The sequence below is a fragment of the Pholis gunnellus genome, assembly GCF_910591455.1.
Source record: "Pholis gunnellus genome assembly, chromosome: 11".
Lineage (NCBI taxonomy): Eukaryota > Metazoa > Chordata > Actinopteri > Perciformes > Pholidae > Pholis > Pholis gunnellus.
In genome coordinates, this window is record NC_136538.1 from 8,021,622 (window position 1) to 8,136,910 (window position 115,289).

The 115,289-nt window shown below is 43.9% G+C and overlaps 6 protein-coding genes across 8 annotated transcripts; 1 reads left to right on the top strand and 5 right to left on the bottom strand.

Annotated features, from left to right (window-relative positions):
- Window positions 1–19,073: 19,073 nt before the first annotated feature.
- On the bottom strand, window positions 19,074–70,930 carry ate1 (arginyltransferase 1). 3 transcript variants are annotated; one of them, XM_079168428.1, is made up of 13 exons: window positions 70,807–70,930; window positions 67,338–67,401; window positions 67,169–67,231; window positions 66,948–67,051; window positions 66,526–66,762; window positions 62,286–62,500; window positions 58,661–58,789; window positions 56,753–56,881; window positions 50,801–50,833; window positions 44,724–44,905; window positions 40,830–40,929; window positions 26,915–27,035; window positions 19,074–19,865 (listed from the first exon to the last, which is right to left on the bottom strand). In XM_079168428.1, exons 1-13 carry the CDS (start codon window positions 70,913–70,915, stop codon window positions 19,687–19,689), a joined length of 1,665 nt encoding a protein of 554 aa, XP_079024554.1. In that variant the 5' UTR covers window positions 70,916–70,930; the 3' UTR covers window positions 19,074–19,686. The 3 variants fall into 3 exon arrangements, with proteins under 3 accessions (XP_079024554.1, XP_079024553.1, XP_079024552.1); XM_079168427.1 differs by lacking the exon at window positions 58,661–58,789; XM_079168426.1 differs by lacking the exon at window positions 56,753–56,881.
- Window positions 70,931–71,822: 892 nt separating this feature from the next.
- LOC306703394 (delta-1-pyrroline-5-carboxylate synthase-like) lies at window positions 71,823–79,217 on the bottom strand. The gene is made up of 17 exons (XM_079169358.1): window positions 79,110–79,217; window positions 78,454–78,572; window positions 78,199–78,341; window positions 77,886–78,035; window positions 77,684–77,788; window positions 77,439–77,597; window positions 76,935–77,025; window positions 75,946–76,070; window positions 75,709–75,853; window positions 75,544–75,617; window positions 75,029–75,128; window positions 74,423–74,643; window positions 73,512–73,649; window positions 73,211–73,406; window positions 72,985–73,106; window positions 72,596–72,878; window positions 71,823–72,461 (listed from the first exon to the last, which is right to left on the bottom strand). The coding sequence occupies exons 2-17, from the start codon at window positions 78,548–78,550 to the stop codon at window positions 72,280–72,282; spliced, it is 2,331 nt and encodes a 776-aa protein (XP_079025484.1). The 5' UTR covers window positions 78,551–78,572; window positions 79,110–79,217; the 3' UTR covers window positions 71,823–72,279.
- Window positions 79,218–80,680: 1,463 nt separating this feature from the next.
- LOC306703532 (E3 ubiquitin/ISG15 ligase TRIM25) lies at window positions 80,681–82,882 on the top strand (the record flags this gene model as incomplete). Its single annotated transcript, XM_079169531.1, has 6 exons — window positions 80,681–81,277; window positions 81,403–81,498; window positions 81,608–81,841; window positions 81,962–81,984; window positions 82,077–82,210; window positions 82,284–82,882. 6 exons carry the CDS (start codon window positions 80,681–80,683, stop codon window positions 82,880–82,882), a joined length of 1,683 nt encoding a protein of 560 aa, XP_079025657.1.
- Window positions 82,883–85,197: 2,315 nt separating this feature from the next.
- On the bottom strand, window positions 85,198–89,246 carry LOC306703537 (hyaluronan-binding protein 2-like; the record flags this gene model as incomplete). Its single annotated transcript, XM_079169535.1, has 13 exons — window positions 85,198–85,972; window positions 86,074–86,219; window positions 86,361–86,495; window positions 86,715–86,857; window positions 86,968–87,403; window positions 87,494–87,591; window positions 87,675–87,846; window positions 87,943–88,053; window positions 88,157–88,273; window positions 88,383–88,493; window positions 88,626–88,724; window positions 88,918–88,996; window positions 89,187–89,246. The coding sequence occupies 13 exons, from the start codon at window positions 89,244–89,246 to the stop codon at window positions 85,805–85,807; spliced, it is 1,875 nt and encodes a 624-aa protein (XP_079025661.1). The 3' UTR covers window positions 85,198–85,804.
- A 1,524-nt stretch (window positions 89,247–90,770) lies between these two features.
- On the bottom strand, window positions 90,771–92,546 carry LOC306702952 (putative E3 ubiquitin-protein ligase TRIML1; the record flags this gene model as incomplete). The annotated part of the gene is made up of 5 exons (XM_079168720.1): window positions 90,771–91,557; window positions 91,653–91,795; window positions 91,879–91,925; window positions 92,062–92,289; window positions 92,436–92,546. Coding segments are annotated over 5 exons (1,101 nt in total), but the record flags the coding sequence as incomplete, so codon positions are not given.
- A 2,282-nt stretch (window positions 92,547–94,828) lies between these two features.
- On the bottom strand, window positions 94,829–113,898 carry ablim1a (actin binding LIM protein 1a). Its single transcript, XM_079169462.1, has 25 exons — window positions 113,821–113,898; window positions 110,571–110,754; window positions 110,116–110,225; window positions 108,572–108,698; window positions 108,352–108,445; window positions 106,224–106,311; window positions 105,228–105,292; window positions 104,821–104,865; window positions 104,095–104,172; window positions 103,760–103,918; window positions 103,544–103,588; window positions 103,333–103,368; window positions 103,076–103,205; window positions 102,349–102,468; window positions 101,501–101,605; window positions 101,046–101,093; window positions 99,816–99,956; window positions 98,974–99,059; window positions 98,711–98,834; window positions 98,411–98,472; window positions 98,099–98,159; window positions 97,840–97,847; window positions 97,228–97,302; window positions 96,082–96,162; window positions 94,829–95,867 (listed from the first exon to the last, which is right to left on the bottom strand). Exons 2-25 carry the CDS (start codon window positions 110,717–110,719, stop codon window positions 95,754–95,756), a joined length of 2,151 nt encoding a protein of 716 aa, XP_079025588.1. The 5' UTR covers window positions 110,720–110,754; window positions 113,821–113,898; the 3' UTR covers window positions 94,829–95,753.
- Between the last annotated feature and the right edge of the window lie 1,391 nt (window positions 113,899–115,289).

Genomic DNA, 115,289 nt, shown 5'->3' on the forward strand with positions numbered 1-115,289 from the left:
AGGACTTTCCCTGCATTTTGGAAGCAGGTGTTTTCTATTGAGAGTCTTTACGCCATTTGAAGATGAGCACAGCCTGTCATCTGGCTGATCTTTAGAGAGCGCTCGTCGTCGCAGACGGTGATAAAGCGAGGACTAAAGAGAGCTGAGGAAACAAACCGAAAGTATTTAGGGTCACTCTGGAGTGCCCACCTCAGAGAGAGTCGTGCATTCCCAGCATACACATAGCTTTCATTGTGATTACAGATCGAGGGAGGCCCATGGAATAAATCACAAGGTCAGTGAATGGGCTGTCTGACCTTTGACCCCTGGGCAGAGAAAAGACTCTGCTCTATGTCCTGATGTCATCAGCAAGTCATTACTGCCAAGGCTCTCAACACCTCTACCATCCCACCCTAAGTCACACTGCTCAGCTGCTATTGGGCAAGCCCCCTGGCCACAGCACCTAAATCACTCTGCAGGGCGGCAGTTATAGACTTGACCTTGGCCTGGTGCTGTTTTCCATTCCCCGCTCCCACATTTAACTGTGTTTATTGTTTTTCTGTGTCTCCGCTTACTGCTCTGGTCAGTGGCAGCGGCACAAGAAATAAATTAAGGGTGCGTGAAACAAAATTGCTCCGACGTGTATCATTTGGTCATGTTAGTAATATATAACGACGCCGTTCAAGTTCCTAATTCTTCTTCTTCTACTCTGTGCTAATATGGGCATTTGAAAGAAACTGTTAATCCAGGAGATGTTTGGATATGTGTCAGTGGGGATGTTTGCCCCATGTGTGGGTGACGGAGTTTGTTGAGACGCGACTAAGGCATTGAGGCAAAGCATATGTTTTCTTAAGAGACGATGAGGTGAGCTGAGGTTAACTATTTTGACCGTGAACGCCAATCTGAGGCCTAATTTGAGCTGAGCGGTCTCCTGAGGAGTCACCTCCTCACCAGGGCCCTGACCTTTGACCCCCTCAAGCTGCTTCTGCACTACATCCAGAGAGATAGATAGAGGAAGAGGGGGAAAGTGACCGAGATATATGTCTTATTAAACATCTCTACACGCCACATCCTGACAAATAACCCCTGTGCGCACATAACCACACTGCAACTCTCAAAATACAAGTTTAGAAAGTACAAACTTAGATTTCCACTCTTGTTTTTCTCTGTGTCCATTCGTGCATGCTGTTTTCCCCAGGTGCTTACAGAGTTTTCCCGTACTCAGTAACAGGGGAGCGACTGTGAGCAGGCGGCTTCAGGTTGGAGCATGCCCTCCGCAGCACAGACTGACAGATTTACACAGTTGTCTACCACATTGTTCTGCACTTGCAATTTCCAATGGTGTCCACGGTGTTGAATAGTGGCATCCCCTGAAAAACCCATCTCTCAGCATCTACCCATTTCTATTTCTCCCGCCCTCTTGCCCACGGCAATGGCAGAAACCCTGAGCTGTGCATAGCAGGGCAGATTAAAGACTCCTAGCAGGCCTATAAAATAACCGAGCACTTATGAAGGCACCTGGATAGACTCCTCTGCAGAACTGAATGCCCCTCAAGACAAAAGACCTATTCACTAATTCATTTATATAAAAAGATTATAACTACACCAACCTTGGAGACTTGCCGGGAAAAATCTTTAGAATTACAATCATGTAAACAGACGTGCATGCCTGAACATGTGTCGACTAATGTACACTTCTCTCGTTGGAAAACGGCACAGTACAAATAAATGAATGCTACACTCCCTTTCAAAGCACTTAGCAGTTTGGGTGCCCTGTTAGTGCATATTCCATCAATCATGATCAAATCACTCTGGAAAAATGGGACGGGGCCAATGTACAGAACTGTTCCAACAGAGCAGGATTTTAGCAAAGAATGGTGGAATTGTAAATGTGGTTTGTGTCGAAAAGTACAGAGAGCAGCAAAGAAATACATCTGTGAGTTGAGGTGTAGTCAAATGTTCCTCAAGAATTTGATTTAGTTCAGTTTGTGCCACTTTCTATTGAGGTTTTCCTTATAAGGGGGTTTCCAAGCTGTAACTAATGGCTTTATTAATGGACAATAAATAATATATTAATGCCATTAGTAATAAACCATTACATTTATTTTTGTAAAAACCAACAACAACAAAAAACTTCAAGCTCTTTGTCGTTTTATCTTTAAATAATCTGTGATGGACAGATTAACCACTTGGACTGAAATAATTTCTAACTGCAACTATAAAAGAAATAATGTATTCATATGTAAATCAGTTATCAGTTATAGCTTATACAACAATGTTTTGGAAGAACCCTTGATTAATGACAACCTCACATTCTAATAAACTTTGAGTTCTGCAGTTGTATTGTTAATAAATTCAATTTCAGATGTTTTCCAGAAAGTAAGTGGCTAAATGCACCTTTAGCTCCAAAAAACTAGTTGTGCCACCTACACCAGCCAAATACATTTTACACAACTTGGAGCAACAAAAAATGCTTAATGGCTAATCATTGATCTTTAAATCATTATCACACTATTTGTGAATGCCATTATTACAACCTATTTCGATTTAAAACTAAATTGAGGATTTAAAAAAAACAATTTCTCTGGACATTTCAAAGGCACTGGTTGGTTTTACCTGCTGCGTGTTTGAAGGTAAACCGTCATTATGAACAACCTGCTACAGAGTGGATGTATTCTTGTAACAGGATGATAGGCCTGTTGTGTGGGAAAACCTCAGCTTGTAATTACTGTAACAGTGAAAGTCAAGGAGACACACCTTGTAAACTGATCCCTGAGAATCCTGATGTTCACACTGAACGCCACTCCCCTGTCTCTTCCCCCGGCTGCTCAGCTAAGCCCGTGGTAAAGCTGCTCCCCCCCACTCCAAACACCCATCTCAACCTTGCCTGTGCTAACCCAGCACGAGCTGTCACTCCTTTAGTATGTCACCGTAATTCACAGTGACAACAAACAACTGGCCGCGCTACACACAACCCATGATCCCTCACAGAAAACTAAGGGGGGGGGTTGGAGAGTTGGAAGAAGAGAGAGGGGGCAGACGGGGACATTTAAGAGGGGACAAAGAGAAGAGAAAGAGGGCAAAGGGTAGAAAGATTGGAAGAAGGGGGCCAAAGGGGAGGGGAAGCTATTGTCATGCATACCATCATATATTCATGTAGTCATATATGTTCAAAACCATTTTAATATTTCCTTCCACATTATGACATCCTGTCACGTTGCTGCAGCTGGAAAAAAACCCACAAATAATATTTTTCAGTATGGCTGTAGTTTGTCCAAAGGGCCACATGAGGCTGACAATGGATATGATCCTGTCAGAGGGGCTGATAGGTTGAGGAATAGTACGCTGGTGACCTCTGACCGTAGAGCATAGAAAAAAAACAGAGGTGGGGAGTGGGGAGGGCAGTGTGAGTTTCACACCCCTTCTCAAATGCAGCGCTTACTTCAAGGTTTTGTACAAGTGTGAGGAGCATTTTCTTTTCCTGAGAGACCTTAAGTACTTAAAAAAGTAGACAAAAAAGCCAGGGAGGGAAATAGGAGCAAAGGGAAGAATACCAATAAGTAGAGAAGTAGGAATGAAATGGAAATAGGAGGGAGGAGGGACGGCTGGGAGCAAAGGGGGAGAGAAAGAGAAAAAGGAAAATGACCCAGGGATCAGCCTTAGATGAGGCGTAAATCAAAGATGGCGTGAAAACACGGCACCTTTGGGCTCTTTCTGCTTTTCCCTCCAACTGTGGAGCCAAATTGTTCTCTAGCAGAGCGCAGCCGGTCCTGAGGCTTGATGTGCTAATGGTGGTGATCAGTTGTTGTTTACGTAGCATTACTCCGGCGTGCCAAATCCATCACTGTGTAAACATTAGCCGGGGAAAAAACAGAAATTCACTCACACAAGGCACGACAAACAGGGCAACTTCTCAACCACGCTGGCTTAAAACAGTGGGTGGAGAAAGTCTCAACCTTTAGATAAGAGAAAACTTTTCCAGATTAAATGAAAGACTCTTCAGGGTTTTTTTGCCATCAGATTTTTTGGGACATTTTATGCACCATCAAACCGTCTGTGCAGACAAGATGTCTGGTAGTGATAACTCATTCGCTGGTACACGTGTGGTGGTGGCATGGGTGCCATGTGTATTTCATTGAATGTCCCTCTGTGTTCCACCATCACAGCCAGCAGCCAGTCTAGACGAGGAACTTGTTTACTCTGCTGCAGCAGCACAGACATGCAAACGATCAAATTCTCCCATCTGCAACATTTTCCCTGTGGTCAGCAGTGACTGTCAGCTGCCCACAAGAGTAGAGTAGAACAGAGTACATTTGAGTTGAACAGAATAGGGTAAAGTATGGTAGAATACAGATCAGTAATAGTCAGTAAATGTCAGTGTAGCATGTAACCGTGCAGATAAGTAGAGTACAGTAGAATGGGGAGCATCACTATTATTCCCAGAGGTTAGTGTATCATTCAGTCTTCAGGGAAAACAAACAGAGAACACACGGATGACAGATGAATTGATTTAATTTCTTCGGCCTCACGCTAGAAGATGGAGCCACCATCTGGGCGTCAGGCTGCTTGGCTGGTGAGTGAACTGCCGGCCTATGGTGTGGGGGTCTGTTGCGGGGCGTCGGGCCATGTGTCCCCACCGAGGGGGGGCACAGGGGTCCTGGTGGGCCTTGTGGCCTGTGACCATGATGCCTGTCGCCCTGACCCAGAGCACCACCCCTCACCCCAAACAAGACGCACGCATCCAAACACACACATGCACAATACCAGGTCAATGGCCACTTGCTCAATCCATTAACACTCTGTTAGCTTTTATATGAGCTTGCAATGTTATGAAAAGCACATGTTCAAAGGTTGCAATACAATGGGAAAGCTGGCGACCAGATTTACATTCTGGGTCTGGTAAAAGTTAATAATACCATATACTGTACAGGACAACAGGACAAAATTAGAAAGTCTTAGAAAGTCTCCCTATATGCTTATTGATTTACAGCCTTAGTTGGAGGTTTTCAACATTTAGGGTCCTAAAAAAACGGGTTAAAACACAATCGCTCCTACCTGCATATGTAGGTCCCAACTTCAAACACAGAAACACAACCACTGGTGTCTCAAGCTGGATGGGAGGAAGAATTAGCCCCATTTCCTATTGCAAGCTATGAGGCTCTACCAAAGAAAGCCCCAAAACACACTACAGACCTCCCACCCCAAACACACACACACACACACACACACACACACACACACACACACACACACACACACACACACACACAAGGCACAATGCAGCCATTAAGACATATAGAAAAGATGATGCAGCTACAGTTGTAATAGGACATCATACTGTAATATTTGTATTGAAATCGATCACAGATAGCTGTGTCTTTTTGTGTTTAAGTCAGTCTGTGCGACGCAACGCGGCACCAATCAATTTGTAAATCGAGGAAAAAAAGGGAGCCCGACACTAGAAAGTGAGGGTTAAGGAGTATCTTCAGTTAATAAGGAAAGCTCAAAACGTTTCCACTTCAAATTCAGTAATCGTGCTTACAGCTTGCTGCACCACTCCAAGACATATATGAAGCACACAACGTGCACATAACTCCAAGTGAATACACATTAAGCACATGCACACAGAGTCGTAATTGGGCTTTGAGAGTACAAGAGCGGGTGCGGGCCCATCTGCCCCTGGTATCCAGGCTCTGTGTTTGGGGGGGGGGGGGCCACGGGCAGACTGCTGCTGGCGTGGAGTCTGAAAAGGCTGGCGGCTGAGCTAAGAGAGCCGTGTGCACATGGCCTCCATGGCTAATCTGCTAATGTATTCCAGAGGTCAGGAGGGTTTCGCACCAAATCAATGGAGGGATTTAAACAGCTTTCCCCTGGAATGTGCTCCATCCGCGCTCTGCTTCGGGGAAAACATCCACCTCTGCTTTGCCAGGCCGTCCAATTTTCCGCGGCATTTAACCACAAAAAAGGAAGAGCGAATTCGAAAAAAAAAAACAGAGTGGTGCAGTGAAGCACTCTCTTACCCTTCCCTTGTTTTTTTCACATGTCCACCACAGAAAGACAGCCTCAGTTTTTCTGCTGAGATGTTTTGGTTCCCCTGCCTCTCTGTCTAACCACATACTGTACAGCCTACTGCCACAGAGATTATTGAGCAGTGATGTAAGGTAGGGCTTTACATTTAGGGGAAAGGGTAAAAAAACAAACAGTTGAAAGGGATGAAAAAAAGAATGCATAAGAGCAGGAGAGCCTTCACCTGGATCCAGTTCTTTGAGCTGTATCCTCTCTAATCCAAGCCTCTATAGTGAGGCTCCAGAACCTTCAAGGTAAGAATTAGAAGAAGGACTTTGATATGTCAGCATGAAACCCAATTCTATCTGAGAATACCTGCACACCATCAGCATCTACAGTATATCTGCTCTCATAACGTAAAGCACTGAGGTTCAAAATGTTCCATCTAAACGGCTCAAAGGTCAACTGAAACGGGGCAGAAAATAGAAGCAACGTGGGGCGTCACAAAATTGATTCTCCCTGCAGCCAGACCTGCTGATATTGTCTTGACAAACACTGAAGTGTGCTCCAACCAGAGGGTTGAAAATGCTTTCTCCCATAGTAAATATCCAAAATGTGTACAATCTAGCGGGATTTATAGGACACTGTAGAAGACTGTGATGTAGATATTGTGCAACACTCGCTCTCTTTCATTAGGTGTGGCTGTAAATAAAAAAAGTGTTTTCGCATTTGGCCTGCTTACATAAGTCTTGAAAAGAACTCAATTTGAAGGGCTGAGAGAAATTATTTCAAAAATGTCATTATTTTACGGGTAAATCCTGGGCCAGCCCCGTGAAATAGATGCCTGAGGTGATTACTGGACAAAGAAAAACAGACAGAGCGAGAGTAAGGGGTGAGAACAAATATTCTACAGCCTAGCACTCACAGTTTCTGATATGAGATCATGGGAGATATTTCCATCTCTTATCTGCAGTGTTTCTGTGTGTGTTTTGCGCAAATGTGTGTCAGTCAGGTCTTGTGTGCGGAATGCACTGGGGTTATGCAGTGCTCAATCCCTCCCCTCTCTGTCTCTGGCTGTTGGACCAGGCTAGGCTCAGGTCATAAATAAGCCAGCCTGGATAGAGGAGGACACCCGAACCCAGACACACAGACGCAGAGTACAGGGGCCCTGGCATTAAATCCAGACAGCCCAGCTAGGACCAAACCAACCCAGACAAGAGAGAAAGAGAGAAGAGAGGCAGGCGGCTCACTTTCACTGACCCTAAACTCCGTTATAGAGGTCACAGGTCAGATTCATATAAATGAGTTCAGCTTCGCACGCTTTGAACGGGGAGATTGATGTTCAGCTCAACTCACTTCTTATGTTATTCTTTCACATATCTGTCTCTGGGTGAGATATGCGCTGTGTTAAACTCACATATGGAAGGTTGATCAAAAGCAGTTTATGTAAGAAGTGGATTTACAGTATATATATTTTTGGAGGGATTAACTGTAAAGTCACACGCAGATTAAGATCTTTGTCCAATATTGCAGGTATTTTATTGTGACTAACATAAGCCCCACACTGGATGTTGCAGATAGGAGTTTCGCACACTGAAACTCCTATCCTCTCCCCCTTCTCTTGTCATAACTCCCCCTCCCTCTTGCTAACTTTTGCCATCCTTCTCTATCATCCGGCCGATGTGTCTGCGACTGCTCGCTTCACTGCTGCAATGCTACATGATCTGTTTACCAATAGTGTACTCAACCGCCGGGCTGAGGCAGAGAAACGACAAAGGACCGTTTTAAGAGGATCAGCATCGACTCACACAGTTAGCCTCAAGCTCAGTATCTGACAGACTGGAGCATGAAGGCTACTCGATGGTCTCAAGAGAAGGAAACATTTTTTTGTGGCATTTAATCTACAAGAGTAGTTTGAAAGAATAATTTGACACGTTGTGAAATATACTTATTCTCTGTCTCGCAGAGAGCTAGATGAGAAGATTGTGTTACCTTTGGACAGAGGCAGGCTTGCTGTCTTCCCCTGTTTCCAGTCTTTGTGTTAAACTGCATGCTCATCTAATTACTGGCACAAAAAAAACTATTCCTTTAAGCTTTTAAGTTGTATGAATTTCTCCATTTATGATGTTAAAATGAGAGAAGGATGAGCTAAATCCCCGACCTAGACCAAGTTCACCCACAGTTCCCCCTTGCTCATCTTCCCCCCTCCACATGACTCACACCCACCCAGCCTCTTGTCCCATGTCCCATCCTTCACATTGACATGATCTCTCCATTCATCTGCCAGAGCGCTTCCTGTGTACAGGGTGATGGGGGGTCAGCGGCTTGATAAACCCATAAAAGGCCCCCAAGTTAGCCCATGAAGGCCTCGGATGGCCTCTGTCACCCGTTCCCACAGCCCGCCTGTCTGTCAGCCCCTCTGACTGACAAGCCCCCCCCCCTCCAAGACACACACACACACACACACACACATTAAAAATCATTTGATCTGGGCCTGCCACTCACAACATGACTGACAAAAGCTTGAGCCTCTCACTTTTGCCCCTTGTTAGTGGGGGAGGAGGAGAGGAGAGCAAGTGGGCACGGTGCCCAGTGACTCCACCTCGTCCAGTCTTGAACAGGGTCTCTTTCTGTCTTTTCCTCTGGCCCTCCAGACTCTTTGAAAAGAAAGAAAGCACCATGCTAAATCTACCAACAAGGGATGGTGGGTGGTGTGAAAAGACTGACACTGATGCCACCCTCCCCATGGCACAATGACACAGATGCTCCTGGCAGGAGGCTCGGAGCGCAGCCCTGTGTCTTACGACAACACGGGATATTTAGTGCTTTAGTGTTTAGTGTTGAGTAGTGACTCAAGGGAAAGATTTATTCCCATTTATCCTATTGATGCCGAGTTGTACTTGGTTTTAACCAATTCTTTGGTTATTTTTTTACATGTTTCTTGAAGTTCAAATTTGGATCCAGTATTACGCCAAGATATTAAAAATCAATGATTATTTAAAATGTCAGAATTAGGAGCTTTGAGAGAAAAACACACCCTTTGTCTTTTTAATATTTAGACAGAAGTGATTAATCAAGCCAATGTGTGATCATTTCCAACACAATTGCTAGCTTGGGAGCTGCTAACTCATCTGTTTTTGCATGTGTGTAAATACAACAGTGTCATCTGCAGTCCATGACACTGTTGAGTGAGATCATTGATCTACAGGCTTAATATTATGGGACCTAACGCTGACCCTTGTGGAACACCCATTGAGCACTTCATGTCACTGGACGGTGCGTTACAAACATACCATACCGTATATATATATTATAGTGGAGCTTGGATCGGCTAGTTTAATTGTAAAAGGAGATACATTTGGAAATGTTAAGCTCCATAAGTTTGAATTAAACAAATGTATTATTGATATATCTCCAAAAGCAATAGAAACTTGTTATTTGTGCATACCTAGTTAGATATTAACATGCAAAAAAGCATTTTACCCATCATTCTACATATGTTGCTTTACTGCACCACCTTTGATGTTTTAGTACAATGTTTCTTAATTGATGTGATGGCTTGAAGTTTGAACTTAATCCAAGCGATACTCTAGGTGACAGATTACATGAGATTAAGATCTCTAGAGTGGTTTTTGTGTGTCCATATGGTGATTTGCTTTCAGTTGACAAGTTGTCAATTGAGCTATTTACTTACTTTAACTGTCTTGTCTAGATTTTGAAACAGTGACATCTCTGTCTAACAGACACTTCTCAACCATTTAACTGACCATTTTGCTCCATCCATATCAAACTCTCATGTTTACTCTTATGTTCCAGGCCAGTCTCTGTGTATCCGTAACTTGAATTAGAAAATACTTGCTGTGACAAAAAAATCACAATACTTGTTTCACTGTGCAATGCCAAAATGTTTCTGGAAATTAAAAGTTTTTTGGTGATGCTCTGGTGAGGATACCTTTGTATAATTTCCAGGTCTAGGGAATCGTGTGCCCACTGTTTTATTTAGAACCGTGTGACTGCTGATATTTTAATCTTTTGCTTGTTCCCAAAAGTTACTTGAAATGTCTCTCTCCATGTTATCAGGTTCGCACCCAACACCATGCAGGTACCCGACCGCAGCCCCATATCTCACCCCTTCATTGAGGGCCGTGGGTGGGTATCCCGGCCAGTAGAGGCCTGGTCCTGTCTCCAGACACACATCAGCGTGATGGAAAGTGGCCTTAGCAGGCCAGAAACTCAGCACACCCTGTCTGAAGCCAGCTGCTTCAAAGAACCGAAGGAGAATTAAGAGGAAACTAATGGGGAGAGAGGAGTCTTTCTGTCAAAAGATGAGATAATCTGAAGGGGTAGCCTCAAACACACACACACACACACACACACACACACACACACACAGATTAAAGAAGCAGAAAAAACTACTGCAAGAACATTTGTGAAGAGCCACATGGGATGTAATCTTAAAATGAGAATGTGTCTTTCCCTGCGAATGAGAGCGAGTTTCACAACCTGGTTCCAGTGTGGTGACCAGGCATAATGCAAGTCATGCATGACTGTTTCTGTCTTTGTCTCTGCGTATCTCACTCCATCTGCCTTCTATATCCAATGACACCAATCACATTCATCACGATGCATTTTTGGATTGAAAAATAGGAGACACGAAATCTTAACTCTGATTTTGCATACGGCTGCAATTTTTCTCTCAGGGGCACAAAAGATCCATTTTCTTTCACCCGCTTCTCAATTTGTGTTCCCCCGCCTCGCCGACCCTCTCCCCCCCCCCCCCCCCCCCCCCCTCACTTCAAGCTGCTTTATCCTGTGCGGTGAAGCTGGCACCAGGCTTCGAGAGCTTTCCTGCACAGACGTTTTTGATTCAAGAGCTGAAGTTTCTCGGGTTCTCTACATGTGTGGCGTAGACCGTCTTCTTCCCTGCTCTGTTGAAACAGTAAAACACAGAGGCCACAGACCGACGTGGGCTCACACTGAGGCTCCTCGTTCCCACCAGAAAGGAGCCCATTTCATGAAGAATAATACCAATAACATGACCAGAGCCCAAAACACTTCCTTTCCCGCAGCGCTGCAGATCAGGTTTTTGTTATATTATTATTCATATTACAGTATTGGCCGTCAGAGTGCCTTATAAACCCTAACCCCAAATTATCTTGTGCTTTTTTTTTAAAGTGGCTTGAGAATTGTTCTTAGTCCAAGCTCACACCAACAGTAGACCGCAAACAGGTTGAAATAGTCCCTTTATGCAGCATGTTGGGGTCTTTTAGGGGCTAGTAAGTCCATTTGAACTGTCTTGAAAATGGGGAACAGACAAGAGGACAGATAGTGGGAACAAACCAGAGAGAGACGAGTAAGACGACAAGGAAAGGAGCAGATGAGAAACAGAAAAAGAGCAAAGAGAAGTTTAGGATGTAGAGACTGAGAGGAACTGAGTGAAAGAGAGGAAGGAAAGACCGGGTTTTCTTTTCCCTAACTCTGGATTCCTGGGTAATGACTGGGCTGTAATGGTACTGAGCCTCAATTCGCCAAATGAAACAAGAGGCCCAGCCAGCCCGATGATGTTTATTTCTCTCCATTTTTCATCTTCTACTTTTTTTTCTTCCTTTTTGACATACAAATCATACATACAGAATCTGCATTTAATTTGTATGGCAGCCCACTGTTTTCTTCCCCTTTTCTCATCTGCTACCCCCAATTCTTTCTTGCACATTCAGCAAAGTCCTCTGGCCAGAGCAGGGATTTGTGGCTTGCTAACCAGCGGAGGGGATATTTTCTGAGAAATACCCTCTGCCAACAACTTTCCTTGTTGCGGCCTCATATATGCTGACCCGAGCAAGCGTCCTTTCAATCACTGCTGAAAGGGACTTTGGCCCAAGCTGTCTTACAAAAGCAGCGGCCCAAAGTTGAACATCGACGCCTAAGTTGGTCGAACAGTGTCAAAGAAATGAGTAGTGAGATATTAGTGTAGCTGTTTTTGACTTGGATGAGTGCTGGTGTGAAGGAAGAGTCAGTGCGTCCCCGTTCATGCATCTGAAAAGTCTGCAATAAACCTGCAAAGATCACTTTAAGCCTGCAGACTCATGCACATTCAACAGCCCCAGCAGTGTGGAACACTTTGTAGTTCTTTGAGGCCCTGCGAGCCACCAGTGGGCCCCGATCCAGGGGCCACAGCGGCAGAATGAGAGCAGGCCAAAGCTGCATGCCACGAGGGATTTCTAGGATCAGTGAATCTCTTCTACTATCTCCTTATTGCTCAGAGGCTCCTGCTTTAGCAAGATATCTGTCCACGGCCCTTATTTGGTTCTATTTTACGGGCGCCATGCAGCAACCGCAAAGTCAAAACCCAGACAAGAATTCTCTCTCTGCGCACACTGTCCAAGCAAACCACATCAACCAAAGTATGTAAGACCATTGTGGTTCACATTGATGTATTGGCTGTTACAGGAACCCTCGGTATTTGACATTTTAATTAGATTTGCATAGTTTCACATCATTCTCCTGAGTGTTTTTGAGAGTACACTTACTTACCAGGCACACTGGTGGGGTCATATTGTAGTGCATTGTATTTAAATCCTAACATTGGCAGCTATGATCACAAACTTATAGTAAATAATATCATGAAGATGGTCATCAAACTGTACGTGCAGTCCATGAACAAAACTGCTACACCTTTTTCACACCTGAAGTCTTTTCCAGATTCCACTTGGGAAATGCATTGTGCTCCACTACTCCACCATCTTCCACTGTCATCCCGAGCCAGGCAGTTTGGCGGCCTGTGTCCACGTTTTAGCCAGATATAAAAATATTTGTTTAGTTAAGTGTTTATCGGCAAATGGCTCAACGGTCTCATGGGCTGTCGGAGCCTAGAGTTCAGGTGGTCTGGTCCTTAATGATGGACTGATTTCAGTTCGGTCATCTTATTACTCAGAGAAAGACATCAGTTTCTCTTCCAAAAGGGGATTCTTGGCAACGTCTAGAGGAGCAGAAGCTGGCTTAGAGTTCATCCTCTAAACCAAATAGTGGCCCCATGGCACACAGTGCCTCTCCCCTGAAACTCTTCCATAGCCTTTATCAGGCCTGCATGGACATCTGCCTGCTCCTGAGACAAGGCGCGTGAAACATTTCTGGCATTTGTCAAATGTGTGGCTAATCAGGAATGGCTGCTCATGTGCAGAGGATTCTCTGACTGGGGGACACGGGGAGAAAGAGGGGGGAGGTGATGCTGTACAGCTGTATAAAACATATAGTTCTGAAAACGGTCTTCCAGTGAATGTATATATTTGTATAGGTTTATAGGCTGTTCACGTCAATATAACTTTATGAACATATTAGTGCATGGGTCAACCACGTTGTGAATGAACTCTGTGTACTATTTGTAGTGATTAAGTGTAACAAACCCCTTTTTAGCCACTTTGACAATCAACAACCTACCCTGTAAGTACTTAAGTGAAATCTAATCATAAAAAAACTGGTGAAAAAATGGCTTATTAAGATATTATAGGTTATTAGTTGTAAAGATTGTTTTCTTTATTGGTCATATTTTAGGGGCCAACTGCATTTAGAACAAGAAACGAGGTGTGAGAGAAGGACGAAGGTGAGATGCTGTGCAGGAAATAGCGTCTCCTTGCTTGTAAGGTAATCATAGAGATTTCATAGAAAACGCACAGCAAATGCATGGTGTACTGTCTGCTACAACACCTCCATCAAGACAAACACCTTAAAAGACGCAGTGAAGGAAAACAGTGTCAGAAGGAATCAGTGTCTCTGCTACGACTCCAGGCTGGACTTATGTAGCCTTTAGGCCATGAATATCAGCATTTTATAATCTTAATTACAGACCTTTTTCTGTTCTCCTCCACGGGCCAGCTCCCCCTCAGACCCAGCAGGCCGCCGTGACGCTGCCAAGCACTGCACCTCAACAAGCAACAACAGCATCATTCAACAAGCGAAGATTTAGAGCTCTGCAAATATTGTCTGTGCTTGCTTTCATGTGGCCAAGAACAGAAGACAGAGAAGTTCAGGAGGCGGCTGGTGTTGGCTGTGACTTTCACCTCTACCTGTTCCAAACTTCTGGAATATATGTTTCCCATATCCAGTAGAAACTGGAGGGGACAGGCGACATGGAGAGGGAAGTTTCCGGAGCGGAGTTAAATGAGATTGAGGCATAAAAGCAGCAGGGAGAGAGCAATCAAAAGAAGATTTAGATTCGCCAGCAGAGACAGCGCACATATTGAGAGGTGGGTCGACTCCCACAACCGCCGAAAGCTCTACTCTATTCACCCTGACACATTAGTATTCTAATGCCAGTGGGAATATGTATGACTGCCTCCGAGAGAAAGAGATGCACAAGCCTGTGCCAGAGGAGCAGGGGAGAAGACAATGAAGGGGTAAACAGAAGAGAGACATTAATGTGGTAAAGACCTGTAGGGAGGGAAGCATTAACACCATAGAGGGGGTTTATATGAAGACAACATTTATCTCCCTGCAGTCATTGTCTGTGTCTCCATGCCGACACAGCAGCACTTTAAGGCCAGAGGGGCTCTCTTCTCATGGCTGTGCACCCTGGTTCACCTTTAAAGTCACACAGTGAGTTGATAATGATGAATCACCCTGCAGCTTTTGTTCTACAAAGCTTGTTTTCGGTTATAGTTTAACCTCATGTGCGGACATCCTTTACTGGAGTAAAAGTACCAATACCACAAAGTACAAATACTCTTTTACAAGCAAAGGTCCTGCATTTTAAATCCTACTGAAATATTAACAGCAACATGTACTTTAAGTAGGACAAATGAAAGTACTAGTTTTATTTACTTTATATACAGTTAGTTTAGTCCAGTTGGTCCCAATTTAGGGGTCAGGCCTTGAAATGGTAACAACATAAATTGGAGGGGTCCTGAGATGATTCATAGGGTTGAAAGGAAGAAATAACAAAGTTCATTTTTTGGAAAGTTTCTTTAATGTTTGCCTTTTTTGTTAAATAAGAAGAAGTTGGTGTTGAGCCTGAAACACCTGAACACTGAGCTTGAATAGTTCACTCTTGACTTTCACGCCTGCATCAGATTGACTCAACACATGTACACAACAGGCTGATGCTTGTGAATATTTTCAGCGATTTGGATCTACTTGAAGCCCCGTGTCAAAATGCATTTGCTATGGTCTCCTAATAACTCAGGCTAATCACTTTAGCATTGTCTCTAAGGGCACAATGTGTCTCCTCATGTCCTGTATCCTAGCAAGGGGGCTAGGGAGTGGTCTGGTGACGGTGTGTTGAATTTGGGTGACAGGGCCCCCAGTGGGAGTGGGCGCCCCCCTGTCCCCTAGCTAATCCCTGGGAGAATGGGCCTGCATTTAGGGTGCGATACGCTTAATCCGGGGGGGCCTAGTTCACAAAGGAGCCTGGCACTTCCTCCGGCCTGGGAGCTTCCGCTGGACTGGGGGGGTGGGGGGTGCCAGTACAAACATGGGCCAATAATACACGTCCGCGTTGCAATGGCACAAACAAGACACTCGTACACAGACATGGGACAGTGGACAGAGGAGTGAGCATGGGAGAATAAAAAAAACGTGTAAATTCACACTGTCCTAACGGGGAGCCAATACAAACAAGCGGCCCACGCTCAGTAAGAGCAAACACACACACACACACACACACATAAAACACACACACATACTACATACTGTGGGCAGAGGCAGTGTTTACATTCTGCCCCCGGGTATGATGAAACAAAGCTTGTGTGTACTGCAAAAAGAGAGGGAACCAACCGCTCACTGCCTACAGATAGTTTAATATTCACAAACAGGAAGACAGCGTCATGTTATAGACCCTTCAGAGGCTGCATGGAGTCCCGGGTTACTCACATACAGTAGATGTGATCAGAGGGTGTTTGTGGATGACGCATGAGCTTCAACTCTGTCAGCATTTATTTCCCACTGGAAGGGAAAATGATTATTTAAAAAAGATACAAATCGGCACAACTGTTCTTTTCCTAAATCCACTTTTCCCTCTTATAGACCACAAAAGCAACTATTAGTCACCGAGGCAGCACATATCATTTAGAGGCATTCATGTCAACAGCTGAGGGATATGATTCCATATTTATATGAAACAATTTCACACAGTTTGGAATAGACGTTTGGAAAATGGCGTCTCCTTTCCTTCATTTACGAACATGCTTTTCCTTCCCATAATATTTCACGCTGACACATCTTCTTTTGGCATTTTCACTTGGCCACAACAAATGTGTGGAGGCTGCCACAGCAGATAGTGGAGAGGAGGAACGTTTTTGTTGTGTAACAGAATAGAGCTACATATACCTCTAACCGACAGCCAATAGACATTTACTTGAGCTTATACTGACATTTAGCCATCATAACAAGTCACACTTCAACTATTAACAACGCACACACTTCAACTAATTCTGGCACTACAACTTCTTCGACTGAAATTTAAATTCCTTTCATCTTTCACATCTCAACTAACTTGTCAAGTTCTTTCATCTTTTACTCTTTAAGGTTGTCTTTCATGGCGGACACATTGACTGACGTTTCAGCAGCTTTCATCTCAGCAGACACTTCCACTACTTTCACGAGCTGACATTTCACCTGCAGATGAGACACAAACTTGAAACCAAATTTGCAAACGCTTTCACTTATTACAATTCAACTCATTTAAAAAAAGAAAATGTGGGCTCTTAGAACTCAACAGGCATTTCCATTCCTTTCACTACTTCAACCTTAACTGACATTCAACTGCTTCAACTCCCATACAACATGTCACATGCAAATAACAAACATTAAGATAGTTAGTGTGCAATTTTCAGTGCACACCTACATTTTCGTCAGAATAAAATAACATCTCTTTCGGTTATATTACTACAGGGTCATACTCTCCTTTCCCAGCCTCTTGGCAGTCTCTTTATTTTCCAGTGTGACAAACCCAAACCATTTGGCACCAACACAGCCTAAAATAAACCAGAGGGATATTTAAACCATCTCTGTGACTCAGGTCTGACATGAAAATCAAGCCTTCTTTCCAAGCCCCTTTATTCTGTGAATGCTGACCTTTGGCTGAACGGTATTTCAGCAGCAGAGCGTGGTCAGTGCAGACCTCATACCTTATGAGAATTATGAGCAGTGACACAATTATATATCAGGGTAATGTCCAAACTCTGCCATGCTGTGTTTTGCAGCATTATGGACTCATTATAAAATAGCCGACCGGTCCGGGCCACTTGTTTTGACAGAAAGAGGTCCACCACAGCACTGGCACATGCTTTCTTATGTGTGGCGTCCACCAAGACTAACCACTTGTGACAGTGCCAGGAGTGTGAGTGTGTGTGTGTGTGTGTGTGTGTGTGTGTGTGTGTGTGTGTGTGTGCCTGTGTGAGTGCACATTAAGTCCAAGGGGAAGCATGCCTAATGTGGGAAAGAAACAGTCAATCCAACAGGGCAACTAGCCAGCGTCAGTGTTCCCTTGGAGAATCAGCCCGTCAATCCATCCTAATTCTCGGGGACACAGGCTGCTCTTAAACCCGGGTTGAGCTTAAACTTCAGATACTGACTCTCTCAACTGTATTCTTGGGATTGGGTGCAGACACATGCAGGCTGGCATAATGGGTGGCATGTCAGGCCACACTGGAGAGCAGAGCTGCTGCACAAATACAAGTCTAGTCCAGGCTGATGTTTTACAGTCTGTGGTTATACTTTTCACTCAGTTGGCTGCATGAAGGTGTGTTTCTAGGTGCGCATCCAGAAGAATAGGATACTCGTGTGTAGCTATCCCACACACAACTTGGCTAACCACCTCAGAAATTCATTCGTGTGTGCAGGAGGATTTATAAAAGTATATTTATTGAGCACTGTTAATGGTGAGATCATCGTGGGGAAAAAAAACATTATCGTGTATGTTTAGTTTTAGCTCTAATCTTAAAACCATTGTTTGTTTGTTAGTTTAGAGTCTGCTGCCGGCTTTGATCCACAACTTGATATCCTGCCTCCACTGTTTACGGGCTTAATTGCATCTTGGGGAACATAGTATGATTTTTTTAAGGACGTGCACAACCAACACTCTGCGCATTGTGATCGATCTTCCAGAAGACTTGCTCCATCGTAATATCTATCGTCATCGCAATAACAAATGACAGATAATGTGATAGTACAGTATATACTGTGCAGTCGAACAGTTGCTATTTGCACTGGAACTATGGATGTCACAATAATAGTCAACTTGATTACTTTTAATACAAAGTAATCAAGCTTAATTTCATTACTATCAAGGCAAGGTTGTGAGTTATAAGAGACTGTCTTTTGCATGATTTCCAAATTGATTTATCAGCGATGGACGTCATAGATTTGGGAGAACCTTGAAAGAGCGAGTCAGAAAGAGTTCTATGATGTTCAGATTTGAATTCTGACTGAAAAGAAAAATAAACTAGAATTACCACGTCATGGTTTTATGCCTCCACCAACCAGTCAAGTTGCAGTTTACATCCTTAATCATCACTTAATCTTATCAGACATTTGTGTAAAATACACACTTGTCATCAGATTCCTTCTGGGATTACTGTAAAGCCCAAAAAAGGGGTTTCAAATACAACATTTACACATTTTGGAGTCAACACTCTTACCAGGTGATCTGTTCAATCTGAAATCGGCTACATAACCAGTTAAAGTTAAACTAGCCAGCCTGCCTGCTGGCACCAGCTGAGCGGAGCCCTGCTCTGGCTGAGAGATGAGCTGCTGTTGACACTCTGTTTGAGGGCGAGAGGCAATATGAGTTTTGTGTTCTGCCGGCTCATATATCTAACACCTGTTGCTTGGCCCAATTCAACAAGTCTCAAGTCAAGCATGTACAGTATCTCTGGGCATACATGAGTTTTAGTATGTGTATATTTTTACACTTACTAACGTATGTGAAGAAATATACACAGTTTGTGCCAGCTAGAGGACTCTTAATGAATTATTGTTCCCAAAATCCCACTGCCGGTGGATTGTGTTGAATAATTAGCATGCAAAGGAAAGCCACGGAATTCGAGGAAGGAATATACAATCCATTTATTTGGCTTAAATGAAAAGAACAGAGTCAATATTAAAAGAAAAGCAAAGAAAGCTATAAATATTACAGACAAAAACATTAAAAACAGAGTTTGTTGCTATCTATCAACCCAGTGATTGGAAAAAATAAATTAAAAAAATCATGATGTGTAATGAAGTTTGGAGATATAATGGAAGCAACGGACAACCAAAATCACTGAACATTCAAAAGGACAACATGCATACATCTACACCTGTGTCAGTTCAGAGGAGAGGTGTCACCTGTGTGAGGCATCAGCACCAGGAACACCAGCTACTTAAGAGTCGAGGTCGACAAGAATCAAAGCGATTAATTCAGGACATTAAAATAACATTCAAAGACGAACTAAACTGAGGATGGATGCTGCAGGAGTAATTGACAAGTAAAGCGTAAATAAATGTGAATGAGACATAAGTGATGAATGAGGCCAACGAGTGAATGGATACATACATAGATAGTGAGAGGCTACTGCGTTTGCGGCGAGACGACTGGTGAGCGGCAGCAGAAAGCACTTTCACAGACAGCGAGGAGACGCACAGACATACATGAACAGACAAGACGTTGCTGGGGGGGGTCGTGTCTTCGCGTACATATTTAAAAAGGTGCAGTGGTGTGACGCTGTGCGTTTAGGCGCGGTAGAGCAGGATCTTCTCAGCACAGTCCTGGCCGACCAAGTCGGCGTACTGCTGCACCTCCGTCTCGTCGCTGGAGCCTTTGCGCTTGCGGGAGTAGGCGGCGTAGGGCATCACGGCCCGCCTGTATAGCACCAGAGCTCTGCCCACGTCCTTCAGCACCCGGGCATCTCCTGGACAACAAACACGAGGACATAATGAGGAGCAGCGTACACACATCAAGCACAGTTAACATTGGCCTTATTTTCCCTCCTCCTTATGAGTGACTTGGCAAGGATACGCCTTTGTTCCGAGAAGCTGTTGGAGGAGCAGAAGGCACTCTCTCACCCCCCCCCCCCCCACCACAGCTCTAATTCCCCCTTTGCCCTAAACCTGGAGTCACGGTGGTGTGTCAGCAGGATCGTTAGTTGGCCTTGTTTACGGGGCCTTGCTCCCTGCTGCCTTGCCAAACTCGGCATTTCATTAGGTTCCCGTGTCGTACACTGCCAGCTCCCGTCAGACCAGTGAAAACACTGCTAATCTCTACACTGTGCGTGTTCAGCAAGCTACAAATGGTCCTCTGGAGAGTTGGATGAAAAAACCAGATGACCCTCTCTCTGCCACTAAAACAGCTGCCTCCAGGAGCGCCAGGTTGAGCCAAGATGCCCACAGCTGGCGCCAAGAACGACATGCAAGGGAGCGTCGCAGCGGGCCGCATCGACTGAGCCAACCTAACCCAGATATGCCGCACATGACGTGTGAATGCAAGTGGGTCTCCCAAATCCACCGTGAGCTCTAATCATCTTCCACTCCGGTCAGAATCGAGGAGTCCTTCATTTGCATTCACTGGGAGTTCATTAAGTATCCGACGTCCCTGCTCTAGTCCCTCTAATTGCCCTCTTAAAATCCCCTCATCTCTTCGCGAAGCCCCTCAGCTCGTCTTCTCCGAGCATTCTGCCGTTAGAACAAGTTTAATTTCATACCGTGCCTTCTGAAATGTACACCCCCCCTTAGAAACTCTACAGTACTTCATTCAACCAGTCTGTCCTGTCTGGAGCAATCCTGGTCTGGCCTAGCTAAGAGGAAGCAGATGAAAATAAACTTCAGGCTACGGAGTGGAGTGGAATAGCTTGCCAGGCCCATGGCGACACATCAGTCAAACAGGAGCGAGTTAGATTTGGTATTAATAGAGCTCAGAGGCCTCCCGCCCGCCACTACCGCGCCCCATGACAACACCCATGTGGCTCACAGCTGATCACCCAGGTGGTAACGAGTGAGCCGAGTGCACATATTTCTGCCTAATTCCTAAAATATTCGCCACAGGTCTGCTAAATCCCACCTGATCACCTAATAAACTGGGAAAACAAGACAACAGAGAGAAACGCTGCTAAACTGTGATGTAATGCCACAAACGAGTCTTTTCTCTTGTGCCAGATGTTAAAAGGGATCCCCGGTGGAAGAGGCACTCCGGCTGAACCGTGACTATGCGGAGGGCTGGGTGTGATCAGAAACGTGTTAAAAGAAACATGAGTCAACCGACTTTGTTGCAGATAAAATGCACTTTGGGGAAACGTGGAGAACTCACAAATGAGAGAATTCAAACAGTCACGTGTGTAGGCAGATAGACCGCGAGTGAATATCCCAACTGTTCAACTGAGCACCGACGCTGACTGAAAATCAAGCCAGAGGACAGAAGAGTGCTCGTTATAAACACAAAGCCCTGAGGCTCTTTAGCTCCCCCCCCCCGCAATCTCCATAAACATTTTCATATTTCAACTTTTATTCTTTTACTTTCAAAGTTCCCTGCGGATTCATATTTTATTTATTAGCCTCATTTCCCTGCTCAGTAATGCCCTAACCACTGTGTCTTTCCCCTTCTCCAGAAACTGCTGAGTCACATAATTGAGGAATGCTTGATATAAACTTTGAATCTAAGAAAATCAACAGTATGTGAAGCCTCGCCATGAGGGGGGAAATGGGCTTTAAAAAGACGTAAACATGTTATGTAACTTCCACATGACCGTGATTTTGGTCCATGATGAATTAATGGGTTCCTGATGGGATGAAAGTCAAAAGTATTTAAATGTTTCGATGCTTCCTAAATAACTTAAGCGGCCCTCGGCATTGTCTCTCTAAGCGCTATGTGCCTCCTCCTTTTCTTTATCAGTGAGACAGCCCACTTGCGCAACGTTTGTTTACTCAAATGTGACACTGCTCCCAAGCACCACTGTCCCCTTGTGAAGATATAAAGTAGTGAACGTATCACAGATTAAAACAGAGAGCAGCATGTAGCGTTCAGATGGTCCATTAACCTCAACAGCAACACAGAGCATAGGCCCTATCTCTCCTTCTCTCTTACTCAAGGCAATCCAAACATCCGCTCCTCACGTAAACATCTTTCATTGCTTCTTCACGCACTCCCCCCCCCCCCCCCCCATCTTGAGTGGCTCCAGACCCCGTTCCCGCCAGGCCTACCGGACGTCCAGTGACACGCCGCTCTGAGGTCACGGCTCCTCGGGGTCGGGGGGTTCAAGGGGTCGGGGGGAAGAGGAGTGGTGAGGGTCGGCGAGGGAGTGAGAGGGTCAGAGTCGAGGCTAAGGGGCCTCGACGCCTCGCCACGCTCCTCTCTCGCTTCCCATCCATCTCCAGCTTCCGGAACACTTGCTTAACACCGGACGCCGGTCAAAGGCAGGCAATCAGGTTATGACCGTGTCCTATGATCCAATGTTGCAAAATCCCCAAAGAGCCTACGTTTGAAAAGAAAGAGGCCAAAATGGTGGTGTAGTAGAGTGACTAAGAAGACTGCACTTTGACCAGAAGACCTGGGTTCAAGCCCCTGTGTTGGCACACATCCGCCCAGCTGACCCTGCATCTCTGTAGCCGAACCATGAATGTTGACCTCCTCCGTAAAGAAAGCAACAAGAGAATTCCCCTGGATTTTAAAAGGATATTATCATCATTATTGTTACTAAAATGAGGGACAGGTTCTTTCTGCAGCAGTAAAAGTGCAGCAGAAAAAAAAAAGCTACCTCCCGCTTTATAACAAGAAACAGAGAGAGGAGTGATATCCGTCTCCCCTCCACTCTGAATGGGAACATTAGCACGAGTCAGGCTAAGTAGCAGAAAGCCTTCTGAAGAGCAGAGCAAAGTGGCTCCGACCGTGAGACAAGATATGAAAGTGTAAACTGTAAAAGCTGGAGACATAAGTGAAGAAGGCAGAAGGGGTCATGGGTGGTGGGTGCCGTCAGGCTAGCGCGTTCGTATGAGCAGTTAAGATAGTTTTCTAAATGCATCGTGTAGTTTTGTGTATCGCAGTGCGTAATTGTGTGCGTCTGGTTTGGCGCCTGCCGGACGCACTGAAGGCCCAGGGGGCGACTACTTATGTCACACATTTTTTGGTGTGTTTATGCTGCTGAGCGGGCAATGCCCCTACTTCTCTCTCTCTCCCTCAAGCAAACACTAGATTATGAGTGTGTGAGAGATAACACATATGTGCTGTGTAGAATGTGTGTGTGTGTGTGTGTGTACTGTATGTACTTGTGCTAGAGCCCCAGGGCCCTCGACGTGTCAGCAACAGGCATGTAATCAATGTGAGCCTGCTTTGGACGGAGTAGTGTAAACTTTGGATTAGCTGTCTTTACACACCTCATTAAGACTGTAGCTCTGTAACCTGGTCACCCGGGTTCACAATCTGAACGCACACCCAGCGACCCTGATTCTCTTTCACCCCTGGGTGAGGTTTGGAGTTCGAGGAAAGCCTTTAGTTGGGGACTTTGCCGACAGTTTGAAAACTGAAATTTCTTAAACAAAAATGTCATTTTTAGATCAAGAACCTTTGTTCTCAGGTTCTCACTTTCAAGTATTGCAAGTTGTATTATCGGTCTGTGTGTGGACATGACTGGAGATTGGACTGTAAGTGAAATTGTTATTTTGGGCTCGACAAAAAGACAAGTAACATGCATTCAACCAACTACTACAGGACTTCAAGGAGTAGGAGATACTTCAGAGCATCTTAAAGAGTGTCTTTTGATCCACTAAAAACATGCTCTGACTTGTAGTATGAATTCTTTGAAAATATGTATATTCCTACAATCCTACCCCTGATCTCTACCAAGCGTTGTACTTTATCTCACAGTAGCACATGTATTTGATGCATCACAAACTTAACAAATTTCAGGAGCTGTATTTGACGAGCAGCCTAAATGTGATTGAGATAAACGACACATTGTGTTGAACGTTTGTTGCAAATCAACAGAAAGAAACAAAGTATAAGTGTGACACTCTTATTTCATGAAAGCATAATGAGCAAAAAAAAAAAAAAAAAAAAAAAAAAAGAGTACAAAATATCATTATCACAACACACTAAAACAGCTAAGACATGGCACCGCTGTTCAAAGTACTTTCAACGGGCTTAGAAATATATTAAATATATTCATCATGAGACGCTAAGAAAACATTAAAATTGCAATTAAAAGACAATAAAGACGAGCAAAGCGAGAACGTGCAAATAAATAGCTGTAGATTAGAGAGAAATTGGATTTTAAAAAGCAATAAAAACAATAAGCAAAAGCAAGCAAATAAATAGTCACAGATAAAAGCTATTCGTCTAATTTATTGGAAAGCCGGAGTAAACAATTGTGTTTTAAGCCCTGATTTAAAAGTAGCTAGTTTCAGCAGACCTCAGGTACTCAGTTGGCCTGTTCATCAGGTGAGGAGCATAGAAACTAGAAGCCGCTGCACCTCCCTTAGTTGTGACCTCAGTAAACCCCCCACACATCACCTGAGGGGTCCGGATGCTTCGTAACAAACAAGTAAATCAGAGATGTATTTAGGCCCCGAGACCATTTGGTAACAGGATTCTGCATCTCAGGAAGTCAATGCAGTGATTCAAGGACCGGTGTAATGTGCTGCACTCTCTTTGTGTTCGTGAGGTCTCATCTGGACGAGCTGCAGCTGATTGTTTGTTTACAAAGACCTGTAAAGACTTTACAATAGTCGAGCCTGCTGAAGATAAATACATGTTCACGTTTTTCTGCACCTTGATGAGACAGAAATCCTTTAATTTAATGCTAAATAAAAGTAAAAGCCTAAAAGATACATCGGAGATTCTTACACCATTAATTGCAGTCAGGACTTCCCCAGGCCAACAAATTGCAACATGTCTTTATTAAGGCCACAAAGAAGCCACACATTGATATATTGCCAATTCGGACTGGGCCACAGGCCTAACCAGCGTACCGTGCTGCTAGCCTGACGATGACACTGCAGACTGACCACTGGGTGTATTTCTGGAGACGACAGAAGCCTCCACACAAGCACTACAGTCTGGCACCACGCAGCTTGGCAACAGACCTGAGAGCGAACCATCAAGACAGCTAGCACTGAAATTTAACGAGACTGCTTTTCGGGCAGCCAGGCCTTCGATAACAAAAATGTCAGGACTCGTCCAAGATCATCGGTCCACGCGGCAACGGAGGCACCGCAAGAGCCACAGACACACAAACACTCGGGCCACAGTGAAACCGGCTAACTCTGAAACTGCCACCTGGTCCTCAGTCATTTGTGCCCACTCTGGGATAAGTGGTATGACTTACAAGAAAATGTCAGACCTACCACCGGCTAAGCATTAACATTTTATTTTATGAAAGTGGCATCACTGCCACAGACTGTATAACCAGTAACATCACCCAAATAAGACCTTTTTAAATGACCAACACCGTTACAATTAACTTTCATGAACTGAAAACAAACTGTGAAAGGGTTAGAGTTGTAAGACGACAACACGGACAACGCCATGGTAGCCCACCCTAAAGCATTGGGGGGGGGTTTATCAACTAGTTTACTATAAATGGGACCCTAACATACTAAATGAACATCATGCTGCTTTGAAGAAGACTTGAAACTAGCGATTGAGAGCATAAACTCACGTTTATAACGTCTACTGAGGTAATAAATCAAGTGAGAAGTAGAGTCATTTCCTCATAGACTTCTATACAATCAGACTTTTTCTTTAAGCAATTGGAGGAGTTGCTCCCTGATGGCCAGTAGAGAGAACGCAAGTTCAAGGCACTTCGGCATTGGCTTCACTTTTCAGATCCAGAGGTTGCCTCCCGATCGGTGCCAGAGAGCGCTTTCTTCTTTGAAGTTCATCATTTGTGTTGGTCTCTGCATGGCATGAGTCCAGGTATGACCTCACTACAACAAACCGCCTTTCTCCAGAATCACATATCCTCCTTCCTCCTCCACTTCCCTGTCAACCTGTCTCTCATTGTATTGTACTTCTCTCTCTTCTAGTGCCAGCACACAACCGCCAGCCTGCCTCCCTTTCACTTCAAATCTCTACAAAATCATTTTCATCACGTCTCCCCAGTCTCTCTTTCCATCTATTCTTCTATTACTCCATCTCTTGCTCTTCATCTATCAATCCTAGTCTACTTGACATCTCCCATTACTGTGTATCAGTGGCTCTTTCCTGCTCGGTGCCTGTTCGGTGATGCAGATTAATGGGAAAGAGTAAACAGGAGACGGCTGGTCCCTGCACACTCATCCACTCGGGTTACAAACACTTGGAATATCCATATTATGTATGTGTGTACTTTACAATCCATGCGTAATGTGCCGTCATACCAACAACCTCCAGTCGTCTCCTATCATACAGTATCCACTCTCTGTACCGTAACACGTATTTAACTTCTTCATTCCGAGGCGGAGCAGTGGACCATGTCAGTCTATATTAAAGGAGTAATAAAGGAGATAGAAAATGTACAAGTCTCTCTAGCCATGCATCTATGCAAACAAAATCATTCAAATCTTTCCTCTCAGACGCCATTAAAAACTCTCCCCGGCCTCCATCTCACAGCTCGCCAGTCCAGGCGATGTGCGTCTGCCGGTCTACCTTCTGCATGTGGTTTATTAGAGCAAATATCACTATTCATCTAATGGCAACATGGTCCTTCCATAATGACTCCGCTGGCTCTGCTCTGACCAATGCTGAAGGATCATGGTGGAGTCAGGACTGTGTGAGCCGTCTACCCCTGTTCAGCGACTGCCCGCTGCCTCGCAGCAAGCCCACTGATTTCAATACAGCACCAGATGATCAGATGTCAACACAGAGTTCATGGGTTCATTCAGAGCAGCGTGTAGGAAGAACTGGAGGATTCTAAGACGGAGCTCAAAGTGGCAGGTCAGTCATTTTCCGACGTCAAATGAATAGTGGTAACGGTAGAGTGTTACATAGCTGTACCTGCATCAGGATCCTGGTTGAATCGAGCATAGCGGGTGTTCTCCAACTGGGGTACGCATTGCTCTATTGGTACCCAGGCAAAGGTTTCTGGGCACAGGAGGTCTGAAGGCCGGTACTGCCCCTGGGGATACAAAAAGGGACAGAGAGAGGGAGAGAGAGAGGGTTAGGCCTCCTGCTTGAAAATCGATTAGTTATGAACCGTTTATGAACCGTTTTGTCCGGGGAAAATGCCAAACTCTCGCTTTTAACGATTCCTTAAATGTCAGAATTTCCTTCATTATTTTATATTGCCATAAATTCCTTAATATCGTTTGTTGGACACAACAAGCAAATTAAATACATCATTTTCGTTTTTGAGCATTGTTAACGACATTCTGACATTTAATAGACTAATTAACACACAAAACGGATAAATCAATATTGAAAACAATCATTAGTTACAGCCTTGCTAACACTAATTGACACTACCAGGGCTGTTCCTTCTTAGAAGATGTATCGGCCATTTTGTCGATTAGTCTTTTTTTATGCTTTATTCATGCTGAATGACTTATTTCCAAGAAACCTATCAGCATATCTCTGGTAAACACAACATGTAAAGTGGTGCTTTTGTGTGGAAAATAGATTAAATCAACAAAAATCGCATGAGTGTTCGTCGGCTAAGAATCTCTTTGGTCGAGGACAGCCCTACGCTCGTAACCTTTTAGGGTTAAAGGTTTGACAAGTTGTAAACTGACCTCAGGGTCAGGATCAGGGGTGAGACCTGGATCAAGCTCTGCTCTGTTTAAGTTCTTTGTTTGAGTCTCTGTGTCAGGAGTGTTATGTTGTCTGCGAGGCCGAGCAGGAAATGTAAACACACCAGCATATTGTCGTGTGTGCTTGTGAAATGGGTGCAAGTCCGTATTTGACCTAACATTTTGGATGGAAAGTAAACCAAGCTGAACAAAAACAGCTGCAGGGCACAGAGAGAGAGAGAGAGAGAGAAAAAAAAGAGTGAAGGGGTTGAATGAACAGAAAAGGAGGAGACTCCATTATCAGAGACCTGTGTTCCATCACACGCCACCAAACAAACAAACTGCTGAGATAGCTCTGTATACATGCAGGCGCCTGCAACAAGCCCCACCATAGTATTTCTTTTTTTTTTATACAATAAACTGGAGGGCGAAGACTCCAACATTTCACGAACACACTGTTTCATACACAACTGAGGTCAAAAAGTGCAGGACGAGAGAGAAAAAAACTAAAATGCAGACGTCATTACGAACTCAAAATAAGCAAGACAAAGGAAACACCAACCCCGGGCGCTCTGACCACGACCCATACGTCAGTGGGCCTTTATGGAAAATATGCTGCTTGTTTTTACATGCAGGATAGGACGCCATGAGAATGAACTACGCTGCTTTACAGCACTGAGAAATGGAAAACAGTAGAGTTTGAAGGATTCCCTCATAGTCGAGCTTTTCCCTCCTCATATTCAGCCACCTTTTTGCTGCGCGACCGAACTAAGCGAAGGGCTGCAGGGAGAAAACGCCAAAATGTACTAAATTCATACAATCATACAATCATACAGGCCAAAACTGATGTACAGGCTGTGCTGTGTTGGGAAGGGAGGCATGTCAGATGGAAGCAGAAGACACCAACACGCTTTAAGTGCCTCCGCTAACAGATGGACGGTGGTGGAATGCTGTGCATCTGTAGCAGCGATGGACACACACATTGATCGGATGCTCTCCGTGTCCCGACAACCTACAGACTTCTACAACTGTCAGCGGCAGTCAGCTCGACACTCGCACACTCTGCCACACCTCTATAGGCTCCTTCAACACAGAACGCACACGCAACCTGCTCAGCAATAGACACACAGCGGGACGCGCATACTTTACCGCTGTAGGACTCGGCACACCGACCGGAACCGGGTGCGTACAGGGACGGTGGAAGGGAGACACGGAGCAGAAAACAAGAGGTGCGAACGGAGTAGCTATAGTCTTTAAACAGAAATCCGTGAGAGAGATCGGAGAAGAATGAAAACAAGCAAGGACAGACCTTTGGGAATGCCACTAGTCCATGAAGAAAAGCAGTTGTGTTTTTGTGTGTTGCACTTTATTTCTTTTATAAATGCACACTGATACAAAGTGGATTCCTGATTTCTGAAGGCCTCTGTTTAGTGCTTACAGTCCAAAATGATATTTCCAGTCCTTTGCTGAGACAATTCCTCAATTCTCCCCCCTGAACAGAGGAAAGGCTGAAGAGACGGACAGAGCCGTGTGAGCGGACACAGCTATTAGTGGTCTGGACAGAGGAGAGAGAAAATAAGAAAGATGAGAGGACCGAAAGGCTTCTGTCAGCTTCTTCTCTTTATTGGACTGAACGTGAAGACTGAGCTTACCCCTGACTTTCTTTATTTTCTTCCTTCCCCAGGTTGGCTTGAAGGCCCTGTAATTCACAGCTACCCCTGCAGCTTCCCTTGGCTCTTCTTCAGCCCAGTGTTTTCTGCTTCAGCATCAGCTTGCTCACAACATCCATCGCGTTATCTAAACAGTAGCTTAGAACAGAGGACGCCGTAATGGTTTCCTGAAACTTAGATCCTTGAGAGAGAAGACTGATGTGAAGTCTAAGAGACAATCTAATAGCTGGGAGTTAAATGGCCAATTCCTACAAATCTATGTTCCTGAGTGGCCGTTAGCTTAGCGAGTGTTGTGAAGAAGGACACAGGAAGTGATGGTTTGTGTGCGTGCGAGAGTATACATGCATTTTTTTTAATGTGGCCGCACAATTGAGTTAGCTACACGGCCGATCAACAGGTTGAGGGTTTCCCCAGACGAAGAATATCTTTTTGGTTTGGTCCTCCTCTCTTCAGTGGCTCCGTTCCTCCCTTTCTAAATGCTCAAACCCTCCCTCACGAACCAATCCGTCACCATCCCTCCATCCGTCCCTCCTTTCTGTGCTCGCATGTTCAGGCGGATATGGAGGTGATGCCGATGACTGACAAGCCCTGAAAGGCTCCTTTAGAGAGATGGAAAAAGGAGCTGGGGGATGAAAAAAAACAAGTGGAGAAAGGAAGGAAACATGTACAAACTTTAGCGGGGACAGACTTGGCTGCTGCCGGAGGTGTGAGAAAAGAGAGGAAGATTAGACGGAGACGGGGAGGGGACGAGAGAAAAATTAGGTGCAGATGGGTAACGGGATGGTATTTAACGTCACTGAGACGGACTGATAGGAGCAGTCTGGGTGCCAGGACGAAAGGGGCCCAGGACTGAGAGAGGATGTTGGAAGACTGGGATGAAGAGGGGGAGGGGGGGGAGGGGGGGCTTGGAAAGAGACCGACGTGGGGGAAGAGCTAAGCAGACAGAGGGTGGGGATGGAGACGAGAGGGAAAACAGGCGGATTAGAAAAATAAAGCGCTGCATTCGATCGCCGCCGCATAAAACAAAATGGAGACGGTACGCTTACAAGTCGGAGAATGCACTCAGTCGGTCAGATCTGTTGTTTTGCAGTGTGTTTGTTACCGTTCGTAGGGAGGCAATCGTCTTCCCGATGAACTGAACTTTAACAAGACAGAGGGGGAAATTACTCAACCTCATTTGAATAACAAGCTGCCCCCGAGTAAACAATTGCACAACCTCATTCATCAAAAGTAAATAAACACACATCGCCACCAGGGCTTGACATGTAGTTACACAATACTTTGCAGATCTATTATCACTCCGAGCTCCCTCAGTGACACAGCATCACTCACTCTTTTCAGGCCACACAGACTTTACACACACACACACACACACACACACACACACACACACACACACACACACACACACACACACACACACACACACACACACACACACACACACACACACACACACACACACACACACACACACACACACACACACACAGATAGCAGAGGCCCTGCTGTCAGAGGGAACTTTATTACCAACTCAACCACTCAAACGCATAACGGTCACCTTGTTCCTCTTCTTCATTGTGCTCCCTCCCTCCCCCTTATTCTTGTCTTGTTTTCTCACACACCTCAAGATAGGGAGCGGTGCCTCAGGCCCGTACCTATGATGATTTATATGAAGAGCAATTAATCAGACGCATAAACGGAGGGCCTCGCTGCAGACAAGGAATCCTCGTGAAAACCTACACCGCTTTTGTCTCCTGCTTCTTTGCTTCCTCCTTGCCTGACTAGGGGTTCGGTGTGTGTAGAGTTGAGACCGAGACCATCAGCCACACGTCTCTCTCACATCTCCAGGTTGACCAAAATGGTCGAGAGGTTTAGTTTAGTCAAACTTTTATATTTTGCTGCTGTATTTGAAACGTGCGGCAGGTCGGTCTTAATCAGAACACATCCTCTCCACAGCACAGGAAGTGATGCGTTTTGTGCTTCTGGCATTCACACAATGGGTTTGTGAGGAGCAAAACGAGGAAGAACTCAGATTCGTGGATTACTGCAGCCATCTTTTGACTCTGGTATTACATGTAGAGCTGTAACAAAACATTTAATCGCTTAATCTGAAAATGAATCAGCAGTTATTTTTGATAAACCTTTAATTATTCAATGCCAAATATGTCTCTGGTTTCAGCTTCTCAAATGTGAGGATTTGATGCTTTTCTGTCTTAAATCATATCTTTGGGTTGTGGTCAGACAATAACAAAAACCGATTTCAAAAAATCCACTTGGGCTTTGGGAAATATTCTGACATTACATCGACCAAGCAATTACTCATTAAATTGAGAAAATCGAAAATCAATGAGGAGCTAAGGCCAGCAGAATTCATATCACCGTGAAGCGGAATATGGATGTTCAATCAGTGCTGATGTAGTCCACTGACAAAAAAATCTATTTCCCAGTGGGTGCTGTATTGACCAAGAAAAGTGATCGCTCCTGTTCCAGGATGCATTGTGTGGCAAGTTGTGCTACATTACCCAAGCTCTCTTGGTTTCCTTGGCAGGCCAATAAATCAGCAAATTTGATTGACAAATATCGCCCCAAACCCCCCCTGCTGGTCTTTCTTTCTCTCGATGTTGTCCAGCATAACTCTCGCCGGCTGAATACGGCTCAATATGTGAGTCTGTAAACACTGTATAATGGACACTGTAAATAATCCTCCATACCGTTCTCTGCACTGTTGGAAACGTAACTAGTTTGCAATACAAGCGGATAAAACAAAGTTTTTGACAGCTACCAAAGCTGAAGTAGCACTCTGTAGTTCTTTATCGCCTCCAAATACGAATACGCCTCGAATTACGTCACTGGATGAAGGAAGAACAACGGATTTTGCAGATGCGCACCTGCAGGCATTTTTCACACTCTATCCCTAACTCAGGGAGAAGAGATAAGGTTGAACATCTGCACATTTCCCTTTAAATCACTAAAGTGACGCTTTATAAATCATTATTCCTGCCCTTTGTTCTTGTGATCCTCTTGCGTCTCCCTTTGCTTTCTACTACTTTTATGACATTGTCTTTTTATTATTTGTCCCAATATCATGTGTCGATACGAGGGCGATCTCGGACACCATCACATCCTGCATTAGAGGGAGACTTTTTGAGGATGAGATCATTCATTGCTTCGCAGTTGCACAGCAAGTGTCCTGGTTCAAAGTGATCCTCTTTCAGCCTCGGTGGAAGAAAGACACAGAAGACAGGAGGTGGACTTGGTGTCCAAGTAAGAGGGTTTCCCTGCCTCCATCTGCGTTACTTTACACCCACATCTGCTGCTGATTTCCTGCTCATATCTCCAGTTGGGTTTCCACCCACCCGCCCTACCCCGAGCTGAGGTGTCCCTTTATGCGTGTGCGCACAAGTCAGGCACTGTGCAGAATGTCTAAACGCAGTCTCAATGAGCCTATTTTTGTTACCAGTGTCAGGACAGCTCAAATCTCTACAGGAAAGAGCATTAAGTTATACAGTAATCTGCTGGTCAACTGAACACCCACTTCAGTGTGAGACAGAGCGGCTCCGAGAGAGTGTGATGTCAGGCTGGTCGCAAAATAGATGAGCTCACTCATGTTAGACCTTGCTCTGTTTGCTCCGGGCGAAAGATATCCAAAAATAACATGCAATACAAAAAGCATAGGCGGTCGAACGCGAGAGCGAAGGGGATATTAGGTCAGGATTAAATATTTGTCAAGCACTCTCAGCAGAAACACGGACATTTGACCCAAACAGACACATACGTGTAATATGTCACCGTGTCACATTTGTGGTCTCCTTGCAGGGCGTTATTCAGCTGGTTGTCACTCAGGGCACAGCCTGAACCCGGTGGGTATACAAAGGGGCCTAGTGTGACCCGAAGCCGAGCAGACCTAACCTATGTTGGCCCGGGCCAGCACTCTGACCCGGGGTCACATTCATCCAATCTTAGTAAAAAAAACAAACAATAAACAGAGGCCCTGATCCCTACATCCATACACTCTCTCAAACACACACCGCTCTCACAATACACCCCTTCTATCGCATTAAGACTGTGGAAACGCATACGTTCTGCCCAGACCAGTGGGGGGGGCACGGCAGGGGGGAAAGGGGGGGGGGGGGCGCTGACGGACACACGTAAACAGCGCCGCTCACACAAACACACATGCAGCTAGACAAACAACACCAAAAACGAAGCAGGCTGGACAGAGGGACAGCACCAATGAAAGACATGTCCAAACAAGCCGTGTCTCAGAATAGACCACAGAGACCTACTTTCACCACGGTCTGTGACAAAATGTACACATACCTTTGTGTGTGTGTGTGTGTGTGTGTGAGTGCATCTACGTTTGGGGAGATTTACGTTAACTGCTGCTGTTTAAACACTCCGGGGCCCACCAGAGGCCTTTTCACCCTGCTCGACACATTACCACAGGACGACCTTCAAATAAAGCATCTAGGCTGGTAAGTCTCCCCCTTGGGCCCCTAGACAACCCTCCACAATCCCCTCCACCCACCCCACTCTGTCCCAGCACTCCCTGGCCCGGCTATGCGTCATGGCTCCACGGATGACAGGTTAATGAGAAGAAAATATTTTTACAGGATCACATTTCTACGGAGCCCTGAGAACCAATGGCAGCGCTTTTATGGGCATCAGCTCACAGTCTGGGGCACTTTTATCTCTTTATCTCCTCTGGTCTTTATGGGCAGGCGAGCTGTTACGCCTGTCTGACACAGACCACAGCTTACCGACTTGCAGTCGGAGCCGCAGCCCCTAATCTCGGTCTTAAAACCCCACCTTCAAAACTGCTAACTGCAAGGCCCTCCACCCACACTCTGAATAAGTGTCTGACTGCATTTATGAGACCGGCTCATTCTGTCCAGCAGTGCTTATCAAAGATCTGCCTGCATTCCCTTGCCAAAAAAGAAAGCAGGCGTTTCAGACAAAGCGGCGCAGCTGCAGCAGGTTTGAAAATAAATAGCGGTGAAGTTAATGGCAAGGCAAACACCTCAGGCTGGCAGCTCGTGGGCTCTGGATCTCCTCAGCATGACACCGTCTCCAAACTCTCATTTTCGCCCCTTGTGACCTTCACACCTTTCCCTCGCTCCTCCCCTCCTGCCACCCGTACCCCCCCCCCCCCCCACCCAACTTTGTCCTTCCACACACAGTAAGACTGAATCGTCTGACCTGACCTCTTGAGCTCTGCCCCCCTCGGACCATCACCCTGTCAGCACTCCTCCTAGGGGAAGCCAAGCAGTGGCTGCCCCGAGACTCTGCTGTAGCCTGTTAATGATTTGTTAAAAACACAACCGTGGCAGGACACATGGTAAAAAAAAAAAAAAAAAAAAAAGAGATGATGATGAGGCATAAAAGAGAAGAGAAATAATCAAGAACTTTAACAAATGTTTCTGCTGAGAGGTTTCACTGTTGGTGGTCTCCTGTCGAGCTGAATCAAACCGTTTCTGTTAAAAAGGCTCCAATTTAAGACGAGGGGGGGGGGGGGGGGGGGGGGGGGGGGGGGCAGACGGCAGTAAAAGAGGTATGCTTTAGCTTATACATTTCACAGAGAGGGTGAAAGTGGGCCTAGTTGGGTTTGATCTTATATTGATGGGCACAGTGTTTCTAAGTGGAGGATTGTTGGAAGGTATTGATGCTGGGAAAAAGAAAACGTATAAAAACCAACTGAATATCGTTTCATCCGAGGAAAAGAAAGCAGAAATGAAAAGACAGAAATAAATATATTACAGTAAACATGAGTCCATCAGATTCAACATGGAACACTGCACTGAGCACAGTAACTTCATACCACCTCTATGCGAGCCGTCATGATTTAGTGCATTGTATCACGCAGATATGAGCAAACGTGATGCCATGTTTTATCTTTGAATGAAATCAGTTGAGAGTTTGTTCACACTGATCCCGTCTCTCTCTATCAATCTTTCATCCCGACCAGCATGGTGGCTGGTTTCTTAAACAGTTGCTGAAAGACGAACGGAAACACAAAAAAAAGAGGGACAGAAAGAGAAAAGGGGGAGGGTTGGCTGCACTGTGCCTGGACCTGCAGGGCCTGTGAAGCGTGAACCCACAGGTCCACACCAACAGTGCTGTTCACCGTAAACAACTTTTCAATGCAACTCGTCAAAATCTATCAAAAAGGGTTCGAAAGTTTACGCCGAGAGAAGAAAGGAATGGAGGAAAGGAACACCCTCATTAACAAACCCGACATATTAAAAAATAACTTGTGTACTGTACAGAATGGTACGCGCGGGGATGGGGGGGATGGGGCCTCCATGGGAAACTCCCACCTCTGGATGCCTCAAACTCACTCACTGTCACTCTTAATCTGCCCAGATGAACAACAAGTGACACGCAGAATGTGAGGTCACACATAACATACTGTCTGAATGAGCCCCTTGAGTGTAAATAACACACACACACACATGCAGGGTCCTGAGAGCTGCGGCTCGGAGCCTTTCAGCATGTCACAACCTGCGACTGCGTACCTGGAGAGGAGGCGGGGCCGTTTGAAGGAGAGATTCATTACATTAATATATATATACGCTGCAGGGTATCAATGACAGCGCTAATGATTCACAAAGATGAGAATTGTTTTTCCTTTTGGACCAGCTATTCAGGATTTGATTGATCTGAAATTAAATCAGTGAGAAAAGAAAAGAGTCCTTTTGTATTCATCACTATTCAACTTTAAAAAAAAAAAAAAAACGTCTGTGCGCAGATTCATGTGCATCCTGAGAAAATGAGGTCCTGTGCCTGAGCTGGGAGGCAATTTGTCATGTCTAATTGATGAGAGCTAAACTCGTGCAGCAGGTGACAGAAAAGCCTGCAGCCACACACTGATTAAGGAAAACATTAGCAGAGCAGCAACCGACTGAAACCGACGTCAAATTCTTTTCATCGGCCGTGTTCCCAGCATACTCTTCCACACAGTGGCCGACACCTGGGCGGATTCATTTCAGGTCCACTGAATTCAAAAGCCAATGTGGTAAACTGCTGGCTGTGTTGCTAGAGAACTGACCGCCTCTCTGACGGTGTTTGTTGTTTGTGAGCGAGGAGGAGTTGGTCTGAAAGGGAACGGAGGTGCAGCTGCCGCAAAAAAGGACTCTTTAAAAGTCAGTGAAGTACCGCCGGGAAACGAATAATCCTTTTCATCTTGCCTCCTTTTCTCGTTTGGCACACATTTTGTCACTCCTTTTTTTTTCTCTCTCCATCTGTCCTCTTCCTCCTCCTTTCACTTATTTTGCTCACTCCTTCTTTCTTCCCCTCTGTGGAAAATGTAATGGTTTCCTGGGCCTCAGAACGAGACATTCTTTCACTGTGAACAATAATAACAAGAGTAAGAGCCACTTCATATAACTCCCTCACTAACTGGGTATTCTGTCCGTGTGTGTGTGTGTGTGTGTGTGTGTGTGTGTGTGTGTGTGTGTGTGTGTGTGTGTGTGCGTGTATGCCACACTTGAAAAGTGCTTGATCTGTTAAAACCAGGTACTGCAGATTGGTAAAAGCCAAGTGGGTGAGCGCCTCGTTTGTTATCATCAAAGTCTGCTTTATTCAGTACTTAAAAACAACCGACATGAACAAGATCTCACATACACACACACACCTCTGCAAAGAAATGGAAAATCACTACGACGTGGCACGGATCTTTAACTCCTCGCTCTGTCCAAAACGTATCAAACGAAAGCTAACGAAACTCTATGAGTATGTTTTGCGAGCTGCTGAAGCTGGATGGCGGAGTTATTGGAGGACAAGGGAATAAAACATGGTGAGAAAAACCATGCGAGTTGAAGCGACGGGTCAGGCAGAGCATGTCAAGAACATGAAGCCCAGGCAATGAAAGAAAATATACTATAGCTGCATCTAGATAGAGGATTTTTTTTGCAAAATGTCTTGATGGTGCCAGATCTTTCCCGAGCATGCAATTCTTTTTTGTTATGGAAGCCCCAAGAAATGTGCATGCACTCAACACAGAGAAATAAGCACTCTAAGCCACAAAGTCTCAGTTACTGTCTGAAGTCACAAGAGCGGTTAATTCAGAGGACTTTTAGCTTCACATGAGAGCAAAGTAAAGAAAAGGAAAAAGGTGGCAGAAGGGCCAAGACCTTTGGTCTCATTTAACCTCCAACTGCTTCACCTTCTGCTCTCTACAGCTCAACATCAGAGGGCCAGGGAAGGCCAAGGGAGGGCCAAGGGACCAGGGACAGGAGCCAGGGGCAGGATGTCACGTCTAACGCTGAACCCAGCAGCCAAAACAGCAAGGCTCTGTGGGACGCTCCGTCCTAGCTTTGAGAACAAAGGTGAGGGACTGACACTGGCCAGGCAGCCCCCGTGCTCCTGGCTGGACTCCAAGTCTTCTAGGACCCTTTAAGGCTGCGCTACAGGACCATGTCCAGGCTTTGGCACGGCTGAGACCTTTTAAACCCATCACACATGGACCTGTTCCCCTGGGCATGCAGAGATGTGACTTGGCAGAAAAGATTTTTTTTTCCCCGCCACCAACTCCAAACTCAAGAACACTCTAAAAAAGAAACACAGATACGAGTCAGTCCACTCTGAAGACTGCAGCCTTACACAGCCAAATCCCCAACACACATAAAGCAGGACCGTACAATAACAAAAAACAGCTCAGGTAGAGGCTTAGAGCTAAGAGTTATACCTTACTACTAGAATTATAAACTCTCTGGTATGTCTTTGAACACTTTCACCATGAAAAAGCCTGTCATTATGCTGCTGGTGTCCGTTACATAAACAATGCACTTCTATTACTCCTCAGGGAATGAGAGCACTGTATGAAATATCGTGTGAAATTCCACCGAGAGAAAACTGATTCTAGATCTTTTTTTGTTAGTATTCCCAAAAGCACCACCAGCGTGCACTGAAGGCTAAAACAGCAGCCATGTATTCTACATGGTCTCCACATTAGTGTGAACGGATGGGTAGAGGGAGTTCAGCGGGTGAAAGGAGGGTGTGCGTGGGTAAAAAGGAGAGAGGGAGTGGTGTTTAAGGGGTTTGAGTGGTGTCCAGTAGGGTTCAAGTGCTGGTGTTTGGGTCTTTAGAGAGGCAAGCAGCAGGACGGAGGATCCAGAAACCAGAAAACCTCCAACACAATAACAGTGGAGTTTAGGGGCTCCCCGTCTTAGCGGCTTGAACAATTCCACAGTATGTCCGTGCATTAATGAACTACTTGGGCTCATATGCAAATCGGACAATAGAGCGAGACACTGTGCATGTGGTGAGGGTGTGTTGGAGCGCGGCTGTGTTTCTGTGGGAGTGTGAGAGCCCAAAGGTGGGAACTGGGCAACCTTCTCACCCTTGTTCTGTGTTCCTCCGCACGGGTAAAATAGGAAGAAGTGGGGAGGTTTGTGAACAAGACGCCGCAATGGCAAACACACAAGAACAGATATGGGGGGTTGGGGGGAGTAAATACCAGCGCGGGGGGGTTAGGTGCTGTGGTAACAGCGTTCTCAGGCAAACCAGCGTGATCAAGATTCAACACACAGACACGTAAACAGAGCAAACACACTCGCATGCATTCCATACACAGAAAACGGGCAAAGCACTACGCAAACCCCAAAACAAGCTGTAAATGGAGAGAAAGATGTGGCACTTTGCCATAATCCTCAACAAGACATCAGTCTCCCATGAACAAGAACAATCTCTGGGAACATCTGAATGAAACGACAGAGAAATGGAGGATTTAGTAGATGGATGAGAGAAAGAAGGGATGAATGGTAAATCTTGGCCCAAAGTGCTGGACTTGGAACGGCTGCTTTCTTTCACCATACTTCTGAGGCTATAGATCTTTAAGAGGCGTTTGGTGTGAATGTGAGCACGTTTGCGACTAGTGGCTCCTGTGTGCATGTACATTATGCGATTTTGTGTAAAAGTACATCAACTGCACTTTGTGTAAAAACGATGCATGTATGTGCGCACGTGAGCTACACACTCCTTGCTACTGAGTTACAGTTACCGCCAGCAGTGCGACCTTCCTCTCAACCTCTAATGTCTTCAGCAGCCTCTCTTCCTTGCTTGCACCTCCCCTCTTATGTTTTTTTTTCACTTCTCTCTCACACACTTACATTTCTCCTTGTTTTTAGCCCTCCTACCTTTGAGGTTTACAGCACATGAATATGCTGTTTGGATTTAATAATGCTTCCATGTGCATTTGAGTAAAATGCATTTGCATGTACACGTCATCGCGATAGCTACAGTGGATCTCTGACAAAGCATCCCTGATCTACCTTTGAATTGTTACAAACTGTAATACTGTAAGAAACTGTAAGAAAGGAACAGTGTTGCCGTCATGTTTTAGGGGCAGGAGTATGTTATATCAAATGTAAAGTTTGCATGATGTATGTAAATATTGCACATACACTGCCAGGAGTTTAACTCACACTAGGACCATCTAGTGTTGCAGCAATCCTCTCGGTGTTGCCAACAGACTGAAATATTAAATGTAATACCAGTTAGGACTGAACGATTCATCGGATAAAAAAAAAATCGCCTTTGCGATGTGACAAATGCAATAAATGTTTTGTTTTATTGATGCTACACAATCTAACCAATCAGAGGGTCGGAAACAGCGCCGTGGGCTTCACGTGCAAATGTGCTACCCTAAGCATCATGCGACACGTGCAAGAGGGAGTTAGTTGAAGAAATGTAAAATGCCCCGCCACGCTTTGATGCTAGCAGTAGTATATATATATATATATATATATTTATATATATATATGTGTGTGGAAATGATCTCAGCAGAAGTGAACATCGAAGAGCAAGAGATGACTTACATGTCAGAGGGGAACAGTACATCCGTTATCTGGACTTATTTGGGTTCAGACATGAGGAAGCTCGACAGGGTCAGGGTATTGTGCAGAGCGTGACCTGTACGATGCTGTCTTAATCTCAGAAAGATTCATATATTAATGTTCACACCAGAACCGTTGTTCTGGCTAAAAAGTTAAGTCCCGATGATCATTCTACATGTTTACCAGGCTCAAAGTTATCAATATTCTACTGTGGCTTAAGGTTTTTACAATTCAATAGCTAAATATGGATATAATATGTTATTCATGCATCAACTAATCTCATTTCATCATAACATGTAGACTTGGCCTACATGAAAGAGCAGGATATTTGTTGACTGTATCTAAAGTTGTGTTGGCCTTACCATATAAAGATGTGTTCCTTGTGTAAAGTGAATAATATAGAAAATAAGGAACTTCTTCCTCATATTAAAATCACATACTGATTCGTAATCTCAATATCGGTCTAAAAAGAAATATCACAATACATTTTCTCCCATACTGTTCAGCCCTAATACTAGTATGTGAAAAATGCCTGAAGTGATGTGGAAATGTTTCAACAGCTATGTTTTGATCAAAGTATCAAACCTCTTTTCAGCTCATGTAGATGCTGTTTAAATGAAGGGGAAAAGAACATGAGAAACTTGTTGTACATGTCACAGTGTGAGACAATGCATACCTTATACCGCATCTTGGGACAGGAGTGGATGTAAAAGCCCAGGTAGTAGTAGGACAGCTTGGGGGACTGTGTCTGCAGCTGCCTGGTGAAAGCGATCTCCCTGTGGCAGGAAACACAGACACACCGTAAGAAAAAGGCTCAGGCTTTCAGAAACAGCACATATGCATGGGGCTCGGTGCTGTTGCCTCTCACAATGGAGGCTCACTCCAGCACCACTTTCCCCTCTTTAAGCTCATCCTGGACTGGAGCTGCTGCATTGCAGTGCACGAGTTTTAAATTTCACAGTTTTTAAATGTTGGTTTATGTCGGCTGATGCAAAGTAGCTCGCACTGTGTTTTAGAAACAAACATGTGCACGTGCAGTAAGACACTGCACCTAAAGACACACCAGAGATGATCAGCAGAACAATAAGCCAGACAAAGCAAAGAGTCATTTAGAATATACTAATTAATACTGCAATACCTAAAAAGGGATTTCTTCTTACAGGTTAGTTATATTATATCACACAGCATACAAATAAGGGCGTAAAGAAATAAATACAATTGGTGCTCGCAGCTCTGACTAGAGCAGTGCCTAGCATGAAGGAAGTAAACACCCACACTCAATAAGGCAGCTTTTCTTGGTCTCATTTCATTACACAAAAACAACTGCCTTCTCTTTATCGGCCCCCCAACAGAAAAGAAGGTGGTGAAAAAGGAGGGAGAGAGAGCGTGTCAAATAAAGATTTAGAACTTGGAAGATTTATCTGGCTTCTTCAAATACAGTAAATGTCTTGCTCGCTTTATTTTTTCCTCAATAGTTTCTTCCTTAATTGCATCCTTTCTCTAAAAGCCCATTTTCTCCCTTCCCTCGGCTGTTTCCTTCAGTATTCCATAACTAAATTCCAGCTCCGCTTTCTTCTCTCTTTTTGTTTCACTCTTCCTTCCACCCTCTGTGTTTCACCCGCTTAAATGAAGGGGGAGAATTCCCTTTCTTACAATACCTAACAGAGAGAGAGAGAGAGAGAGAGAGAGAGAGAGAGAGAGAGAGAGAGAGAGAGAGAGAGAAGGAGAGAGAGAGAGAGAGAGAGAGTGAGAGGGAGAGAAAGAGAGAGAGAGAGAGAGAGAGAGAGAGAGAGAGAGAGAGAGAGAGAGTGAGAAAGAGGCCTTAAAATAAAATAGATGCACTGAAAAATAAGACATGGGACAAAGCAGGCCGAGCCGGGGAGGGGGGAGAGACAGGGCGAGAGAGGGAGCAGGAGGAGAATATAAAAGAGGAGGGTCAAGAAAGAGAAAGGGAGGGAGAGGAGAGGCAGCTAGAGCGAGGTGCTAGAAGGTCACCCGCTTGCTGCCAGGTTCCTGGGTTCCCAGCCCCTTTCCACAAAAGCGCCCGGCAGGCCTGAATTGGGGGAGGGGGGGGTCAAGAGAGGCGAGGGGCCCATTCACAAAAAAGCCCTGCGCGCGCCCCCCCCCCCCCCGCCCCCCCTTCACTTGAGGCCTTCACACCCCCACCCCCATGGCAGCAGCTTGAGTCCGCCATTATCCCCTCTTCAGCCATCTGACACTCCAGCACAAGCCAATTATCAAGCCCTATGCTCCTGCACAGCTTCCCTCATACTGATGTGCGCGCACACACACACACACACAGATACTATAATAGTGCATACCACAAGGTGCTTACTGCAGCCTCGCATGCATGCGGAAACATTTCATTACCAAACACTACAGGCACAGTGTGGCCAGATCTGAAACGCAGAGTGAGCTACAAGTGATGGGAAGCACACAGAGGTTCATTTAACTGGGGAAATGAACCGGACATCTTATGGTGTACGTACGTATGTACTGTACATATTTAAAAAAAACACTAGCGATGTCCCGAGCTGGTCTGCAAATCCATGCCTTTGTTGTTTATGTAAAAGCCTGATCCATTTCCAAGCCCTTGTTTAAGTGGCTTTAATAAATGCTCCAATAGGATCCCTGAAAAATTGTAAACTGTGTAAAGTTGTGAGCGAGTTAAAGGGCATGTGAACTAAATAGTACACAACCAACAGCAGCCAGCAGTTCAAAATCAATGACATGACAAGGCTTCGAGCAAGCCATGTGTGCAGAGCCCCTTTGTGTTGAAACAATATATTTTGCAGGTGTAATACACTTCTAACATGTCACTGTGGACATTGAACTTAAAATGCTCAAAAACTATGCACAAATATTCAACATATTACTTAAACAAATCATTAATGGAAAACTGCAATGCAGATTTCTTCAGCTTTTGTAAAATCTAAATAGTTTTACTTCTTCTAAAGTAGTTTTTTTTTCTTCTAATGAGTGCAGTATCAGCAATTACTAAATATTTAAGAACTTGGATGAGGATCAGGGGCAACACAACATAATCGAGACATCCCCATAAGAAAGTGATGGACGTTGGACACCAGCTGTGTTTCCTACACGCAGCGCCTCAGGCACCTTATTATGTGCCTCTTTACTTCTCCTCCTCCTCCTCCTCCTCCTCCTCCTCCTTCTCCTTCAGTCCTCTGGGCCCGTGGCAGAGGGAGCTACACTCCTGCAAGAAATTTCTCAACACCCCCCTCTCCTGTTTCTACTGCTGAATCACACGTACACACACACACACACACACACACACACACACACACACATACCGATGTACAGAGGACCGAAAAACACACAGTGCTGTACTTGTTTTTGTACTTTTGAAACATCTTTCACCACAACTGTAACATAATCCAAACTCTACGGCTGTTTTCTCAGATGATGACAATACAGGGGGGTAAGCTAAGTTCTGCTACACTGTTAACATGTACATGGTTATTTTAAAGGGGTTGAACAGCCCGAGTTCCAATGCGGTTGGGCTTACTGTGGAGAAGAGACGCCATCTAATGTTCCAACCGTTTGCACACGTTGTGTGGGGGTGTGTGCACATGCGTTCTGAACAGTAAGTTTTGGACAGAGTCAGCCAGGCCCAGCAGACTTGGGAGTGTCCAGACCTGATCAAAGGCCCGGGCTCTGGTGTCTGTAAACAAACGGGTGGATTTTAGTCCCGCTGGCTCCCTCCTCCGAGGCCTCCTCCACACACCAAGCACTCTGTGTTACTCTTGGAGTCGGACTCTTAAAATAATAAGTGATGACCAGGGTGTTCCCTCTATACGAGCAGAGCCCGTCCGTCTGTCCGAAACCACTAGGGCTGACTTAGTGTGCGCTACGAACGACCGCTCGCACCTGCACACGGCAACTATGAAGACGAGGTCCCGCAGTTTCCCCACATCTGGGCAGAAATATTTGAAAAAAGCCATTCTCACATTATTGAGTTACATTTGACAGGAAACGGCAGATATGTGCGCCTGTAGCGTATGTGTGTGTTCTCTTATTTCATCTTGGCAGAGAGCGCCGTCGTCAGCTGAACCACAAACGGAGCACTGCCTCGGCCAATCAAGTGTGAAGAAAGAGGTACTTTTCCACGACCTACAGTATTATGGCACTTATAGTATACAGTTTCTAAGGGAAGATAAAAATTTGGGGAGGAGACGAAAAGATCAAGAGTCAGGCAGAGAGCGGGTCGAGAGGAGGGCAAGTGCGAGGGATGAAAAGGGAGGAAGAATAAAAGCGAGAACAAAGAAGGGAATGGTCACCAACGAGAGGCAAAGCAACGCCTCTCATGAAAAGAGAGACATTGAATCGTTACTCTATTCGTTTTAAAACACAGTATAGTTACTGTAAATAATCTGGAAAATCCTAAAGCTTTTATGCGACTTCATAATTTGCATTGAGCACCACTGGGTTACATTTGACAAGAAATCCATATAGAACAAACTGCAGCATCCTGTTTGTGACATGAAGCAACAAAAATGTCCGATATGTTTTGCGACGCGTTTTGTGGATGGTCGAAGTCCTGGCAACCAACCTGAGAGCAGAGTAGGAGCCCAGAGACAGCGAGGCAAAGTCTGGGTGGTAGTAAAGGTAGACGGAGGACACACACGTAGGCAGGATATCGATCACCCCCACCGCCACGATGCGCCCGTCCAGCAGGTACTGCTGGTGGAAGGAGCCGTAGCCCACCTCGGGCCCGTCGGGGGAATGTTCCGCCTGGAGAGAGAAAAAGGGTAAGAAAAGGCCGGTCACTGGTCCGAACTGTACGCTTGGTGTGCCTTAAGAGTTTGTAAGTAAAACATATAAATCACAGTGGAATGAGAATGTGGTATTTAATAGTTCTGTTTTTGTACTGTCTTATACACACACACACACACACACACACACACACACACCTGTATGGATGGTGTATCATAATCCAGGCTTTTCCCCGCCAGGCCTCACACATAATGTGTGGGGGTGTACAGTAGCCTCACATTCAGCCCGCTAATGGCTCCCAAATGTGGAGCGAGAGCTGGGTGGAGGTGGGGGTGGGGGGTTGGGGGAGAGAGGAGCTGACCACAGAAACACTCCAGGAGAGAAGACTTTTTAATAAAAGACCCTGCATGAGCAAAATCCATTTCACCAGGCGGTGGTGGAGTGTTGCCAAGCTTTCTCCTCTACGTCTGTGTCTGCTCTCTCCATGTGGCATGAAAGAATGTGGGTGTAGGTGTCCACCCGTGCACTCGAGTCCACCCCATTAATAAGACAGTTAAGTGTTTGACACACGTTGCGTTTCTCATAGGGATCCACACGCTGGGTTTTTCAATCAAGTCACTTTACTGCTTTTATCACGGAGGCTTAAGACTAGATGCTTGGGGTTAGGGTTAAAAGTCATAGTAAGCTGGGGTATTGGTTTGTGTGTGTGTGTGTGTGTGTGTGTGTGTGTGTGTGTGTGTGTGTGTGTGTGTGTGTGTGTGTGTGTGTGTGTGTGTGTGTGTGTGTGTGTGTGTGTGTGTGTGTGTGTGTGTGTGTGTGTGTCTCTTTCTTCAGCGCACTAGTAACAGGATCCTTCTCCTTCACCGACATTCATCTGGACTCAGTTAAGTAGCGCAGACGCTGCTAGTTATCACAACACTGAGAGAGCTAGAACGCTAATCCATCGCGCCACTGGGCCCACACTCTGATCAAATTAAACCTGGCCAAACAAAAACAAGGCATGCGCACACACACACACACACACACACACACACACACACACACACACACACACACACACACACACACACACACACACACACACACACACACACAGCTCTGTGACATCACCAATGGTGTGCCACATTCCTCCTTACCACCATGCAAGGTAGAGCTGGTAGTTCAAAATAAAACAAAATGATATCCCACTAGCTCAGGCCTCTTGAACACTCAGGTCTGATTACCTGTCTGACACAATATACACCAGAGTCCATTTACTTTGTGTGTGTGTGTGGGAGTAGTTGGGTTGGAAGGGATGATTAAATTGTCTAAATGCTGCCCCACATCAGAGGCCATATGATACGAGATAAAAATTGTGTGGGTTTAGGCAAAAAGGAGGGAAGAATAAAAAAATTTAAAAAAGGTGGGGGGCAGGTGGGAGTGTTGAAGGGTGATAGGCACCACATCTGGAGCAAGCCCTCTGTGTGTGTGTGTGTGTGTGTGTGTGTGTGTGTGTGTGTGTGTGTGTGTGTGTGTGTGTGTGTGTGTGTGTGTGTGTGTGTGTGTGTGTGTGTGTGTGTGTGTGTGTGTGTGTGTGTGTGTGTGTCGATGGTTGGGGGAACTGTCCGTCTGTGAAAGCAGGCAGCCTGTTATTTCTTGGCACCAGTTCACCCAGAAACACTGGAGGCTTTGTCAGAGGCCCCTCTGTGTCAGTTCAGAAGTTGTAAGTAAAAGGGAAAGAGCGAGAGGTGATCAGTGTGTGTAAGAAAGAGTTATTTTTATTATTTTTTTCTTACCCCACCTGGAGTATAAATGCTTGAGCACAATTATAGAGCTGTGAATGCCTTTGCAAAAAGAAGCAACGTCCGTCTGAGTTTGCATGTTTGTTTGGGAGTTGGTAGCATGTTCAAGGCCGATCTTGTCTGACTGACCTGCGCGTCACCTCAGACGACAGCTTAATGGTTGTGTCCTTGCCACTGTGACAACAATCTAAACATTCTCTGGAACACTTCAAACCACCCAGAGTTTCCCCTGCAGCCCCAAATCGCTCTCATATGGTCTACACACAGGGCCCTGTGAGCAGTGCGCCGCATGAAGGTTTCAACCACGTAAAAATGTCAGAAACAGGAACCTAGTGTATGATACGGACTTTCAGAGCCTTTCTGTGTAGCATGTGTCGAGTTGCATTTTCTAGAAAATCCCACCCATAAGCCTGATCTGGAGCTCATGATGGTCGAGAAAGGGATTTGAAGGAGAATTTGCACTGGAGAAACAATATAAAGAAGAATTGACTGACTGTATGACAAAAAAAAGAAATGACTCAGCCAGTTTTAATTGTCTCGTGTGAGAAATGAAAATGTTCTTTGTTGCTACTGAGGATGTTTTTCCTGTAATGTTTTTCTGCAGTGCACGGATGCCTTTTAAACATTCATTGATGTGTTTTATGAGTAACACGTTGATGGAAAAGCCCAATTTGGACAGAGAGGGGAGCGTTTCAGCCAATGGGATGGAACGCCACGAAGCATCTGATCAAAACAGTTTTTCTGGATAATTGTTTTCCAATAACAGAATGTGACAGATTTGAGTTTAAACAAATTGTGGAATTAGCTTTGAGTTTATTCAATAGTGAATTACACAATATATTTGGGATGAGCATGGTTTTCTTTAGTTTCTTGCTTGTTTTTCAGATTTATTTTCCCCCCCGGTAATGATTCTCCCATGTTTCCATTTATTATATTCATTTGTAGTTTTCTTTATTTTCTTGTTTAATGTTATTTAGCATTCATTCATCAGCCTGTATTATGTGGTTTATAAACATATTATTTTAAAGACGCACTAAAACAAGTGCAGTTTCAGGTGTGTTTAGGGTCATTGCTGTGGATAAATAGCACATTCTGTCTATTCCTTGCTGTTAGGTGGAAATCTAACCAGTGCGGGATGAGGATTAACTATTCTTTTTATGCTTAACATCAACTCATCAACCGTGGAAATCTACAACATCGAGTTGTCAGACCTACTGCAGCAATGATGCCGTTGTGATTCTGGCTCTGATCACGAACAGATGTTGAACTCACACATTTCAAAGTCTCTCTCTCTCTCTCGCTCTCTCTCCTTCTTTCCCTGACAAATGTGCATCCACTCACAACTGCACAGAGCAAGTCCTGCGAGCAGGCTGCAGGTGTAGCACAGCTCACATCATGAGCACCATTATCACGTACACGTCAGTATGCACACGTATGTAGTTCTGCCGTGCCATAAAGGACAAAGGGAAAGTCATTTACAGAACAGTTCTACTGTTTTACAGTACATGCAGCTGGTCGACTTCTCTGTTTTTGGCTTACTGTACAGCCGAGGCATGCACAGTGGGGCCTGTGTCTTCACTACTATGGTATGTCAGCTGGTGCATTCCCTGCTGATGTGTATCTCCGTTAATTTACATAACGGAAATTGTCTTTCTCTTATCTCTCAGGGAAAGAAAAAGAGACCGAAACACAAGAGAGACAGAGAGAGAGAAAGGGTTGAGAGCAGCGGCCATAAAAAAAAAACGTAGTGACTAATTGTCCAACACCCCTTTTAATGAGTGTTTGCCCCTTGGTTAGACACATTAGGAGGCTGTTAAGAAAAATAAATAGAAACAGAATGATTGCACGAACCCCACACAGCCCATAAAACAGAGTTCCTCCAGCACATGCCACTTAGACCTCACCGAGGTCAAGTGCAGTGACACCTGCATGCCTGCTGCTCGCCATGTCTGCAGGTACTGATGTGCCACTGTTTATCAGACTGCACGAATGTGTTTACGTGTGTTTGTGGGCGTAAATGTATTAAAAAAAAACAGAGGAACCCGGGACAGCTGATGTGAATTACCTCAGAGTTTCAGCCCAAATCCTCTGCAATTTTGGGGAAGCGAAACACAACAACACACAAATAAAACAGTCAGTCAGTCAGACATAAGTCAGACGACCTGGATCCTACTTAGCCACAGTTGGATTTGTAAGTATGCCGTTTGCATACATTTGTATAAATACCGGCTCACATGAGAGCTGATGAACCACACAGTATGCAGGTCCATGTGGTGAGTGTCCGTGTGTGTGTGTTTTAATAGCGCTCTGATTGGAGACAGATGTAGGCCGACACGCAGAGGTAGCGCATAATCACTCTGAAATGGAGAGCATTTGGAGAGAGACAGGAGAAGGGGGGGGGGGGGGGGGGGGGGGATCAGAGAAAGAAAGAAAAACACGTTGGGCGAGAGGAGGCCAGAGGAACGGAGACGGCCCCCTGAACCAGTGTGAGAGGACGGGACAGTGGAGGCAGGAAGATATGTGAGGCAGTATGCCACGGTACGTGTGTGTGTGTGTGTAATTCAGTGTGCCTGGCCGCCAGCCTTGACGAGGTGATAAAAGCTTGTTTCCTATAAACACTAATGATGTTCATTAGGGAAGACCTGAGGGGGCCCACGGGGCAACACAAAGTGACTGTGTTTGTGCGTCCCTGTGTCAGTCGGGTTTGTGTGTGCGCTCCTGGACCTCAATCCTGTTAAAGTGGCCGTTACAAGTGCCCGTCCTGGGTCTAATTGCTGGTGTAATTGTCCTGACCCAACAGGTCCACTGGTGTTTCTGAAGGTTGCAGCTCACCGGGCCCGCTAAGTGCTCAGTGCCGCCTGGCTGCGTATCTCACTCAGTGACCGCAGCTTAACAGTGAATCCTCTTCCAGATGCCATCAATATCCTTCATATTATAAGCATCTAAAAAACTAATCAGTCAATGGATTTGAAGCAATATTGTATTCATTTAAAGCTGGGATAGGCAGTATATTTTTGGCATCATTAGGCAAAAAGCCATAATAACCCTTCAGCATATGTTAATTAAAGTGGTCTGAGAGAAAACTAGGCTTCTGCAGCTTCTCTTGGCTCGATTTTCAGGCTTTAGTAAATCCTATTGGTGGCTTTACAAATGCAGATGCCCTTGCACATTACTTCAGTGAAACCCTGATTCAATGGTGGAATATCCTGCAGGAAACGCTGCTATTCCAGCATTTGCAACAACTGCCTACACTGTAAAGCAAGCCACAAAAACAAAGGCAGACTTATCGAAAAGAGAGTCTGACGATATCTACGAAGCGTTTCAGAGACGGAGAGTAAATGGTGCTATTAGTTTACATGTTACAAGGTTCTCATTTTTCATTGTACGACAGGGTTGCACAATACAAATTGTAGTGCTAATTTGCTACACAGGAAAGAAAACAACTTAGTCGTCTGCAGACCGTAACCGTGAGCTAGCCGCAGCCAGCTAAGCACTCAGCTAAACTACACGCAACACTTTCCCTTCCTCTCTTTAATTGTTCAGCCCTCCAATACAAAAACATACCATCAGCTTCAGGTGCTTTAATGTGTACCACACCACATAAAGTGAAGAGCAGAGGTGAGTCCCGTTCTGTGAAGGCCACAGGAAAGGTCTGGTCTGAAGACCTTGTGCAAAAACCGTTGCAACACAGTCTGGACACCATATTTCACCGTTTTCCTCCCTCAGCACCCCCTTTCACTTAGACAGGGCTAAATTAAAACCCCTCCGATATGAAACAAAAACCCCTTCCTGAATCCCTTAACCCCCCTCCCCCCCCTCAATCCAGCTGGAGGGCTCTTGAAGCGAGAGAGAGAGAGAGAGAGAGAGCAAAGGTGGTTGGGTAGGTATGTGCTGGACGAGGGGAACTAGTGTGCATTTAGCCCCCTTCCCAGAGTGTTTGATGAAGAGCTAAACTGAAATGCAGGACTTGTTTTTTCAAACCATTATTATCATCATCTCCATGACAGTAATTTCACCAGGAGGACATTTTCTTTGTTGATAAATCATTACAGGTAACACATACGGATGAATAGAGACATTTAAAAAAAAGGGGGTTTTATTAAACTGTCAACAGGCCAAAGGAAATACGTACCTCTAGTGGTGAATCACAGAGAAATCTCCGGAACTGTGGAGGGAGGCAGAGGGGGGGGCAGAGAGAAAAACAGTTAGTTCTGTGGGTCACCAACTCTTTTTGAAAAGGCTTAAATGAAAACCATACACGTCTCCTTTGCTTTCCTATATAGTTTATCCCTCCCTGTTTTTTCCCTTCACTCGGGTGTCACATATAAAATGCAGCCCCCCCCCCCCATTCACACAGGGGCGTAAAAGCAAAAACTGTATTTACACAAATGAAAACATTTAGCCTATCAACTGAGGCTCACAATCCAGGGAGGACATATAGCGACGGCTTAAATAATCAGCGTTGTCGTCAAAACAGCCGACCTTGAAACACGCTGCACAATGCACACGAGATACCAATTACTGGGGGACCATGAAATCTTTCTTCCATTCTCTACACGGTTTCCTGCGCTTCTTCGTTTTTTTTAGCGCCGGGGGTTGAGAGCAGTGTGTTTACAGACGAGCTGACCTGCAGGACTGGAAGACAAAAACGGAGCGCGCTGCCATGTTTCGGGCCGAAACCCGATCTATAATGAGAACCAGCACGGCCACAGCGGAGCAGTGATGGACAGCTTTTGGTTTGCCCCGTCTATCTCACCCTCGCGCGCCACACCACAGTTTTCAAGTTCATATTTCACGAGGAAACGCTACAATTCCAGCTCTGTCTTTCATTTGCCGAAATGTTCAACTTCGGTTCCGCTGTCTGGTGATCAGGACAGGAGTCTAGAACGGCAACAAAGTATCACAAACACAAGATAGAGAGGTGATACGGAGAGGATGAAATAAACAAGGGGGGCATATGAATTATGTTATTACATTAGCACACTCTTGTGTAAGGCTGCTGTAAACCCTGGGGGGGGTTTGTCTTGTTTTTCCTCATTCAAACCAAAGCTCTACTAGCTTCTCTGTGTGATTACTCGTGATTTCTGTCAGCACGGCTGGTATTTGGAATTAAACTAAACTCTCACACAGTCTCTGTCAATAAATGGATAAATCCAAGTTCACACTGCAGCTCTGTAAAGCCCCATACTGGGACGGATATCGGTATTTCCCTTTCATTAAAACTAACTCTAGAAGTTGAAGAAATTCCTACAAGCACACTAAAATCCTCCGTCTGTGTGCACAGCAGTACGGCCATGGTCCGATGGGTGGGACAGTCCTGGCTTAGGTGCAACTCAAAATCCTGACGGTTTCCCGAACTCATCCAAAAGAGTGTGTGTTTCTCCGTTTGTCTGCCACAGCTGATGTGTGTGTGTGTGTGTTGAGGACACTTATGCAGTGCTCTCCAACACGGGGGATGTTTTGGCAGCCGAGGGGCTACAGAATGATGCACCGTCGTCTGTCATTTCTATTTCACCTCAGCCTTGGAGCAAACAGTTTCAAACTACCTTTCAAAGTCACCCACTTGAGTTGGATTCCAGTCATAAAAAATGACTCAAATCCACCAAAAATATTAGTCAAGTTCCAGTCAGGGAAAATACGTGACTCTATAAAATGTCAGGCTCACGCAAGATTGTGCAGAACTTAAAAAACAACAGAACTAAAATAATAAAATAACAATGCATGCACTTTTTGCGGCGAGGTAATGCCGTGAGCAATAAAAGACTCACAAACGGTGCACCCTGCAGTGACGAAGACGCCAACAAGATGCCACACACACACTCGTCTTTACCCTCGACCCCAACCTCATACCAGGACGGAGAGAAGTAGAGGGGATGTTGCTCCGACACAAAACAACATGTCGTAAACTGTCATTTTAACCTCGCATGCTCCTGCTCAATGCCAGGAGGGCCAAGTGGAGTTTCAAAATATTTACATGCAGTTACTACAACAGTCCTTGGGCCTACCGCTACCCCAGGAAGAACTCGTCTTTGAACTGCTAAACAGGAGTATTTTGTGCACATTTTACACTTTCCATGACCAATGTGGAAATTGCAGTGACTACATCGGTTTAGTTGATAATGATCTCTGCTCATGCAAAAACATGCTTATCAAGTTCCCCACCTGTGTAACCATGCCAGCAAAAGACTACTTGTGACTACTGCACGCTGCCAGTTAACAAATTACCAACAGCAACGCCTCCTAATGGGCAATATTGCCAGAGGGCACAAATGAAACTTTTGTTCAAACCTCACAAAAATAACTAAATGGTTTTCCAACAGAACAACAGCTGCAGTTATTAGATGACATCATTTATGAAGGCCATGAAAGGCCCTGGCTGCTGTGCGTGTGTGGAACTGTGAATCACCCAATCGACTTTGTAGTGAAATGCCGTATTATTTCATTAGACAAGTAAGTGTGTGCGAGTGTCTACACACTGTTCATGTATGCAAATGCATACTTGGGATGTGTGCTTCTTGTTAACCTCGGTCCCTCCTCCTCCTCCTCCTCCTCCTCCTCCTCCTCCTCCTCCTCCTCCTCCTCCTCCTCCTCCTCCTCCTGCGCCTTTACCCGGCACTCATCGTGGGGGCTGATGGGTAATCATACCAAGAGCAAAGAGAGGAGCAACTTTCCACTGCTGTGTCAACCCTGCTTTGGCTGGGTGAGGCCGCTCTCTCCTGGAGCCTGGCAGGGCTGACCCCTCTCTGGCCACTGACACTCAACAGACCACGCGGACCTGCCAGGCTGACACAGACACTCAAACAAACAAACTCCTTAAAACACACACACGCACACACACACACACACAGACTCTACAGGAGACAGACAGTCTAATGTGAAGGTGCCGTCACTCAGGCTTGGAGATGGCAAGGGAACCAACATGTGAATACATTCTCAGCTTCCCCTCTCTCTCTCTCGCTCTCTGCATCTCTAATACAACAACACACATGCCTGTGAACGGAGCCGTGTCCACAGTGCCCTCTGGAACGTTCTCATCTACAACACATGGAGTCCATCGCTTCCTCTCGAACTCTCACTTTCCTATAGTAAACACTCATCTGTGTACGATTAGAAGGGCAAGCAGCCGTCTCAAACACACGCACACACGCACACACGTACAAGCACAAGCTGTCGTGTGTTCACTCACACACATACGGTACATACAAACACATGCATCTGCTTAAACCCAATTGCTACTTAGACCTCTCGTCGTTGTGCTCTTTCGCTCAAATGGCTGTAATTATTTTAGCGACTATGTGCCTAAATTGCCTCTATCACATTAAATAACAATAAGAAAACAACCTCTTTCTTCATCTCTTCCCCAAACATTACTAGACAGATCTGTGTTTGTTTCTGTGTGCAGCAGAAGGAGCTGCAGGATCCTCGCCGCAGTACACAGATCAATGGGTGAATACAAACTAAATACTTCAACTCTGCCATAAAAAGGAATGTTGCTTACTGAAAGTTTAATTGAATGTCTCGTTATTGTGCATAACCATGATGAAAATAGCTTTGAGCCAAGCCAAAATGTATTTTCCTCGTTCATTTGGTCCATCTTTAACGACTAATTTTATTGCCATTTCGCAGCTTTTTCCATATACTTCTTTTTTTATTTTTTTTCATGCGTCTTGGTTACGGTCCCGGCCATCAAGAAGAGTAAATACAGATTTTTCAGGATTTGTTTTCCTCAAAATGAATGCCACATGTGCAGGAACTCAGAGTCACGGCTCAGCAAAACAGTTAAGACCACTAAGTGTGAGTAAGAGTGTGCGCGCGTGTGTGTGTGTGTGTGTGTGTGTATGCATACGTGCGTCTAAATAGTTGCTAGTTTGTGCTTCAACTCTGTCAGGAAACCATGATTGGTTGTGGAAGGAATAATGTCTGGCTCCCTTCCAGTCATGCTACGACGGGAAATGCATAGATCCTTAAACAAACAAAGGCAGTCCCCTTTAGGACATCCTACTGTCTAATGGTAGTCCAATTTTGGCAGGGTAATTGAACTACAATCTCTGCTATCGCCTGGCTCTGAGCCAGGCTGACGGCATTCCACATTCTGTCCCAAGGTAGTACTTTAATGGATTAATAAATACCTCAACAAATACTAAATGACCCAACTTCCTAGGCAGCAGCAGCAGCAGTAGCAGGCATAGAATGGCATGGCACCAAAATGTGCCATCACCACATCGACAATGTGTTTTCCATTTCTTTATGAATGCCACAGGACGACGGGGGGGCTCCGAGCTTCTGGGAAGACAACGGGAGAGTTAACCAGGAGCTTGACGGGCAAGAAAATAAAATCAGTACTGTTTCCTGCTGTGGGCTCAGGAGTGGCTGCCACAGTAGTGAGTCCAACAAAGGGGGATATAATAAAGATGAACCCAGGAGAGAGGACGGCATGGCAACTCCAGTTCTAGTATGAAGGATAGGACAGAAGAGGCCGATCCCAGGAGGATGGAAGCCTTGAATATATCTCAATATACAGTTTTATCACGACATGATTCCATTGAACAACAATAAATTCTCATATCGAATTATCGCTCAGCCCTAGCTGCAGTGTAGAGTCCTGCATATACCATTTCCTATGGTAGAGATGTCAAGGTGAATTACAGTGACTGTCCTATAGGAGTAATTAACCCAATCTAAGTCCACTCTGTGCTTCGACACTATACTACATTCAGTCAGTATACAACTTGGAAATTCCATCAATAAAAAAAAACTATTTTCTGACACCCGAACAGAGTTGTTTGCGCAGCTTCACACCTTTCCTTTTTAAAGTTATTCCTCTAGTTCTTGAACCCATCTGATCCCAGTACAGTTATAAACCCGAGGTGCACACACACAACACGCACAAACACACGCTCCCTTTACTAGAGCTAGTGTTATGGCACTAGGAAAGAATCTGCCACAGTCTGCCCAATCTGACCGCTTTTATTATTTATTAATTACCTTACTTTTACAAGCTGGAGAATTCAAGTAATTTACTGAGGCCTGCTGGCAGGAGGAGGGTGGAGGAGGAGGTTGTTTTTCCAGCCCTGAGGGACAAAAGGCCCTCTCAGGTTAGTGAGCATGTCCAGCAGTTATACATCCTGACTAGACTCTATTTTATTCATGTGTAAAGTGGAGAAATGCAGGTCTGTGTATATATTTTATAGTCCAATTTACTGAGACATATAAAATAATTTTCAAACTTTATGAATCTATAATTGGTGCCCATTGATGCCCATTGTTATCCATTACTAAACAATACTTCTCATTCACCGCATGAACTGGTGAACTTCTTCTGTCTTTTATAGAGTTTAAAGTTCAAAGCATTGCGTGCGGAAAAACGCTCTTATAATTATAACAATTTATCGAGGTCCAATGAATGCTGCAATTCTCCGAATAGCATGCACACCGCTCATGTGATGGACAGTGGGATAAACTGTGGTTGATCCAGGTGCAAAGACTGCGACGACAACAAATAAACAAAGAGATTAGTATCAAATTTAATTTCCCACAACTAGGAATTACTTTCATAAAAATGAACCGGTCAATAATGACAACGATCGCTGACTTCGATGATTATTTAGTCTACAAAATCCCAGAAAAGTCCAAGTTGACATCTGAAGAGTGGTTGTTTCACCAAACAGTCCAACTTACTAAAGAACTAAAAAGGTCCAGTGTGTAAGGAACAGGAATATATTATTCATCACTATGATTCTCCTGCAACTGAAAATAAAATTGGTTGTGTTTTGGTTAGCTTAGAATGAGCCGTTTATATCTACATACGGAGCGGGTCCGCTTCACAAAGTCTGCCATGTTGCACCGCCATGTTTCTACAGTTACCTGAAGGCCACCGAAGGTTCTCTGACATGAGGGGTGAGGGGTTCATAGAGGGGTGTTCAGTCGGTTGCAATCCTAAGCCTCACCGCTAGATGCCACTAAATCCTACACATTGCTACTGGAGATTAAAAACTACTTTAAATTTGAAAAAGCAGCAAAGGTGCTGGAACAAGCATGTGCAGTAGTGCCCTACAGTAGGTGCAGAAGAATAACCATGCAGTACCTCGCTCTCACTACAATCGCTGGGGTCATCGCCGTGAATGGCCATCTGGTAGCGGGCGTACAGCGCCACCGACTGCTGATAGGACGCTGTGAATTGAGGGTCCTCAAAGTTGACCGGCACTAGCCTCACCTTCAAGCACAGGGTGTGGAGGGAAAGGAGCAATAAAGGTGGAGGGAGGTTTTATAAAGGTTGACAACGAATAAAAGGACGGTGAGTTGTTAGAAAATGAAATTTTTTTTTTTAAAGAACAAGAAGAAGAATCATTGGTGCTTTGGAGGACTTGACAGTGCAGGATTCAACAGAGGTTTTAAACAGTCTTATACAAGTGTTTTTGGCATCTTAGGGTTCACATCAGTCTCCTAGTCCTCAAGGCAAACTTGTCCGTTTTGAGTTTGAGACTTGATTCAGACTGCTGTGCACAAAAGACACATAAATGAGTGAAAACCATCGGGTTCTAGGAGACTGAAAGTGATAAAGTGACTTGAAGATGAGGCTAGTGCACCGCCCAGCCTTTACCGCAGATTTGAAGATAATTCAAGACTCGACACAGCGTCAAGAGTGTGTAAGGTCCGGAGCAGCAGAACATCCAAAATCGTGTCTCCATCAATCATCTCAGATAGACGCACAGAGACTCTTCCATCACTACAGTCTCCTCTCAAGAAAACAGGCGAGCGCGCACGAAGACAAGTAAAATGTCATTACCGCGGTGGTCATGACACAACTATGATGTATGTGAACTATGGCGTGTAAAGGTCGAGAGGGTTCAGCTGACGAACTGCACCCCCCCCAAAAAAAAACAACCTGAAACTAACAGCTCAGACACCTGGAGAAACACTGCTCTCAACCACGGCATATGGAAACATTTTCCCCTCGTATACACATACGCTCTCTTTTTTAATATGAACACATTCACTTATTTTTCATTTATACAGGCATTTTGTTTATTTCCCCTCCATTTCTTAACTGTTTGATGCAGCAAAGTTTAAGCTCAAATCAATGTTCCGTCTCATACAGTTTGATAGCACAGTCCAGTCCCTACTGTTCATTCAGATTCAACCCTTATGCATCACTCGGGACTATTTGAGCTTTTTTGATCATTTTGTCTGTGTGTATGCATATGGCATACATTTTGGCAAGGGTGTAAATGTTGTTTTCCTTGTTTAACCTCGTCTCCTATAATAGGCCTATAGTAAACACTGTCACCAAAATACAGAAAGGTCAGACAGAAATGACCCATCCCCACTGAAACCCATCATGCATTTTAGTTTAGTTTTTATTATTTTTAAACAGATTGAGCAATTTGCCATTTGGGGGAAAGGTGCTATTTTTCCTAGTTTCCTTCCAAAAACATAAAAAATGCATTAAAATTAATGTTGTTAAGTATTGATATATCCCAGACTGCAGAGGGGGCTTTTTATAAAAGAAACAGCAGAGCCATTATGTAAACAAACTGATATATTAAAGGGTTCAAATTATGAAAATGAATATATATTAGTAGTTATGATCAGGACTGATGTTGGATAAAAGATTTAATTAAGTGAAAGCTTTAAAAGAAAAAAATGATATCACTAGAGCAACTTGTTTAGAGGGATGCACAAGGGTTAAATTAATCCATTTTTTATTCATTTGTTAAATATTTTTTCAACAAAAACTACTACCTGTGTTGCATTTGTTGAAAAAATAATCACATCCTGCACTTACAAGAAATAAATTGTTGAGGCAATGATACATTTTAGTCCATAAGATGATCTAAAACTAGAAAAGAACCAATATAAACGTATTCATAAGAAATTAAGAGCAAGATAAAATGCTTTTAATGCCTTTGTAGGTACCCAAACTTGTCGACCCTCTACCCTCCCTCCCTGGGCACCCCTTGAGCAGGTCGACCTATGCCCCCCACCCTCTGACCTGGCTCTCGGAGGGTTTGTCAGGAGGGTCCTTGTGAATGGCCATCTGGTAGAGTTTGTACACCTGGTAGGAGGCGTCGAAAGAGGCTTTGAACTGCGGGCTAGGGGGACTGGAGCGCACTAGCCTCACCTTCAAAAAGAATACGGGCAGACAAAGGTTAACATCAAAAATGGAAAAAGTACAGAGGATAACATAAGTGGAAGATATCGTCACAAACCAACGAGAAACAGTGTGAGGAGAGTGGGAAGGGAGAGAGAGACCGACACAAACACACCCTCTCCGGGGGAAGATTTTACAAATAAAATGGGGACATTTCCAGTTTGAAAGTTGTGTTACTCTTCTTTAGTAAATATCCTTGTGTTGCACTAATAACAGCCGCTGGTAAGCATAGCTTTAGCTTGATGGGAAAACAAGAACGCTACAAAGAGGGTGTGTCATGTCCGTCTCCACACAAATACAGCAGGTGTAACTGAAAATAACAAGATCGTAACGAGCATTCAAGTACTCGTGGAGATCCTCAAAAAGAAGAAATAATCATTAGCCTTTTGACTTTCTATCTTCCCTTCATATTGTGCATATGAACCCATTTCCAGTGCTTCACCATGTCTTCTGAGACTTTAATCTCGATGCTGATCAAACCAGAATAGAAATTACAGTGTGCAGAGAAGTTTCAGATTAAGGAAAATGTTCCTTCGATGACTTGTCGTGAGACTATATAAATAGATAATATAATATGTTATTATTATGTTATATATGTTATTGCAGACATACCGTATCGATGTGTATTTGGGCCGATAAGTGACATAAAGTGCAGCATAGAAATACCGAACTAGGTTTCAGGTCATTCAGTTTTCTTTAGACATTTCAATATGTGTATTGGCTTCAGAAATGGAGTATTGGTCTGGCTATAGCGTCTACAGATTACTGGTGAAATACTTATGATGAGCAGGACACACATTGACATGAATCCAAGTTCAGCTAACATAACCCGAGTAAGTAAAACAGCCCACAAAAAGTGAGCAAATACATGAATAAGTCCATAGACGTGACAGCTGCATACAAAATAAGTAAATGTTTGCAGTGCTATAAATCAATGTTAACTGGGAGAATAAGGAGAAGCCTGTGATATGAAGACGTGTGGAAAGGAAAACTGTTGTGCCGCTAATGTCACACAAAACTAAGAAGAATTCAACAACTACATCCTCCGGCCCCATTTAATGAACCGTCTCTTGGTTTGGAAGCTTTTGTTGGCCACGGAGGCCGTGCCATAAGAACCCCCTGGACGCACAGACTAGGGGAATTGAACCTGGGGGTTTGTTTGAGTTGGACCCGAGTGGGTTTCTCTCATATGTCCACTTGGCATCCACATCTTTAGTCAAACAGACACGTCGGGCCTCTTACATAAAAAAGGACAATGCTGAAGTTCTGTCCTTTTTAATTTCGTTCTAAATCTAGAGATATATTTTGACAGGCTGAAATCATTTGTGGTGAAACAACACTGTGGCAGATAGTGGACGGCGTGGAAATTAAATTTTTAGCAATTCTCATAACGGTCTGGAAATGTAACACTAGCAGTCTGACACCGCTTTATGAACGTTCGACTAACGCAACATAATACCAGTGGCTTTTGTTTAACTTGAATTAAACTGAAAGCTTTAATGAAAGATCTGTTGCTCTGAACATGGATATTCAACACCATGGTAAAGTAATACAATAGAGGAGCCGATTGATTGTAGAACCAATGCCGGTTATCAATAGGAGATTTAGAAGAAAACACTTTGAAAGCATGAGCAGAGTGAGGAGACAGTAGAGAAGACTCTAGAGGGGAATGGTGGCTCGACAGTTCCACACTTTCCTGAGGTGCCCGAGAGGCTCTACATCACGTTGGCACACTGACCCCTGGTGGTGGTCACTGGAACCACAGCTGTATTTAAAGGGGAACTACGCCCATTTTCAAAATTCATACATGTCATTCCTATCGTCCAAGACAGTCCAAAAACATTACCGAACATGATCAACGCTCTCCCAAATCCAAAAACCAGAAACTCATATTGGTGATGTCATTATGTATTAAGTGCAAAACTGCTCTATAGACAATGAATTGGTAAATATATTATAGATGACACAGAGCAACCAGGGTAATGTTCTGAGTTTTGGGTACATTTACTGTTTTAGAACTTAAAACACTACAATAGAGTGAAGCTCATTTAGATTTTAAAAAGAAAACAAACAAACATTCTGTGGCTCTACAAAATCAGTTTCTCATTGATTGTTTACGGAGCAGCTCGACACTTTATACTTTGAATGCGAGACTAACTTCTCTGGTTTCTGGCTTTGTGAGCGAGTAGCTCATGTTCACAAATATGGATTGAACTTTCCAAGGCCATGGAAATAACATATTTGGATTATAAATGTAGGTGGTGTTCCCCATTAAGGCCAGGACTGAGGTAACTACCCGGACTGTAAATCTAAACTCGTCTGTCCTGTTGCTGTGACTTATCTCTTTGCTATTACTTCAATAGTAATATGCTCCTCCAAGGACACAGTTTCCACACTCTACACCAATAACGGTAAGAGAGATATGGCAACTGAGCAGTAACAAAAGGTGAGCCATATTTCTTCTTTTCCATTTCCTGTCTAAATGTACTTTCAGAAATGTCCTACGTATCATGTAGAGCGTTCTCATCAGTCAATACATCTTTAACAGATGTGCGTATGATGAAACGAGCTGCTACTACATTTAAATGCTCTACTGTCAACAAATATCTCCTGGTACTGGTGTGAAAACCACTCAAAGCCTGCAGCTCCGTCAACAGTAAGTCAACAGAGGCCCACCGCTCTGCAGCGGAGTCACTCAACTGCTTATCATCCAAATTGTCCTTTAGCCACAAATCTGATGCAGCCCAGCCACATGGAACAAACAGCATCTCTCAATTATTTGACTTGTTAAGACGTGTAATTAACCTCCCTTTGCACAGGACGACCTTGTGTTCATGCCCACTTAGTAAAAATGGAACCATAATTGCAGGCAAACAAATGAATCCAATTGGAAAGAGCTGACTGGGAGAAGGTCTTGCCGGTCTAGTCTCGGGGGCTACAAAGACAAGAGACAGACACCGCCTGGTTCCTCACTGCATCTGGCTCAAATCTTGGTCAAGACCGAGAATGACGTTACTCTACCAACCTTAGCTCGAGGCCTGCGCCAGAGATCTTTCTACATCGTTGTGCCCCCAGCCAAAAGTTCATTTCCAGGTCCTCTCATATCGGCTGAGCCGGGAGCTGTGGTCTTAATGCCGTCAGCAGGGTAACGCGACCCAGTTTGTGTGGTGTGCCTGTCGTTTGGTTGGATTTCAAACTGGGAAGAAGTGGTTTTTCCACTCTGCTCTGGCCAGCTATCCTCTCTGCACACGTAAACACATGGTGAAGTCACTGGAGCTGGAGAAGAGGGCTCTATGAAACCATATTTTCAGGCTAAGTGAATCCAAACATTACGGAGACAGAGAGCTCAAACAAAGACACGATTTCCTAATGAGAGCTGGAATCATCCCAACAGGCTAATGTTTATTCCAAGTCCCATGAAAAAAAAAAGAAGAAAAGAAAGTACCTACTCCATATTTCTGCTTACCTCAAGGCAATGAGAAGAGTTGTCAGGCAATGACTCACTGATGAAATCTTCCAGGGGTTTGGGTTGCTTGGTCTGTGCCGGAGTGGGTGGAGTAGGAGAGACAATGGAAGAGTCCCCACCAGCGTGTTGTCTAATCTGCTCTTTCTGAAGACGCCGCTCCTTTCTTAAGTCTCTGGCCTTCCGACATGGCGGCCGACCAGGATCAGCACCCATCCCTGCAGCCCAGACAGAAGAGAGTACAATCAAAATGTACTGTGAAGAAGCAAGAAGACAACGAGTGCACTATGCAGAGGAGGAATTGTAATAAACTGTAAACTCATATCTCATTTTAATGGACTACTTAAATGCCTTTATACAAGCCCTGTAAAGGCAGAAGTCGGGTATTAAATGCATTATAAAGAAACAATATCCTGGTTGAATTTGATTTGGCTGGCAAAGAATTGACTCAAATGAAGATAGTTTTTAAGACATTTAAAAAAAACGAATTGGCCATCTCTGCGAAATCCTCAGGAATGTTAATAGTGCTCTGATCAGTGAACATTTGTGACAGTCACGTCTGGAAAGCTCTGATTGCACGCACCACGCGCGCATAGTTACAAAAGTCAGAGGTGCGAGAGAAAAGTGCCTTGCGCGTCGGCCGTAATAACGTCAGTTTCTAGCGTGCACGCCTCGCTACGGCGAGTATGAACTAAGCTTTGGGAATACGACTAAACACAGAAGCAAGAGAGGTGGTAGCTTCAAGCCGCTGGTATTGAGGAGTTTCAAAAGAGTGCAGATTTCTGCCTGCCTCTCTGGGCAGATTGGTTGCCATGTTTACTTTAGTGTTTGGAAGACAGTCTCAACAGAAAGGTCTTTAGAAGTCATTTTCTTGTTTCCCTGCCTCAATAGACTTTAGATGACATCATTGCTTAGGAAGCTATAAAACAATATGATCTGTGCGCGCCCAAAGAGTTCGCTGCTAGCTAGTGTGTATTTATAAAAAAAAAAAGAATAGAAGAAGCAGAAACGGGGGCCATAATGGCTGTTTTTTTCTCTAAAATGGCAAAAATACCAGATCTAAGCTGCTGTGGGCACATGAATGAGTAGCTCTGCTCACCATACAAAAAAGGTTGTTACTAGCAGAAGACGCACTTTCTCCGTTTTTCTCTCTCTCAACAAGAGTAACATTAACATTCTCTGAAGCAACTGAATCTCCCCCAGTTTCCCTCTCTCTGTCCCCCTCCTCCTCCTCCTCATCATCATCCTCCTCGACCCCCCCCCTTCTGGGCTCTTTCCAAGCCCCGCAGCTCTCCGGGCATCCCATGTCAACAGTTTACACGCCTACATCCTGTTTGGAGCAATAAGGAAACAAGAGCCATTTCCTGCTTGTCCTATTGCCAGACGCCACCATCAGCTCGCTTACCAACTTTCCCCCTGTGTCGACGTTAACGGGGAAGAGAGGGACGCCTGGTCCTGACGAGGGGAGAGGGAAACTTTGGCACTGGAAGCGTTCAGCTTCAGCTGACTCAAACTACTTCTTCTACTGTTACGGTGCAGCAGCTGTCTTGTGAATAGTAAAAACAGACAGGAAGTATTTGCAGATTCTGGCTTATTTCATGAGCAAAGTGCCTTTGAGTACCCTTTAAAGCGCTATACAAATAAAATGTATTATTATTATTACTATTATTATAATGGAAAATGACCTGGTTCAGGTATCATCTCAACATGCCTGTTTGCTGTATTGGTCTTTAATGGTAAAGTAAAAAAAATGACAAAGTCAAGACAGACCAGTGGCAGAGTCTGGACTGTCTCACACACACACCGTCTCAACCACAAACACATCAGCCCTGATCCACGATTACTCTGTCCACGTGCCTCTCCTCCTTCCTATTACACTCTCCACACCCAACCACCCACCCACCCACCCACCCACCACACACACACACACACACACACACACACACACACACACACACACACACACACACACACACACACACACACACACACACACACACACACACACACACACACACACACACACACACTTTCTCTCGGTCTTACACAAACAGACACAGGTACTCCTGAGGACAGCGTATGCAGCCGCGATGAGGATAAAGTCTGACAGATCAGTTCCTGTGGAGGACACATACTCCCGCTCCAGCAGTTAGCACTTCATAAAAGCCGTGACACTCTCCCGCTTCCCCGAAATCTGTCTAGAATTGTGACATACTTGCTTTCCGGCATGTAAACACATGGTGACATTACATGAATTTACTGTGGGAGGACGATGCAGTTATCTGAGAGCAGCCACTAAAATATTAACGTGGTGCTATGTAGGGTCATATTATAGAAACAACTCTGGAAAAACTGTACTCTCTGTACAAATCATCCCTCTCAATCACCACTTATGACCTCCTATAAGTGTGTGGCACTGTCTGTATCTACACAGAGCCTGCCCTTTGCCTGCATTTTCTTATTTCTCATATTTTATTCTCTTATATTATTATCGCCGTCTCTCTCCTCTGCTGTGTGCTGCTATAGTTGCCTAAAGCCGTACCCTAGAAATCACTTTGTAATAAAACCATTTTAAATGATAAGATTTTGGTCATCAAACAGCAAAATAACTCCCTTTAGAGAAAAACTATTTCAGCTCACATTTCAGTACTGACTAGCTCCCTGGGGTTTACTCCAACACACACACACACACACACACACACCACATTGATAAAATAGTGAATTTCAAGAATACAAACACATGTAAGCAAGTCTCGCTACTTGCGAATCCATAAAAAGCAGATCCTGGGACAGCATTCCATATGTACCTCTGTATCTGTTTACCTCTGGCTTTGTGCACGCTATATGGAAATGGAGAGCCATGTTTTCTCAAGCTAGAACTGGAACCTGCCCAAAGCTATAAAAGCGCTCCGGTCATAAAACTGGAGGAAAGATATGTCCAGGTGTTTTCTGTTGGAGGTGAATAAGGGGGGAGCGGAGGACCACTGATCCAACATAGTAAATCCTACCTGCTTCCTCTTTGCTAGCCTTCTGAGTAGGCGTGTTATTTCTGACAGACTGAGGAAGAGGACCGTGGTGCTGCTGACACAGGTGTGAGAACAGAAGGACACTGGCAGCGCTGGAAGTTTTCTCTGTGTGTTTATGTCTGCCTCTGGGTCGACCGGTGCCGACGCTGAGCTTTCCCGCCTTCTGATTAACGAGCGTGTTCTCATTAGATGTTTGAGAGGGAAACAGCGGTCGAGGCCTGAAACATGAGCAGTTGTTAGAAGTTCTGCTTCCTGTGTCTAAAAGGAGTTTATTATCTCCTCACTGCGAGTGTTATTAATTCATTACTGCGCGGTGGTGAGGAGGATGTCCTGGACTGGAAAGTGAGGAGGGGAACATGATAGATAAGCCAAAACCAGACACTCTCCTCAAGACACAGAAGAAACACAGTGGAGTGTATCACAAGGTGAACAGTGACACACTCTGGCGAGCAATGGTGCTACAGCTATGGTTGAATATCGCAGTGGCAGTTTTGCTTATGATTGTGGTGAATTGTCATTTAAGCAACCGTCACCATTTTAAAGTGGTCCCGACTGCAGTTTCAAAGAATATCAGACGTCTTAAATAAACACGTTTTTGGTAGGTGCAGTAGGACCGCAGTAAAAGCAGGCAACCGATCCTCGTTCTGTGTCAATGCAGCTGCTGGAATGTCGATCAAAAGGTGCGCTCACACCAAACGCGGCATACGGCTGCATGAACGAGCCTATATTTAACATTAGTTATATTAAGTTCATTCATTCATACAGGGCTAGTGCTGCTGCTGCAATGATAAACATGATTTATTAATCTGTCGATTATCGTTTCAATCAACTGTTTTGTAACAAAATGGTAAAATGAATGGTTAAAATGTGTTGAATTTGCTTGTTTTATTTAACAACAGTCCAAAACCTAAATAGTTTCCACTTACTCTCAAATTTGAGTAACAAAAGCTAAAGAATTCGGAAACACACTTATCAACAGAAAGTGTTGATAAGTGATTATGAAAATAGTTGTTGATTCTTTACTTGCGATCAATGACATCATGGTTTAGGTTCTTTGTGGAAAAGTTTGATGAATAAGCAAAAACACCTGAAGAGCTATCCTGATGAAGGAAAATCACAGCAGTAACTTAGTTACTATCAGGTAACTAGTGTTGTAATCCTATTTCCGGTCACATCAAGAACAACACTGAGTATTACCAGTGAACCAGATTTCTCACCTGGTTTAGGAGCTGCGGCTGTCGTTCTCTCATCCGCGACGGACTCCGGGTCCTTTCTTGATGTCTCCGAGTCGGCAGGAGCGGCGTCCGCTTCCTCCTTCTGAACCTCCGTGATGGCGGGACACTCCGGTAGCTCCTTCTGAATGTCTGTGATTGCAGCACGCTTCACTTCGGAGGGGCAGACACTACTCGGCTCCCGTGGACCTGCTTCGTCACACACCGAGTCCATTGGCTCACCTGCAAGGCACAACATTTGCTCACACCAGAAAATGCGTACTACTTAGCCACAGGGCCAAAAACTTCACGGAGGTTTTGCCGAGTTCCAACCGTGCGCTCTGATGCACGTGCAGTCCGATAGTAGTACAGAGAAATATATCAGCCACTACACATGCAAAACCGTACAAAAATGAATACACTCTCACCATCATCCTGTTCTTTCGGTAATTCCCCGTTGGAAATGAATTTGCTAATTTTTTTCAGGACTTTCTTGTGAGACTTGGAAGGCTGGAATTTCAGTGCATGACATCTATACAAGGAGCAGAACAGGTTTATTAAGAACACACATTTGTATACATTTCTGTATGTGTTCCAGGTTTCTTCTTGTCCGCTATGAATCCTATGAGAACATGATGGGCGATGTTACCTGATGGTATACTGTGGACAGCATGTCTTGTTCAGTTTGGGCTTATAGACGTATTTCCCACTTCTGAAAGAGGAAAGAACAGATTGCCCTCACTAAATACAGATTCAGTGATTATTTGAAGAATCCAAACTGCGAGCAGGATTCCATGAAGGCGGAGACAACTACTCACCTTCTCCACCCTCTGTCTATGAGGTCTTGGTAGTCTTGTACAGTCATGGTGTGAGACCACATCCCTGTAGGAAACAAACGGAACTTTGAAACATTTAATTGATTTTACACTATACATTTCAAACAGCCTGAGCCTGAAATAGGAGGCGTGTATGCAAGTAAGGAGTGGTTTGTCAATAAGCTGATTACAGAGTCTGGTGGGGGGGGGGGGGTCCACATTTTTGTTTCAGCTTAAATCACAGTGACCCCCAAAAGATTCCCACGGTCCTCAACGGTGACGTTCAAAAAAAAGGATTATTTGTGTCCCCAGCAGCTCGGATCCTACTTCCCAGAACTGAGGTCTTAGCTCCCCGTTTTAACTCGTGACCTTCTCCCCCGCAACCATATACACAGTTTGCTCACACACACCAAACACTTGATGACAAGACCACTATCAGTTTACATCTAAAACAACCGAGGGAATTCACTATATAACAGTTCACGCAACACACACTGAGCATAGCGTTCTATGTCCCAGGAGAGCGGTGTTCAGCCAGGGACGGCACAATGTGATCCAAAAGAGCGACGCCGCAACGATGAAGCAGTGAGGGGACTGGAGCTGGTTCTAAGGCCGGCAGATACAGCAAGACTGCAGATTTCCTTTTACAAGATTACTCCCGGTTTTACTTCGATCAGACATACTCACCGTAATAATTAACCTATCTGATACGCAGAGTGTGTCAGAATATTTTGTATTCCATCCGGTGTGTTTTTCCAAATCATTGTCAGTGGTGAAGCTACTCACAGTGCCGCATACACATTTACAGTATTTGCGTCCAGTGAGATTTTTCACTGGCATAAAAACTGAACACGCCGTACAAAATCCCACCAGATCAAATGCATGATAAAACTTTATAAAACGTGATAGAATGGATCATTATAAGGGCAGTTCTGAAAGTTTGAACCACGTTCAAAAAGGAATTGTCTGTTATCCGCCGACTGAAGAGCAGAACAGAAAGACGCTAAGAGAAGGAGGAGAACTTGTATTTTCAAGTGAAAACACCGGTGTGAACAAGAGTGAAAGCCAAGAAAACACACAACATGCATCTATAATGTATGATCCTTTTGTTGTGTTTACGTTTATGGCCTCACCACACATGTAGAATATCGTCTCTCAGGTGTTTCTGCTCTCTGACCCCAATTTTGTGTCCCATAATTGTCATGACTTCTGCAATTACAGAGCAGTCCAGTAGTCATATGAATTTTGAGTATGAATTACCAATTTTAGTATTCTGTTTTAGGAAGCATCGAGAATGCTCCAAATGGAGTATAAAGAAAGTATGATATATTTAAAACCGTATACACCAAGCGATCATCATCTTAAAAACCTTTAAGAGTTAGTAAACAGGGAGAGGAGGCCAGGGCGGGGACAAACAAATGACACAAAAGCCCCAAAACCTGTCCACGAAAAGACCTGATAACTAGTCAGGCAGGAAGTCAGACCGTAATAAAAGGTTCCAGAGTACGAATGAATCATGCCATCTGAGCCGCACCCGCGTGCAACAGCTGCCATCATCACGGCACAGGCGAGCCGTTTCCATTGTTCACACCTGATCCGTGTTTCAGCCTCCCCTGAGGCGTGACAGACACAGTAACACAGATGCTGTGCTCTTTAGCGTGGGGTCGCATTTGCTTTGGACCTTAACAACACTGTTGATAACGTCAGTGCACCGACCACTCAGAGGGAAAACACCATCGCACACAACACCTGCTTGGAATAAACACTGATCATGTCGCTGATAATCTTGCTGATGGTCTGATTTTGCATGTCTTCCCAGGAAAATATAAGCACTACAGTAAGAATTTAACTGGACCTTAGTGGTTTGAAATAATGGGCTCATTTCTGTCGTCGTAAGTCTACTGAAAGGAACCTACAGCGTAGCCTTACGGCGTTACTGAGCTCTGTTAAGAAACACACAGGAAGTACAGTCTTACTTCCACCCAAGATCTCGCCATTCCCACATGATGCAACATATCCAGATTACCACTCTTATCTTAGCTTAGACAACAAGTCTAGTCTGCTGCCTCTGAGCCAAAGCGCTCATTGACTGCATTAGGAGCTGCCTGAACCCTAATTATAGTCAACCTGTCTCGACCCTGTTCACCTACTCTCGAGTGGCACCATTCAGTCCCACAAGGGAAATCCCTTCCTGTCTTCTTACACAGATGTTTTGCAGTTTTGTCCCACTGATTGCCAAAAGATAAACAGAGCTTTTTATGTTCAACGTGTTGGGGGCTGTGAAAGTCGGACATTTATTTGACTGACACTTTATTTCACTTCTTTTGTGATGAGGCTTTTGAAATGGTATGCGAAGTAAAAAGTGGTGGCACAGCATATCAAGATAAGACATTGTGAGAGTTAGGAGGAAATATAAATGCAAACTGGTGTAATTAAATGCTCGATCCACTGGCAGTTTATCTGTCCTTGTGTGCTTTCAGTATCCCTTGAAACAAACCATGGGTTCACTTGGAAGTGAGCCCAGGCCACTGTTCACAACTGGCTCAGGGAGAAAGGATCTTCAGCAGCTGGATGAAGATGTTTTTCATCTCCTTAAACTAAACATCAAATAAAAACACTCCAGCACTTAACCAACACAATAGGGGCAAAATAACTGATGGAGTCATTGATTGTGTCTATGTGCTTTTATCTCTGATGATGCTGCCACAGTAACAGTAACAAAGCAGCCTGTTGAGATGACATGCAGCACATGCAGTAAACACGCTGCAATCTGTTTACTATCGATCTCATGTTTACCATCTGTGTCAAGTTAAATAGAACCCCTGTCCTCTTACTGACCGTCACATCTGAGCTCTCCACACCTACATGTGTACGTTAAATGCAAGATAGCGTTTCAGCAGGTCACATAAGCGCCTTTAGTCCCAGTTCCTCGGGTCAAATGAAAGCGAGAGAGCTGCACTTTCGCACGTGAGAGCAACATCCTTGGTTGTCTGTCCAGCTAGCTTGATGCTAGTATCGATGTTAGCAAACTAAGCTACTAATATTACCGCGTTAGACTTGAGTAAACATTGTTGTCCAGCTGTAGTAATTCAACAAACACCAGCTAAACCTTACTTAATTATCTGACCTCATTTTAGTCAACGACAGTCTCGTTTTCTTCCCCCATGATGAAAGAGTTGGGTTGTAAAATGCTAAAAGCTAAAAGCTGAATTAATACTAACATGACACTGTCCAAGTACCGTGAGGTGAACGCTAACATACACTCAGTTAACTGTAATGTACTGGCCTTGCAGTGTACGTTAAGTACAGCAGATATAACATAATTTACTGAAATGTACTGACATTAGGATTACAGTTTAACCCCCTCTCAAAACCAGACCAAGTAGACGAGGCTAGGTCGTTAGCACAGTCCAGTTCAGCAACAACTACCAGCTGTGTTTCTCCGCTAACGTTACCGGATAAGATAACTTACCGTGAGAAAAGTTGCCTTCATCATTTTTACAGTAACCACACCGGTAACCGCTATCCCCACCAAAATATTCAACTATAGTATAAGACTTGTTTCCTGCCATCTTTAACATCGACTCAGATGACAGCTAAATTTGGCAGCAGCAGCAGCAGCAGGCAAGACTGTGGTGCTGTGACTATCAAACCACGCCCCTATCAAATACGTCACCAGTGCTGCGTTGAGGAAAAGTGGGAGCTTTGAAAACGTTTAACAATTACCAACGTAGGCCTAACCAGACCAGGCCTATTTCTCCCTACAGTCACAAGAGACTGCATTGGTTCCCCTAACCACCCGGAGGTCCCCGTGCAGTGGTGGTGTTGTTTTCAAGCTCTTTAATGTTAGAAGTGCCTTTGAGCAGAGGTTGTCCAAAAGTGGTGAGCTGTTATTCCCAGATGTGGGAGACAGTAGGACGCAGTCGGGAGGTAGATATGATTGCATGCTGTTCGCCATGGCTTAGAATGTGACTGTCCAGAACAGTAAGAAAAACCTTTGGAAATGCAAATGATCTGAACGTTTTGATAGATATGTATGGAGAGGAAGTCTGAGTAATTGTTTTTTAATTGTAATACTTGTGGGCACTTGTAAAAATGTTAGGTATATAGATTCCATTGTTTTAATTTTTTGTTTAGTAAATTATCAAAGAAATTCGACTTGTGCTTGATGTGCTTGAAGATTGTGCTTGAAGATGTCTAGTATTATAACTGTTATACTGCACAAAAGAGTTCTTTCTTCTAGCTATGAATGTGCCGTTTCCATAGAGGTACAAGACTTTTATATTGCACCGACAAGCAAGGCCACAATGAGGTGCAAAAAAACACAATTGATTGTTAGCATTACAAAATATAAAAAAAACTGATTACATTTCGTAATTGAATATGTCTTTAAACTAAATGCATTTGTAAACCAGGGAGAGGATGTTGCAGATTTCTCAGTATTAAGTTTGTGACCAATAAAACACAAAATCGTGAGAAAAGAACTGTACAGCATATTTATTAAATCATCTGTGCAAAGAGGAAGGACAGCAAAATAAATCTGAACCAAGATCCAGCACAAACATCGCTTACAGCAAGTTACAAAAAGGCCAAGGGGTTTGCATGTAGAAAAATAAGTTAGAAAATCATAACTGAGTCGTTGATCTCAGAGGAAAGCGCTTCGTCTGTGTTTGACCTGCCAGAATACATTTCCCTCTCACCAGTCATGTAACAATCAGTCATTGTCTCTGGAGATTGGCATTTGTGTAAAAAGCTGGTTCACAGGTTTATTCACAGGTTGTCCAGTAGAAGTAACCGTTTCTTCTGCACCGAAATAGTGGATTTACACAAGTGAAGAAGCAGCAGCTTAAAAGTTGAAGTGCTACTGGCAGACCACAACCTCTTAATAAACTCTGGGTAGACGTCAGTTATCTTGCTTCCTGTTGATGGCTCTTTGTTTGGGCCCCTAATTAAAGCCCCCTTGGGGGACAGGGAGGTTTTCATGAAGGTATTTCATACTCCCTTGCTCAGAGAAGTCAGCCACAGTGTGCCCTTGCCCTCGAAGGACCCATTTAGTGGTCAGAAGCCCCTCCAAACCCACTGGACCTCTGGCATGTATCCGTGCCGTGCTGATACCAACCTCAGCTCCTGCAAAATAAGCAACGCAAAATTAACTCATTTTCAAACCAGTGGTAGGTTAGATCCATTTACAAAAGGAATGCAGTCTCCCATTTTCTCAGGAGGCATTAAAGAAGTGAACCCATGCCTGCTACTGTACACACCTAGGCCAAAGCGGTAGCCATCGGCAAAGCGAGTGCTGGAGTTCCAGAATACACAGGCGCTGTCCACCTGCTGCAGAAACTGTTCGGCTGTCTCTTCGCTTTCTGTAACAATGACATCAGTGTGGGAGCTGCCGTATTTGTGGATGTGGTCCACGGCATCCTGCATGCTGTCTACCACCTCTATGCAGCACTCCAGGTCCCCATACTCTGTCCTCAGAGACTTCACCTCGGATGGGCTGAAAGTTAAATAGGATGCAAACCGGGGGCCTGCATGGATCTTCACCTGAGAGAAGGCAATGGCACAATGATTTATCAACTAAATAAATCTGAATTTTACGACACTTTACCATGTACTGCTATGTGTAAACGTCTGGGTGCATGTTTCTTACATGTTCGGTTCTCAGCAAATCAACGATCTGGTCAAATATAGGAGTTCGCAGCAAATCCCTGTGAATAAGGAGGGTCTCCATGGCATTGCAGGCTGCAGGGTAGTCGCATTTGGAGTCTCTGACTGGAATAAAACACAAGTTAGCACCTGTATATTCAGCAGTTCTGTGGTACACCAACAAGTTCATAACTTATTGCAGAAAGAGAAACACTTTTCCACAACCGTACCAATATCTATAGCTTTGTCTATTGCGGCTTCGCTGTCTATGTAGACGTGACAGACGCCCTCGCTGTGGCCCAGAACAGGAATACCCTTCGCTGCCCTTTGGATGTCCCGAACGAGCTGGGACGAGCCCCTCGGAATGATCAGGTCGATCAACTTGTCTAGTCGGCACAGATCCTCGACTTCTTCACGTGTGCTCACCTACACGTCGGGATAAAGTTTATAATGTCACAGAATATCTTAGAGGTAATATTATCATCGTGTAAAAAAAACTGTGTTTCAATAACGCAATGCTTTCAGCTTTACCAGTTGAATGGCATCTGCCACTCCATGAATGGAAAGTGCTTCCTGAGTGAGTTGATGTAGAATTCTATTGGTGTTGGAAGCTTCTTTGCCCCCCTTCAGTAGCAGAGCATTTCCACTGGCAATAGCCAGAGCCGACACCTGAAACACAGTAAGACATATGTGAACACTTTCAATGACAATGTTGATGGTGATGTAACGCCTTTACACACCAGGGGTGTTTTTTTCCTGTAGTCTAATCTATATATTTTTCTAAACTTTTGCTTTTTGTCATGAGTACTTTCACACAGAACGTGAATATTTCGTGGCAAAAAAGCCTTTTTTTATAGACAGTCAATTTGTTTTGCTATCGCACCATGAATAAAGGCATCAACCAATCACGTGGTGCAGAACGGACATATTCAATAAATACATTATAGAGTACAACAACAGGGAGGCTCCGTAGTCTGAACCAAGACGGCAAACTTTAGTACTTTTTACAACCTTGACAGAAGGCAGCGCAGACCAGATTCACTCCTTCTGTTCTTACCTTCTACAATAACAGCCTCAGACATATACACTGGTGACTGTTTACCAGAGGGAGCTCAAATTCACTCAGAGCATTTTTATGAAGGAAACTCAATAAAAACAGCTAACAGTGGCTTAGGCTATACAACGGTTTACCTCAGACAGCCTGCCAGACGCTACTCTGGGTCAAAAGGATTCGGGTAGTTGATCCTCTGCCTGAATGAATCTATTGCAACCTTTAATTTAAAAAGTGTTGCAGCTGACGCAAACTTGCTTTGCTGCCGTTCCGAATAGTTTTGATGCAAAAATATTGGCAGGCGTGTATTTCACATGTTGGCGTGTATTCATAACGCCCCCTGGTGTGTAAAGGCCTTAAGTCTACAGGCTGAGAGTTTGGGTCTACTGACCTGTGGGAGGCAATCAGGACGCGACTCAAAGATGACCAGCAGGACACCGATGGGCACAGTGATCTGTTCCAGCTCTAGGTTGTTGGCCACCCTGGTCCTCCTCAGCACCCGACCCACGCTATCCCTGGAGGACACAGCAAGCTGACGGAGGCCAATGGCCAGGCTGTTCAGCTTGGCAGTCGACAGACTCAGACGGTCGATCAGAGGCTGGGAGAGACGACCTATGAACGGGTAAAGAACACCGACAATGCAATACTCAGAACACCGATGGAGAGAAGATATTTTGTCTTTCAGCAACCAGAGTCTTTATGAAGCTGAAGTGAGAACTTTGCTTGCCCAGTTAAAGAGTGATATCCCTACTCCTGCTATGCAATGACTGCGGGCAAACTTCTAAACTTACAAGTACCTTACAACTTCCTGACAACATGGCTGATGCACACCAGAGCTAAGACAAATTCTACCCAATGCAGATGATGGAAGCCTCCTTCATATGCCAGTGTTCCTAAGAAGTGCTACAGATGAATGAAAACCACTGGCAGAACACGGGATTTGAGTCATGCAGCGGTGGATGACTATGATCTGTGAGTCTTCTCTGCGCCTCTTTACCGGACGTTGTCGCTTTCTCCATGTCTCTCTTGTTGGCGCTGAGGATCTCATCTTTCTTCTCTGTAAGCAGATCAGCAAGAGAGCAGATGATCTCCCCTCTCTGGAGAAAACAAACGCACACCTCGATATGATTAACAAATACCAGAATCAAGAGTAACCACAGCCGCTACCAGGACAATGAAAACTTGATGAGTTTAGTGACTCCCTGCATCCTGTTGTGAAAATTATTCACTTTTTCATTCATGTTTTAGTATTGATAGCTTTTTTAATATATTATGTTTGCTGAGTGTTAGGCAGGAGATGATCTCTCCCTCTTCTAATGTTGTCATTTCAATTAATTTAGGAACAGTATAATAACGCCAATATACTGAATTTAGGGGAATTAACCTAGAAATTAACTACATGTCTTGTGGGATTAAATCTTAATATATCAGTTCTAAATATATGCCATTCCATCCTCTTCAAATACAAAAGCATTTTAATACCAGACCGCACTGAGGGAGCAAGAACCTCACCTGTTCAGGGTCCAGGGAGGCCAGAGCCCTGCCTGCATGCCGGGCCATCTCGGTCTGCTGCTCCACAGTCGGCCCTGGTGGTGTTAATGACACAAGCATCAAATATAAATGCACAAAACACAACAAGTGAATGAAACACTCTTTCCACACGGTTTTACCCAATACCTGCGGGTTTCACTTCAGAGAAGAAGGTGCCAACTTTCTTCCCATCCACAATATCTGTGATGACGTGGCCTGTGACTTTAGGATGTGTGCCGTTGGCAATGACAACAGACGTCCCGCCCTGTAGAGCCCAAAGCGCTGCTTTCACCTGATTCGGACGACAACGTGATTGAGTATAATGCAACTTTTTCCTTCAGTCCCGTTTACACTTTGAGATAACATATCGACCGTCATGCTGACCTTGGCTTCCATGCCCCCAATGCCGACTCTGGACTTCGTGCCGTACGTGATTAACTGCTGGTCTCCAGGATAGAAGATATCAATGAGCTTGGCATCGTCTGTTCCTGGGGGACTGTCGTATAAGCCTACACAGAAGCAAAGCAGTCACATTGATAGACCAAGAGGCCATACAGAAAGTTTCTATTAACATGTAACTCAGTAAGTAAGATGTTCATTAACAAAAGCAACGCAGTGACAGCAGACTGTTGCTGAAATGATCAGCTGACTAACTCAAGAGGACTTTGATTCCTGATTAACTTTTTGAAGTACAGCGGCGATTTAGCATTGCACTAAAGTCACAAAAGAAAAACAGCCGATGTTGAGATATCCTGCCGTTATGTCTCTAGTACAGAAAAAGCAAAAAAAACACCAGTTCCTAAATTCCTTATAATGTACAGTCACTCAGTAGCATCCTTCATTAGCCCCCCTCTGCCCCCCACACTTCCAGTTTGTAGCACCTGCTTTCTGTTAACAAGTTTAAGTCCAAAGGGCAAGCAACAAAACCTTCATCAGTTTGTTTTTTCTAACGCTGTTAAAGTCGCTTCACAGCCACAGACATTATACAACTGTTTTCACAGGCTGAGTACTTCCCCTCGAGACAAGTAAACTGAACTTTGTGTGTAAAATCTGTGGCCCTTTTTTTTAATTATGTATAATTATCCAACAATTAATTGTTACTGTTACAGTTTTTTTCTGCTTCATATCATTGTAAATATGGTTGATAAGACAAAATAACTTCTTTGCAGGGATCACTTTGGGTTTGGTGTCACTTATACTGAGCATTTTGACATTTAAAATGAAACACTTGATAAAGTAAATTGATCAAAAAGAATCCTGAGCGATTCAGAAGACCTTCTGAAACCTTAAATATCACACAAAGAGCCATAATGTTAATGCACACATGAAAAGTAAATCATAACTAATCATCAAATTGGTGGTGATTTCTGTACCTTCTACATCAGACAGGGCAATGAGGAGATCTGCTTTCATTTCAACAGCCAGCCGTGCAGCCAAGCTGTCATTATCTTTGATGCTTATTACCTGGAAAACAAACAGAAATGTCATTAGGCCAAAGGGAAAATCACTGGATCTCACATTATACTGTAGAATAGCAGCTTATCTGTTGCTTCCATGCAACAAAAGCCTCCCGGTCCCATTCATTTGCAAAACCAACAACACATGGTCACCTCTTTCCAAAAGGAGAGAACACAAGCAGGTCTGTGCACACTAGAATGGCACAAAACAAACAGAACCAACACAGTTTGAAGTAGTCAACATTTTAAAGCACCTTAAAATGAAAACAATGGTGCCCATGAAGTTAAATGTTAGTGAGGGTGGAAATGTAAGTAGAAAGCAACATACGTCTTTCATTTACGCATGAATTAAGCAATCCACCATCACAATTCTGGACCACACTCGGCATTCCCACAGCATGCCCTTCACACAGTACCCACATTTCCCCCCTGCAGGTCACTGTTGGGAACAGGGGGCGGAACAACGGCGTCGTTGGTGTTGATGATGGGAACGATGTTCATCCGCAGCAGTTCATGGAGCGTGCTGTTCAGGTTGCGACGCTTCTGCTCGTCGTGAAAATCCAGGTTGGTGACCAGAATCTGCGGAAGTGGACAGAAATGTAGAGAATTAAGTGAGATTTGAACTCTGTCAGCATTTCACTCTGTGAGGAAAGTCAAGTGCATACTTGTGCAGTGCAGGTGCTGTATTGGGTGAACATAGCTTCATACAACGCCATCAGACCGCTCTGTCCAGCAGCTGCGCATGCCCGTGCCTCGAAAACTGGAAGAGACTGAAAAACAGGAAGTTCACTAAAAGTTAACAAGACTGTGTTCAAAATGTGTCAACGAGTGGACTACAGTTCCCAGAGTTCAAGATTAATTACTCACCATTTCTTTGAGTTGGTTCTGTCCAGAATGCAAGGCTTGTCTGACGCTCTGAGACAGCAGGATCTCATGTCTCAGTCTCTGCTTCCCAAACGCCACAGCACCACTGGTGACTATCATCATCTCCCTTCCTTGATTCTGCAGCATGGCGACCTGACAGGACACACACGGGCTATTCAACATTCAAGTTCTTCTATACACAGCCAAGATCCCTCCAACGTTCAGTTTGTCTTTACATCTTCCACAACATTTTGTTCCCGCAGCCATCATCACAGTGTCTCTCCGGTCTGTATCTACGATACTAATGTGGCGTTACCTGTTCTACTATTGAGGCCAGTCGCCCCAGTGCCAGACCACACTCATCCCGTGTCACCACAGCACTTCCCAGCTTCACTACGATACGTTTGGCCTCCTTTAACTCACTGCGGTGGGCCAAAGACTTCCCATGGGGACGTGGGACTGCAGAGAACAACAAAGACACCTTTATTTACACATCAGCAAAGAGTATATTGAGGCATAAAGTTCATATTGTCCCCTCCGGGTATGACAAAGACGGTGGCTGGCTACTTACATTTAGCCTGGGCAAACGCTCTGATGGAGACTGGACAGACATTTGAATGCCGGATTCTGGATGGCGAGCGAGAGCACAAGGCCAGCCTGGCAAGCATGGCACTTAACACCTGAGGACAGCTGTGATGAACACGCAGACCAATGTCAGGTTACTCTAACAATAAGTGCAATAACCTCATCAGAGATAAGCAGCTTTTGGATACGATATCTTCACAATACTGTAAAGAGAATCAAATACAACAAAATGAATTAACATTATTTATTTGTACATTATTCTATCTCACAGGGAAGCTTTGCATCATGTGCCATGATGTTATTATTAGCGTTGTGTGTTTTCGGGCTACTTGAACATGACACACTTATCCAGTGAATATTATTTGGATTTCAGTGGCTTAAAGACATATTACCTCACAGCTGACATTAATAACATAGGTGCTGTTCGTATAAATAAGCTCTAACATATATAAAGCCATTGAAATGAGCAAGTTATTCAAGCTAACAAACTGTAGCTATCGTCTAGTGTTTCTGCTGTCAAACCGGTCCTGGGGCTAGCTGACGTTAGCTAGCATTAGCTGTTATGAGCTACCTCACTGCCAAGCTCAGCGGCTATTTCAAAACAAACGGACCAAATAAATGTTGAACTAAATGACTCCTTACCTCACAGTGTGAAAACCTTGAAACCCGAACACAACTACACGTGTGAATGCACTGCAGGAGACACGTAGTCAGTAGATGCTTTGGTGCCACATCCACAGCCCACGTTGGTTGGGAAGTGCCGTAATTGAGCGATGCACGAACGTAGCTTACGTAGGATATCTGAATACGCCAATACATCTATGATACGTTCACGTAGACCGGTCGATCGCGGAGGTAGTGCCGGTAGATCGCATGCCATTCAAAATAAATGTGACGTCCTCGTGGCATTTGCCACTTGATTGACGTACAGTGCAGCCAGTCTGAGATCACGTCTTTTCTAACACACGAGTCACCACGTATGCGCGATCAACAACGTGAGCTACTGCAAAACTCCGCGAGCTAATTAGTTAGCCTTCCAATTTATTTCTACTAAAGAAGCTAAAGCTGCAGCGCGCCATGATTTGAGGAACTTCCAAAACCTCGCGTCAGAGCTGGAGACGCAACGGAAGGCGTGTGCGCAACTTGACAGTGCGCGCTACACAGAGCAGATTGACAAGTGTCTGTCAGAGTTTGACAAACGCTTTCAAGACTTTGCTTTACTCGAGCCAGTCGCTACATTTATGTGCTGCACATTTCAGGAAGATATTGAGGTTGATTGACTCGCATTAAAAATTGCAACGCTGTCATGGACAGTTTTAGTAACCAACATGAGGAAATGTGCCACCTTCTTGACTGCATTATTCGGCTCTACACATATATATATTGGAAGTACAAGCACAGGGAAGGAGGGTAAAAGAAACATACAACACTGACAGTTCATAGTAGTTCATTGTTTCAAGAAAACAAACAAATTGCTGCATTACTTGAAAAGATCTACACACAATTAAGTGCATATAGCATACTGTAAAAGACAAACACAAATGGTTAATTATTGTTTAACATGAGATAACGCTACATGTTAATGAAGATATTGATTCTCTTATTGCCTTAAACACAACTGCTCTTAAATAAAAGTAGACACCTTTAATTTAACAGTTTAATGTAACATATGTTACATTAAATGTGTTGAGTGTTGATCTGAATAACTATATACTCTAACTGCTTTGAACTGTCACTGAATAATCTCAATTCAAGGTTCACTTAACTTAACTCATGTCATGATATTCCACCAAACTCAATTTACTGATGACCTTAACATGTGATTGAAAGCTTCTAATAAAGCTAAATAAGTGGACCTTGAGTTCAGATTATTTTGTCAAATTACTGAACACAAAGGTCAAGAATTGATTTTCACACTAAAATGAATTAGTTTCATTTGATTGAATTTAAATTGTGCTGACTATAGAACACATAATTGGTAATTGAATCCACTTGATTCAGTTTGTTGGAAATGTGCCATTCACTTGTGTGTGGTCTCCTGAGAGTCAATGGCTTGAATCAGCTCATGGAAGATATCATCTCATCTTTAGTAACCTGACACTGGGGCACATGAGTGACGTGTGCATGCCAACAGAGGCTTGTGAAACATTCATGAGGAGAAAGGCCAGGAGCACAGTGCACACTGAGCTGCCATAGCAGGTGCAAGCAGAGCTATGGGGACTGTCGTGGAAACTTTAAAGTGTCCCGTTTGCCAGGATTTCTTCACAGATCCTGTGACGCTGCCATGCGGACATGGCTTCTGTCTCACCTGTATCCAGGCTGTCTGGGAAACAGAGGGGTCTGATGAGGGGCCTTTCTTCTGTCCAGAGTGTCAGATATTCCTCCCCTCTGATCTCACGCTGGAGACAAACACCAGCCTTCAGACCAAAGTAAAGTTATTCACCACCAACAGGCCATCAGCAACAGAGCCATGGACAACAACACCAAGCAGGGCAACCACATCATCTTCAGCTATCCACTGTGACCACTGCATAGAGACACCTTCGGTGGCCATAAGGACCTGTCTGACCTGTGACGCCGCACTGTGCCAGGCTCACGCCCTGCTGCACCAGCAGAGGTCTGCTCTGAGGGAGCACACAGTTGTGGAGGTGACGGGGGATCCGCTGTCTCTGAAGTGCAGGGAGCACCGTGAGGAGCTCAAGCTCTTCTGTATGGAGGAGAGGGTCCCCGTGTGCTGTCTGTGTCTCCTGGTTGGCATGCACAAGAACCACAAAGCGCTCCAACTCCGTGAGGCCTACGCAGACTTCAAGGTGGATATTAGTAGTGTTTTATCATTGACTAGTGGGTTTTATTTTCTTGTAAATGTCGTGATTATTTCTTTATTTCTCTGTCAGGGGTTTCATGTTGAATAGGCCTGTTGTATTTCTGTACTTAGAGCATGTTAGAGACCACCATGAGCCAGCTGCTGAAGAGGAGAAGTGAAGCAGAACACGCCATCAGGGACCTGGAGTCATTGTATACACAGACAGTGGTACAGGCAATATGAAATACCTCCTTTTAACCATTCTGTTGTTTTATTTGCAGAATCCCCTCTTGTATGTATGTGTTTTTTTTTATAATGTTGTATTTTTTTTATATAGAAGTCTGCTGCAGATTTCAGGGAAAGAATCTCGGACAAGTACAGCAGGATCCGCGTAGTGCTGGATGGTGATGAGCGTCTGATGATGCAGATCATAGACGCAGAGGAGACGTACATGACAGAGTGGCTGGAGGCCCAGAGGGGCGACATGGAGGCTCAGATCAAAGAGATAGACAGCCTCAGAGCCTCCAGCAAATCACTCCTCAAAGAGAAAACTGAGCTGCGATTCCTACAGGTAGGTTACCTATTATTATGATGGTGTGTTATTGTGATCATGTGAAAGTACAAATGCAGCTAAAATGTTTTCTGCGATTGAAATACGAACAGTAACACATGACCTGTTTATTTTCAACAGCAAATCACAGCACAGAATCTTTGGTGAGTGTAGCGACGCTCTATACTTTTTCTCTACTAACTTCTATTTTGCGGTATGATTTTTGCTTTTTAATACTTTTCAGTTTTTATTGTAGCAGCCCTTTGGATTTAGCACCAATCCCGGAGGTAGAGACGGATCTGTGTGACCTAGAGAAGTTGAGAACGGTGGAGAAGCTGGTGGATGACCTCTCAGTGGCTCTGTCCCAACACTTCCCACGAATGTGGTCATGTTAGTATCCTATAATTTGCAATCTAATCGCAATCTCTGTAGTTGTGTTCTGAATGTAGATTTGTATTTGCAGGTCTAAGTTCTCCTGCTCTGGACTCCAAGTCAGCACATCCAAAACTGGAAATATCCCAGGACAGGAAACAGGTGTGCTGGAGAAGGCAGCCTGTCAGTGAAGCTCTGAGCCCTCCGCTATATGACTTCCAGTACAGCGTCCTCGCTCAGGAGAGTTTTACTACTGGCAGGCACTACTGGGAGGTCATTGTTCAGGAGAAACCTTACTGGCTAGTGGGTGTGACCACCGGGCCAGTCGATAAAGGAGATGCACCAAGTCAGAGCTCCTCCAGCCTGGGTGTGAACAATACATCCTGGTGCATCTACCATGGAGATGGACAGTACCTGGCATGCCATGACACCCAGGAGAAGCAGCTGTCAGTGGGGAAGAGAGTCAGAAAGCTGGGCATACTGGCAAATCTCCAGAAGGGGGAGCTGTCATTCTACGACGCTGACGCCATGACCCTGCTCCACTCTTTCTGTGTGCAGTGCACAGAGCCTCTCTACCCCATGTTAAACCCATGCATCGATGTGAATGGACTAAACACGCAGCCGCTCACCATGTTCTGGATTAAGGACCCCTGGGATTGCCATGTAAACACAGAAGGGGCCAAAGAGTGAATTTGGAGGGAAACCCTAATTGTGTTGTGAACAAAGATTGAAGACTCAATGATGACGCTCTGTATTTTAACGCGTTTCAATGTTTATTCCATTTTAGCTCACATTAAGTTACATTGAATGTCAGACGTGCTGTAGTTCCCCTGGCTGGATCTGGTAAAAGTGAAACTAGTGCTGCAGTAATGACTCTAGTCGTCTCATTACACAGATGACACGATCATTACGCACAGACAAGAAACACTGAAATTCATAAATCAATTCACTGTAACTGAAATTCAAAAACACCATTAGGTCAACACACAAGAAACAACAACTGAACATTTATATTACAGGGCTGTTGTTGTATTTCACATCACATTAGCCTCTTTCTGGACACTCGTATACTAGAGTAACAGTCCAACATTTTTGGAAATGAACCACATGAAGCAGAAACATACACATGACATGGCTTGATACTAGTAATATACATGATCATAACAAGACAGAAAAACACTTTTAGAAATGTTTGTGATCCAGATTTTTGACATATTTTTGTTATTTGAATAGAAAAACAAAGATAAAAGTGTTTGTTTGTGACCATTCACCTCTCCACCAAGTTCATTGAACGTCATAAAGAAAGCCCCGTTAGTTCGCTGTATCTGTGGTGCTGCACTGACTGTGATTGATGCTCATCGCTCCTCTCCTGCAGGTGGAGGCGCTGTAGGACAAACGAATACAATTTCTGAATGTTTTCACGGGAACTAGAATATAAAGAAGCAGTGATGAAGCTGCTGTAACATGTAAACATGCTGTTGTTGTTGTATCAGCTGTTTGTAAAAAAGACTGTGTCCCGCTATGTTACTCAGGCTGCACTACAGCGTCTATTCACAGGCGCGATCCCACTACTGAGCGGCACGGGGGCTTTGACCTGCTCCGTCTCCGACCTGGGTCGGTGCACCCCTCCTTAGACGACCTGGTGGTCCCGGGCTCCCCCAGGAGTACCATACCGATACCGAACTTAGTGCAGACACCCGATCTTCATAGTCCGCTGCAGCTCAGAGCTCCTGAGCTCAAACGATCCTCCAGCCTCAGCCTCCCGGTAACTTGGATTACAGGCGCGCGCTACCGCACCCGGCGAGGGAGCTATTTGTTCGGGGAGGTTTGGGTTTTTTCAAACGTGACGTCATCAGGGTGTACGATCAAGCGGCATCTAGTGATGAAAAAAAAACCTGCAGCTGCAACGTTGAAGGCTGATAAGCATTTTTACAATTTTCACAAAACTCCCTCACTAATAAAACCGTATTCTCTTAATTACTGAGCAAAAACACCATTTATTGCTCTGGTTTATGCTGTTAGATGCTTGTGTAAACAAGCAGATGCACTTATGACTTCTGGTGACTAGTAGTTCTCTTGAATACCTATGTTGAATACACTTGTACATTACATACATTGTAAGTCGCTTTGGATAAAAGCGTCTGCTAAATGACTGTAATGTAATGTAATGTTTATTCTTCACATAACTTCACATCTTATATAGGTTAGTTAGACCTCTTCTGACACTTAAACAATAAAACTGAAAAGTGTCTGGTTTTGGGACTACTTTAGTCTCCAAAATGTCTATGACAAAGGTGCAACATGACACTTAAATGTAGGTGTGATGAGGTTTAAAAAAGCCCTTTAACCTTTTCTGGATTCTAGACTTCTTAAATTGTTGTTATTTATGAACCTCTGGTTTATTTAGTAAAGTCTGGTTCAACCACACAGCTACTTTCATTTTTTTGTCTAATTAGGCCTCTTGTCTGGACTTTGTAGATGTGTATACACTGACTGAGTTCTCTTTACACCTTCTGACTCTCCTGTGTTGTTACTTCTGTTAAGGTGGTATACAATTCACGACTTTATAATATATTAGCCCTCGTATTATTGTGCTGAAAATGCCCCCGCTTGTTTATTAAAACTCACAAATTAAATGATTATTTTGAATTAGTAATATTTAATTTTGGCTTGTCAGAGACATCAGAAATAAGAAATATTTGATCAATTTTATATAAACTATATTTAACAACTATTTAATAATCAATTAATCGTTTCTATGTTACATTTTCAGTGTCATGTACAGTAAATATTTCATCAAGTGGTATCGGGTGAAACCTCCAACAACACTTTTGTTCTGTGGTGAAGTCTATTCGGTCAGCAGCTTAGTAGCTCTCATGTTTCACTTGATGTAGTTCAGGAAGCAAATGACCCGTGCGTAAACCACTGCACTGGCTCGTCCTTTGTACAACCGTCCCTTCAGCTCCCCAGACTATATGGAGGACGTGCGTGCCTTTAATCTCACATGTCAGTGGCCCTACAGAGTTGTAGGAGGACAGGCAGCTAATACATTTGTAAATAAACAGTCCAACACTATGACTCTCCTTATCCTGATCAGGGGGGCGACCATGAGCTCTGCTACCCTTGGGCCCCGGGTGAGGACACACAGGGAAGACATGAGGCACAGAACAGCACAAAGAGACACCCAAGATTGAAGTAAACAGCCATTTGAAGCATTTATTAGCATGGTCTAAATATACCGTCAATACATTCACTTTTCATGCTGTGTCATCACTGATGCACTCAACTTAATCCATCCAAGGAATGATGAAATATCTGCCACTGAGACATACTGTGCTTGATTGATAATATAATATGACACGTTTCCCCTCAAAGGGCTCAGGGCAGTCTCATTTCAAATATATGTAATTTCCACACACTCCTAATTTTTAGTATACTAAACTAAAATAACAATGCAGATTTTATTATTTAAGAAGGTTGTATTAAGTAGCATTGGGTTTTGATAAATGATGTTGTAGACCTGAAAAGCAAAATAGCAGGAACTGCACAAAACCCAAAAGCTTAATCATGATGAGTAAGACTCGCTCCACCGGCATGGTGCTGCCAAGCTGCTTATGAAGATGCTGCTTGAGTCTTTGAATTGATCCAGTCCAGGTAGTTAGTGACCCGTGTGTAGACCCCGGGCTTGTTCTTCCTTCCACATTTGTCCCCCCAACTCACCAGACCATAAATAACTTTGGCATTGTTCTGGTCACAAGTCAGTGGTCCTCCAGAGTCCCCCTGAAACAAGAGCACACAGCTCACCAGATAGCAAATGCTCACAATCTACTGTAAGACATGCAGGTATTTTGAATGATAGCGTGCACAGTTCCTCTACTAACCTGGCAGGAATCCACCCCTCCCATTAGGTGGCCAGCACAGAACATAGTATTATCCAGGACTCTGCCATAAATGTTGGGTTCAGAGCATTTTTCCTGGCTGATCAGCATCACATTGGCCTCCAGCAGGTGGTTGGAACCATACTGAGCTGCAGAGAAAAGGTGGAAAAAAATAAACGACAAAAAAAACCAAACATTTTACATTGAAGTGCCTCTAAGTCAAACCAAAAGATCTGAACAAAAATGAAAGATGACTTATTTTGTGGGTGAATATGCAAATGTGGCCTTACAGTCCTCAGTGGCACCCCATCCAGAAATTGTACAATCCATCCCATCAGGCAGTTGGGCATCAGGCAGACAGGCTGTCTTCACAAACTGGGTCTCTTTGGCACAAACTCCATCAGTGGCTTTCAGCCTCAACAAGGCTTTGGGAATGCAGTTTGGATAAAAGTTATTTTTAGAATTGATTTCATGGACTATGAATACTGTACATCTCTTCTTCTTCTTCTTCTTCTTATCAATACAAATGGTGCTATTTGACTCTCACATACCATCCTTTTAACTAAAAAGGTTCAAAAGGATTCTAATATTGTCGGTAATATCATTGCTTATTTCATATTAAACGAGAGAGTCACATGGATCACCTATGTCGTTGTAAACAGCTGCAGGAGTCTCTCTGTAGTTTTCATGTACAATAACCTCTTCAACTTGTATGACTTGCTCTGTGGGTTCCTCTAAATCCAGTGACAGACCTCCCAAAACCACCTGCATGTCCTTCATTTGTTCACTGTGCAAACAACACAGCATTCCATTAATATTAACACAACATGTGAAAGCTATTCTATAATCAGCCAATGTTTTATGTATTGTTATTTTTAGATACCTAGGAGTGCTTACCTGCAGTGTCCAGCTGTCAGCACCCAGCAGCTCTCGATGAGAACGCCTCCACACGTGTGTCTGAACGGTTGGTTGGAGTTCTTCGGTCTCACTTGCAGGGACACCTGCCATGGCGCAGTCCCGGGAGGGACCTTCAGACCCCCAAAAATTCGGGCAACATTCTTTTTTGGCTGAGGCTGCCCACAGGTGGCAAACTGTTGCGGTGGAACGGTGGGAGTGGGAGGAACGTCAGTGGGTGTGGGAGAAGGTTGTGGAGCCTGGGTGGGCGTCCCAGCCGTAGAGGGTTCGGAAGCTGTCGGTTTGGAAAATGTCGGTTCGGAAGCTGTCGGTTCGGAAGCTGTCGGTTTGGGGGTCACTGTGGGTTCAGGTGTTGTAGGACGGGACGTGGGAGCAGTGGGATTAGCGTCTGTAGGGACAATTTCCGTTGGCACCACACCTGAAAACACATGCACAAAAAGATAACTGAAGATAACAACAATTTTTGTTGACTCATCATCGTAAAGTTGCCTGATGCTGTGCAGCTGACCTGTTGGTTGAAGACACTCTGTGACGTCACAGTAGTCCCACGACAACCTGCGGCCTCGTCTGAAGAAACACCAGGGCATCTCGTCTCCGTCTGGGTTTCTGTGTCATAGAAAATGTGTGAGTGAGCGTCCTCTTGTAGGTGTCCGCTGCTACTTGAATGCACTTGTTTATTTTCTCCTGACCTGCAGAAGTTGTGAGGGCCGAGTCCATCACTGTCCTCGAAGGAGTTGAAGGGATCAGCTCCGTTCTCCAGGATGAAGTGAGAGTTCCAGTAGAGGCATTCATTGCCGTCATCCGTTTCACTGACATTGCCGCGGTACGACTCTCCGTCACCCACATAGCAGTCATTCGGGCCTAAGAAATGTACCTCACTCAGTCAGTATATGCGTTATGATGATGCATATGTTGGACTGGGAAAAGGAAAACAATAATGCAGGGAGTAGAATTTACCAACATGGCAGAAACGTCCTCTGAACCCCGTAGGGCACAGGCAGTCAAAGTCAGTGCCATCCTTGATGCATTGTCCACCATTCCTACATGGATTGGGCTCACACAGTGACACTTTGGAGAAAAACAGTTGACAGTGAAAGCTTGCTTTCGGGATCTGTAGAAACTTATGGAAAAGAGGAATTCTGTGTTAATCGGACAAAGAATTACTCCTTACGGCGTGTGCAGCGTGGAGGCTGGAAGGGTTCCTTGCATTTGCACTCATAGAACGGGGGAGTGGAAGTCAGCACACATTCACCACGCCCGCATCGACCTCTTTTACAACGTTTGGGACCTGAGATGTGAGCACGATAGTTTTAATTCATTTTTGCTATATGTATATTGCGCATATATGACCGGTCTGACAACAACAACAACAACAAAAAATGTTTGTTTCTTCAAACCTCTCTGGCATTTCCTTCCCTTGAAAGGTTTGGGGCAATCGCATTTGAACTTCCTCTTGCCTTTCGGCTCACACACTCCATCGTTGAGGCAAGGGTTTGGGTCGCATTGGCCTAAGAAATGAAAAGAGTGAAGAGGGGAACGTGAGCTTTAGATTAGAGCTTTCTAATAGAATGAGGTGACAACAGGTGACATTACACAGATATTTATAAAGAGTTTGACAAAGTGTTAACTAACTCTCTCACCATCTGGCTCTTGAAGTTCCAAAACCCAGTCTGCATTATTATGGTCATCGTCATCATCATCATCATCCCCAGCTCCCTCCACGATCTCAAAGAACAAGTCTGAAATCATAATCATTTCCTTAATAATATTTATATGTATATATATATATATATATATATATATATATATATATATGTGTATATATATTGTTGTCTATATTGTTGTCTTCCTCTTGCTCTACCATATAAAACTAAATATAAAATATTGCTCCATATATGAAACATTATAAAAGGAATAAAAAGAAGCACTTACCTTTCAATATGTCCTCAACCTTTTCTTTCTTTTTGCCGTGTCCCTGACCCTCATGGTGTTTGTGCTTTTTGCGTTTTAGCTGAATACAAATTTGATGGCACCACATAAGAGTCATAATAATAAAAGAGAATGTGCAGTTGCACATGTAGTAAATTCACAACAAGCTCGACTGAATTTTAATCACAGCGAAATGCCTTAAAAAAACATTGTAAATAAGAGCCAATACATTTGCTTATTGCTGCACAATAATAAAGACAGTGAATACATACTTCAGCAGGTGCGATGAGCGCCGCCAAGAAGAGGCAAAAGAAGAGGAGCTTTAGGTTCATGATGGCAGTGGATCAGAGGACATCCAGGAGAGTGCACAGTCTGGTAGATCACTCACCCTTTTTAAAACATTTGTGTAGGTGCACTAACCTTTGGCAGGCTTTGCTGCTATACCGTCCCTGTTGTTGACTCACAATTATTGATTTTAACAGTGCTCTTGGATTTTTTTTCTTAGTTAAGAATAGCTCATGTTAGGGAACACTTTAAATGGACAAATATATGCTGCAAAAAAATCAAGATTACTGTCTCTTCCACCCTTGAAACAGTTTTTATATTGAAATTCATTTGAATGAGTTTTGATTTAATTGGAAAAAGCGTTGTACTCAAATGCAACACAACGGCTCAGAGGGCATATTTGCAAAGCCAATTGTTTGTCTGAATACAGACTTTGGATCCAAATACACAAGGTGCATTTCATGATAAAGTACTGTGTGCTCTTTTAGATCTCTTTATACATTTACAAAATCAGTCAAATGTAATACTAGTATGCTCAATCAAATAAACAATAGCAGTACTTCAATAACAGTATCAGTAACTGTTACTTTCAAGTAAAACTGAAACCTTTTTTTAAACAAGATTTTGTCTTTTTTTCTGTCAATTTGTAAACTCAATATGCACCAAACATGGACCCTTTTTCTTAGTTTAATGAACTTAACGACGGGCTTGTAATATTTCTGTAAATTCATCTGAAAGTTCATTACACAAATGCAGCACTGATAGAAGTGTTGTAGTTGTAGTGTTCCCCTTTAACACGATTTCTTCTGAGAACTATCTTCCCACTAGACATTTTCATCATATTGTGCCTCTATGTCACCTGAAATGCATTCCATCATTTCAAAGAGGAGCTATTCAATTTTAGAAAGTGGGAAACACAAAAGTATTTGTAAAATTAGATTTTTAACATTTATAACGTATTATTATCAAATACAAAGGAGAAACACCAGCCAGCCAGATATTTCACAAGCTGACAGATTCACTAATACAGACTAAAATATCTCAAACAGGATTGCCATAAAACTTTGTACAGACATTCATGGTCCCCAGAAGATTAATCCTCCTGACTTTGGTGATCCCTTGGCTTTTCTTGTAGAGCTACCATGAAGATGACAGATTTGACTTTCATAGAAATATATGAAATTTTGTACAAATGTCCACAGTGTCCAAAGGATGAATTTTGATGTCTTTGGTGTTATGACATTTCCTCTACTGTCTGACTTGCACATACATTCATGGTCCCCATAGGATGAATCCTACTTTTATTGTGGCAACACCATGTGTTTGTCATTTGTGGGTTTAAGTAAAAATGTTTCAGCAGCTATTGGATGGCTTGCCATGAAATTTGGAACAGACATCCATATCCGGTCAGGATACATTTCAACAACTTTGCTGCTCTGCTGACTTCTTGTAGCACCATCATCAGATCAGACATTTAATTTCTCCTGTAGACTTTTTATTCATGACCGAATTCCTGGATAACAAATTGTATCAGCTCTAGCTGTACTAATTCGCAATTGTTAGCATGCTAAACTATGATTACCATTGTACCTGCTAAACATTAGCATGTTAGCGTGACTGTGAACATTCTGATGTTAGCGTTTAGCTCAAAACGTTGTGTGTTAAGCCTCACAGGGGCTGCTAGCATAGCTGTAGATTCTTAGTGTTTAATTATAAACCTTTACAATTGGTGCATTATTAGAAAATGGTGCTTTAGCAAGGAATTACTTTTCTGTGGAGCCACTAATCAGAGATCACTGGAAGGAGACGGAGCATTACAGATCACGACAGGCTCAGCATTGGTGCCATTGTGGTCATGGCCAGGACACAGGGCCAGGTGGAGGCAGTCTGAGAAGGTTCCAGCACAGAAGGAGAATAATGGCGTCATGTTGTCTGCCTCAAAAAACGTCACCAACCCTGCAGGGAAACTACACAACACACCAATCCGACAGAAGCTTTGTGTTAACGGCAGCTGATGGGGCACACCTCCGTGCCAGGCTGTATACTCCCCATCAAAGAACTCCACACACCAGGACTCGTCCCCCCGGCCCAGCCAGCAGTCCTCAGTGGTGCCCTTGCGGGGAATGTTTGGATAGGTGATGCCCAGCTCCCAGTAAGTCTTCCCAGTCACATCAATCTCCCAGTAATGGCGACCAAAGCTGAATCCTTGCAAGCTGATGACATTGAGGGTGGTGTCAAAGCGCCCAGGGAGGTCAGGAAGTTGCTGCCAGGTGTCTGTGTAGGTGGCACTGTCACCTCGGGGGGAGATGATCAGCTTTGGGTGGGCCGTGTCTGGGTCCAGACTCACCTCGCTGGAATCTGGAGACACATATATAACAACCTTAATACGGGAAGTTAATAAAAAGAGATCAAGTTGTGATTATGAACACTATAGAGATAATGTGTGAACTGACAACTCTTGGTGAGTTTCTTGATTATAGGGGTCTGTGAGCTGATAAGCAGAAGCATGTTGTTGGTGAGGCCGAGGATCTGGTCAGCTTTAACTTCGTCCAGGCTCACACTGGTCGGGTCTGTCCTGTTCAGCAGGTCCATCACTCTGGAGGAGGCAGACCATAGTGAGAAACATCATCTGCATGCTGCTCCACCTGTATTATTGTCAATGTTGATTTGATTCCATACCTGTCCACTGTCTCCATGTCTTGCTGCTCAGGGTATGAAAAGAAAGACTGAAGAAAAGCAGAAAAGCTAGATAAAAGGAACTTTGAAAGCATAATGTAACATCTTTAGTTCCCATACACAAATGAGAAGATAAATATGAAATTTGAAATCATATTTGGTCCACCAGACTTTAAGTTGAATCACCATTGTGTTTGTTTCAGTCTGCTCCATTGCCACAGTGAGTCTGGCCAGATCCTGCTCTATCTCCTGGATCAGAGAAAAGTTATTTTCCATCAGCCCATCCAGGGCAGAGACAGCAGCCCGCTCCTCCATCTCCAGGTGGGACAGGGTCATCCTCAGGTCCTCGTCCAGCATGGCCTGGATCTCCCGATATTTTCGTATGATGCTCTCCCTTATCACTGAGGACTTTTTCTGAGTCCGGCATAAGCAGCTATCAGTTTATTATGCTGCCTGATCATAGATGTAATCTCATTTTCAAATGTAATATCACAATAACAGACAGAAAGATTGCATATTGTGGCATCATTTCAACACAGACTAATCTGAAAACAACTTACTGCGATTTCTGATTGTCGTGCGGCCAGTTTTTTCAGTCTGTATTTCACGGCTTCCCTTTGCCTCTTAAGACACGCTTGGTGCTTTTCTAATGTCTCCTGTAGAGAGAGTTGCACACATATTCAGCACAGCTCACATCAACTGCAGTCAGACAGATTCTTTGTGGTGAAGTGCAGCTGCAGAAGCAGTTCATTGTGAGACTTGATGTAGACAGCAACAAAGCAGAGATTGACTGACAGGAGTATGTTTACCGTAACAACCACCGAGTCTTCAGTCTTTCTCTTCAAACTGTTTTGGAAAAGGCATGTTGCTGCCACCTAATCAAGCTGATATTTATATCTGTTGTGAGTTTGTCAGTGCTGCCTTCTCCAGGAGGAGAATTATGACCATTGTGTCCACAATCGCTCACATCTGTCCCACAATAATTCCCCCTGTGACTGAATGAGGCCACACTGCAGCTCTCGCAAGCATTCACTGTACAAGTGATGTATTTTTGACGTGGACCTAGCATTTGAAGACTGGGTATTTTTGTGCATTTTGTACTACAGTACATATTGCTTTATGTGTTATACCACCAAAGACATTTTCCAAAAACACACCATTGTTTTCTACATTGTTTAAGCCCCCCTCCACCCAAAAATACATTTTGTTTAATGTTACCACTTGTATGTGCTTCGCTGTACAGAAGGATGTATGAGCACAGTTAAACACTAGATGGCTGTTTTCTCCATGATTACCTTAAATCTTAGTTTCAGATGCTTATGTTGATGATATTATGCAGGCTTTTATGACATTATAGTTTGGAGGAGAACATACAGTTAGAATGATCTTTTCAGTGAAGGACATATCATCTGTCAGTAGTTTAAAATGAGCAATACTTGCATAGTCATAGATTCTGTCATTTAGGTGCACGGTAGAAGGAGCAGATGCAATTTTAAGAAATGGTAACAGATTTATTGAAGTTATTTTTATTATTTGAGTATTTTATCTTCAAATGAGTCTGGGGGGGACTTTAACTGTATTTCTATGCCCTCCAGGGAGCCACTATTCAGTTCATTTCAGGATGTAAAAATGCTTGAGGTAAGTTATTCATTAAATTAAACTTTCTAAACATTTTATGTTCTATCATTGTGGGGTGATATCAAGCTTTACCTTAGAAAGTCTTTAGAGTAGTGTTTTACAGTAATGTTCCGGTGAGAGACTCTGACTTTGGATATTCATTAACAGCTCTGCAGCACACTGAGTTGCCACATCGTTAGAAACACAAACCCAGAGACAAACATTAGGAAAACATGGATATCATACACAGGACCACATTCATTTGGTAGTTTTCTTGCATCAAAGAGGTTGATGCAGCTGCCAATTTCCTTCAGATAAATATCTGTTACGTCACTATCTATCGCCAAATGAGGTAACATGTCATTTTCAAAGCAGCCATTTTTGACATGTCGTAGCAGGGTAAACACAGGTGTAATTGATATAATTAATTACGCTCACATTCTATTTAATGTGTCACAGCCATTCCAGTGAGCCGGCCTGAAACAATACCAGGGCCCCGGTCCACCTAAAGGGAACATTGCCATAATTAGTGTTATGGATGACACCTGTGTTTACCCAGCAATCACATGTAAAATGGCTGCTGTGAAAAGAGCCTATAGTGACTGAGCCTATGGAAGGCACAGCACTTGCAGTTTTATTACAAACTGGGTGTCTGTGTCAACATTTCTGTGAATTCCCTTCACTGTTTGGATCTCTGGGAAGAGGGGTCCAAAAACATTCTGTGCAATTACCGCTTATCACCATAGGTGCCCATAGGTAAAGAGAATAAAATGGAGATCAAAATTGTTACCAAATCGATATGAAACATATGAACATAAATAGCTGCTTGGAATGAAAGAAACCCTTATCATTTAATCTAAAGGAAAAGCTGCAGTATGCTTTGGAAAATGGTCACTTACAGAACATAATGTGTTGCAAATGGGCTTTCAATGCACAATCTGTAATGAAGAATACATTTTTGCAACGCGAAACATGATACTGAATAGTGACAAAATCATTACTTGGTGGCTGTTGTTCACTAGTCTGTGTATTGACATCAGAGGAATATTTGACAATAAACTAAGATGCATTTAAAAACGGTATATATTTGTATCAAGAGTAAAAAGACCAAGCTCATGGAAAAAGATATTTCGTCACAGGTTAGAGTTTGAGTAGAAAGTCAATAGACTCCCCCGTGTGATTGGTCACGTGAATGTTAAGTCCTCAGATAACCTCTCCCCCTGTGTAACATCACAGAGGCTGTGTGTTTATCGGTGAAATCCAGAGAAGAAACAGAGAACAGAAAAGAGGCGGTGGGTACCTTTGGTCGAGCTGAGGATCATATGGTTCATGGTGATTTAAAGCTTTATTGGCTTAGATTTCAATACAACAAATGGCAGTGTGGGTTTTCATTTATAAAACAGTACTTTCAAATACAGTTGCTTCTTACATTAGGTGTTTTATCTATTTGTTGGCTACTGTATGTTGGATACGGCATTAAAATATATTTGTACTTCCAATACATGTAAAGGGAAAGTGTCTGGCCATGTTTATGAGAGCCTGAGAAGAGAGACATTTTCTTTTTGTGAGGGTCAGATGAATGTTTGGCGTGTACAGTAGCCAAGGGAAGGACACTGGCGATGTGTAGGTGCTCGGATGATTCATTTCCAATGTAGATCCGGTAAAACAGTTAGTGGGTCTGCTGACTGCTTTCCCAGCGTCTTTATTAAAAAAAATTATTCAAAGACTCACTGAGCCGATTCTTGCAAACTTTGGACTAAAACCGTTTCAGCCCAAGCGAAGGAAAGCTGACACATGTTCAAGCTACGAGCATGGACACGGCGTAATGGCGCCATGAGGTTCTACTGTACTTACAAAGTTCCACAGGAATCAACAGCAACAAATAGTAGGAAGAAACAAGCAAGAAAGAAAGGAAAGCAGTTCCACCCAAAGCAAAGCAAGAAGTAAAACAAGCGCCGTCAAAACAAATAGAAGACCCTATTTATCATTCATTCTCATTCTTTGTCATTTTTGAACATGGAAGAGATTCCCATTCCTTGTTTTCTGTGCAAGTCTTATCTGGACAAATCATTCAGCTCACAGTCTCAGGAAGCATCAAGAGCAAAAAAAAAAAAAATAGTCCATTTCATGGCTTCCTTGATTATGCCAGGATAAAACAAAAAAAACAGAAGAAAGGGAAATGAACCAAAAGCCTACTTCTAGATTACAGTTGGCGTGTGCTATCTGAATGAATGTACAGTATGTGCATGCTGCTCTGAGTGCTAGAAGAGCTTGGCCTTCTTTTTCATGTCGTTGCGTTTCCACAGGGGAAGCCTGTCAAACTCCTGGACCTCCATTCCAAAGATGTCAAAGAACATTTCAGGTGCTAAGTGGCGCTAGAATTGAGAACAAAGGTGGAGAAAACAAAGGAGGGGAAGGGGGGGTTGTTCGTGGTTAGCACCAAAAGCCACAAAAAGGGTCACTGCAGAAATGACAAGAAGCAATGGATACTGCACATTCCTTGCTTCAATTGTATTTGTGTAACATGTTATTTACACAAAGTAGAGAAATCCAGAATCAATTGCGGGCAGTCAGGTGGAAATCTGATACCTCCAGTCTGGTTCTGTCCACATCCCTGGGCAGTTTAGCTCTCCCTCTACTGGTTATCATGAGCATTTCATAGGGATACACCTTCAGAGGAAGACACTCGTCAGTCAAACAGGTCAAACCTACGAGCTAGGGCTAAGCTTCACAAACCTGCAAACCGTTTTTTTTTTTTAATCAAACAAAGCTATCAAATGTTGGTAGTTCTGACTGTGACAGAGGGAACACTGGGTGGGAGAACAGGTGTGTGACAGGAGGCTGACGGAGTGAGAGCTGGTTTTTAGGTCGTTGGGCAAATGCAGGGTGCCATAATGGTGTGCACACTTTTTTTTTCAGTGTAGAAAACGTGCAATAGATTAGGTAAGGGCAAAAACATGAAAACAGAGTTATGTAACGGGTTGTATTTTTAGAGTAATTTAATGCAAACTGGAAAAAAAAGAACTAACAGCAGCAATGTAGGCCAAGTATATCCACATGGGAATGATTGTCCCGGAAAAAGGTGCTTTTACTTTTCTAAATAACTTATCCCCTCTGTACAAGAAGAAACAGGCAAATGATAGTTGTTATTTTTGGCTGAAATGCTCATTAATAAGCAACTAGAAGTTCTTTGAGACCTCTGACCAACTCATATCCACACAGTAATGTACAATGCCTTATATACTACGCAGTATATAGTGATATGAGTTGTTTGGATGACAATCTGGGCGTTGGATTCTCCACTGTATGCTGCATACAGTATCCAGCCACTTTAAGTCAAAGCTGTGTGCAGATGAGCATGGAGAAGCCAGCATGCTAAGCGTGACTCGGCAGCTCCTGAAGCAGCATGCTAAACCATCAGGAACCCAGCTAATGTGAGTCTTTCACCTTCAGTAAAATCTCTTTTTAGTTTCCTATTTCTTCCACCAATGTCCCCGTACCATGAGGCTAAATACAACATGCTAATTCATTCATTTCATCCTCCTCTTTTGGGCTGGTCCTTTTTTTTATTCTTACTGAAATGTCGAGGTTAGACTATCTCTATATTAGTCGGAAAATGTGTCCTCATTCACAAGTTGAAATGAACTAAAGTAAGTGAACAATGTATAAATGTTGAAACATATTTCAGTGTAGATTACATTGTTGTCATCAGTACAAAAAGAAGAAGATACTTGCTTTTGGTTCCAACATATTAGGCATAGATACTCCCCTGTCCATCCTTGCAAGTGCTGCACGGCCATCCTTAATGTGCTAAAGAATAGAACATATACACAAATGTAATATAGTGGAAGGGGACTGCAGGGTTAATGGCATGAATATGTCCACTAATGACTGTGGGCACAGTTTTCATTGGATGGAGCAAGTAGCTTGGATACTGTTCAGTATCTTAATTAGTATTCGAGATGGGCAGTCATTGACATGTTTTCTGAATGTCTCTGTAGTATTTTTTTTTTTTCTATGGTGAATTTTAAAATCATATAATTAAATTAGACATTTAGCTTGAGTCGTTACATTGGTAAACAACACACACAACAGGACATGAGGCGATGACTGTACAATGCATCTACAGTACACTGGTTCAGCTACTGGGCAGTGCATGTTTTAGGCATTTGAAATCACTGCACTGCATGCCCTGTAGTTGACTTTAAATCCGACAGTGATGCAAGCATGTGGCAGGAGTGGGCGGTGTGCATTCAGGGCAAGGTGCCTCTTGCAACCCATGAGCAAGCAAATACATGATGCAAGGTGAGGAAGCATGCCATGTGGAAAAGCGGATGGGAGACATACCTGAAACTCTGCAGGACAACATGGGACAGAAAATGAGACTCACAGTTAATGGTTTTGCTGTCAAATCCCCTGCCAGGCTACTATCTACAATACTGTTGTCCCTGATGACACATTGTGTGAATCATTATGCAAATATTTCAAAATCCAGGTCCATTTATGTACACGTAGGAAGCCATTTCTGAATACTGATGCTGAATAGCTCTGGTGACATTGCCAAGAGAGATTTGCGTGGTGGCTACATTCTGGTAGCAGCTCTCACCTCTGCCTCCTCCACACATGTCGCCGTAGCTGTTGTACTGGGTGAAGTCTGTTGACTGGGGCTGTGGGGACACAGACAACAGTTAACATATGGGCATTTTGTTCCTGATTTAGGACCAGAATAGGATTTCATTGTAAGTATTACATCCTGTATATAATTAGCATTTCTGGCATTGGTGAAAAGATAAAATGCATTTAACATGCAATTTCTGCTTCTTGGGGATTCACATTTTTCTGAAGGTCGTGTATCTGCACTCAAATGTCTGTGTTACATAGTAACAGCATTCTTGTGATAGTATAAGTGAGCTCTCACCCGATGCAGCCCATTCCTCCCGTAGCCAGGCAGAGAGTTAGTTTTGGTCGGAGAAGTCAGATCTGAAACATAAGTGACGTTCAAATTTAAATTTGGAATTAAAGAGACGTTGATCCGAATCAGGAACATTTACATGAACAGAGATGCTTCAAAATCACAAATTTAAGCTAATCCATAATCCAGACATGTTACAGCAGAACAAATACAGCGATCTACAGGTATAATTTATAGCACAGACCTTCTGTTACAGAACACTGCTGACAACTCAAGAGCGTATTAGCTGATGATGCTGCTCCGTACCTGTGTCACAGTTGGTCTGTTTGGGGTCGTAGCGCTGGGCAGAGAGGCTACGTGCGTGACGCTCCCTGATCTGCTCTTTCTCCATCTCCTCCTTCAGGATGAGCTTTCCCAAACCAGACTGAATCTACACACATTCAAATAATTCAATCAATCTATGACACAAACATTGAGGATACAAAGCATGCGTGTATCGCTTTCATTTCAGTCACATGGCAGCCAAAGATACAGATGTTAAAATGAAGATTTAAGGTTATCTCACTGACCTTGCTGAGATGTTCCTCGTGGAGCTGCTGTCTTTTCAAGGCCTCTTCCTCCTCCTCTTCTCTGGATATTCTCCTCCCTTCCGGACCTATGGGTGCCATACACAAGCCCCAAATGTTACAAAAAACACATAAACACGCACACATAAAGACACATACACATCTCTGGAGGAAACCATGCTTCACATGTACTTTTATGTAGAGTACAACCAGATGAAATGCTCCATCCACAGTTCAAATTTAGAGAAGGACAGAAAGATGTGGCGGCTTCATTTGGCTGTAGAGCGGTGAGGATTACACACGGTAAATGAGCAAGAGGTGGACGGAGGAACACAAATGTGAGACAGAGTTGACGAGACAGACAAACAGGGGGGCTTATTGGAATATTTGGCTACACTGACATGACAGATGTTCACGCTTCATCATTCATGTCAAGAATTTACTGGAGGTCAAATACACAGAACAGCACAATGTGAGACAGACAGACAAAAGTTAGTTTGAAGTCAGTCTCAGTGATCTCTGTCCAAGTCATTTGTGGCACTATTGTGTAAAGCAAGTGCACCCATCATGTGCAGTAAAATGGTGAAACTGATGCTACCTCAAGCAGAAAATAACATGGCAGCAACAGAAACCAAACAACGCTTCTGCTTTGTGCAAGCAAAACTTAAAGGCAAATACTGAAACGCCTGAATAAAAGCGTGAGCTCGGAGTGAAGCGGGGATGCAGTTAAAGCTTTTTTGGGGCAGCTGGAAAGGGAGAAACAAGAAGAGTTAGGTTGTGGTGAGGTGTCTGTTGTACCACTACAAGGTCACAGTGCAAGCATGCCCATCAGGAGCCTACTGTACCTAATACAGCGAGAGAGCAGGGCCAACGGTCGCCCTCACTCCGTGAGCTGTCATCCGGAGAGGGAGCATGGGCAGCGGGGAAGGTGGCGGATCTGATGATCTCGTCAGCAGACTTGCTTTGACGTGCTATGGCATCTGTATCTAGGTTGGTAACCATGGGAACTGATCTATCAGTGTCGGAGTCACGGGTCTCAACCACAGGTAAACATTCTTAGCACCATCTGATCGTCAGACTCAAGGTTCATTTAATCCTGGGTAGTCCAGGTTTAAAATGGACGCTTACCACAAGATGCCTTTCCTAACAAGTCAGTGAATATTGGATTGAGAGTCAATGTGGTTTTAAGGATGTTTCAAGGATGATTTTAGTTACATCTTGTGAAACACCATTTAGTTGTAGAAAAGTCTCAAACCAGCTGGCGTGCATGTACACAAGTACAGTGCTTTGGCCATATTTAGACTCATTTTAAAGCCGGACTATGTAACTTTTTAAAAACTTTCGAAAAAAAAACCCGGATTCTTCAACGTAAGAATGAAAAGTTGAGTTCATAAGCAATAAAACGCACCCGTGTTCAATTCAATGCGCTTTTGTTGCTACTGCCTTACTTGGTCTGGTAGGACCACTGTAGTGGCTAACGTTAGCTAACGTTAGCCAACTTCAGGTTGATTACAGTGTAACTGACATTACTGAGTCAGTTTGCTGACTGTATCTCTTTTCTCTACTTGTGCTACTGTTAACATTACATTCAAGTCTGTCGCAGATAAGTATTTGAATGGTTTCATTACAAATGTTGAAGATTAAGTAAACACATTGTTGCTAACCAGGAAACATGTTGTTGTGTTGCCATTCAGATTGCCTTTAACGGAAATTACATCATTCTGTATTTGTCACAAAAGTTACATAGTCTCGCTTTAAGAAAACTATAACATTACTCCTGTGACTTGTTCAGAGACAAAGTGCAGTGTTTAAAACAAGCTTCAGATCAGACTGAAGAGGATTGGAGACAGACTTCAAACAGTGCTCATACACTGACACCGGGGGTGACTACATGGTTAGACGAATACACTGTGAATACACTGTGAATTTCAGTTGATTAACCAAAGCGTTTCCAGAAAAGAGCTTGGCTCAATAACATCACTACCTAGAGTATTACTCTAAATTTGTACTCAGACAAACATTTTTTCCTTTCTGTTTTAATAGTAAAACAGGCTGTACTAGAGGAGGAGAGGTACCGTGTAGTTTGTAGATGGGTGGTTTTCTGTAGATGTTGCTCCCCTGATCTGAAAACATTCAAATACAGACGGAAAAGACATTTACGGATCATACAGATGCCTCTGCTATACAAAAACAAGATCTATTGTAAACATCTCAACACCAATCAATTACAAATAGGGATTGCAATGAATTTGAATTTCGCCGTTTTTTCCTGGAATATGAAAGAAGAGGGGAAAAAGCAAAAGCTGATCCCAAATGGAGTATAGTGACAGATAGACAGACAGATAGACAGACAGACAGACAGATAGATAGATAGATAGATAGATAGATAGATAGACAGACAGATAGATAGAGACAGAAAGACAGACAGATAGACAGACAGACAGATAGACAGACAGACGGATAGATAGATAGATAGATAGATAGATAGTAAGAAGGGACGAGCAGTGACAGGGTGCGCTCCAGCTCCTACCTGGGAGGTGGAAATGTTTAGGGGTCTGAGATAGAGGCGGGGTGACCGGCCGGCTGTCGGGCCTGAGCGGGAGGGGGGAGCTCCGGCCACTCGGCGGGTCAGTGCCTCCAGTGAGAAGAACCAAGAACAGAACATAAGCAGGGATACTAATGGGGAACCACAGTCTGAACGGTGCAACACACAGGGACCAACGGGACCAGCTGAAGTCACTTTGAGCGAATGGGAGACATTCTGGTTGCCTTTGAGAAATGCAGTAAATGGAGCACTATGCTATATGCATGATGAAGATACAAAAGGCGGAGCAAACTAGCAGAGTTTAAAAAAGCGAGAAAGGGAAATGTACTATGGGTTATGAACTATAACGACTGTTAGTCTGTTGAATAATATGAATTCACGGTTTCATAAGAGCTCATGGTTAAAAAGTGAATAACCCTCAGCATGCAACGGCAAAACCTTTCTTTTTATACGGAGACTCATTCAGACAAGGACAAAAACTCATCCATCATCCAACAATTGGGGAACTGTCAGTTTGGATATTGGATTTGTAATACTAGTATATCTCAAGTACATGCAAAGCTGCAAAAACACAAACACAAAGAGCCTGTCAGCTACTTTGGCAGACGCTGTGAAAGGCAAAGGGGAAGAGGTGCATGCTAGTTAGTGAAGAATCAGTGGCTGCATGGGTTTGACCATTCAGGATGGCAGATATAGTCTAATGAGAAATGGCGCTGGATCCAGAATGACAGATGGTGGCACTGGCGGGGAGGTGGCTTTTCAGGTGACGATGGAGATGATGTGTTGCCTTCGGGGGGGGGGGGCAGCGGAGAGGAGTGGAGTGGGGCCCTTACCTTGGCTATGGGGGAGGAAGTGGTGTCTGAAAGGGGAGGTGGGGCGGGAGTCACTATTTCTGGAGCCCACACTGTTACTGCACAAGGAGGAGCAGAGCTTCTGCATGCCTGTCAGAGCCTCTGCAGGGAGGGAGGGTGTGGGACAGGGGACAAAACCCCAGGACCAGGCAGGCAGAGGTGGTCAGTGTGGGGAGGAGATAGAAGGTGAGAAGGTGAGGGACAAAAGAAAAGGAGGATATACAGGAATCAAATGTCGTAAAAAAGGAAATAAAAGACACCCAAACTGAGAGGTAAGGAGTATTTAAGAAACGAGGAAGAGTGTTACACTTTAAAATCAAACTTTTTAATGGAAACAATAGAAAACTCTGAGAAACTGTGTTGTTAAAGGCGCAAATTTGACTTTAAGGTTGTTATTGTGCAAAAAGGGTGGATTGCCCATCAAAGCAAAAAGGATTAACATAACAATCCAAAGTCAATTTTGGCAAAGTTCCCCTTTAAAGATGTAAAACGATCAGAAGGAGGGAAGTGAGAACTTTAAAGTGGAGGGTCAGTGAACTCATCCACAGTGTTTCAACTGTAATCTACCCGACCAGTAAAGATCTCACCAATCCACCTAATAAGAAAACACTGATTTCATCAGAAACTATGGAACACTATACATGTGCCCACACACACGCGCTCTCACACACACACACACACACACACACACACACACACACACGCTCACCTGGTCTGTGAAAATGCTGCGGTGACCGTGACAAGGTGGGGGTGTAACCATGGCGATTATAAACTGGTGATCCTATGGAGCCCTGACTGGTTGACCTTTGGAGGATGCGTTCCCTCCTGTCGTAAGAGCCCTGACACACACACACACACACACACACATACAGATTATTACACAAATTGAAGGGAATATTGAGACATTATATGCTGCATTTAAATCCCATACAGGGGACAGTTCAAATGACAAAATGATATGCTCACCTCACCAGATAGGGTTGGTGACATGTTTCTTGAGCACTAGAGGAATCAAACAAGTCTGAATTATAACTTAGTTGTTAAAAGCTTTTTTGTGAACAAGACAGATCATCTCGCTAATGTTAGCCTGCTCCATAGAGGCAAAAGAGCCCAGACATGAATATCATTGATGATTTAGCATCATTCATCATCATCAGCACGCGGTGACGTATCTCACCTTGTCATCGGTCAAGGGGGAACGCTCCCTCCTGGCAGTGTGGAGCTGTGAGGGACACAAGAAGTTCAGTACTGCACAAAGGCTTTCAAACACAGCATTGTTTGCCAACAGCACCACAGACGATCATTTGAGGAGTATTTATCTTAATGCACAGTACTGTATGTGCATAAAGATGACATGCATGCAGGAACAGATGCATGCGGTCTGTGTGTTTACCTCTCCCACACTCTCTCCTCTCTCCTCTCTCTCATCCAGGGAGGTGGTGTACAAAGGTTCATAGGTAATGAGATCAGGACGCTCAATGTCATAAATGGCTTTGACTTTTGGAATGGCAGCTAGGTCTCGGTAATCAAGGATCTCATTGTCTACTTTTGCCTAGGGAGACAAATAAAGCAAAGATGCGTACACACATACACACACACAAGGGTAAAGGGGGTTTACAAAGGTTCAATTGTCAAAAGAGGCCATTATAAAAAAAAGGGAATTTGTAACAAGTAATTCAGAACCAGAACAATCTATTTCGACAAATATGAGTCCATAACAGTTCTTACATAGATCGTGTGACCCGGTGAGCCAGGTATGCTTGAACCAGGTCTGGAACAAATACTCTCGGACGATGACCTCGTAGGCTGCGAGAAAAGAAACACACAAGTGGATGTTAGTCCCGACAACGTCTGTCAGGCAATCAGGCTCCCGTGAGCCCACAGCGCCCTGCCATCTGCACATCACCGTGGTTACTACCCAAAACACTCCAACATCACACCGTTTGGCTTTCATACTGTATGAGCGATGAGAGGGGATTGACAAACCCTGTATTTACGTTCCATTAATAACATGAGCTACTTTGAAATGCTTACATGTTATTTCATGATTAGTTCATTCATTTGCAAATTTGCAAAGTGAATGAGTGCTTCACTCTGTGATTTGATGTTCTTAAGAGCCTCATGCTTGTTTATGGGAAATGGAAAGTTTGGATGGCAGCAGCAGGTCTTAGAGCTTTTCACCTAATTGGTGAATGGGGGATTTGAAAAAGGCAAATTAGTCATCTGTGACATTGTGTCTGCTCCTCCAAAATGTGCGCATATCTTTGTCTCATGCACCTTTGATATGAGCGCAGATTAAGGCGTTAAAAGGACACGACTGAATGGCTCCGTATGACACACAGAGGGCGCACTGCAGGCTGTCTCCAGCAGATGGCAGCATACAGTGCATCGTGTCCTATGAACATGGTGGAACACAGGATGATGCCATCTCATAGCCAATAGCGAATACAGTACCTGCCTTTCTGTTTTTTGGAGGAATAAGAGGGACGGAGGCAATAGCTGTGGAGGAAGGGAGAGGGGGGTTCACAGGACATCACACGAGGGGTTGTGCCTCTCCAGCCCGACTCACAGTTCACACATACATCAAGGCGAACATGTAAATATGCAAATGAACAAATACGTGTACACGCATGCAACAGCACGCACACACACCGCCTCAATAGGCAAATTATGTAAACCATGGTAGGTTAAGGCTTAACAGTTCATCGAAGGGAGCGGGAACAGCCCATGCAGAATCCCTCGTTACATATTCCGAATTTCTATCTTTTCCAGGAAAACGTTGTCATGAGACATGAACAGGAAGGTGCTTTCAGTCAAGACAAAGTTATGGACAATGGAGTCAGTGGCGCCCAAATTCCTACCCGCTCCCTGTGTCTCTCCTCTGTTCTGGTGGTGTTCTTGCAGCCGGGATGCCACACTGTTGATCCTAAGGAGAGAAAATACATTTGGAACAACGTCTGGAAATAGAATATATTCACTTTATGGAAATGCATTTTGCAAATATGACTAAATGTGATCCAAAAGTGTGTTTGAAAGGAGACACGATAATATCCATATTCTGTACAGATGGGGGACAAATGGGTTATCACATGGGTTATTAACAGACTCGATTAAAGGCTGAAAAGAAATTGTGCAAAAGACTATTTAAATTCTTGCACACTGTCAGCATTAGGTGTATTGAAAATACAAAATCTCGGGCATTTAGCTACATCGAGCAGCTCAGTGGGCAGTTTAATTAAGTCGTGCATTTATTAGGTTGCAGAGTGTGGACTGGGAGCTGGAGAGCTAAAGGAAAAACCTACACAAACGAGTGGAGACACAAATGCACATGCACAACACTGGGGTCACTGAATAGTATTAGTATAATAATAATTTGAACCATATGCTATGGCCTTTGCAGTCACCAGATCTCAACCCAACTGAACACCTACGGGGGATTTTATAAGTGACATGTTCGAAAGCATTCCCCAAATATGTCTTTTGAAAGAATTGTGTAAATCTCTTTTGTAGTTTCAGAGATTTATGCTTATGGTGGCCAGACCACCACAGACTTCACCTCACTTCACTTCACTTCAATTGCTACGCAGCTAGAGTTGGTGGAATTTGTTTCCAGTACAGCATGGAAATGAACTCTCGGTACACAGTGTGTCAGCAGCACGGCGTACAAGCAGACAAATCACACAGTAAATGATAATAAGAACATTTAAAGTATGCCATTTTATTCCCACGCCGACAGGTTTCACACCCCTGAGCCACACTCAAACTACAGAGAAGCATGCCATTCTACAGTTTCTGTCAACCAAAGTGGAGTAACAAAGTTTTCATGGGGCGGCGATAATGCAGGTATGTCCGCTCACCTTGCAGATACATCTCTTCTCCTTCTGTGAACATCTGATTGCACCTACTGCATCTCGCACAGCTAGGGTGGTAGTGCTTATCTCCTGCCTGGGAAACACAGAGCGCACAGAACAGACTTGACGTCAGAGGAAAATGAAGATCGATGAAGTCTGCATTGAAGCGAAGAGCTGCGACTTCCAGGAAGTAAACCCAGAGCTCTACCTGCTCCCAGCTGCATCTCCCTCCTCTAACAGCCAAACCCTGTTAGTGCAAGGGACAGTTCCATCAGATCCAGTATAACTGCTCGCTCTTCCTTCGAGAACGAGTGCTGATGAAAGTGCTCAGTGGGCAGCTGTTGGTGAATATGTTTCCCTGAGACTCGTCTGCAGGGTTAATGTAAATACGGTGTTTCTTAACAGTTCATGTGGGAATGTGAAATAATTTAATGTATTCTAGTGATATGCTCTTTTAGCATTGAAAAAATGTAAAGATTGTTAAGTTATTATTAAATATGACCCCCATGACACCTGCCTGTTTGACACAGTCAACCCGCCTTCTCTACCTGAGCGTTGCTCTTTGTGATAACCTGCATAACGCGATCCAATAAAATGATCTGAAGGCTATAGAGCACCTGAATTTCCATCTACATTGACGTGGCACTTTGCATGCAGAGAGCACCACTGAAACGCCGATGTGACTTTGACCGGGGGTGATAAAATACCCAAAATAAATTGTGCCTGCTGTATAACAACCCTCAGGAACGTTTCAGCTGGCAAGTGAACACTCGTTGAGGCCTAGAGATATGGAGCCATTGACTAACATTTGCATTTTCACATTTTACAGAGCAGCTATAGCAAGCACTTTACAGCACCTCCCACCCAATACTCTCCTCACATCTCTCTCTCTCTCTCTCTCTCTCTCTCTCTCTCTCTCTCTCTCTCTCTCTCTCTCTCTCTCTCTCTCTCTCTCTCAGGGATAATAAAGGTACTTACGCTATATGTGTAGTATGCCATGAAATACTCTCCTTATTTCTCTGAGAATCTAATAGCTGCATTAATTAACCCTGCATTAATAAGCCATTCACATTGCACACCCAGAGGAGCAGCAGGTATGCAAACCCACCGATGGCTACGAGGTATTTGACCTGGGTCTTGGGTCAGTGATTGGACTATCAGACCGACTGTTGGGGCTTTGGCCCCACTGATCTATTGGCAGCGGTTCAGGGGTGACACGCCAAGGCCTTTTCCTATTGTCATAAAGACCTGCCTTAGTGCTGGATTACTGTAAGCCTGGCTGGCTGGCCAGCAGTGACATTTTCATACCATTAAATGACACACAACTAAGCGTCTGGGTGGATCACTGTCTGCAGAATAGACAGGCTAGAACTTGTTCAAGAGACCAGCGATCCCAAAGAGTGTTGGGGACGTTTTACATAAACATAAACGATGCAAACGTTCAAACAAAGAGTTTCATTACAGCTGCACGACGCACAGCAATTATTGAATACTGATCGCTTCCTAAACATCAGATCACGTTAGTTTTTTTAATGTAATATTTATGTAATTTGTAGCAAAGTGAGCTTGTATGACCGTGTGCAAGATGTGTATTTAGGCAGAGTTGGAAAGACGTATAAATCTGCTTAGAATTAATCTTTTGGTTGAATACAATCATGCCAAGAGTCTCTTTGGCTCTGTGACGAAGAGATTACACCAGAGATTATCAAACTACATTTCACAATTCCATTCCAAGGCTTCATCCTCTGTCTTAATGATACGCAGAATTTAGACATTACAACCAACTCTCTGTTAATCCACATAACGCACACTTTAATTTGAAACATTAGGTACACTTCCCAAATGTATCTGCTGTTATTTTAGTCCTTCAATTAACCATAAGTACTCAAATTCAAGTGAAAGTATTTGAAACGTACCTTAGGCGGGATTCTTATGAAATCCAGGTGCAAAATTTAATCTGTTTACAAATGCATATTATAAATTCCACATCTGGCTGCACAGAGAGACATCTGCCTGTAATAGCGAGCCACTCAGAGGGATGTTGAAGCTGAAGAATGGGATGTGTGTGTGTGTGTGTGTGTGTGTGTGTGTGTGTGTGTGTGTGTGTGTGTGTGTGTGTGTGTGTCTGTCTTACCTCTAGCACCTTCCCTGTGATGAACTGATGACACGCCTCACACTGAACTCCAAAATGGATCTGGTAGTCCTTCTCACAGTAGGGGGCGCCGTCCCTGGGTGGAGACAGACAAATCTAAGCAGCGGGGACTTGCCAGTGAAATATCATATCATGTGCGAGCCTCATGCAGGCCTGAATTTGACCAAGCGGCCTGTAATTACAGAGGATATGAGCCGCTTACTTGCTGATGTACTCGCCAGTCAGCACTTTGCTGCAGGCCTTACACTTAAAGCAGCCCAGATGCCACTGTTTGTCCAATGCTAGGAGAGCCTGTCCGTTCTTTATGTCTCGACCGCATCCTGCACAGTCTGCAAAAAGCAAAAGTGACATTAAGTCATGTGTCGTCGCAACAACAACTACAAGAAAGTACAAAAACAGAAGGGAAGGAAATGCCAGTAGAGAGAATTAATGCTCGAGTGAAGGTGTGTTTCGTTTAAAACACAGCCTTTAATGGGCTCACATAAACCCGAGGAGAAATTATTGCACCCAAAGAAATGAGACGTGTTGTCAGTTGTGACCCAAGACACTAGATGGTGATAGAGTGTAACCAGCAGTGTTCTGACAGCTGCCTCTTTCTATCATCCGCATCTCTCTTACCATAGCTCTAAAAGCTCCATCCATATCCAAGTGGGATCCTTGTGGGGGCTTAAAAAAGTGCTAGAGGTTGGTTTCTAAATGAACAATCTTTCCAGTCATCTCTTCTTTAATGAATAGAGGATGAAAGCAACACAGACCCCACTGCTACCGCAGGGGACGATAACTACGCGAGGCATAACGAGGCTGCGATGATGACGTGAGGAGAATCAGCATGCCTTATTTATAGGTGACCTTGTCTAAAAGCTCTTCAAACACCAACTGAGAGACCACTGGGGGGGGTGGAGGGGGGGGGGGGGGGGGGACAGGAAGAGAAAGAAGGAGGATGAGAGGAGTTGGATGAGGAGGGGTTTTTGAGGGCTGCACATTCCCTGTTCCAAAGGAAAGGAAATGCATGGCCATGCATTATTTAGCAAGGCCCGTCTTGGTGTTATTCATAAACATGGCTGGTCCAACACAAGGCTGTGTTTACGGAGAAGAGGAGAGAATGAATGATACCCCGACATCATTCAGTCTTCAGGCATAACTGGGTTGCAGGAATGGTCCTTACAAAGTCTTTTCTTTCCTGCGATGTGGAACTGTTGAGTAGTACCAACTGTTTTACACACTTCACCCCTTTACAGTTTCCCTCTTCATCCCAAAATTCTGCCTGACACTTTAGGTCTGTAAACGTCTGGATCCCCACTAGTATTGAAGGTAAAGTTGTATTAGTTTGAACAGTGTTTGGCTGCACCGCACAAGTTGACTTACCAACCAACAGGCTGCTGCTTGTGAAGGGGTTAACGTTCACGATTCCATCGATACGGCAGTTTAGATATAATTTATGCTAATAATGTGTGAGCAAGCTTGATTTATGTAAACTGGAAAATGATTCTTCACAGCACAAATATCACAGTTAAAATGACTGGCCACCAGCTACATTAAATGTCATGCGTGAATCATACCTGTAAGCACCAAACTTGACTGAAACTTTCCAGATTTTTAAATCCTTCAACTAATCCACTTTCGCTAAGAATCCAAACTGCAAACTTCCCAATTCTGTGTGGAAGCCACAATGGCATCGTGTGAAAGCGAACGCCTTCCTGTGCATTAAACCTGTGCGTATGTGTTTATTAGACAATGGCGACTTACTGCTGGAGCCCAGGATGTCCTTTGGTCCCGGAGACATGGGCTCGACACAGTACTGACACAGGCAGTCCTTCCCGTTGAAGGTCACCCTGTCCCCAGCGGGGAACGGTCGTCTGGAAGAGAGGTGACATGAAACAATCGGTCGACAAGACGTGAGCTGTGGCCCAGAGGTGAGTGTAAGTAAGGGTTTATTAGCCGTGGGTTTGCAGGCTGTCTGATGGGGCGTAAGATGACAGGACTTGATGATGTGGATGTGTGTCAACACTGTGTCCCTGAGGAGGACGTTTAGTCAGATGACTCAGACGTGACACACAGCCTGGTACTGTACACTGTCTACTGGGATCCCTGCCATCTGATTGTTTGTCTGTCACTTCACATGATTACTGCTTTGGAAAAGCACACATTAAGATCTCGGTAACTCTCGATCAGCTAATGTAAAACGAGTCCGTGGGCCTTACTTGCAGATGGTGCAGACGAAGCAGGCGGGGTGGTAGGTCTTGCCCAGTGCGGTGACCACTTCCCCCTCCACAAAGTCCCCACAGCCATTGCAGCGGGTGCCGTGCATGCGTTGGTAGTCCAGCGTGCACAGATACTCTCCATTCTTCATGAAGAAGCCCCCCTGGGCGAGGTCACATCCGCACACTGTACGGGACACACACATTGGCACAGCGAGTCAGGGCATCAACGGCTTTGTTAAGCCCCTAGTCCGTGTAATCCTGAGTGGCTCGCTGATTTCATGAAATGGATGCTGAGAAATTCCATTTTTAACAGCTGTGTGCGTTGCAATGTGAAGCGTAACGTAAAATCCTTTCATCAGCGTTTACAGTCGTAAAAAAAGAAAAAAGACCTTGTCCCTGTGAAGGAACTCTGCATTGAGGGCTCAGGTCGATAATTCAGCTCTACCACAGCGAGGTCTTTTCATTGTTGGTGTGGAGGTAGAGTGTTCAATGCAACAACAATTCTACAATTGTCTAGCTCAGGAAATGGCCGTGATCTGTTTCTGAAGATAACTGGCTCTGAATACTCCGTACTACGCTGTCATTCTCCAACAAGCTTCCTTCAATTCAAATATAACCTTGTCATCGACATGAAAGACTGGAGGAGGCAGAAATAGTAATTGGGGAACAATTGAAAAGATGTAATGAAAGATTTACTATATTGGAGTAAATATGGAATTCAAACATTCTAAAATGGCTTTCATCTCTGTGATTTCAAGCAGAGACACGGATTCATGACTTTTCACTTTTGAGTTGGTCCATCATGAAACACGGCAGTTTTTAATTTGACATGCTTTAAACATCACCTATGTGTAATATGCTTGTATCAAAAATTGACAATAAATCAAGCCTTTTTTTATTGTTAATCAGTGTGCCACATCCTCATTAAGTTTAATTATGACACCACATCAAAAGTCAAATCTCAAACAGATCTGTAATTTTATTCCATCCATATAGGCAACATGCATATTTCTACAAATCAGCACATTGTTATCATATATATATATGAGAGCACTATACAAGAAGACATCCGTAAATAACCAAGAGCAACTGCCAATGGCTGTGAAAGAGGTTATTTGGCATGTAGATGAGAGGGCACTTCAACATTTCCCCAAAACTCTGATTGGTGAAGCTAACCCTGGTTGAGCGTGTTAGCATGCGTGAACATTTGATAATCACCACTAAACACACAGTACAGCTGAGGCCGATGACAAATTCAATTTTGGAGCTCATGATGGTGGTATGTAAAAAGCTAGAAGGACAACCAAAGTTATTGCAGTTGATCCTGAGGGGGACATGAATGTCTGCTCCAAATTTCATGGCAATCCTTCTTACAGATGTTAAAACAATTCACTTGAAAACACAAATGTCAACCCCATGGTGGCGCTGGAGGAAAAGTCAGAGGATCATTAAAGTCAATAGGATTCATCTTCTGGGAATAAATGTTCGTACCAAATGTCATCGCAATCCATCAGATAGTTGTTGTTAGTTTTTTCAGTCCGGACAAATGAATTTAGTTCCGATGACATGTTGCTTTTTGTGGCTGATTTACATTTCAGGGTGTCATGGCTAATTAAAGAAATCATGGCTTTAAAAAAATGTTCCCATTTATCAAGACTCACTGACTGCACATGTGGTGTTAACTCCACATGTGTTTTAATCACAACTCAGACTCGGTATGTCTGTATTTCCATTATTTCCACCACATAATGGTCATATGAACTGTGAAATCCAACATTCCAGCACCACGGAGTGAGGCTGTGAATCTAATAGCCACAGCTAAGAGGGAAAATATGTTGATGTTTGAGATGACTCCACCTCATCATTCTTATGCAATGAGGCACGCTAAATCCTGGGGATGAATGGGAGCGAGTGGGACAGAGAATTAGATTTAATTGCATTAGGGCTCACGGGTGATGAGATTAGCTTGTAGACTATCCGAATGAAGAGAAAACCAGCAGTGGAGATTTGGTGGTGATGTGTCGCCACCTCAGCTTTTCAACAGATGCATGACATTACATTAAATGCCTTTTTGAAAACTCAAGAGGGTCAAATTAGGAAATTGAAATGAAAGTGAATTAAAAGGTTTTGCTTTTGTCCATTTCAGGGAATGAGATAAACATAGGCAAAAAGCGTCTGTTTGGGATTTGTATGCCATGGGGATAATATGAACGTCGATATCCTCAGTCGACCTGTTAATCATGGTATTTCTAGTCCTACAAGTTGGAGACTCGAAACAGCACATATATATTTAGAGCAAGGACTAAGAAAGCGTGTCTTTTGGCTAATAATGCAGTCCTCGTGTCTCGTGTGCACGAACACTTTTAAAACCACTGACTCTCTACAAGCATGTATATCCACACGTAAAGGACAGAATTAGGTGCTAATCTCAGTGTTTGCTTGTGTTATTCTGAGCCCTTGGAGAACTAGGCGAACTTATAACAGTGCTCCGGTTGCAGATTAACTACGAGGGCTTCGGCGAGGCAGGTTTAGCCTGCAAGAGTGAGACTGCTTGGTCGGCCGTGGGCTGCTACATCGTAATCATGCCAGAATGCCAGAAATCCATCAGTAATAAGGATAAATGCAGGAGGATTTGCACCGTCACATGGCATAGCAGTCTGAATGGTATAATTGAAGTATGTAGGTCTGAGAAGAGAAGATGAGTCATGCCACCGGCCGTTAGAGGAGGATGGGAAGGGCGCTGTGGCTTTCCTATCCAACTTCCTGTGATTGGGATGCTTTTTGGGACAGTCGTGGAAAAATAATATTTTATATTTTATATATTTGTTCAGCTGTACTTTTGCCATTTTACCTAAAGGGTCATCACCCTTCTGACTCCTCTATACCTGTGAACTGTCATTCTACATCATAGGGGGAAACAATCAGCATTAGGCTGCTATACTGAATGAAAGGAAGCAAATGTCCTACAAATGTGACAGTATGAAATTAGCAATGAATTTTAAAATGTTACACCTTAGCTGCCAATGTTCACACAACTGCCACGTTTATCTTTTCCAATTCAGAAAAAAAAAAATAAGCTGTCTGTGGACTCATTTTTAAATTGTAAGCGCATAACGTATTTACCGAAGACCGGCCTTTTTGGATCATAATATTCGGGTTGTCTCACATGGAGTAAAGCTGAGCAAAATCACATGCAGCAAATACTGGTGAAACCCATTCAACTGTATATAATTACATAAAATGACAGTACCTTTACAGGTGAAGCACTTGAGGTGGAAGTGCTTGTTCTGCACCCGCAGCACCTCGCCCTTACATGGCTCGCCACACTTGTAGCACTGGATCAGGGGCTTCTCTGTGGAGTGGTGGTGTGTGTCCTGCGCATGAGCCACTGCAAGAGAGGAGACATTAACATTACCATTGGGCTGTAATGTTGACGAGTCATCGTGGTCGCTCCACGCAGCTTTTGTAACATTGCTTTTAGGTTGTGTTTATTTTAAAGTTGTCTTTATCCGAGGACACGCTGTGAATCTCAATCTGCAACATCACACAGACTCCAGAGATAAAGACCAACTGCTGAGAGCCTGTCAGGGTAAAAAGAAAGAACAACATTGAGCAGGACAGCACAACTTGGGGTTCACGGCCCAAATAGGCTCTCTAGAGAGCAACAACCTATATATAGTCTTTCTTGATCAGTGGAGGATGTAGAAGCAGAATGCTGAGGGGAGCAGGGCTTGGTAAATGGAACACTAAAGGGGTATTGATAAAATCCGTTTCGCTATTGAGTTTACTGTAATTTCATCCTCAAAGGAAAATATCGTGGGCCATTTGCAGTCTATGCCTTGATTATTTTCCCAGTGCATAATATAATGCACTATATATGTATATATTGATATATATATTGCTTCTTATTGCCATGTTTGGAAGTTTTAGTGTCAGACGCAGCTTTTTATCATCTCCTGTCCCATGATTTTTGGGCTGGTTAAGTGCTCCGTTCTTCCCTGTGGATGTCAAGTGTTTGACAGTAAGCAGAGCATGGCACTCAGTTCAGATAACGATAAAACACAGCACGCTAAAAGCTTGCTGTGATATGAATATGTCACTCTGTGTAATTTGCAAATGAGTGACAGAAAACAAAGAGCGGGTTGTTAAATTCCTTCCTGTAAAGGCCTTTGTATTTCCAACAACACTGCCCGTGTAGAATACAAGGACAACAAGAATAAGGTAAGCATGTGACGTAGAAAAGCAACTTTGCACAAGAATAAGTCACAGTCAGCAGCTTTGTGAGGCTTTACATAGGCACAGCTGTGCTTAGGGCTAACGTCAGCATGCTAACTTGCTCACGACAATGTTAACATGCTACCTTAGACTTTATTGTCCTCAAGGGGAAATTTCTCTCCACAGCTCTGTATACATCAGACAATAATACGCACAACAGCACAACAGTAACAACATACAATGACAGACAACAGTACACACTCAGGTGTATTCAGTGAGGCCTGTTGTTTAGGCCGGCTGTGGGTGCAGGAATAAGGCTTTTTCCAAAGCGAGCCCTTCTGGACCTCAGTGCTCTGGAGCTGCGCCCGGAGGGCAGAAGGGTGAAGAGGGGACAGAGTGATTGTGTGATGTCCTGCTCTGTTTAGGTTGCAATGCGTGCAACGGCTTATTGTTTAGCTCTGTGAGGTCGGGTGTAAGGACACTAATTATCCTGGCAGCGGTGTT

Bases quoted from the DNA above. Each gene is read 5' to 3' on its own strand.
- ablim1a (XM_079169462.1), bottom strand. From the start codon at position 110,719: ATGAAGAATGGAGAGTATCTGTGCACGCTGGACTACCAACGCATGCAC. The intron at 105,293-106,223 runs GTGAGCGGACAT...TTCTCTCCTTAG, and splicing joins AGAAGAGATGTATCTGCAAG to GATCAACAGTGTGGCATCCC. The intron at 96,163-97,227 runs GCAAGTATCTTC...CTTCCTCTGAAG, and splicing joins CTAATATGTTGGAACCAAAA to GTGTATCCCTATGAAATGCT.
- LOC306703394 (XM_079169358.1), bottom strand. From the start codon at position 78,550: ATGCTTGCCAGGCTGGCCTTGTGCTCTCGCTCGCCATCCAGAATCCGG. The intron at 78,036-78,198 runs GTAACGCCACAT...GTGTCCTGTCAG, and splicing joins TGGCCTCAATAGTAGAACAG to GTCGCCATGCTGCAGAATCA. The intron at 72,879-72,984 runs GTAAGAAACATG...GCCTTCTCTCAG, and splicing joins ATTTGCTGAGAACCGAACAT to GTGAAGATCCATGCAGGCCC.
- ate1 (XM_079168428.1), bottom strand. From the start codon at position 70,915: ATGTTAAAGATGGCAGGAAACAAGTCTTATACTATAGTTGAATATTTT. The intron at 62,501-66,525 runs GTGAGAAATCTG...TCTGGGCTGCAG, and splicing joins AGCCGCAGCTCCTAAACCAG to GGATGGGTGCTGATCCTGGT. The intron at 56,882-58,660 runs GTCAGAGGGTGG...CTGTGCTTGAAG, and splicing joins ACAAACCCTCCGAGAGCCAG to GTGAGGCTAGTGCCGGTCAA.